Raw genomic sequence first — 106,038 nt, forward strand, 5'->3', positions numbered from 1 at the left:
TCTCAGAGTATATATATATATTTCTAAATTTGGCCAAACCGGAACAAGCAGTGATAGGGGATACACATCATAAAGTCACCCCAAGACGCTGCCTTTTTTTCTTTCATATGGGATGGATATTTTAAACTTAATCTTGAACTGAATCTGCATAGAAAGTTTTAGAGTTAAATTAAGCCTCAACAATATAAAACAAAAAACATATTAGGGCTTATATTTTTACATCAAAAGGCACAAAACAACTAATATCATAAGACAAATCATGCAACTGAAATAAATCTTAAACCTTGCTGCTAATTGGGCAAATTGAATTGCTTTCAGTATATGCATCACACTTATGCTTCCCTTTCCTTAACAAATGACAGAAAATCCAGCAGTCACTACAGGTAATGATATTTAATTACTCAGTGGGAATAGCACTTTTATGAGGCTTATCACTGTGTTGCATATAATATGTGTTTATAATAAAACTAATTTTGGAAGTTTTCAGTTTCATTATTATACTGAACAAAGCAAGACTGTCATGAAATATAATTAGGACATCACAAAGGACCTTCTTAAACAGATATTGAGAATTTTGTGGCTCTGACAGCAGAGGCTTTGCAGAGTACAGCAGCTCAACTAACAAACAACAAAAATTAGATTCAAGATTTGGAATAACATTCTTTTTAGATGAGTCTCCTGGCTTTCACTGCACTCCAATACAAGGAACAAGGTCAATGGGACAAGGAACTCACAGGGAACCTCCTCAGCCCCGCAACAGTGGGACAGTCAAAGGTCCACTGTCTTTCATGAGAAACACTGAGCACATTTTATACCTCCACACTGTTTCTCTTCCTTTTCTGTTCAGCACTTGTAGTGGCACTTTTAGTTTTTAAATAAAGCTAAAATTTGTACAAGTTGTTAATGGTCATGTTCCCACATATGTGAATTCCAACTGGGAAATATTCTCAAATTCTTTCTGTTTCAGAGTATCTAACTCTTAAAGCTATCTTCTACCTCTTCTAGTTAGAAATGAACAACAGTCTGTAACTACTGACCAACTGGTACAGTGTTAAGAATAACAAGTATGCACATCTTGCTAAGGACAAATACCGATCTTTTTAGAGTTAATGAAATTGCCCCAGCCTACAAGTAAAAACAATTATCACAGGAAACCCTCAACATGATCTCAGCAATGGCTTTGAAAAATCTAAGCCACCAAATATGGAAGAAAAAACCTTAAACATCATTTTAAACCAAAGTATGAGTTAAAACCAGAATTTGATTAGATAAATCATTATTCTTCTGTCTTCAAACCTGCAGGGATAAAGAGCATGGATATGGTAAATTACTCTTTTTTCTCTTCAAACTTGCAGGGATAAGGAACACGGGAGGTGTCTGACAGGTGAGAACACTGTCATCTCCTCACAAAAGCACCAACTCGGGGAAGGCTTTAGAAGTAAGAACATATCCTTACTCATGTCCAGTAAATGCACACAACAAACACTGGAGATCTACAACAGCTGACAATTTTTCTTGCAAAGATTAAGAAAGTTTAAAAAGGGAAGGAGAAGTAATGAAATGGAAGATAGTTATTGCTGCTGAATCCTCTGACAGATCAGATGACAATCTTGATTCAACTTTCATTATTTAAAAAGACAAATAGAGCATCTCTCTGTGCCTTTTCAATCGTGACAAAACACAGTTATCAAATCACATTATTTCCTTTACTCTGATATCTTGTAGGCAATATAAAATGAGCCCCTATGGACAACACTTTAGCTGAGGTACAAAGCTAAATTCATTCAGGTACCATCAATGTGATGGTTAAAGATCAAGGGGGATCTGAGAAAAGACTCAAAGTTGGATTGCACATCATTTCCTTTCCCCTGCTCCCTCACCAGGCATCCACGTGGAATAAATAGAATATCTCAAAAGCAGTAGATGTTTGGAATACATAGGTACAACAGCCATCCAACCATTGCACAGAAGAGGACCTTGCATTTCTACTACTTAGTTAAAATAATAATTTTTTTACCCTTTCATTTAGTAGTTCCAGATCCTTTGTATCTGATTCATGATCAAAATACTCATTATTATGTGTGCTGGTATTTAAATTAGGAAGAGCAAACCCCATTAAATTTCCAAATAGATCCCACGTATAATTCTCTCAATTCTTACCTACAGCAGGTACATAAAATCATCCATTTGATTTGCACACAAAAATACCCCTGGTTTTAGCAGTCAGTTTTGCATACTGTCTGCTACTCTGCAAGCACTGGAACAGACAGAAATGAGCAGATAAATCCATGGGCTTCTAAAACACCAAGGAATGTTAAAAACCAGTCCTTAACAAGAATAAAGAATCCACACCACACATGAGGATTAGAGTAAAACAAGCAATGCTGTTGTGAATACCAGATAAATGGACCAGATTTTTCTTGTATAAGGATGAATAAAGCCTGACCTGGACTCTCACAGGAGGTTTGGATTAAGATTATCATTCACATACACAGGAAAAAAACAAACAAACAACTTGACATTTTGTGTCCCTACACTTTAAAAATGGGTCAAACAAGCTCAAGATTTGTATATAAAGATGTAATAAATGTTATAAAAACCATTGTGACCTTTTATTTAACACCAAACTTTCATGTAAGAAGGATGTTTCTCCACATTAAAAAATACATTCAATACCACAGGTATTTATAAATAAGCCATAATTTTTATTAGATGCATTTAATTTTGTTTTGTTAAGGAACACAAGCAAAAAAGGGAAAACTTTCATTGTTTTCTAAGCTAAAATAGCCTCAGCAAAATATTATGTTAACTCAGCAGTGCTCCATTAACATCACTGATAAAAATAGAATTGTACAACTCTGCAATATTTTTGAGATGAACTTTCTCCAGGTCAAATTCAGAATTTTTTTGAAAGACAAGCAAGTATAAATTATTTTATTAATATTGATAGGGTCATAATAAGGAAACATTAATTGAGCAGAAATGTCATTAACATCCTTCCACATGACTGGATACTAATTAAGTGGCTTTCTTTTTTTTATCCTGAAAGTCTTCTCACTACCTAAGAAGGGTGGCAATTCCATGTCTTGCATTCATTCAAAATGACTGCAGAAGAAAAAATTCACACCCAAAAAAAGCTTGCTAGTTCCTCTGCTTCTCAGTGTAAGCAGCCATGTCTGAAGTCTCTCACTAATTTTTTTTAAGGAGAGTCATTTGAAAAATACATTTATTCTATTTCAAAGTGTTTACAGAGTTTTTCACTCCCAACAAAATTTCTCACCACCACAACAGAGCTATGCAAATCAAATTTAAAAGTTTGCCTTCATTTTGTCTTTAATTTGCACTACCTGGAGCTGAAGTAATTGGCAGGGGGAAGAACACACAATTTCATTTTGCAAATGTGCCAAAAGTTTCTACAGAACATTGAGACAGGAGGCAATTGGCTCTAACAAGAAAGCATTAGATTGTTTGCAGCATTGCTGGTAGTCCTTGCACCAAACACTCAACAGGTAGGTAAAGCTTGGCAGAGGTACCCTACTATGTCCTCATGATCAGGCACTTAAATCCCAAAACATCAGACTTTTTTTCAGATGCAGTTAAAGTAATTTAATTTTGCCCTACAATGAATGCAATTCACAGAAGTGTTAAAACATATAGAAATACAATCACTAATTAAGTTAAGCTCTGAGTTAAGCAGAATTTTAACAAATTCTAAATTATTAGTAGATATTTAGAAATAGAGTAACTTTATGTTTCCTTTCAAGCTCCTGTCAGGAATATGAGGTTAAGAGGTCAATAAAGCTGCTTTATTTGTAATTCTCCATTACTGTTTTCGAAGTTAAATGATACCACTTCAAAAAGAAGATGCACCTCTTCTTTGAAAGCTTATCCAATTATCTTGACTTCACTTCCTAATGCACTTTTTTCCCTCCCTTTTTTTATCAATCTTTCTTCTAAAGAAGATTAAATTCCATTTTGAAGGCTTGAGAATGGCAAAAAATGTCACAGCTCATTGTTGTCCCACTAACAGTCCGCATCAGTCAGTGAGTGAGAGAAAAAGAAACTATACTGAATTCCTCCATGTCAACCCAGATTCCATCATTATCATTCCTCCATACAGACAATAGCTTCTTATTAACCTTAAAGACAAGTTCAATCTTGATTTCAAAGTACCAGATAATAAAAAATGCTCCTCATCTCCAGCAATTTCTTTCAGTCACAAAGTTTACTCTAAATATTAAAAAAAAAATCACTGCTCATAGTTCAGGAAACCCCAGATTCAGATTTACAGCTATAGCTCTTATTAATAACATTTTTAATCTAAGACTTTTATTCCTGGAAATTTTGTTCCCATAAAGACAAACCTATTTCCCTTTCCCCTTTCTCTACTTCTCCTTTCTTCCTCTTGCTCCCCAAATCACACATGATTTTGAACTCAGTAGTGTCACCAGAAATGTAATGTTTTCACAACTGCGCTCTAAGATTCTTCTCAGCCAGGAATGAAGTTTATTTACTGAGCCATGTCCTCACTATATTTTTTCTCACTTTTTTCTTTGGTGTATGAAGGTAGTAAAGTGAATTATATTGAGTTAGGCTTTATCCAACTAAAACATCATTAACAAAACTGAGCCTAAGAAAGTGTTCCTGCAATATGTGCTCACAGTGGCTCAACTTCAATGTCTGAATTCTGGCAATGTTGATTTCTACAGCATAATTTAAATATATAATCTGTATCATATATTCTTCTCCCTCAACTAGGCAAATTCTACCTGGGAGTGACAGAAAAAGAAATACTGAGTGAAACAATGACACATTTTTTAAAATGTTCATAAATGGTTACATTTTTACATACACATCAGAGCAAAATCTTGTATTCTGATACACAAAGTTCATCAGACCAGGCTGCATAAAAAGAAGAATTTCCAAATTCACTACTTAAACTCATATTCATTGCACACGATTTCTAATTTTATGAAGCAAACAGCAACAAGCCATCTCAATACATTCCCAATTACTAACAGGAAAAGATCATTGAATCCTGAACTAAAAGTAACTGTTCTTAGGCAGCCTTTGTAGAGAGATCACTCATCTGAATGCAGTACAATGTTACACTAGAGCATCAGAAGGGGAATATTCAATTTTTATTGTTCAATACGAACATTTGCTCCAGAGAGATCACTGAGAGATGCTGAGGTTTTCATGTTTTGATTAGAAGCAGTAGAAGTCAGCAGGTTACAAGGAACAGCAACAAGTAAAATACATTAGCAAATGAATAGCAGACTATGCACACTTGTGAAGCCGTAGAAACCTAGATATGGTATGAGTGATAAAGAGAAATGCATCTATATCCATGAATTATGCACTCCACTTCCTACTGTAGCCTCATTTTACAACAAAGCCTCCATTGTCTGCTATGTTGGTGTCTAACTTTACACAAGACAACTTACTAAAACATAATTTACCCAATTACCTGCTCAGAGAAGGTGCTTGACCCTCCGCTGAAGCTCTGCAAAGCAATTATGGGGCCTTTTGGAATCACTGTACTTGATAGTCTCACTTACCACTTCAAACTACAGAGGAAAATGTTCCCTGAACAAAAGAAAGAGCATGGTGAGCAGCTTTGGATACATAGAATGTGGGAGATCCTGTACATGCTCCTCTCTGGAGCAGCCAGTGGGGGAAAGCATGTTGCTGGTATGAGTTACCTGTGCTGTGCGATGGAGAGGAGGAAAACAGGAAAGGAAGGATTTTGTCCTACCTAAAAACAACAGATGCCACAAGAGGTGAAGCCCAACAGAGTTGAGGCCTTGTGTTGGGGAGGATGAAAGTTTGGTAAGAAAGTTTGACAGATATGTAGGCTTGGCAGAAAGATCTCTGAATGTAGAAATTGAGGATGAGGTAGAAATGGAAGCAAGTTTTGATATAGAGTAAAAGATGTTTTGCTGAAACACTGATCACTGGGTAACTGAGAAGGCAAACGTTGGAGATGAGTTGGAAGGAGATTTTTAGGAGTAGGACAAAGGTATGTGACTACAAAGACATGTTTTTCACCAAGTACATAAGTCTCAAGAAGAGCGTAAGTAAATAGAAAACATGTCTTTACCAAAAAGAGAGATATGGCAGGCAAACAAGAAATGTCGAAGTAGGAAGAAAAAGGGAGGTCTGAGAATTTTCCATTGTAAACTTAAATTGTAACTTACCCCTGTGATTGGATAATAATGACTATAATATGGTGATGGTAGTAGTTATGATAGGCTATAGGCAAATGTAAAGGTATTGTGTATGGTGCTTATTGGTTGTTATGTATTAAGATACTCTGCAAAGAAAAGTATATAATGCTTTGTAACTTGAACAGAAAGAGGCTTCAGGTATGCCCACAGCTGGAGCTGGCAGCTGTAGGGCTGGCTCTGGATACCCACTCCCTGAAATGCTGTAACTTCGCCTGTGCAATAAACAGCTTTCAAGAGAGACACCTGAAGTCCAGACATCCTTTGTGAAACTTTCTCCTATACCTTGCATCTCAAAACTCAACCTATTTTACACAGGTATATAAGAAGTCTAGTACCATATCAGAGCAAAGCAATTGTGCTCAAGATTTTCCTTTTTCCTTAAGTTGCATCTGAAGAAGTCTGTATTGGTGACTCTCTCTCCAGATCTCTGCACCTGCACTCACTGAGGGAATACAGTAAATTGGCTTTCCCCTCAAAGGACTGACATCTATACCAGGCAGCCTGAAGAGATCAGGCTATGGCATTATAGATCCCTCTATGTTCTGGACAAGGCACTAGGTCAGCACATCACAGTGGCCTGTTCCTCCATTCCTGTATGTTTAGGGAGCATTCCTGCTTATTTCTCATGTGCATGGAATGCCTTTTACTTCCCTCTTCGTTGCTGAAGGTTGTACTGGTTTGGGCTGGGGTGGAGTTAATCTTCACAGGGGCTGCTATGAGGCAGTTTGGGATTTGTGCTGGAAATAGCGTTGACAACTCAGGGATGTTTTCGCTGTTGCTTTGCTGCTCCTCACCCTACCTTGTGGGGGTGGCACAAGGAGCTGGGAAGGGACACAGCTGGAACAGCTGATCCCAACTAACCCAAGGGATATCCCGGACCATGTGGTGTCACTATCAGCATATAGAGCGAAGTGAAGGAGAAGGAAACAGAAGATATGGGAGGAGGAAGGAAAGGAAGGGGTGTTCCAATTGTTACATGTGATAGAACCCTGCTCTCCTGGGGATAGCTGAACACCTGCCTACTCATGGGAAGCAGAGAATGAATTCCTTGTTTTGTTTTGCTCATGCGAGTAGTTTTTGCTTTACCTGCTAAACTGTCTTTATACCAAACACTGAGTTTTCTTATTTTTATCCTTCCAATTCTCTCTCTCTTCCTGCTGCAGGGAAACAAGCAAGTGGCTGTGTGGTGATTAGTGGTTGACCAAGGTTAAACCACGATAGAGGTCCTCTAAATATAAGGAGTACAAAATGGTTACTTGTGAAATCATGAAATATCTTCTTTAGGTAATAATTATGGATTAATTATATAATCATAATATAATTATATGCCAAGGAATATTAATGTATGTTTCAACAGAAAAATACTATATATTAAGCTCTTCACAGCAAGGAGAAGAGATGACAGATTAACATTGGATCACTGGATCCCCTCTTAGGAGTTGCAATAGGAAGTTCATGCCAGATGCCTCTCAAAAAATATGTTCCTGAAGAAAACACATAGTTGTATTACACTGAATAGCACAAAATATCCCAATATGCTGGAAACAATAAGCAATAAATGAAATTTCCAATTGACTTTCCAGCAAATCTATTCTAATTACAAATGGAGATTTTGCATGTATTTCATTACTTATGGTAATTGTGTGATATCTATTATGAATAACCATGTATTCCAATCATCTCTTTTAATTATATTCTGCTGTAAGAGCAAGTCATGCAATACCTTGCCCAGATTTGGTTAACTGTGTGTGTGCTGCAAATCACTTTCTAATGGCTATATTGAGGACAAAAGGTGCACAAACTCTAACAGGAATGGCTTGTAACTGTCATCTCCTTCATTAACCAGAAACTACTTAAATGAGTAAAAAAACCTGAATTTAAATCCAGTTATACACTGAGGAAAAAAAATTGGTTTTTCCTCCTTTCTTTTCTAAAGTTCATGGTAATTGGTACCTGAATGCAAAGCCTGTGGTTATCTGCTACTGATGCAGGTACATAAATTTTCTATAGTGTCAAAAGTGCAACAGCAGAAAACACCTCCTTTGTATTTGTTGTCTACCATCCATTTATTTATTTGTTTGGGTTTTACTGATGTGATAAGAAGGATATAATTACAGGTTTGTTCAATAACCACAGCAATTACAAATTTGCTCACTACTAGACCAGAAAGCAACTGCTGGACTAAAAGTATTATTATTATTTATAGAATCATAGAACTGTTTAGATTGGGAAAGACCTTTAATCTCATTGAGTCCAACCCTTAACACTCCCAAGGCCACCACTAACCCATGTACCCAAGTGCCACATCTACACATCATTTAAATCCCTCCAGGGATGTGGGCTCCCCCACTGCACTGGGCAGCTGTGCCAGGGCTGGACAACCCTTTTGACAAACACATTTTTCCTAATGTCCAGTCTAACTCCCCCTCAGAACAACTTCAGGCTACTTCCTCTGTCCTATTGCTTGTTCCTTCGGAGAAGACACTGATCTCCACCTCTCCACGACCTCCTTTCAGGTAGTTGTAGCAAGTGATAAGATGAACAGGACTTCACAGTTTTTTAAACAAGAATGCCCATTATTATTTTAAACCTCAAAGGAAACACTCATTTAACGTTTTTTGTGTCCTGCCTCAGTTTCCCTGCCACTTTTAATACAAAAGTTTGCTACCACTTAATTTCATATCTTTCCACATTGCTTTACTCTTCTGCTTTTTAAGCTTGACTTCTTCCAACTCCATAGACGGAGGTTTTTCTCACTAAACATTTGTCTAGGTTTCTTGCTATGCTAAAATAAATTCTTTTTACCAGGTATTTCTGTCACCCCAATGACAGAAACCTTAAAGTTACTTTGAAACTACAGTTGTAACATGCTTTGAAAATTGATAATGAGAGTAAACATGACGAAATGGGAGCCCTTCTGCATGTCCCTGGAGCTTGTAAAGACAAGCAGTTCCACTTTTAGAAGACACACATTAGTAACACACCTTCAGACCTGGACAGTGAGTCCCCCTGAAACACACAAAGCAGTAGAGAGGTTCATGCATAATGTGGTTTAAGCCATTTATAAGTTCCAATCAATGAGGATGACAAACAGGTGAATGAAAGTGAGTAGACAAAAATGGAACTGGAATTTTTTAGCTGAATTTTAGTATTTATTAGCAATGTAGTCAAGAAATTTAACTGCAGATCCAACCTATTATGCCACTGCTTACAAGCCCATTTCTCAGAGATCTCATTACTCTCCACACAGTCGGGGCTGAAGGCTGGTTCAACACATGACTAATAAGAGACTGCTCGGCCCTCCACAGCATTGCTAAGATGCAACAGGTTCCAGCCTAGGAGCTACGGCCTCTCCTTTATGTGGCCTTACACAGCTTTTTTAACACCTCTTCCAATGTAGGTTGTGCTACAAGCTGAGAAATTCTTACCACTGATCTGCTGAATACATGTAAATAAGTAATTTAATTGTTAATTTACTCCATTTGCAAATTGGCAAGAAATACTTCTGATTCCATTACTTTCCCTTTTTTTTCCTTTCTATTTACAATACTGGCACAAAGGATTTAGAATGGGATTTTCATCAATACCAGTATATTAATGCAACTATAACGATCCAAACAGAATTGTATATCCTTATGGTGAAGGCCATCCTCTTTCAACAGTGAGCACCTTCCAAGCAAGACAAGATTTGAAGGGAGAGAAAGCATTTTTATCAGACCAAATGAGACAGTTGAACTCCATCCCCACAAATAAGTCATACAGACAAGCTTTTGTGCACAGAGCCCTGAATCTGTTATCTTCAGAAGCAGCATTTCTTAATGTGAGTCAAACACCATCCCTTTGTTTGTAGACTGCAAACAAAAAGACTCCAGCCCTGAGATAATTAACTGTCCTCTCTATCATCAGGAAGTTCAAGTGGTTTGCATACACAGAGCAGATCAGTCATTCTTTGGGCTGTTTGAGGAGAGCCCTTATCCCAGAAGGGAACTTGACAATACAGCAAAGCTGCTCTGTTGGCTTGGTGCTGCCAAGAGCACAGTCCTACTCCTTGTCCTCTGCACAGCTTAATTTTGCTAAAAATTATTAAGCATAGGAACTGTTTTTCTTACTCTCATTTGTGCAAGTAAACATTATAAGGCATTAATAAATCCTACTTGAGGGATCAGTAAGGAAAAGCCATGGAATGGCTTTATTTGGGATCTGAGGTAAAAAAATTCAGGAGTTTTCACTGATACTCAACAGCTTCAGATACTTACAATAAAGTAAGTCTGAATCTCCTCTGCATTCCTGATGAAGAGATATATTCTATACGTGCCCCCCATTTTCAAATAAGATGCATCATTTATATCTGTTCCTCCCATTCAGGAAGTCTTTTCTGCACCAGCAAAGAAACTGCATCCTCTTCCTAATGCCCTCTTCTTCTAGAATTATTACACATTTTGAAAAATTCATGTAAGCAGTCCAGGCCTTATTGTACCAAACAACATTTTGTGTCTCCATTGTGATTCCATCTCCGGCCTAATATTTAAATTACTAAGTCTTTACCAAACCCCTTTATTTTTAGCTCTTTGCTTAAGAGCTAAAAGGAGCATGTCTGCTCCTTAACATTGTGCTAAACAAACTAATAATAATAGTAATACATAGGAAGCTTCTGTAATGAGCACTAAAGAAAAGATTTCTACTTTCTACTTTCCCACAAGATTAGATATGTCTAACACGTTGTTGCAAACATACAGTGGACATTATTAAAATATGTAGATATAAGCTTATATATTCTGCAATATAACTGAATTTTATTTTCTTAATCTTAGTTTTATGGTAAATATGAAAACTTATTTAGGCTGAAACCCATAAAATTCATAATTATGGAGCATAAATACAGATATGATAAATGTGTAATGTACAAATAAAATCATAACAGCAGCTCTGTAACTTTATGAAGAATTAAAATTTCATGTACAAGATAAATACCATGGGTTTCAACCAAACTTGTGAGAGAATACTACTGTTCTTTCCAGTGTGCTATCTTCAATGGAAACTGTCAGGTCTGTAACTAAATGAAAAATTACTTTGAAAATATATTAAGTAAAAATACTAATCAAAAGGATTGTTTCTTTTTAACTGCAAAACTTTTAAGGAAAGCATTAGAAAAATATTTGAGGCATTACAGAATACATCAGTCTCAAGCAATACAGCAATTCTGACAGCAGATGACAGGGAGCTCCCAGCCAGACAAACAGTGCAGCAGAGCAGATGCTGTTCTCACATTGCCTGACCCTGGATCCTGTCCCACCCCTGCAGCAGACCCAGAACAATTACACTGCAGCTCGGGGTGTTAGCAAGCCTTGGAAGGGAGCATCTGGTTCAACTAATGTTTTCTCTGCTCATTAATAAAAGGAACAAGCTGCAGTAACTCACAGAACAGCACATGGCCTCAGCAACAAATAATGACCATTAACTCCATGTAGTGATGAAGTTGCCAGAAAAATATCATATGCTTTGGGATTTTATATGTGGTCTATTCCCTACAATCAGAATACTTTCTGGTGGGAAAACTTAGATCTCTATGAAAAGGGCAATACAAATAGTCCAGCAAAATTCAGTACATAACAGTTAAACAACCTTCTTTTTATGTTTCTGGTTTTTTTGTGTTTTTTTAATGGAAATAACTTTTCATAATCAATCCCATATGAAAAATTTTTGTAAGGTGTTTATTCTAATTTATTACACACATACATGTGCCCTTAGTAAGGTAGCCAAAGTGTCCACCACAAATTTCTATAAAATTACTTGGCCCAAATAACCCTCAGCTTGCTGTTCCCAGCTGGAAAGACTGTTCCTTTTAATAACCAATTCAATAAACTGCTGAAAAATGCTTTATATAACATACTATTGCCATAGATCTGCTGTTTGTCATTACATATTGCATTCAATCAATTTACAAATGTTGCTGTGTTCCTTTTGTGCTAGTTCTTCTTATGGCATCCTGAACACAAATCTAAAGATCAATACCTTGTCTACTGGAAAAAAAAATTGGACATAACTAATGAATAATTTTATTTATAATAAAAAATCCTAGTTTCCAAATGGATTCTGATAATATTGAAATTCTTTTTTCATATTTAACACAAGATGAAAATAGTACCCTGCACAACACCATGAGAAAAGCAGTGATAAAAACCAGTTGATATTTATTGAAGATGTGAGCAAAACTATGTAAAGCTGTGGTGCAGGGCTAAGAAAACATCAGTAAAATGGTAGGTCATTCACAAGGTATTTGTTACCATATTAAAGCACAAAAAGTCCATGTGAAAGAGCAGATGGAATTTGTTTCAAACAGCACCATAGTTCTGCCCTATGGAACTATGGAAGCAGCAAGGCTCTGAATGAAGTACTTCAAGTAAGAAGCCAAGGAGAAGCTGAGCTCATGCTGTTTTCATGTGCTGATTCAGTTCATCTTGTGCCTTTTGTGTGACAGAAACAATGCATTTGCTGACTATAGACACATGCCTGCACTGCTCCAGCTATTGAATAGCTGCCTCCTCCAAAACAACCACAGAGCTGTTCAAGGGAGCCACAAGTGACTGCTTTTCACAGTCACTCTCTGCAGAGCAGCAAGCTGACAGAACTGAGAGGAAACAAGGACTGCTGTAAAAAAGGGAATGGGTACCTGTATAAGGGTATCGCAGCAAGCTTCCAGAATACCCAGCTCACCTCCTCACCACTCCCACACTTAGAGCCCAGATGTGCACTGTTCTGGCATTACCAGAACAAAATCATGCCACTTCTGTATAAACCAACCAGAAAGTCAGCATAAAAGTACACCCCAAAAAACAGTATCTCATTAATGAAGACTGTCCCAAATACCACGTGCCTTCCTACTCTGATATCAGACAAGTAGAAGGCAAGAGCAGAGCAGGTACAGACCTCTTATTATTACAGGTATTAAGTGACAATGTCTTCAGACAGCCTGTGGTCAGACACCTCTGAGTCTCAAGCATTTGCCTGCTAGGTGACAGCAAAGGGAGTGGATCTCCTGAGGAAAACAGGCACTAATCCTGCACCCTGACCATCTGCAGCTCTCTGTTTTGTTGCACCTACTGTCACAGACATGTGCATGTTGTAGCTCGCACACTAAAGATTCCAGTTTAACGTCAGATATTCCTTACTCAACAATAAGAACCCAGCACCTTCCAATCCAAGAATCTGCAGTAATCGCTCAAAGGGATCCCAATGCAAACAGGTTCCTGAGTCCATGAACTCTGTGCACCCATTGGGCAGAAGTCTAATGCTGGGAAAAACGAGGCAGCTCTGTCTAGAAACAGCAGAACTCTTTCTGTACCATAAATACTATATTCTTACTCTACCTATTTTTGTTTCTATTAGCACAATTTGCCTTTCAAATGTCAAACTAAATTCACAGGACTGGCAGCTTCAAATAAACAAAACAAAACTTTGCAATCTGTTAACTGAACAAGCCTGCTTTGGCATTGCTCAAGTCACACTGAATGCCACAAGGCCATTGTGACTGACTTTTTTCCAGAGTATAGTTTTATTTTAAAACTATTACTGAAAATTCATAATTCCAACCCTATGTTCTGTTTCAAGATGGAATTTCAACCATACTAGTTAATTAAAGCCACCACCTGGAGTGAGATGGCTTTCAAACTCATTTCCTTTGTCTCTCTAATTCACATACATTAATATTTTATTTTCTACTGAAAAAAAATGTCAGACGTGTGCCAAAGACAAGGCAGATAAAATTATTACAATAAAACAAAGAAAATACACTTGTTACTGCCAGGTCTCAGAATGAATGCTGAATTATACAGACGCTTTAAAGACTTAAAACTGCAAATTGCTCCATTTTACATACTGTATTCTAGCCTTTACATCAAGATCTCTCCTAATTTCTTCTTATTGTAATGAGAAAGGAAAAGGGTTGAGTTTTTATTACCTGAACATTTATTCAATGGAGAAACAAAGACTACATTATATATTACAACACAAGCTATTAAAACAATGTGACACTATAAAATAAGCTGCAATACTCATTATGGTATAAAAAACCTAAACCCTGAGCAAATAAATGTATCTGCCAAAAGTCAGCAATAACTACACAACAAGAGTTTATAATCTTTAATTATTTAAGAAGGAAAGAAGCTTGTAATAATCAAGTTTTATAGGCTCCTTAACTTGTCATTACTAGGTGCTCAGGAAACTTTAAAACAAGAATGCTATCTGAAATACTCTATTTTTAACAACAGATGCAATTGTTCACTTAACTGATTAGTTCAAAACAATAGTCAAATATTGTTTTTAAAACCTGCACACACAGAACAGATAACAGTTTATTTACTCTCTGATCCAGACAATGCATACAGCAGCTGCTCAGGCACTTACAGGCCCTGCATCACACAGTGACCAATATGACGCTGTCTTTATATAGCTTTGAAAATGGTTTTTGTTATAACAAATCTGTAAATCACCTTGGATTTACATCAGGTATTTCAGAAACTTGAAGATCAGAAAAATTGTTAATTTTATTCATTAAAAGATATTGGTGAGACAGTAGCATTTTTAAAGTTTCTATGAAGTCTATGTATCTTTGCCATGATGTGACTTCTGATACACACAAACACCATTTAAAACAGAGAGAAGTTCAGTATTGAACAATTATAATCTACAGAAGTGATGGGAGGAAAGGAAGGTTCCATATTTCAGAAGAAATACATTTATGGGTTAAAAAAAATAGATATTAAAGTTTACTTGATTTCAAATCATGAAAGAAAAAACATAAAACAACAAAACTAACAAGAAAACTTTCAATAAACTCCAGACAACAACTTTTTTTTCCCCAGCATAGTCAGTCAATTGCCTAACTGAGCTCCTACTAAAATTTTACCATGAACCTCTATGGAAAAAGTGATCAGTCTTGATTATTTCTGAAAGATAGCACTTTCAGCCACTGAGATAAGCACAAGTTACAAAGCAGCAGAATTTTGACTGCAATAACACACTATACTACAAAATACATTAAAAAGGTATATTGAGCATCTTATATAATCAAGTTACAATACAATTTCTAACTGGAAAATTTTACTTACAACATGTGGCTTCATATTTTCATCATGAAACGTGTACACTATACAGATGGTTTATTTAATCCCTTCCGAACTAAATTAATCAAAGCAATCTGTCCCACAAAAAAACCCCAAAAGTCTTCAAAGTCTTCATACAGGATTCTACTGGCATTTGACAAATGGTGCACATTTAGCCAGGAAAAGTTGAAAATCCTCCATAAAGAAGTTACCACATCTAAAAATAAGTGACATTATTAAAAGCGAAGCAGGATGTGTTATTTAGCATAATATGGAATTTAAACAGTACCAGCTCTGATAGACTTTAAAATGCTTATAGTAGTACCTGGTTGTTTATACATCTTCTGTGGTGAAAAGGTCAATAGAAATTCACCTCGAAGGTCACAGTTGCTAAGCAACTGTTTTCAGCAGTTCTGCAACACTGATCAAGCATCTTCTGATCAAGCATCACTGCCTGGTTTCAGAATAAGCCCATGTCGCATCCTACCTGGCCTTCCAAGCGCCCCGAGCGTCTCCTGCTTTTCCCAGGAGCACAGATACCCATGGAAAGGATACGTCCTGGCACCACTGGCCTGCGGTTCACCAGAGCAAAGGACAGCTCTGTCGTCAGGAACACCACGGAGGGCTTGATGAGGTGCTGCCCAAATCTCAGCATGATGAAAGCTGACCTTCAGGGTCTGAAAGAGACAGTAGTTAAGATAATTAAGGAACTGACTCTGCCTTTCCAAACAACAGGAATAAAACGATCGAATTGCCTAGCCAGCTTCTAACAGCAAGTGCCTCCTGGGCTTATCAAGGCATTGGGTGTCTTGAAATGGTTATTATATCTTTCCTAAAACGATCACTTCTTTGAAGGAGTGGTGAAAAAGGCTTATTTCCAAAGCAAAAATTTTAATTTTTTTAACCCCTTCTCTCATCATCTTGGCAGGGCTACAAAATTCTAGAGAATGTAATTTCTCCCTCCCATTTTCATTTGTCCTGCATTGTAAACATTTGGGTCATATGTTCTCCGAAAAGCACAAATAGGATTTCACATTCTTTCTGCCACAATGCAAATCTGTGCACACAGGACTTATGAAATAAACCACATTTTCTTAATCTCTCCATTAAATACCTCAACTGAAGAAACACTGGCAAATTGATGAAAGTTTATTTAGCCATTTTCCATCCACACTTTCTAGCTTGAGCAACTGGGATGTGAAGATGATCAGTGCTACATTTTCTCTTAGAGGAAGTCAAAGACTTCCACTTCCATTCACTAAAATTTTCTCTCTTCGTGATGAGAATGAAGATCCCTTTTAAATAGCTACAGCACAATTCTAAATGTGTCTATTTTAGGTCTTTAAGCCCTAGAGTATTTAAAGTATTTAATTCAATTCGAAATATCCAAGGTACTGCAGGGTAAAATATGAAGAAATTACAAATTTCATGTGACAATACTTCAGACACATTGGAAGCATTATACTCACATTACCCAGCTTGAACCAAGTGACTAATCAGGAAATTCAGTTTTGTATGTGTATTGGGTTGACCCTGAGTTGATGGACAGTCTTTAAGACCAATTACGCTTCTCACAATTTACATATTTAAACCGCACAGAAAGGCGGGACTTTCCCTTTTGTCGGAGGTCGCCTGCTGGAAGGTGGGGGGGCTCCGAGCCTCCGGGCCCCGCTGGGCCGGGCCGGGACCACTGCCCCTTTCCCCCTTTCCCAACGCTGTGGCACGGACCCTGGGTCGCTGCAGGGGAACTGTCCCAGAGCCGCAGGCAGCTAAAACCAGCCATGGACTGCCACAGCTAAACCCATCCAGCGTGGCTTCTGGGGACAGGCGGGTCCCTCTCCTCTCCATGCGGAGCCGGCGGAGCCAGCGGGAGCCGGCAGAGCCTCCTGTCTACAGCCAGCACACTTCGTGCTGAACTGAAGAGGACACCGTGCAGCCAGCAGCACAAAGGGAGCGAGGCTTTCCCCACCGTAAAGCCTGAACAAGAACACTCTTCAACATGGCGGCGTCAGAGCCAGAGAGAAAGAGAAGTGAGTCCCGTGGGACGGAGCTGAGCATGGCGACGGGAGAAAAGAGGGCGGTGCCGCGATTCTGGCGCGCAGCTTAAAAGAAACCTTCTTGCATGCCGTGGTAAGAAACTGTAATACCACAAACTGTTTGTCTCTTTAATCCATTTGAAGAGCATGGGGGGATGGAGTATCCTCGTGTGCCTGTGAAGATTGTGAAGAGTGCCTATGCCAGGCTATATAGAAGTAGTAAGAGGCTGTTAGAGACTTGTGGCGAAGAAAAGCCTTTGTGTGCAGGCCAAAAGAACTTATCCTTAAAAAGATTAATAACCCCATGTGATGGCCCATGTTTGGCAGTGTGAAGGAACTGTGAGATTTTTCATGGGAGAGATGTCCTACACACAGCAGATTGATTGTTTCCAGGTGGATCTGCTGTTAGTGGCGGTTTGGGAACCACGTGCAACTGAAGGAAAACCCTTTTTTCCTTAAGCATAAGAGAGAGACTTTTCAAGAACTGGAACACTGACTAACATCCCATGTTCTGTTATCCCTTGTGTGAGCTGGGTAAAAGGAGAGAAGTGCTGGGGGGGGGGGGGGAATTTGCTTTAATTTTGTTTTGTTATTTTCTCTTTACTTTTAATTCTATTAGTAATAAAACTCTTTCATTGTACTGCAACTGGTTAAGGTTTGTGCCTGCTTTGCTTTTCTCCTAATTCTTATCTCACAGAAGGAAAATAAGTAAGTAATGAATATTTTGAACCAAAACCACTACATTTAATTGGTGTTTCCGCCTGGTTTCAAACTCAACCCGCTACAGTATGTTGCCCGAGATGGGGAAATCTACTGCTACAGTCGTGGAAGATCTTTTGTAACAGTTCTTTTCTTGCAAGCTTACTGTGTTCAGTAAGACCTAAACTTGGTTCTTAATCTAAGAGATTTATTCTAGTTTAACATCCCACTTTTACCTGCTCCCATAAAAAAAAAAAGTACACAGAACGACCCCCTCTAAGTGCACACACTTTGAAAATGTCTTTGAGAAATACTTGTTCTTCTAAAGGAACTTCTGGCTTTGTAGAGATCTGATTCCACAGAACTTAATTAAATGAAGGGTAGCAGATGCATCTAGCCAGGGTTTACACCAGAAAAACATGTATAAATCTTAGTATAAGATACAGTAACAAATCAGATTACTACATTTCATGTAATAAACATTTTCTAAGCAGGCACCATGTCTTGTTTTATTTTTGAAGATCACAGATGAAAGAAAATGCTTGAGCAGACCATGGAAGAGTAGAGATTTTAACTATGCCTGTTTCAAAGATTTGAAAAGGTTCTACTTTTTTTTTCCACATAAAGTTAACAGAAGATTAAGTGTCTGTGTCCCTCAGCATATATTAAACTTGAAACTCGACAATATACAAAAATCAAGTCCCTTTAGCTACTAGAAGAATTGCTTAGCAGAAAAAACACCTACTACCTTGTGCTGATGCTTGAAAAAAATAACTCTTAGGAACTTCAATCAATGTTTCTCATTTCTCTTAAGCAGTCCATCAGCAACCCCCTGGAGGGGGGTTTCATTCTGATTAAAACATGCAAGAATGTTTTTACACCATCCAGTAAAGAGACATGGTTCCCTTTGCAATGAAGGAAATGTTTCTGATAAAGGAGAGAAGCATATTCTATAGCCAGGACTAACCTCCAGTGATGAAACTTTAAGCTGGTGTCTCCAGAGGCTGGAAAATCAAATGTAGTACCTGCCCTTGCACCTGGAAATGCTATGGACAGAAATCAAAGAAATACTGATAATTTCTTGTTCTGTCTTCCAGAACACTGATAAATAAATGTACTGTCCACAGGCATGGGACAGACTTAAGCACAGAAATAAGGCTTCAAAATCACAGTTGCTGAATGTAAAATCTGATGATTTGAAATTTGACTTAAGAAGGGAGAGAACCTGAGATTTGATAATCAACTGGAGGAGTCCTCTGGCTGATTGCTTCCATAAGCAAAAAGCAGCAAAGAATAGCAAAATAAGATTGGTGACATTAGGTTGCCTATACTGTGTATTCATCATGCACCTACCACATGCATTTTTACTTACTTCACTACCTGTCTTGTTAAAAAAGGCCTAGAAAAATCAGTAAAGTAAAAGCACTAATCTCGTACCTCTCCATGCAATAGCTTGAAGAATCACTTTATAGCCTCAGTGGGCTGATCCAGAATTATTAGAACATTATAAAATCTCATACATAGAATTAAAGCATGTATTAAAACCCTTTCTATTTGTTTACTATGCAAAAACGTATCTGAATAATGGATTTCTAACTCTTGATTCAAACTAAATAAACGTGTTTCAAACTAATGTGTCACTTGTACTGGTTGTGCTGTAATTTTGCAGTAATATTGCAGACTTCCCAGTGCTACTCTCTCCAATTCTGCAAAGGGATTATGGGAGACTTTTTCTTAAACAATTATTCATGATCTATTATATATTACTTCCACATCCATCTGCCCTAGTGATCCTCTGTGTTTTTCTGCAAAGTACATTGTGTTGGTCTGTGCTCAGACCAACACAAATGCTAAAAAATGCATTAGGGAAATAAGTAATGGGTACAAATGAAATATCCACAACAGTGCACCAACACACTACAGCAAGGCTGGACTATTCCAGAGTGCATCCAGGCAGGAAACTGCTACTGGCAGAGTTTTTAGTCATCTGAACTTTACCTGCTTATTGTTTGGATGGTTTGTAAACCAGCAGGAATCAACAGAGCACAGGTGTGTGCACACAGGTCATGAGATGCAAACAGTGTGTGCACAAGGCTTCCCAATTCCCAGACTGGAATGACCACGCTAAGTCTGTTCCTCCAGAGATTTCCATTTTTCACATAAAGAGGAGGTCCGTGCCAGATAAACTAGAAACTGTACATAATTGGTTAAAGATGTTTCCTCTTTAATGATGGTAGCCTTTTTAATGCCCAGTAATAAGGAGGACAATTACACAGTAATGTTAGAAGATGAAAGAAATCAATTTCTGATTAAATTTCAGCCCAGTTTAACACAGTTTCTATTCTGACTATTCAGATGAAAAGTGTATTTACTCTTCTTCATATTGCAGATATACATTACATTGCCTATTTCATCTGCCTCATTTTCCTAACTGAATTCCCTTCAAGCTGTGTTACTGCAGTTGTAGGTGGGAATACAGTATTAAAGGCTAACAGCAAATAGACTAATTTTACAGCCACAATGGACCTAGATCTGTATAATAGGAAAAGGGAAAAAAAAATACACTGGCAATCTACATTATACCTTGAAAAATAAGAATGCTAAAATTAAGAAAAATCTTGAGATACACTGAAATATCTTCAAATAATTTTAGAGATTTGTAAAATTTCAGTAGGCACATGGCATTTCCCCTGTCTATATAAATACTACTCATATATTAAATGTATTTTTGAGAGGAAATCTAAACACATCTCAGTTTTCAAGATTTATTCAGTTTTGGGTTAGGGGCTTTGGTTTGTGCTTCAGTTTTTAAACAGCATAAGATGTAGAATCATTTGTGTCAAATACACAGCAGAATTCTGAACAGAAGATAAGCTCTCTTCTGAATGGAAGATAAGTTCTCTTCTGAACAGAAGATAAGTTCACCTAAAAACAGGTCCATAGGACATCAAGATGGGTGTCTGCTTGTTACATGTCATCTCTAGAATCAGAGACCTGGCAAACTGTTGGAAGTTTGCTGATCACAAGGAGTGATGGCAGCAGACCTTTAAGGTTCTCCTCCTACTGCCACAGACCTCCCTATTGGACGCTTCATGGAGATGGTGTTGGTACTCCAAAATGCCTCTTTTTTTTATTATACAATTATTCCTCCTTAGAACAAGGTGTTGAGATCAGCACCTGCTGGGAACCAAGCTCAAGGCTTTTGCTGAGAATCCCTTGAGCACTGTTCTAGGAACGCTGCACATCTGGTTGTAATGGGAGAAGATGAGGTAATGCAAAATGGGCTGCTAACTTCAAATGTGTGTATTAAAGGAAACTACAATTACAATACCATTATCTCTCTGTGCTAATAGGAAGGACTGTTTTAGAACCAATCCCAGGAGTATTCTTAAATTTTAAAGTTTATTTTACCATATTAACATCACCTGTTCATGAATGTTTACAGTTCTGATTCCAATACTCAATTTCACTGTAAAAACACTGCAAATTCATGTGGCAAAATAAAAAATTCTTCCTTTTAAAATTTTTCTTCCAAAAATACTATTTTTTTTTCATTCACCAAGATAAGAAAACTTGTGTTACACAAGTTACTACACACTGTAGTTAAGGGAACAAAGTACCTGTATCCTTAAATTCATATTTGGCATTGTTCCCTCTCAAAGATTTGGTTATGGGAAAAGTGAATTTTGCACCATATTCAAGAAGTGATGTACAATAAAGACCTGCCTTGCAGGCTACCTTCCCTCTTTCATGCTTTGGAATTTTTTACTTATTCCCTCCTTTCACTGCCACTTTGTAAGGATGAAATCAACACAAGTCAGAATATTACTTATTTAACTCAAGCACCTAGCAATGAAAATCCTTGTTGCTAGAAACCAGGATTTGACATTTTCATCAAGGAATACCTAAAAACACTAATAAAAATAAGTGATTTTATTCTAAATTCACTTAGTTTTTCTACTAGCCCCATGTCCCTAGAACAGCTTTATCTGTCAGCACCCTTCACTCCCACCCTTGCACAAGATTTAACTACATATTTTGTGTTCTTACAGTTCCAGAAAATGGCCTCTAATTAAAAGCACCTCTCCCTCTCAGTGAGCCAAAACGTCACATGCTATGCTATTTTTGTTCTGTATTACAAAACTAGAAAAGGTGCTCCTGGTATCTTTGACAGCCATAGCCTAGATTCTCTCCATGGGGTTGGTATTTAATGCTCTACACAAGGTTGAAGGGAAAAGCTTGTGTGGATTATTTTCCATTTTCACCACCCACAGAAGCTACTGAACAGCAAGCCCATTAAATGTGATGCATGTAACCAATCCTGTGGTGTTGACAAGGACCAATTTGTCCCATCATAGACAGATTATGATGGACTCGAATTCACTACACGTGGCTTCCCCTGTTTAATCTAGCAGGGAAGAAAACATCGAAATTATTACTGTTTAAATATATAGCCATCTTCTTAGCATGGTCAATCAAGCTAAATTATCTACACTTAAAATGAAAATAGACTGTGGCCTGTTGCATAGCACCTAAGCACCTTCATGTGTGTGATGCCACAGCCATGCATCTGCAATCCCACAGCCTTTGCCTTGCAGCTCCGTTCCCTTTCACCTGAGCTGCAGCAGCATTTCCCAGCCCCTCTAGGACAGGATTTTCCATTCTGCTCTCACAGTCTCGCCCCTGGAACTCCCAGTGTTGTTGTTATTGTGGGTTTTCCTAGGGCATGACTGTGACCACCATGAGAACTGCACCTCCCCCTGCCTGGCTGCGGCTTTTGGGTTGCACTTGTAGGCCCAAGGAGACTGCACAAAGCTCCCTGAGCGAGCAGTACCACCCCTGAGCACAGTACCAGGTATCATTGACAGCGTGATGAGCACTGACCTGAGGGAGCTCTGAGGTCCTGATGAAAACCAGACAGTTCCCAGTTGTACTGGGTCTGACTGGGATGGGCTTTTGTTTACAGGAGCAGTATGGTCCTGTGGTTTGGCTTTGCAACCAAACCAGCGCTGACAAGACACCAATATTTTGGCTATTGCTGAACAAGACTCTCTTTTTCCATTCTGCCCATCACCAGTGAGCTGATGTACATCTTCATCTTTGGCTCCTGACAGGAAAGCTGCATTGCCCCCAAACCTGTCTAAACATACTTCATGCAACCAGTCCAGCTGTCCCATCAACATATCTAAAGCAGAATATGCACAAAATTCAATCAAAGCACTGTAGCCTATTTAAAAGCTACAGGTCAAATACAATACTAGCATTGTCATTTTTTTGTGTACTAGCATACACATTTTCTTTTCAAAATTATCCATCTTCTGGCATTACACATCTTGTTTACTGCACCTGGGTGTGGATACACGCAGGCAACACATACATAAGTCTGTCCTCAGTTTCCTCTTTCCCAATTTTCTTGTTCATCATCAAAACAGATTTTTAAAAGGCCTCTCCCCTGCTCCCAAAACCCTCACAACCACCCCAAAAAGCAACTCAAACTTCAGACACCCAGAACTTTGTTGACCAAGGATGATGCAGACCCCTAAAAGCAAGTGAGCAACCCTGCAGCAACATTGTATAGCAATTGCAACTTTGACAAGTTAATCAACAAATGCAGAATCAAGCTAGACATCAAAGGCGATATAACATCCATAAAACATGGAGAGGGCATAAATATTTTTAAATGATGTAGATGTAGTTGTCAAATTCATTTCTATAGCAAGTGTTTTGGAATACAAATTAGACCAACTTGTTTTTTTCTTATAATCAGGTAAAGAGTGCAAAGTTATAAACAATAAATGAAAAGGTTTGTAGAGGCAAGAGAGTTGTATAATACATTAAACTTGTAGAAAAATGAGATTTTAGAAGAGTCATGAAAGTGCTAAACAGGCTCAATATTCTTCAAGTGTCCACTGTGTGCCTCAGAAGATGACTCATACACCATTTAACCATGCTGAGAAAGTCATTCTGGCAGTGGCAGCCCCTGCTTGTCTCTGTGCTGAGGTAACAGCCCAACCTCAAATATGAGGATTTGTTTCCAAGCACCACTTTTTTGTTGTTGTTGTTTTGACATCCTAGTTAGACTTGCAACTTTACTTTTTTAAAAAACCTTTTACGATGATGAGCATGAAATAAAATTGCTGTCTTGCATTATCCTGCAGTAGGTTTATGTCCATTTTATGTCAGAACGCATGAACTCAACACAACATAACAGAAGTTATCTTTCAAACAGAATCCCAGTCCCAAGACTTGATCTAGAACTTCTCACCATCTTCTCTGCTCATAAACTGTGCCCATTTTTCCTCATATTAGCAGAGGTTATCTAAGATTATACCTCCTTCTATCACCATCCAACAAAAAGGCAGGAATCCAAAGACAAGTCTGATAATTAAGAACAACTCAAAATCCATGTACTATGTCCTTGATTTTAAGGAGGATGTTTTGTGAAATGGGATAAAATCAACAGGTTCACTCCCAACAACTTCTACTGAAAGAACAAAATACATACAAAAACACATATATACAATAAAACAAATTATGTTCACAGATCCTTCTTTAGTGTTAATCTCCAGGGGGAGGGGGGCAGGGGGTAGGGGGGAAGAAAAAAAGAAAAATGAAACAAAGAAACACACATTATATTTTCAATTTTTTAACAACTTGCATGCATCACAGCTATTATCCTGATGCATGGAGAACTCAGGGGTTTGATTTTGCCTCTGCAAGTCATTCTGATGAACAAGACCTTTAGTGTTGTAATAACTGCTGTGAGTAATGGAACAACCAATGGCTTTTATTAAGCAGGAACACTGAATAATATATTACCAACACTAAGATCAAGGCAAAATACATTTTTATCACAGAAAAATATTAATATCAATCGTGCCATTTTTTAAAGCAGAGAGGTGAAAGGGAGAAAATGAAAAAAATTAAGAAAATGCTTTACAGTATGCATTAAATGGCAGAAATTATACTGTGAAAGTCCTTTTTCCTAGTGTGGCTACCTAGGGCTACATTACATGGTAGAGGAGCAATAAAAAATTGTGACATCTCTTGAGATACATAAGTGTAAGGAAAACTCTATCCCAGCAAAAGGAGGGATGTGGAAGGAAGGTCACTATAGAGACCAGCACACTGCACATTGAAACACTTGAGCTTAAGCTCATTCCTTTTGAAGCCACAGACTAAGAGAGATAACATGATGGAAAAACTAGGAATGTTCTTTTGCTGTACCCTTCAGTGGAAAAAAAAAGGTGGCTTTAAAAATGGGGAGTGAAGAAAAAGCTCTTGTGTTTTAGCTTTTTTTTATTATTATTACTTATATAGCAATACATAAAGTCACTTTATAGGCTTTAGAAATACGCACCAAGACCAAGCTTTCCCCTAAAGTGGATTCCTATTTCCTCGGAGTGAACACAATTTGGACATCTATAGTATTGGACAGCAGAGATGGAGCAAAGAGAGCTGCAGAAGACAAGTTGCGGGGAGTTAAGCGAAAAGATTCAAGGAGTAAAAAAGTCCATTGGGAAAAGAGAAAAATGGCTCTTCCCAAACTGTTATGGTGGTATAAACCAAAGCACAATCAGAGAGAGAGAGAGAGAGAGAGAGAGCACAGGGTGTGCTATGGCAAAAGGATGGTCCACACAACTCATGGCCAGCACAAGTCCAGACAAAAAGAAGTGTGGTATGAGCCAGAGATGTTGGATGACGAGTTTCCAGATACAGTCCAGAATTTTATAATTTCTTCACTGAGAAACCAGCCACATCACTTCCAAAAACCCTCCTGAATCAGTAAGCACTTTCAAAGATTTATTTCCTGTATTTTGTTTTTTTTTGTCCTTTTGCCCAGAATTTCATACTGAATGCAAATTTATTATTATTAGACCATGGCTATTTGGTAATCCTATGAATTTGAATTTATTATATTTAGAGCAATTCCTGCAATACCTGAGTATCTCCACAAGCATTTCAGCTTGCTGAATTAATGAATGTAACACAAACATTCAGAGGAAAATGCAGACACCATACTTAGTCTAACAATTCCTTGGGCATATAGATGAAAATAGACATTTAATGAAATTTATTGTCAGATTTACATTTATATATAGCTAATAATACTAGATAGTAGGTTCTTTACATTTATGTACGGTGCATTTATGTTTATTTCTAGATGTTGAAATCTTTAAGACAAATCCCATTAGCTCTCATTTTATCATTTTATATATGTGCTTGCTCTCCAAAATAAAACCACTTAAACCAGGTTGTTCCACGAACACTGGAATTAATGAAGTCTCATTTCAAAGGATTTATGTCCACATCCTTTCCCCACCTCCTTTTGTCCCCCACAGAACAAGAGCCCTCTGCCATGGCCCTGAGCGTATCCCAGGCAGGTGATTCCAGCAGGGCTGTGGTTCACAGGGACATCCGTGTGGAGAGCTGCCAGCTCAGAGGTGCGCACTGGCTGCTGCCAAGCACCTGGGGAGCAGCTGGGAGGAAAAGGATGCCCCCACCAGGCAAAGCAGGTCAAGGCCACTGACCAAAAATGGACTGTTACAACTGTAGAGTCTAATTACAGAACTACCACAGTACACATACGTATCTAATTATATATTTTCAAAAAGTGAAAGTGCTGCTCTAGTACTGAAATTTGATAGATATTTTTGAAAAAGCTTATGCAATTATCACTGGAAAAATGCAACCTGGTGTGACTCGTTCTTACTATTTCTGGTTCATTTAAACTGGTCGAATTGTGAACTGCACGCAAAGAACCCTTTTCTAGTTTTAACTTTCCCTCTGTGCACGTTTTCCCTCTGATTTTCCCCAAATGCTCACTCTGTACTTGACCATGTGTTTGGAAAATGGCAAATACCATTACTGCTTTCCTGTCACTTCCCGATCTTTCTCAAAGACACCTGCAGCAGAAATCAGAGCTTTCTGCATTTTTGTACAGAGCACTATGAGGTCCTTGCTCAACAAGGTAATGTTGAATGATAGCTGGGTTGCAAATCAACTGAAAGAATAAGCATATTTTGGAAAAGGAAACAAACACTCACTGTCAAACCAGCATTAAAGCATGGCAGAAACCTACTTACAGATTTTTGGTTAGATTAATTCTGAACATTAAGACTTAACTAAATTCAGGCAAATACAGGCAGTCTTACGTGATCTTTTTTGGGAGAAGTTTCATATTTGGTAGCAGAAAATACAGTTATATTAAAATACAGCTATTTACAGAATACGACTACTTTACATAAGATATTTTCTGCTGAGAGAAAGGGGCTTGCAATTCCTGTTATCTAATACATACAGGCATTAGATTTAGTCCAGTAGGATACTAAGCCTGAGAAGTTTGTGGTTACATTTTCACCTCAAGTTGCTCTTGAGGAATTTTTTCCCACTGTAGACAGGTGCTCTTAACAAATTAACCACTAAAATCTATCAAACAGTTTTTTGGCTTCACTAGGTTACTTTCAGAATGAGGCCTTAAGACAACTCCAGCATCTCCTTTGATTGATTTGCACAAGTAAGAGAAGTCAAAGATGATCTTGTCAATATTCTTGAAGTCAAATTTCAAAATTACTGATGTAATAAAGTATTTTCTCCACTGTAATACTAGCAGCAGAAATACAAAGAAATCAAAACCAAAGGGGAAGATATTGTGGTAAAGAGCCTAAACCCACATTTTCAATATGCTGGCCTGCATCTTACTTGGTAAAAAATTAAGGACTGCTTAGAAAAATTATATAAACAGAGGAAAAATTTTAAGTGCTCACTATTGTTACAAGTGTATTATTTTAATTTTCGTATGCATGTACTAATTACACATTTAACTGTATCTGCACATCATTCTCCATGTTGCTTTTTACTTCACGATTGCCAAATATCCTGAAAAATATGCGTTTTCCTCTATCTGTAACTACCATAAAATTCCTCATATTTTTTCATTTAGAAAACAATCTATATGATTGTTTTTTAACCTAGAACTGCATGAGTCACATAATCAAGCCACAAACCTAGCAAATAATTCTGTATGTTTTTGCTGTATTTCTGGATTTCTATGCTGCATCACTTCAGGCATCAACAAAAAATGTTTTAGTGTTCCTGCTTTTAACTTTTCAAGATTAAAAAACATTTTTGGTCACATGGTGGATTGGAATAACGGAAAGTATTAAGTACTCATTTTTCTGTAAACTTGCTAACAGTTTAAACAAGAATTGGGTGTCAGATGACAGTTCTGCAACTAATTGGGGAACAAATTTTTGTATAATCTACTGGAAGGTCTTTGGAGCTCCTTGCCAGCCACGTTTTCTAATAAGATACTCATGAGTAATTAGAAATCTATAGACATGATTAAATCTTAATCTGCAATCTGCAGGATGAATGTTTAGGCCGAGGTATGGCAAACTGGCAGAGAACTCAACCAGGGACCCCTCTGCAGCTTCAAGAATTTGGCTGGCATTTGTCAAAGCTGAAGTTCTGATGTAGTTATGAATTCCTCCTCTGTACAGATAACTCATAAATTGGGCTGCTGGCTCAGTGCCACAGCCCTGCACCCATAGCCCTGACTGCCCCAGTACTAGCATATTATACAGAAAGTGGGCATAAATGGTTTATTTCCAATGAAAACTTTGGACTACCGTTGCACTTCTTAAATAATGGATGTAATTTATTATTTAAAAGGTCATTTGCACAATACAGATATACTACCCAAGCTACCCAGTAGGAAATTGTACTTAGTCAAGCAAAGTTCTCACTAACTTTCATTTTTTCCTCAATAGCAAGCAGTTGTTCTGTTAGTAATGCCATAGCAATACCATAAAGCTCTGGGAATAGCTGGCTCTCAGCAGTCTGGAAATGGTTACAAGTCTAAACAAAACAGACTTTGAAACTACTGAAAAATTCATTTTCTTGTGTTGTTATAAGAGACGTTTTGGCTTCCCTGAGTGCACTTCATAGCCAAGAGAAAACTGTCCAACTTTATATACACAGGGTAGCCTTCCAGTTCCACAAAAGATATGAACTTGGCACAATACGAGGAATGTAGTCTAATAGGAAGTTAAATGTAGGTTAACATTAAAAAGGTGTTTAAAGCAAGGGGTTCTCTAACTATCAACATAATTCCAACGTACCAGCCACTGTTCTGGTACTTTTCTTGATGAATGCAAGAAATATTTCACTTCTCTAATCATTTTCAGCTAAAGATTTCAAAGAGCTTTAGGAAAATATATGGAAATAGGTATCTAACAGATAAGAAAACAAAGCAGATATAGACTTTGAGAAGCACAAATTGCCACAAAATAATATAATAAAATCTTTTTTCCTTGGTCAAATTACTTCAACCAAAAGTCTCAAAAATTAACTGAAAGACTCACAAATCACTATGTTTAGCCTTGGTGCAAATCCATGCTGCTACTTTTAAAGGACTATGAAGAACTAAGGGCTTACCTTGAATTCTCTATGCTACTCCATAAGCAGTCAGCAGGCCCAAAACAAAAACTAGCATAAAATAAACTTCTGGTGGAGAAAATACAAGAAAAATCATGTAAATGTACTCAGTATACAAAATGTGGACACAACACATAAAAATCACCAACTAAAGTTTTCCTGAATAGACGAACAGTATTTTGCTAGACTTGCTCACAAATCTTCTGGTATTTAGAATGTCTTCACAGAGAAAAAAAATCTGAATATACTATGAAAATAAATGAAAGTACATTTGGAAAGATCCTGTTCATGCTTATCACAGAGAAGATGGTACCATCTTTGAGGCAATATGGTTTCTCAATTAATATTCATTCCCCAAATTAATTGGATCACGAATTCCAATATTCTCAATTAATCTTTCTCCATTGCAAAAATCAAATTATCAAATTGACAAGGATGAGAATTCAGATGGCTTGTGTAATGCCAATTTATGTGCAAGCATTAAAGAACAGTCTTTAATAGTAAAGTCATATTAGAGTTTTCAGGAAGCCCCAGTGCTTCATTTCTGCAGGTGATTCACTGAAGTTCTGCCTATTTCAAAAAAAGCTCCAATTTCCTATGTGATACTGCCCAAGGTATCAAATACAAAGTTTTCCTCGGCAATCAACAGTGCCATGTATATGTTCAGTTTGCAGCCCTGAGCTGCTGGGGAAATTATCCAGCCACAAGAAAAACATACCTAATGCTGAAGAAGCAAGTGGTGTTTTCTAAACACAGAACATCCTGTATGATCTGAAGGGTGCTAAAATCCAATCCCCTGTCTTAGAAATGTACATCCAAATTTGGTGAAACTTCCTGACCTTAATCTCTGTCAGTTCCCCATCTGTAAAACAGAGATAATACCACATCTCTCACTGGGGCTTTGTGTAGATTTAATTTAAAACCTGTGTAGCAAATGTGTGGCACTTGGATACAGTAATGATGAGCAGCACAGAAAAGCCTGCGAGGAAATTAATAATTCTGACGTCTGAGCAGGGTCTGAACAACGTGCTGTAAATAAGGCTTAGGGCCACATATCAAACACTGACAATACAAAAACATCTCAAATAGCTGCTCATTAATTGAGGACTGTCCATCTTGTGCACTGAGTAAGGAAGAAGTTTTCTGGAAAAATATTATGTGTCCTTACATAATTCTGATTACTTCATCAGAATGCATATGTGTAAGAGAAGTTGAATTTCTGTTGCAATGCCAGTCATAACACTCTCTTCTCACAACCACTTGCTTTTGCATTCTTAATAATGTACTCTTCGTGAAGTTTGTACATGCAATGTTTATATAAAAAAGAATGAATGATGATCTCATTGTGAATCTCTGATTTCCATGCACAAGTGGTAATGAACAAATCTTGCTTTAAAAAATTTCATTAGTAAAATAAAACACCAAGCTTGCCAAGGCTTGGTAAATTCAGCAGGGCTTCCACTGAATTTCCTCTTCAGTTGCTTGGAATGGTCCAAGTGTTACTTCTGTTCATACTTACTGTGTATTGCCATAAGAAACTTGGGAAGGGAAAACATATCAGGGCACTATCCTTTCAATTTTAATCTAAGGCATTAATTTTTAATTCTCAACAATAACAGCAGCTGACCTGTTCCCACTGCTAGTTCCTGTGGAAGTAAATCAGGCAGAAATTTAGCTAGAAGTGCACTTGGGAATCACAGGGAAATAGCATCTCCCCAACACACTCTCCAGTGCCTTCTTCCTCATCCAAAAAAATCCCCTCTGCACTTGTAGGAGTAGGTGATGGTGCTTTTCTGGTGACAATCTCCTGCTCCAGACTGCATAAAAACACTCAAGGCAATGGGATACCACTGCGACTGCCCTGGGAGAGCACAGCTCTCCCAAAAAGAGCCCTACACAAACAGCTCTGCCACCTGAACAAGCCAGGAGACTCCAGGAACATGGACAGCTTCCAGTTCTGACTTCGTTCTACTGACATCTAAGTTGCTCCTTAAAAGCCAGAAGAGTTACCCAGAAATAGAAGATTGGACCCAGATCCTGCAAGTTTCAGCTCAAAAAGTTTTCTAGAACTCAAGTACTAAAATAGCATAATATGTTCAAATTAATTTTGTTAATACAAAATAATATGAAAAAGTCGATTTCCCAGAGGCCGCTTGCACAAAGCCTTAAGAAAGTAATACTCCCATTTAATTAATATCATCTGTGTAATATCATCTATGTATGATCAGTGCTCTTAAACATCCCCAAGAGAAGTAAAACCTGTTATATTCCAGCTAAAATATATCTTCAGAGAATAATTAGCAGACGCTTTTTGTTCAAATCAACACCAAATTCATTATACTTTGTGAACAAACATTTCACAATATAACAAATATATAGGAATATGAAGCCAGAAGATTTTCTACCTAGCATATGCCATCTTCTCGAAAAGGCAACAGAAAGCCAAGATCTTTTAAATATTTAATTAGGACTCAAATCAAATTTACATAGTGATATGTCACATTCTCAGCTAGTGATGGAGACAAACATCTCTGTGTGTTATCAGTACTTGCAAGGGTAGTGATTTATTTCACTTTGCTTACAGAAGGTCTCCAGAGATTTTCACACTGTTGTGCATCATTTCAGATGTTTCTTTTAGCTTTTTATTTAACTTGTTCATTGTTGAACATTACAGTTCCAACAGCAAAATATTTGGGACTTGATCAAAGTTTGAGATATGCCCTAAAATAATTGTATTTGTCTTTAGCAAATACTACATTTGAGTTTTGAACAAAACTGCTGATTGAGGCTGATGAAAATTACTCCAGCTTGAAATGAATTGACAGATGTGATACCTAGCAAGGGATTTCTCTGGAAATTTTCTAATTTTCTTTCACTAATTTAGAAAAGGTTTATTTAAAATCTGCTAGAACATACGAAAGTACAGAGTCACATAATATCCAGTTATATGAAGTAAAGGGGAAATGCAGCTGAGAAACCTAAGCTCTGGCTTCTTGAAATGGCAACGAAGTGATCCAGAAACCAGAAATCTTTTAAATGATCTAACATTTCCTAGCAAAAGGAAAAGAAGAAAAACCAACAACCTATAATTTAATCACAGAACTAATAAAATGGACACACATTTCTCACTTTACTCCTTTAGAAAAAAGGAAAGGGAAAAATAATTCCAAAAAAGCTTTCTCACTTTTTCTCTCTATTGAAGTACTACTTAATTGCCAAGAAACCTAATTTCAGTAAAGAGCAACAAGTACACAAGCACACAAACACTGCTACAAAAACACTATGGAAATCTTCATGTATTTCAAGGTTATGACTTGTAGAAGCTCTAAAATTTCACACACAGATGTTACTGCCTGCCAGTAAATTTGCCTTTTCCAATGACAAAGTGGTCGAAATCAAAAGCTTTCATCATTAATCATAAAAAAAAATTTAAAAGACAACATGGCCAAAATAAAGAAATAAACAAAACCCCCTTACCTTCAAACTTGACTTAGCTAATTATTTTCTCTTTGTGACAGCAATATAAGCAGCTAAACTGTGTATTTTGCTCTTCCCCCAGCATTCGAAGATCAGAAAGTCAAATGTGAAGAGAGAAGGAGTAGCTAATTCTATTAGAACTCCTATGCAGTCTAGAAATGTTGGCTGGAAGGGAGATCTACAAGTGTCAACTCCAACCATGGGACAACAGTGTGACCGTGGCAAACACTTGATCATTTCAACCACGGCTTTGGCCAGCTGAATTTCCAGGGATGGACATTCGACAACCAATCCCAGATATAATATTGTCCAATATTGAGGGGTAAAAAAGTAGATTATGAACGAACTCTGAAGAAAAAAATCTTTAGGTTTCCACCAAAAACATCACAAGCCTTAAGGGGCAGCAGGTGTTTATGTTAGATATGTATTACCCCCTTCTACTTGTTAGATTGAAAGGGAAATTAAACTGCTACACAGCAAAATGTTCCAGTTCCACGTGCAGCACATATATTCCAAGCTGTGACTCACCTACATGTTAACCTTAAAGAATGAAATTTTGGGCCTTTCTCTTTTAAGGTGGAGGACTAATACTCTGTAATTCATTGTTTAACTAAAGAATGTATACCGGTTGCCATACCAATGGCTAATCTGTATTTGTACAGCTGAATATTTTACTCAAAATTATTACTTTTACAAAGGACTTTGATTTCCATCTCTTTAGAATGTACAGCACAGGATACTGCAGCTTCAGATTTGCTCAGGTGCAGCATCTCAGTTTGTACCTGTGCCCTGGACATTTGTGCTTTTAAAGTGGGCAAGGGGGCTTTGGGGGCTCCCTGCATTCCTGATAACAGCTACTCTGTGGAATTAGCAATTTGGGATGAGGAATCTCAGATGAAGAAGTCACATGATCTCACAAGAAGTTCCTGAAGCAATTGCACTCTTTGAGATGTGATTTCAAACTCAAACCAGTGTGGGGAGCAGCCACATTTCCCCGGTGAACACCTGTAGTTCTGTGCATGTGGTAAACAGTGCAATGACCCTGTTTTGGAGGAGATTCACCTTCTGGAAGGAGGGACCCTGCTTGTGCCTATCTTGTGCCTACTCAGGTGAGTAGTGACTTTTTTTACTGGGCAGGGTAAATTTTTTTATCCTGCAATTTCTACATGTCCATAGAGAACGGCTCGCTAAATTTGAAACAAAGGTTTTTATACAGAGAAGAAATATGTAAGACAAATTATTTGGAGCATCATACTCCAAGGGAGAATTCTGAAGACAAATCAGAGCATATTATTAGTATGTCATTTATTTTATGCACATTTGGTGCACACATACATATATGCCTACACCCACTCAGCACAGGAAAACAAGGGAGTTGCATTGCAGGGTTTGTCATTATTTCTGTGTTGGAGAGGAACCTCAGTAAGCATGTTTCTCCAGGTATTTACAATGCCCTTTATTTTTCCCATACACTGGTATTCCCTATCCCTACTGAACAAACACACAGTCAAACATTACTGGCTACAGAGGAAACACGCCATGGCACCAGGAGGCAGAGCTTTTACTTTCTCAAGTTCAGAATGTAGAATTTACACACCCCAGAGCAGGATGATAGAGGAATCTGGACTGAGCAATCCCTTATTCCACAAATAGATCTTGCTAATACAGTAGCATATGAACGATCAGCTCTTCCCCAGAGGCCACTCTGTCCCCCAACAAAACCAAGGTATGGAATCTGACATGACAAAAACTGATTTCCCCAGATGAATTTCTTTTCCAAACACAAGTGAAGTATTATCTCAAATCAAAAATCAAACTGCAGCAGCAGTTTGCATTTAAAGATATTTAAAACTATTATACTGCAGTGCATATAATATGTAAACACTCAGGATAGCCTAAGTGTAATATGTATTTTCTTACAGTCTTTGAATGTACTAGATGTAAGCATTGCCATATTTAAGTTTTTCTGAATCAACACAGTTTTAAATTAATTTCTCATTTTATTTTGGTTTAATTTACTAAAGGCACAATCCAAAGCCTTTTCACAGGAAGGAAAAATTCCCACAACACTAGAATTGGCTTAAAATACCTTCTCAGAAATGGTACTTATCACACCAATATTGTAGATCCTGTCTTCTCTGTGGTTGATTAGTGCCTCTTCACTTACAGAAAGTTAATGTAGGTAAATTTTCCATAATTTGTTTTACTATTTGAAAGAATTTATAGCCTATTTGTCTATTTCATCAGTCAGTGGTATGGATCACCCAGACGTGAGACTCATATTTGACCCATATTTAACTGACTTCAATAACGTCAAGTTACCCAGACCTGAAGAGAAATAAAAAGTGCATTATAAATGGGTATGCCTAATCCACTCAAGAAACACTCAAGATTCATCCTATTGTTTCATATCAAAACAACAATACAAAACAATATGGAAACTGCAAAATTATTTCTTAAGTGCTGTATATACAGCACTCTGACATTTCTCTGATGAATAAAGTACATCTACTACTAATCCCCTTCTAATTTATTCCATTAACTCATTGTCTATTTGCACAATTTATTTGAACCACCTACTCAGGGCAAAGAGGGATTTCTGCAATCAAAGGTAACATTAAGATGATACAAGTTAATTTTCTGGGTCCTCTGATTAACTTCCAGCAGTTCATATACTTTTTCACTGTTACAGTGAGCACATTTTCTGTTGCTTTATAGAAGAAAAGTGTTCATATACAAGAGCAAAACCAAACCAAAGCAAAATTTTTGCTTTTATAAGTATCAGTTGGGGAAAAAAAAATTCAAAAAAATGCTCTAAACCCAAAAACTTGCTATCCTCAAATGTTCCTTTGTATCAAGATGATTCAGGAACTGTTTCTTTTCAGGCAAATATTCAAGTGAGAAGGGAGAATAATAAAATGATTGTTAGTTTAAGCTTGGTAAACACAATCTGTGGATGGTACTGTTTCCATATCCAATCCATCAACTTCTACCTCAAAATCTCTATTCCAGATGAGAGCACTTGAACACTTTGTCTAACAGACATGTCTTCTCACAAATAAATTTCTAGACTTCCAGATTGATCTACCAGTCCTAGACTAAAAAAAAAGAAAGGAATGTGATAGCACAGTTCTTGGAAGAACATTTAGAACACATCACCATCTCGCCTTTGCTTCCCTCTTCTTCATATCTGTAAGTAAAGATCAAGGTGTACAAAATAGAACTCCCACAATGCAAGAGAACAAAGTGAAGTGACAGTAACCTAAGCAATCTTCAGTGGATTTTGCAATTAAGGAAATCTGAATAAAAAAACCTTGTGAATTGTTCATTATAGAAGCCATGTGAGAAAAAGTGATTTGAAGTGATTTGGGTTTTATAAAGTTGGGCACTGTTTAAGAACAAGTTCCAAGCTCATGGATAGTCATAACTCAAACAGAAATTAGGTCATATTGATTAAAAAAAAAAACAAAACAAAACAACTAACATGATTTAGATGAGTAGTGAAAGGCACATAATGAATGAAGAATGTAAAGCCATTCCCAGCGATGCATACGAGTCAGGACTAAGCAACTGCATAACTGATCAAGAAAAAACGAAAAATACTAAAAAATGAAGAGCAGATGACACTAAGAGACTTCATTAAGAACACAGAATTTATAACTGTGCTGTATATCTGCATGGTTTGTGGCAGAAGTATTAATAGAAATAGTAATACAGAAAAAAGACAAAAGTATTCACTAAGTATTAGTCTTCAGGAAAAAACGAGGTAATGCTGTTGCAGCGTGCTTTCTACAACAATTATTAGGGAGAGAAAATTAATTAACAGTTGCTGAAATAAAATAGATCTGGATAATTTGCATCCCAAAATTTTGAGACAGCTGGCCAAGCAGCAACAAGAGTGTCAAAAAGAGTTTACATTGCTAAGCTTTAAAAAACAAACAAGCAAAACCAATATCCATAAACTGGGAAAGTCAGGCAAAATACTGGAATGGTTGATGTATGACTTTATTAATAAGCAAGTAAAATAAGGTAGAATTAATGCCTTTTGAGATGGATTTATGGGAAATAAAGTTAGCTACCTGGAATTCACCTTTTTTTTCTTTAAATGTATTTGAAAGCTTGACTTATAAAAAAGGGTACATCTTCAAAATGATACACATTTTCAAAAAACAACAGCACAGGACGTTTTCATTAATATTCATAATTCAACATGACATACACAAAATACATTTTTTTTAAATCAACCGTACAAATAACCGTAAATTAGAATAATCTGGGTTTAGATGAACATTGCAGAATCTGGCATTCAACTCCATACTACCATCATTACTGATACTTAAAAGGAAATTCAAATCATTGCAGATAAGGCTTTTGCATAACAGACTGGAGAATGCTCTGACAGAGTAGGACACAAATGCTCAGCGAGAAAATAATTTGACTGGAAAAGCTGAGCAAAGAGAAGCAGAGGCTTTGATGAACATCAAGTTCATCAAAAGTCATATTTGCATACCAAGAACATAAACTGAGAATCAGGTGTTTAGAAGAGTTCTGGAGTCAGTGGGATCAACTTCAGAGACTTTGCAGCAAAGGTTCAGCCTCATCACTGGATGTGCACACAGTGAAGTCCCAAGCGCACAAACAGATGTTAAATTACTTCCTGCACTTGGCACTAGAGAAGCCAGAGCTGGAATAAGGCTTTATGCAAGGACTTAGAATTTTTTTAATCAAACAGATACATTGGAGAATGTTCAAGCAAGACAAACACAACGAACAATTAGAATACATACTTCGCCAAAGGGCACAGAACTCCATCTATCTCTCATATTGAAGGGAAACTTGAGGAGTGTCGAGTGCAAAAGTAGCTACAAGCCACACAGAGCTTACCAATTTAGAAACAAAAAGGTATAAAAGCTTCTATTGATGGAAAATGACAACTATTAAAACAGATGAGCTCAGAAATAAAGTTCATGTTTTGTTTGGTGCATTTCATGTAAGGATGACTTATTATTAGAATAAATTACACAGGTCGGGAGCTTTCATCAAGAGTAATTTTTAACAAATAAAGATACAATGATCTGAAAGATCTAATTCAAACATCAATTTATTTGGGAAAGTCACATGGCTTTGTCCAGTGACAGTACAAGGCACTCTAAAGTAACTACACTAGTGCCAGCCCCTCAGAACTAGGAATTAGCTCCTTTAAGGAATCTTACTGCTGCACATTGCAGGCTCAAAAATACTGTGGTGCTTTTTGTGTCATGATAATGACCATTGAGCTGACAGGTGTGGTAGGGGGACTGAGTAAATGAGGTAATTTGTAATTAAAATTAAGTGTAAGTTTAATTTCTACTACACCTTTGATTGTGTTATAAATTCTGGTCCAGTACTTACATAACCCACATTAATCAACATTATCTTTGTACCTTTTAAAAAGCTTGGAATGCAGCCTCTTTTCTAAGTGCCAAAAAAGTTTGCCATCACAAGCAGAAAAACAGTGATTTTTATTTACTTTCAAAATGTAACTTAAAGAGTTTAGGATGACTGTGGAAGGCTGGTTGTCACTAATCACACATATGTTTCTATTTGCAATCAGGTAGAAAACTAAAGTTTAAAATTACAGTGTAAACAATACTTAAAACTAAGCACAATATTTTCATTTGTAAGTAAGTAAACAAACATTTGGCTTTTTCTCTCTGCAGCCCCTTATTCCAAAATTGTTGCTTGAACTGGGCAAAGCTAAATCAAGAGGAAACAAACAAGGCAGATGGTTAAATGTCTGTATGGTCTGGAATTCCATCAACTTCCAGCTACCAGATTAGCACAAGGTACAATAACTCATAACCAGTACCAAGAAAATTAAGTAACCCTTGGAGAGTTCTATGAACCAGCACATGGAAGAATGGCCTTTTGTGTCCAGTGGTCCTTTTCAAGATTAAATTCCTGCTGAAATTCACAGAACATAGCTCTAAATTTTCAGGGCAATTCAGCTGCCACTGCCACTACCATACGCTTGCATGTCTGATTTATTCAGAAATACATTTATGCACAGGCTTGCTTTCTTTTTTTCTTTTTTAAAAAGGAAGGGGGCAGGGGCAAGGGGGGCAGGGGAGAGGAAGGCTACTTTTATTCCAGACAACACTCAAAAGGGTGTTGAAATTTCTGGTGAATTTTGATGCCATCTAAAATACAAGCACTACTCTAAACAGAAAACCTTTGAAAATTTTAGAGAAGGACAACTCAGAACAGTGAAATGCAGCATTTTTTGGATGCCTAATGTAGATCAAAGCTGTATGATTTGGTGGGGGGGGGCGGCGGGCAGGGGGGAAGTCGGGAGAAAAACCAATAAAAGTGTATTTCCTCCAAGTTCTGAAATGCATATCTACATCCTACAGGGCTGGTGCAAGGCCTATCAAAAGTCTACTAAAGGTCTCCAGGAATCTAAAGAGAAAGTTCCTCTGGAACTGGAACTTACTACAAAGTTATGCTGGCACATTCTAACCATATCCTACCTCTGGTTAGGATGAAAGGTGGATGCAATTCTTACAGACCTCCATAAGCCAATGCATTCCAAGGTAAGTCTAACAACTATAAAAGGAAAATCAAGTTTCACATAAGAAAATTAGCCTGCATACCAAGTCCAGTTAATTTCACCTGAAAGGAACGCTTCCAACAAGAAAGACATTTAAACAGAGGCTATTCCCTCCAAATAACCCGACCCTTTTTGAAAAACTGTAAAATTCAATTTAAAGGTTACTTATATGGGAGTAATTTCTCTGATTCCAGAAATGTATCCATCTTTGGGATAAGGAACAGCAGTTACACCACCAATCCAGAACACTGCCAGTATCTTCAGCTAGCAGGGATTAGCAGTAACATATAAGCCTCTGGGCTCCAAACCCCTTCAAGGGGAACCAGTAGTACCACTACTAAATCTCTGGCAAGAAACCATTACTTAGCAGACTACAGATTTTCTTATTCTCTACATGTCTCTATTTTCACCTACCCACTGCTTCCAGCCTTAGGGTTTTGAGGGAAAAGTAAACATTTCTCTGGTGCAGAGAACCATCTCCATCAGAATGCTGAGTGGATCATTCTTTATGCTCCTTTCATTGGGATGTGGAGACAAAGAAGTAATTTCTCAGCAGTGCAGCAAAACAAAGATCCTTGTGGTAGTTTAGCAGTTTAGGGAAACTTGGTTTGATGGGCAGGTTGCTAGGCCAATTAAACAAGCTGGTAACGCCACTATGATTTAAATATTTAAGAAAGAAGAGACTGCGAGAAGTTCCTTTTCCTGCTCCTCCTGCTCCTCCTTCCTGCCGAGGGATAGTGAGAGAGGGGGTCCCCTGGGCCTCCTCCTGGAGTGGGCTGCCGGGGCCCCCCAGCACGGCAGCCCAGGCCAGGCTGCCAGGAGACAGCCACCCCAGAGCCGCGAGCAGCCGTGCAGCCAGAAAATCCTGGTTGAGGCCGGGACTATGTGGCCAAGATTCATCTGAGGCCACCATGGCCCCCACGGTGCCGGCAGGCCTCTGAGGCCAGCGCAGCTCAGCCCGAGGAAAAACACCACGCAGCCAGCAACGAGAGACAGGGCGAGTCCTTCCCGATGCAGAGCCCAGACAAGATCAACTTCTCAGCTGCAACTGAGCAGATACAAACTTTTCTTCCAAGTCAGCAAGAAAGGAAAAGAGAGATCACATGAGAAGAGGCTAACATGGCAACACCATGGTCGGTGGAGGAAAGGAGAGAAGGCGCTCCCAGCATTGGAGCTGAAATTCTCCTGCAAGCTGTGGTGAGGACTATAATACAGCAAATTGTTTCCCTATAATTCATGAGATGAGGTACATGGGGGAATGCAGAAATCCACGCACAGCCCATGAAAAAAAGTGCTGAACACCAGAGCCCATCGATGCTGTGAAAGGCTTTTAGAGATTGAAGAAGAGAGCCTTTGCTTCAGACTGGAATAGTTCATCCTTAAAAGACTAAAACCCCATGACTACTATAACCCATGATGGTAGTTGTGAGAAGAATGTAAGATTTCGTGGGAGGGATTTTTTCACTGCAGCAGATTCAGGTGGACTGTTGTTTGTGAAGTTTGAAGCCATGCTGGAGAAGTTAGCAGACAACTACCTTCCGTGGGAGGAATCCCACGGCACAGCAGAAGAAACTCTTTTCCTTAAACATAAAGAAAGACTCTTAAGAAATGCAACAGTGACCAAAACCCCGTGTTTGTTCCCTTGCGCAGTTTGGTGGAAAGAGGGAGGTACTGGAAGAAAAAAGGGTTCTGAAAGTTTGCTTTAGTTTCTCACTATTCTTTTTACTTTTAATTCTGTTAGTAATAAATCTTCTTTATATGGATAAGTTTGGATCTGTTTTGCCTTGAGGTTTTTTCCATTTTTCTCTATAATCCTTATTTTTCCTCATGAAATGAAGCTTTGATTTCCCCTTCTCTGCTCAGCTTATAACAGAGGCAAGTAAGCAAATAGTTTTTTCGTGGTGCTTGGTGTCTAACCAGCGCCAAACTGCGACAATCCTAAAATCAGGAATGCTAGGCAGCAGCTCCAGCATGAACAAAGGAAAAGAATTTGCCACATAATTTCAAAAGCTGAAGAGATGGATTCATAAACAGAGGCCCAAGAGTGCCAAATACCACTTCAGTGAAAGTAAGAGGGAGACAGGTCTCTCAGAGCCAGAAAAAAGCTTTCCCAACATTTAGCAGGTGAAATAGCAAAGACTCCTAACACAAACACACACACACCCACAAAGCCCACACTCCTTCAGAATTTACAATTGTACTTTATTAGCCTCCCACTCTAATGATTCCAGAGTTAGGAGAAGAAAGGACCTTATTTACTGTGTCTCACTTTGTCTGAAGAGAACAATTATAATGGTTACAGTTGTACAAATACCTCTGCTCAGGGCACCTTTTCATTTGTTTAAAAACAGAAGCCTTGTTAAAATGCAGCACACTTTTTACTACAGGAAAGAACATAAAAATAACTGTCTTAGCAGGAGGCCCTGTAGTCATTAGGGATTGAAAAGCAAAGAAAAGAACAACTCAGAAACCTTAGAATCAGTGTTGTGGCCTCTTGGAAAGAGGTTTAAAAGATCAAGAGCAAATAGAATAGCAGCCCTTTAGGCAAGGCTGGAACCTTGTTCTTATCTATGAAAAGGCAAGAAAAAAAACAGCAAAAAAGGCTAAAGAGTGAGCTCTGTTTAATCTATATTTCCCCATTATTAAATACTAGAAAGGTACAACATTCTTTAAGGGAGAGCATAAAATTCTAATTATTCACATTTTAAAATTTAAATATATTGGACCCAACCCTTGGGTCCAGAACTGGATTTCAGTATTTTTCAGTGAAAAATAGGGGAAATCATTGATCTTAATATTTATCCCAATATGAGGGGAACACAGATCATCTACAGCAGCACTGAAAATAAATGGCTCTTTAATTTTTAATGCAGTTGTGTGGGTAGAGTGGTGATGTGACTGAGGTGCACACACTTCGTTTTCTTACATCTGATCTACTCACAGGTCATAGGAAATTCTCTGGAGACTGGCAACAGCTGGTACCTAAGACTTGGACCTAGTGGTTTTCACACAATTACCAGATCAGTGATGCTCAAAAACACACTGTGCAAAGCATTTCTTTGCATCTAAAGGATAACAGCGATTTGCTTCCACTGTGTAAAGGAGATTGACACAAGATTGTTACTGGTTTACTTTCCCCCTGAAATTATGAAATAATGTGATAATGAATGCTGAGCAAGAAGGTACTAACACACACATGACACAGAGAAAACCTTAGGGGAATTCAATAAGCCCAGAGAAAGAGGAAATTCACCCTGACACAAATTGGTTAAGAGTAAAGAGACAAACTGTGCTGGCGGGGGAGGGGGATGCGCATGATTTATTCTTTAATACCTTCTGCTGCAGTATTTTTGGGGCACATCAAAGAACATTATAGGACGATGTTGACAATCCCTCTCACATATAAAAATTTCATTATAGAGTGTTCAAGGCATCTTTCTGTATGAGAAATAGGAATTTGTAGGAGTTGACTTTTTTTCTGTCCTGGGGAAACATCTTCATGGTGACTGTATTGGGTTTGTGTGGCCAGGTTTTGGTAGCAGGGGGGCCACAGGGGTGGCTTCTGTGAGAAGCTGCCAGAAGCTTCCCCCATGTCCAGTGGAGCCAGTGCCAGTGGCTCCCGGATGGATCCACCACTGCCCAAGGCCAAGCCCATCAGCAACAGGGGTGGGGCCTCTGGGAAAAGAGGGGGGGGGGGGGGGGGGGGGAGGGGGAAAGAATGACACTGAATACTCTTGCCAGAATTTGTTCTGAAGGCTGTAGATGTAGAATAGGATGAAAATCTGATAAATGGGAAAAGAAGGAAGAAAAAAAAAAAAAAAGGTCAGCACACCACTTTTTTGTGTCAACTTGCAACTGTATTACATTCTAATGAGTTTTAAAATGGTTGTAGACACTTTCCTATTTCCTTCTCCAAAGTTTTCAGCACTAACTTTTACAGAGATGCCTTTACTCAATCTCTTCTCTTACAGAATCACAGTGAAACAAGTTTTATTTTTCATCAGTGAGAAGTGCAGAATTCCTCTCCCCCTGTAGTTATAGCAGCTAGATAGCCTGATTGGCTGAGGTGCACCCTCATAATTTCCATCTCAATTCAGTGCAATACTCTTGCTTGTTTCCAGAGCTAAACTGCTGCATTCTGTCCTGTCTTAATTATGTGGCTGCCAAAGCCTGCCTCAGGAATGACTGCACCTTGGAAACCCAGCAGAACTACTGATGCACTTAGTACACAACATAGACTTTGGAGTCTTCAGAAAGGATGGCACTGCATTTCTGGGCCTCATGCAAAATCAAGCACTCTCTTTGTTTTTTTTAATACACATGGATGAAATTGCAAAATGAGAATATGTAATAAAGCCAAGAGACAAAATTATCCTCTCAGTCCTTCCTCAAGCAAAATGAATGAGAGCTGTATTTGATTTGCAGAAGTAAATTTACTTAGAATTTGACCCAAAATTTATATGGAAGATAACCAGTACACTAGAGCTAGCCAGGAAAAGCTGCCAACAGTGCATCAAGAGTTTTAAACAGAGGCCATTACCTACTGCTGATTTCTTTTTCAACCTAGGAAAAGAAACTGCTTACCAGATGCTGAAACCTTCAGCAGAAGAGAATCTATCGTTTTCTTCTCATTACTGCACTGCACATGAAAACTACCTTCCTTTGACTTCAGTGCAGTCAGATGACCACTGACTAGAAAGAGGAGAAACGGTCCCTATGTTTTATTAAACACTTTAAAAATTGATACAAAGAGTGCTCCAGTAATAAGAACTGACAGCTTTGATTAACATAGCTACATTTCCTTCCTATTCCTGCATCACAGCCATTGTAATTTAAAAAATAAATAAAACCTTCTTCATAAAGTTCAGGAAACTTCTAAAAAAGAGTGTTTGTAAATTCAAAGCAAACAGGAAATAAACCTTAAGTCCCACAAGTCATGCTACATAAAGTGGAAGGGTCTATACCTAGGAAGAAGCCCCTGCCTGTATTGTGCAATTAAATATCAATACATTAAGTTTTCAAACAAGTATCCAGACTCACTACATGACATCCAGACAGAAGAAGCAGCTTCAGACCATCCCCGGGGTGAATGCATACAACAGATAGACCAGGGGATACACAGAGAGAAGTGGAAGGGAACACAAAACGTTAGACAACCCCACAGGTTGTTTTCCTTAAAAGGCTACAGAGCATCCCCAACAGTTGCATGTGACACCAAACAAGGTTTCACATATGGTAACAGAATCATCTTGCCCTAATACCATTCAGACCTATTTTAGTCACATTTTCTGTTGTTATTTTTCTTTTTTTTATTAAAGTAGGCAAGAGCAAACAGCTTTATAATCATATTACCTAGTCTCAGTCAACTGTTTGCCAATGTAAAAATATAGTATAGTGGTGTATATTAAAGTTCAAAAGTTGGACTCCAAAGAAAAACCTATTGAGGAGAATTATTTATAACCTTTAAATCAAGCTGCAGGAAAAGGAGTGGTAAGGGACTCTGGTTGACTGTTGGGGCAGTGGGGCACAAAAGGAGACAGCATCATTTGAATCTTTTAAATTTATATTTTAACTTTTAAAATGTCTGGTTTTGGCACAAATAACCACCTTCATTTATATACAAATATTGGTTGCGACAGCACTACTTGTGGAGTCCAAGTCCAGGGCATGTGCACATGTACACTCTCCCAGCACTGGAAATGTTCTGCTTTTGGGGACAGAAATTTCCTCTTTTACTTAGTGACAACTATTAGTAGTCAAATTCATTTTAGTAGGATTACTTCCAGGTTTACCAACATACTGAATGTGTGCACCTTTGTCTACTGTCTACAGCAGCCTGGCAGTACCAGAGCACAACCAAGATTTGATTTTCCTGGGCTCTTCTGGAAGCAGTTTGGGAGAGAATTATTAACAATAAAAGATACCACAGAGAAGACAACAAACCCTTATGTAAAAACTGAAAAGACTAAGGGAGACCCTACAAACTGCAGGGTTTTTTAGATTTTATGCTCAAACTGACTTGCATTTACAGAATTCTTTTAATTTATGCTTCTGCCTTTGATGTAGCTATTTCACTGAATGTGTCACTGACCTTGGCTGGATGTCAGAGGTAATCAATTCCCAAGGATGAATTGCTCTTGAACAGTTCTTTATTATCAGGCAGGCCTATGATTTCTTTTAAAGACTAGACATGCCTCTATTCTTCTGGTTTGTTTATTTTGATAAAGCAAGTGTATCTCATTACTAAAGAACATGCTAAAAATCTGTGTTATTTCCAGCTTGTTGCATTCCAACAAGATTATCTTCACGTGTTTTCCTGAAAGAGACCTGTATGAACATTAATGAGAATTACTGGATACTGAACACTTCAGAAAAGTGCATTCAACTCACAGGAACTGTAGGACGTTTAATCATAGAAATTTTTTGAAATTTTTTTTTTTTAAGTCTGACAAAAAAGTCAAAGTATTAAGCAATCAAACCCAGCTTATTTCATACCTAGAAGACTGTGGTAGACCTTATGAACCCTGTGATCTTTCATCATAAGATAAATTTTTTTTTTTTAATACCAATTAGCCTCTGGATGCCTCAAAATGGGAAGAATCTCCCTGTGGTAATTGTGTCCTTTGCTCACAAAGGACGAGAGGACTTCCCAGTATTACCACTGCACATTTGTTACTTTATGATCCTCCTGGCGCCACTGATCTTTGAATAAAAAAATGCAGACCAAAAAAACCTACTTTCTCTCATCTCTCCTTCTTAGAAGGGAATCTGCTTTTACCTATCTCTATGATTTTACTCTTTCTTGCCTTTTCTTTAGAAATATCAAGGAAAGAATACCTTACCTTAGTCTTCTAAATTTTAGTATGCAAGTTGCTCAATATTATATGCAAATGCTTCATAATATATTTATATACCTCCCTTAAAGTTCACCGGTCTCAAAGGGGCTGAGACAAAAGGTTCTTAGGGAACAATAACTGATGCTAAATATTTCCAGTCCTTAGTATTCAAACTAGAACACTGTAAGGGAGAAGGATTTTTTCTGATGATAATTTTACTTAATGATCTTTACCCAAAGAGCTCTCCATGGACTCATCTCCTATTTCAAAGCAGAGCTCCATGCATTCAAACCACTCCTCTCAGTAGGACACACTCCCTCATTCCCAGTTTCTTAATCCTGGATCCACACATTTCAGCACTCCAGCCAGCAGACTGCGCCACTACATCTTCGCTCTACCAACCAGACCAAACTCCTGCAACTCTGCACAAACTTCCAATTCTTCCAGTTTGCTCCCCTTGCTGTGTGTTTTCATGTATCACTAATTAGAAGCAGCACGTCAAATCTGAATTCTTTAGTCATTGTCGGCTACTTTAAAGTCTGTACCTGATCAGACATTCAAATCAAACTTCCTGAGCTGAAAAAGTTACTGCTTTTCAAACGGAAAGATTCTTATTTTATAGCCTTGTGAGGTCATGGTCAATTGATGACTATCATAGAACACTACCTGAAAGTATGTACTTTATAAGACAGCACCTGAGACACAAATTGCTTGATGCTGCCTAGTGCAAGTTGCAATAATCAAGAACACAAATAGTCAATTTATTTTAAATTTGCCATTACTTATACAGTAAACACAGCTCACTCTTGTATATAAACATTTGCAAGTGAAACTGCTTATACTGGACAATAATCTTAGCAAGTGCTCCAATAGAATTTGCTTGTCTTTTAATGAAATTTAACTACTGGGAGTAAGGAGCTACAAGTTGACTCCAGGTTGCCACAAAGCACAAGCCCTCACTCTTCTGACTGTGGACCAAAGTTCAAGATGAGCTGCTCAGAGCTGATCCATTGTTTCCACTAAGGGAGCTGAATGAGGTTCCCAGGAGAGGGGTGGACGTGACTCCTTTAGCAATGATTCATTCTCACACTTGAGAGTTTTAGAGGATTCTGAGTTTACTTACATGACAAAGAATTTCTGTTATAAACTCCTGACCCAGGAAGCTCTCTATCTTGATTATTGTTTGAGAAGAAAAATAAAAATACCACCACCTTGTCTATAGTAACATGTGAAAGGAAGACAAAGGATACACATGATGTTGGCTCAAAACTCACCAACATCAACTACCAAATAAAAGTACAGCAGGAAGTCCTTGCTATACTTTCAAAATATTCTGATAAAAGTTCCTTTTTTTAAACAAATAAAATCATTCAAGTTGAGGATCCTATTTCTAGTATTTTGCAACTTGAGGTACAAATGTTGCCAAATAAAGTGGATTTCTTTAACTTCCCTCATTTTTCTGAGATAATGATTTAAGAACACAGTCATTACTTAAAGTAAATTGTGAATTAAATTTTGTAAATTTTCTATTTACAGAGAAAAGAGACACTCAGATTTCAGGAAATGCTTTTGCTTCTAAAATAGTTCAGAGTTTCGATTCTGCTCAGCCCCCAACAGAACAGGATCACCTACTGCATCATCCAATTCCTTGTTTTCAGAAATACAATAGTGCTACCAATGTGAGCAGGCTTCAGCAACACAAAAATCTTGGCCACTGCACACACAGTGAAATGCAAAAGTTTCATTAATGCAAAGATAAATTATAAACTAAAAGATAAAGATAAATTATAAACAAATAGGAATATTAGAATGAAAACATCAACCTGTCCGTATTTCACAAATTCTTCATATTTTTGAGATCTAAAAAAAAAAAAAGATTGCAACAGAATATCGCATTTTCAGAGAACTTTATGGATGCTACATTTTAACCTGCAGGGTAAAACACTTTGGAAAATAAAGAGCAAGTTAAAAGATTTTAAAGAATTCCAGAACATTTACTTTCAGTAGTTACTTTTATCTACATTATAAAGCCAAATCCATTCTCTGGAATCAAAGTTAAATCTCACATATCTACTGAGCAGCCCGAGAAGAAATATCAGACTATTTCAATATTGGAATACTTCAGTTAATAAATGTTTAATATTTATAATTTCTGGTATGTCCATTTCACACTTCTAATTGAAAGACTCATTTTTTCAGGATGGCCTTATACAGGACGGCTTTGATGAAATTCAAAAAACTCTTTACTTTCCAAGTGGTCATCTCTATTTCCAGGACAAATCCTCAAAAATAAATTAGCAAAATTTCCTTTGATGTCTGCTGAAGGAAAAGCAAGTTTTGTATGAGTAATTAGCACAGGACCAACAACAGAGGCCCTGAAAGGGGTAGGTCCTCCAAAAAAGCCCTTTCTAAGCTCTCCAGAGGGCAGAACTGCCAGACTAGATGTCTTGCAACATTAAGCTTCATATTCCCTAGGAACCAAGTGCAAAACAACCTTACGATGTTAATGAAATGCTGAGATAGAATAACAAGTAGTGAGATGTAGCTAATATTAATCTTTCTCCAATGTAAACTGCGGTCCCACTGTTCTGATACACACTTCCCAGTTCCTTTTTCTTAAATACAAACACTAATGTCTTTTTTGCAAAGTGAAAAATCAATATTGTCCAAGCACCCTGGGCCTAAGCAGTTAATACTCCAGCTAAAAATGAACAAACCTCCTGTCACACAGGGAAAAAGACCCTCTTCACATAGTGGGGCTGTGTAGATATTTTATCATTCATTCATCAAAGCCACCAGAAAGTGCAGGTTAAAATTTTGCTCTCCACTACAATCTGTTTGGAAATTAGGAAAACGATGCAACATAAGGGCACCTGCTCTTCTGGAAGCAAAAATACCAACAAAACAATAAAATAGGAGCAAAGTCTACCTTGCTTTGGGAAAGATCTGATTTTACCAATTTGAATAGAGATCCTCTGCATGTGGAAAAAAATAGTTTACACCAAGAATGCTACCAGGCAGCAGGGGATTGACCTGTCACATGAGAACAACCACTATGGAGGATGAAAACACATTATGCTTTTGCACAGACTGTTTAGCATGGGAAAACCAGACAGCTTGACATTCCCAAAGAGAAGCAGTGGTCTCAGAAGAAATGAGCTAGGAAAAAAAAAAAAAGGCAAGAAGGCAAGATCCTGGCTGGAGAAATTATTCTGGAAGCAAGAGAGGAACCTGCAGATCAGACAGAGGCATGGATATGTGTTGGGGTTCCTCCCCCCTGCCATGTAGTCCTGGGAGAGGGGCCCCGGGGTAGAGGCACGGCCTATGGGGTTTCCCTACTCCCTGGTCAACCTCGTTTCCCTGTTGGTTGTTTTGTGTTCCCCTGCCCGGGAAGGACCCTCTGGTCCCGTGATTGTTCAGTTCTTGGGCAGTCACCGACCAGGTGGCTGGAAAAATAAACATCTCTGGAAATATCTACCAAGAATTGGTCCATATATTGTTTTCCATGGGCCTCGTTGTCTGATACATGTGTTGCAAGAATCCCCACGGCAACAAATATGACCACCAGGGAATTCCCAGGGACTTGGACCATGACCACTAGCTGCAGGCAGTGGAGCAACACAAACTGGCTCAACTTTAGTCCAACCTTCCCCAGGGCAGCAGCAATGTCCCAGATGGGAAGGGAAGCCAAGAACAGTGAACACAGCAGGAAATAAGACTGATAAACCAGGAAGATGGGTAAATCTCTAGTTTTGTTTTAGATTAAATTCCTAAACTAACTGCAGACCATTTGCCCTGGTTAATGCATGTACTCTGTGAGTCTGCAGCCACAGCAGATAAAAAGAAATTGCAGTTCTGTTTCCAGAGAAGCAGACAGGAAGTCTAATAAGTCCAACCGTGACACTGAATTGAATAAACTTGCTGTTGACCAGTCAGTACCCTTTCTGTGATTACCCTTAATGTCTGACTTTTCAAATCTTAGCAAAAAGATTTGCAGGTGCATGTGGCTTAACAGAAAGTGTACATGTTTCAACAGCAACAATCTTCATTCTGCTTATTAGATTAGAAAAAGCAGGGTGGAAAACAAAGCAATTTCACTCAAGTGAACTAAATTCTGAATCAAGTGAAGTACAACTTCAGCACAATTACATGTTAGAGTCTGTAAGAATCAAGAGAAAAGTGGGGGCAGAGGTTTCAGCAACTTATTCACCTCCCCCTCAAACATATACTTTTCATGTGAAGAAACTGAAATCCCAAGGCTACTGCAGCTCTTCTCTAAGATGAAAAACAAGGAGAAAAATTATTAGTAAGTGATCAAGGAGCAAGAATATAGACAAAGAATTAAAATATCTGACATCATGCCTTGCTAATTCCATTGAGAGAGGGTCAATGTCAGAAGCGAACTGATGAGTGATGCTGGGGAAATAACCATTAAGACCATGGGCTCACACCAGTGCTGCTGCATATTCCTCTTGATGAAAGATGTGAGGCATCATGGGCATGGGCAGGACATACCTTATTACTCTAAGCAAAACATTAATACAGCATCTAGCTAATAGCCTGCAGCAGTTTCAAGTATAACATTTCAGGTAACTGATTATTTTTGAAATCCCCAACCAAAAACATCACTTGGTAGAAAACAAAGGAAAGGGACAGCCTTAGATCAGAAAAGAAGTGATGGCATTTTCAAATAGTTGAAGCACAGGAAACAGTACCCAAGGCAAGTTGGGACTTGTCCCTTGAGTTGAAGCTGATGCACACTGAATTGTACTCTTCTTAGTTCCACTAACAGGTTATGTTGTTTTTTCTATACCCTTTTTTTCTAGCTATCAAAAGAGACCTGCAGGGATAAATATCTCCAGCAACTGCGGTTAATACTAAAATTCCTGTGTTCCTAGGAGCAGCCACAGAACAGAAACAAACACCACCTACTGAAGGCCAGGATACTTGGAGACTGAAAGTTTCATAGGGTGCCGCTGTTCAGTCCAGAGACAACGTGAGAGAGAGAAATGCCGGTAGCCCAGATATGCACCATTTAATGTCAGGCAGCTCATATTCAGTTATCAATGAAGAGACAGATGTGCAAGCAGCTGGATAATTTAGGTACTCAGCCCCTTTAAGCAAACACCTATTTAGGTTAGAAGCTTATTGTCAACACAATGTAGTTTTAAAATAGTAAGATACTGCACCACTTTGAGCTAAAAGATTAAAAGGAAACTTGCTTGTTGCTCTTTCAGCCTTACTGGAGTTTACTTAAGATGATGATCAACAGGGAATTCCAGAAAATTTAATAAAAACAGGACAACAATAGGAATTTTGAGATTACAGTGAAAGAAATGTCTGCTCCAAGGCAGACAAAAACACATTCAAACACTTATTTTCAAGTGACAGTCAACACAACTGAACTTCAGCCTTAAAACCTTAATAATTTTTCCCCACAGTTAGCAACAAATATTACCCTGTCCACAAAGTAGATGTAATCAGTGCTACTTTCCCCTGACAAGATAACATCTGGCAATAACAATTATTTTGATTATCTGATTCCAGCTACCTTTGCAGAACAAAGCTTTGGCCATGAAGCACCTCCCTACATGGTTTATTATGTAATAAGACATTGATTGAACTGGGGGAGGGAGCTTTCTGGGGCCAGTCTTTCAGGTGTATTTAACTACCCCCTAGCTTCTTTTCCTAAGAGCCACACAGTGACTGGGTAATTACACCTCACGCTGTTTGCCGACAGACTGGGTTTTCAGGGCCCACTTACATTTTGCTCCTCCTGCAAAAGCAGCCATAAAACCCAGCCTACATGAGTAAACTGCTGAACTGCTGCAGTCAGAAACACTGTGACTTGATGATAGCAAAATTCTTTGCAAAAGAGGCAAAGGAGGAATGAACTTTGATAAATCACATTTTCAGACCTAATCTGTTTTATAGCTAGAAGGTAGATGAAACAATGCTTGTGGTGCATGAGAAAAAGCAACCTCCCATCACATTTCTTCCACCTTCTTCTCTTTGCCCATTACCAAAACCACTCAAACCCCCAGAATACCTTCACTATCAGCTTAGTGCAGGAGTTTACAGGGAGATGTGTGGGCCAAAATTTAGACATCTTGGCACAAACCTCTTGGCACATCCCACTATGAGAAACTCTCCACAAAATAATTATAACCAAGGTCAACAAATACATCCAGCAGCAAAAGAGGGTAACATGCAAATGATGTTTGTAATTAACCACTTGTTCTGAAAATACTAATATAATTTCATTTTGTAGATTCATTAATAGCAAATTAAACCAATTATTTATATTGCTGTACCACAGTTTGTGCTGTGTGCATTATGCAACTAAATAGCATTGATAAAACTACTACACTGCTATGCAGAATGTAATTAGAATTCCATTTTGCATATGCAATTGCTGCTGTACTATAATAAAGAATTAACTGATAAACAAGATTCAGGATACAACCATTTGTCCTCTTTCCAATCATTGTATTTCGTAATGAAATGGCATAGCTCAATTTAGCTCCTAAATATCTTAACAGAGAATAATGAACTTGAGAAGTTCTGGAAAGCAGGCTAGGGAATGCTGTATCGATAACAGCATTGTGTTCCCATGACAAGAATGAACTGGGAAAGTATACAACATTTAAAAAGTTCATTTTGTGATAAGGAAAACATTGTGCTTATGCTGTATTGAGTTTGTTCATTCTCCTTTTCGTGCGTGTGTCTTTTTTCTAATGCATCATAGCTGAGTATTTGTGCCTTATTTCATCATTCCACAAAGTCATAAAGTGGGGAAAAAACAAGACCCAACTGTTCTCCAAAATGGCTCATTCCTGAATCCTGCTTTCCATTCTTTTACTTGAGTCTAATACAGTTTTCCTGTGGGCACTAAACACAAGTACAAATACTGTGAAACACCCAGGCTTCCACAGAGTTGGTAGCTCACCACAATTTAATTTTCACAACAAAACAGGAGAGAGCACACTAGGAGGGAGAACTCTGGAGATACCCATGGCCCCATAAATACGCTATTTGAGAATGACTTGTTTGAAAAACAAGTTACAATACTGAGGCTGGCAGCATTAGGCACAAAATAGAAAAGGTTACTCAAACTATACCCTCTATGAAATGTCACTACATGAATTTTGCTGTTTTAAGAAATAGTTGGGGTTTTTTCTTAAATTACTACTACATCAATACATTTACTTGGATTTCATTTCTAGAACTCAGGAATACCAAAGGCCTGTGCCAAACTCCCTTCCTGCTGCAACCAAGGATGTAATTTTATAGTGGCTATACTTTTTTTTTTTTCTGATTTCTGTTAATGTCTGGGATAATACCTCACAGGAGTGTGCTACTTCTTGAGGTGAATTCATCTTACCCAGAGACATGCTTTCACCATTTTTAAGTTTTTCATCTTCTATTCCCTCTCCTCTAGAAGTATACTATCTGAACAATGTGTATAGAGGAAAAGAGGAGTCACTGAAAAAAGAAATGGAGTAACTCAAAGACCTCAAGCATACATGGAGTTTTCCTACATTACCTCTAATCACAATCAACTATCATAGTCTGATCTATATCAGGATCTAGAAAAGCAGTGAACAAACATTTCAATGTTTCCTTCATGGTATCCAACCATGCTGTTAAACCAGAACAGTTGCTGAGGATCAGTGCCATCTATCCATGCTCTTGACAGATAGAGCATTTCTTTAAACTATAAACACACACATGAAAAGAAAGGACATTCCCATTTCCAGAATATACCACTTGGCACTAAAAGCAAAAGCCTCTGTCACTGCTTGGAACTATAGACCAACAGCTACCTTCAGACACAGTTCAAATTCTTTATTTTGTCATTAAGCACACTAAAACTCCACTTGATTTATTAATCCAAGTTTTTCCACCTTGAAAATGTAAAGATCAGCTTCTCAAAATCTTTAGCCTATCACTGGAAATTAAAGAGCATTACAAAAAAAACCAGAACAGCCACTAATTCACTGTGATGTGGTGAGAGATCACTCTCTGCTCTTGTGGTAGCAGCACTTTTTAAATAGGGTTCTCATTAAAACACCCAAAGCACCATCATTCCCCAAATCTTACATGCAGGGGACAGACTTGAGAATGTTCTCTCCCAAAAGAACAAAGCTATTTTTAGAATGGAAGTTCACCAGTAACAGACTGAGAAAAGCAATGCTGCCACAATGCAAGTTTTTCTCATCCTGAAAACATTGTACAATATTAAGCTGGCATCATTATCCCTTTTTTATTGAACAAGGCACAAAAGGATAAGTAACGTGGCAAATGTCTTAACAGTGAAAAAGCTGGAGACAGAATTTAGATATGACACCCTGTTCCTTATCCTCCTTGCAAGGCTACGGAGCTTCACATTTATCCTATAATTTACATGAAAATACAAAGCCTACTAGCATTAGAGTATCTTTGTGCCAAAGGAAAGTTAAAATGCATTAAAAATACCATGACACCAGCCTGCAAAACCTCCTCTGAACAGCTTCTAGCACACACCAGTGGGAACATCTCAAGCTGACGTGTAAAATTAATTCCTTGTTCTTTTCAGATGAATTTATCTAGGACCAGAATTAGTGTTAATTCATTTTAAAACAACTGCAATGTCCTATTTTATACTTCACTTGACAATTAATACAAGTAGGGTATAAACCTCCAGTATTGACTAGCTCCCAGCAAAGGAGTGTGTAACATCCAAAAATCAAAGTGTTTCTAAAATATTTTGGAAGGAAAACATGTATCTTCCAAAGAAGTGGAACAGCAACTCTTTTCCCAGGCCTCTCATTTTGCATCGTCAGATTAATCCCTAGAGTAATTTCGTCCATTAGAACAGGTTTGGCTGATTATGTTTGACCTAAACTCTACTGCTATCACATTAGTGCTTGTTGATTTGTTAATTAAAAGTGCAAGTCCATCAAGCTAGTCACAAAATGAAAAATCTCTTCAGAAATGGTAGTCTCCATAGCTGCTAATTTTTGCATGCCTAAAGCCACCTTAGTACAGAGGAGAGCAAACTATAAAGGACATTTTTTGTCCTTCATGCAAGAGCAATAAGCAATGAGTAATAAAAGGTATCAATTATTCACATTGCTTCCAAACAGTTTAGGATTTCAAGAAAAAAAAAAAAAAAACAACTAAACTATATTGCTTTTGAGAAAAGAGCAAAAATTCTTTGGTGAAATGCAGATATCTCTGTACAGAGAATTTAGCTAAATACATTTGGAACATAGAAAAACAAATCCATCTTGGTTCCTTTCCCTCAATTTCTTAACAATATGGGTTCTTTGCTGCAATATAAATTCCAGAATTGAAAACTAAGATGAAAGAAGCCACTGAATAGCTCATACTTGGCATTACCAAACCAAAAAATATTGCCTTGCAAGAGCTTATGCTTCTGGGAATGTTGAGAAACCACACTGGGCCCTTTGCCTCCTTGACTTGAATCAGCTGTACTTAGGCACCAAGAGCTGAACATTTGAAGGAGAGTTGCTTCCACAGATGCGGGGCTTGTCTCCATCTTGTTGATGTTGGAAACATGGTGCATATATATTGGATATATTGGACAAAGTCAGCTCCCTATGGATTTGGGGATTTTTATTAGTTTGCGGGTTTTTGGGGGGGGGGGGCTTTTTTGCAGGGGGAGGTTGTTGGTTTTTTTTGGTTGCAGTTTGGTTCTACTTTGTTTCCTTTAAGGAAAGAGGTAAGAAACAGTAATGAAAGGAACATGAAAATATGAAATGTGAAAAATGCTTCAAAATATTTCTTTATACTCAATGATTAAACCTTAGCACAGGCGTGCAGATTGCATGTTTTAGAATTAGGGTTTCTGTTGAAAGAGTTAATGAAATAAGCAGAGAATAAAACCAGTGGTTTGTATTCAAGCAGCTGTCATATGCAGGGTCACCATATCACAGTTTGCAAAAGCTGAGCAGGAAAGGCATATTGGCTTTCTAAGCTTTACAATAGTAACCACTCTACCCAATCGGCCTTTGATGAATTTGTTCATTACAGATCTTCTGTATAGAAGAGACTCAACAAAAAACTGACTTCTGTTTTCTTCTTTCCCCAAAGTTCTTAAATTGTTACATTACAGTGGTTTAGAATATTGATATAACCATGAATTTTCTAAATAATGAAATACAAAGAAAAGAACGGGCCAGCTTTCCTTTATGGTATTTTCTTAATGAATTCAAGAGGGAAAAAAGGATATCAAGAGTTTATGAAGTGTTTAAACATAAAACCAAGGAATTATAGATAAAGTTCCAAACCATTAATCCATTATATACACTGTGAATTGGACAAGCCCAATGAGATATCATTTCCAGAAATGAATCGAGCAAAGCCATCAGCAAATAGTTAACACTCTGAACCTCTGAAACACTCCTTGATTCAATTCAAGCTGCAAACCCCTATGTTTAGAAGCTAATTTACACTGGAATCTGGAATTTAATCATCTCTTCTCATGCATTTGAAAAAGGATGACTTTACTTCACAGTCTAAATTAATTTTGAAATTTTGCTACACATAGTAATATAATATCTAGTCAGATATGCTGATCTTACCTTGAAATAAATTGCTTGATTCCTCCTCTTATTATCCTGATGTTGATAAAATTTCCCTAGGCAGCATTATGAGTGGCTCTGGTCTTTGTCTAAATAGGGTAGAATATATATATATAGATATACATATAAAATCACATAAAAATCATGGGGGGGGAGGGGAGGGGAAGAAACAGGTTTTAGACAGGATGAAAGAAAGAATGGAGGGGAAATAATTTTCTGTTTGATCCAAAGTTCACTTATCTCCAAATAAATAAGCCAAAGGCCATTGATTTTTTTTTTTTAACTGTATTTGCAAAGTGTTGAATTTTCCTTTTGCTGTTGTTATTTTGAAGTCAATAAAACTTCTACCTGGGCCATTATTTACATCACACTTACTGCAAGAAAACTACCAAAGTGATTAGCTATTTATTTCCAAAAGTGCTCTGAAGAATCCTCTGGAAGGGAAAATTCTGAGAAGTCTAGATGTTCAGGCAGTAAATAAAGTGGAAAGACTATGATTTTCTCTTCCTCAAGAAACAAATTCTGCAATCAGTGACAAGGGAGAAAAAAATCCATAATCAATATGAAGAGAGTCTTCCTATGCTTCAGACTGTATGCAGGCAGATGTGGTTTTTGATAAGAGTCCTTTAGCTCAGGAAGAAAAATGTCAAGTATTCGCATGATCTAGTGGGTTTATTCTTGTTCACCATTTGAAGAGAACAGCAAGTTCTCTGATCCTTCTAAACCAATGTCCCAACCAACCTTCACAGAATCACACTTCAGTCAGGCTGGCTCTTCAGAAAGTCAATCAGTGCAATATTAGGATATGTGATTATTAGTTAACACACTAAAGATTTAAACTCATTTATTATCACCATGCTGGGCTCTAGCAATTCACAGGAGTTCATACCAATAGTCTTTCCACAGAACAGGTTCTGAGAACAGCTATTTTTATGGAGACTAAGAAATTTTCCAGAGGGAAACTCTATAGAAAGATATTTCACAAAAAGTGCCCCTTTTTTATTTACAATCTATACTATTTCTTATTCTTCATAATGCATTATTTTACAACAGAATACAAAATGTTAGCTGTGTCAAGTCCTTTGTGATATATTAACATACCTAATAAGCAAAACAGTAACAATATCTGTAGATAAATAAAAGTACCTAACATTGTAGTGTTTTCCTTGTTTTTTGGCCCTGAACATAAGCAAAGGTATCAACTTCTCTGCTTGGGGAAACCTCAATGGCTCTGCAGCCAGTCCCAGTACACACCCACTCCGAGTTCCAACACAGACACAAATAGACAGGAGGAACACTATGAGGTGATGATCAAACCTGCTGAAACTGTTCCTTGCTCAAAACATCCAGTTTACCAGCACAATTCAGCTCCCATGGACCTCGTAGTGCCTTGTCCTGAGCCCCCAGCAGTTAGCCAGGCAGAGAAAGGAACTGAACAGTCCCTCAGGTGAAGCTGGAGCAGCAGCAGGCAGGAGGAACGTGCAGCACTTGGTGCCAGCCAACCATAAGGGCATGTGAGATCAACTACATCTTTCATTAGAACAGTAAAGCTGTGTTTAATTAGCTTTAACATTACTAAAAACATCAGAATCTATAACTTTCATGCCATTGGCAAACTGACCCCTGTGGCTCTGTTGTAACTATTAATAATAAAGTAATGATAGTAAATTATAGGTGTTCATGCATAAAAGTCATTTTTCTGATTAAGGAATTCTAACTTAATTTGGAAACAAATATATTTCTGCCTTCAGGAAAAGAAAACTGAGAATTAACTCAAATAAGCAGATATCTGCTTTACTATTTAGGTGGGGGGAAAAAGGGTTTAAGTTAATTTTTCAGGAATGATGCGTAACCAGAAAAGAATGTTTATTTTTTTCATCATATCAAGTGGGAGGAGAAAATATTAAAGTAATGGAGAAATTAGACATTTATTATTAAAACAAACTGATACGGAAAGATGTGAATAACACTCCAAAAAACAAAAAAAAAACTTAGCAGCAAAACACAAAAATCAGAATAGAAATCCACTCCCAGACCTTGAGAGCCAGGTTTCTGTTCACCCTAAAAAGAAAAAGGGGCTGGAACACAGGTGTTTGTCTCAATCCCAAACAGCTTTATTCACTCTGCGATAGCAACAGTTACATTGCCTTTAATCAATACCCAAGATTAAATTGTTCCTTAGCCAGAGCATATCTTTAACACGTGTAACATACTCCAGATCTCCTAACAAGATGCAATGCCAAACGTACAGCCTGGTAACATTAAACACCATTGGGCTGAGATTGAAATAGGATCAAGTTATTTGTATTAGATAAGGTTTTCTTCTCCAGCAAAACCAGCACACCACATATGAGTATGACAAAGAGATGCTGCAGCACAAATTAAGGACATTAAAATAATCAACTGGAGGTATAAACAATTAAATATTCCATTTAGTTTCATTTCCAGAAGAAAAAATAAATTTAAATATCAGACAAAGATATGCCTCATGGTTAAGGCTCCACACATACTGAGAATTAGCCCAAAACTAGCTACTATATCGAAACTATAAAATAGTCTGCAGATGGGAAGAACAAGTGACCCTTAAACATTAGTTTAACTGCATATTACACAAGACAAATTGGACAAGCAAAACAATTTTCTTTTCAAAATTCACACAAGGAAATGCTATTTGCAGAAGGCTAAAAATGTTCTCCCAATATTACATGGTATTTGGGTTATCTCTTACATCAAGAGGCAAAAAAATTAAACATCTTGAAAATCAGATCCACTCGTCATGGAAAGAAAGTTTGTGGCGAACAATAAAAGAGGCTCCAAATTGAACTTCATCCAAAAAAAAAAAAAAGCAATTGCTTTAGTATCAAAATTCAAATGGGAAAAGAAATGCAAGATATAAAGGTTCCCAGATTATTTCTTGTAAATTAGAAATATAACCTTTCATGGGTTCTTTGCTGAGTATTTGTGTGCAGCAAAGACCAGAGACACCAGAACATCAATTAACATCTAAGAAAGGGTCTGTAAAGGATTGCTAGAAGTCCTACTTATGATCTGGTTCCTTTTGGACAGAAAGATAAACGTGCTAAAGAAATTAAGAACTGGATTAAGCAAAGTCAGTATTGAAGAACCTGGAAGCTGTTAAGCCATAGGAAGAAAAAAAATATCCTAGCAGGGATATTTTCAACTTAAATACTCTAAAACAAGTAGAAACAAAAGTGGGACAGGTACAGTCAAAGCATGAAACAGTTCTCTCAACAAAATTTCATAGCCAAAGCTTGTTGTCATATTTTTTGATTATCTCACCTCAGAAATACAATTTTTTGCATAGGACTCAAGAAGCTGTGGGTCAGCTCCATTCCACATTTCCATTTGCCTGATATGTAAACAAAATTGATACTAAAGATGCAAATGTCACAGAATCATAGAATGGTTTGAGTTAGGACTTGGAAGAAAATCACTATCTCAGGAGAGTTCACCTCTGCAAGAGGCGATCTCTTCAGGCAATACTGACAGGGTTTCATTCCTTTACTGCTATTGAAACTGGTATAGAAAATAGTGGAGTTCAGTCGTTAGAAGGCATAGCAGCCATTCTTGTAGGCATAGTTTCTTTCCTGTGGATACAATATTGCTGCTAGCAAGAATTTTCTTGCTTCTTTCTAGGCCTGTGGGATACTTTTCTCTCTCACAAAGAGATTAGCAGAAGTTCTATAAACTATGAACACCTGCGACCTTGTAGAACTATGTTTATAGTACAGTAGAAAAATATTTTGACAATGGATGTTTAGGATTTCTAACCAATCAACCCAGGGGGTGGCTGATCCTTTGTCCAATTAGACTATGAAGAAAAAAGTCTATAAAGGAGTTTGTAAAATAATTAAATAAATCAATCTTGCTGCACAATTCTTGCCTGTTGGATCTTCTTTCCTCTCCTCCCTACGGCAGCAGGCTACAGTAATACTTTTCTTCTTTGAAAATTCCAGGCAAAAATCTAAGCAGCTCTCCATATCAATCAGAGTACCCTAAAAATATAATTTAAAAGGACAGAAATTCCAATAGAAGCTTAGAGGCAAATCTCACTTTGCATGGATTTTCTGATTTATACATCCCAAGCACCACTTCAGAGTAGCCTCTGAGCAAGATCAGACTACTTCAAACATACTTGTCTTTCTACCCCTCACCCACACATTGGTGTGCTCCTCCACCCTGACACAGTTCAGGCTCGGTTATCCCATGGCACTAACAGGGCTGTTCAGCTCCCCTCTCTGGATTCAGCTAAACCTTATCTTTGATACACTTATTTACTACAATGTTGCTGCTCCTCTGAGGCACGGCAGAAGTCAGACAGAATGTTTCACAGAGGCCTGAGCCCTGTATTTCACAAGTTCACAGGGAACAGAGAACACTACTCCGCTTACTAGAGGACCAGAGAGAGCAGTGAACCCATCTCTGAGCAGCTGACATTTATGCTGAGACACCAGGCCACTGATCACACAGGGGCTGTGACAGGATGGGATTGCCCATTTCCTCCAAGAGGGAAATAAATTTCCTGTTTTATTAGTATATCACCACTGTAAGAAAGTGCAACTCCAGCCATGGAAATCAAGTAGGGAATAACAGTCATCTTCTGTCTTTACAGAGAGGGCCCCAATTCTCCTTGTAACACGTGTAACTCTCATAAAACACAAGCACACTAACACAGCACATTAAACCTGGTGAACTGGAACATCTTTTATGAAGGCCAATCCTGTTATCCCTTTGGTGGGCAGTAAGTCAGCCCATCCTGCATGCACCCACTCATTCACAGACAGAGCTGTCTCTGTGGCACTGAGAGGTTAATGCAGCCCTTCCTCAACTCGTGGTATTGGGGGTACCCATTGCACACATGCCCCTTTATCCTTTTTTATGTCTGCATCCAGTTGAAGAATACTTCAGAACTAATAGAGCCATCAAAGCCTCTCTTCAACACGTGAATTCACAAGTTTTCCAAGATGTGATCACTGAATTATGTCACAATTTACACACTGAAATGCCAGTTGCATCACTTTTTGTTAATCACTTTGTTCCTTTAGCCCAAGGCCAGTATTTCTTTTGATCAATATAAATCTTTTCTGTCATCTTATTTTCGCTGTCACTCTGTGAAGTATTATGTTGCTGAGTCAAGATCTTCATTTATCCCTTGTACTGCAGTCCTGTTCTTCCTGACAGGTACCCTGTGAGTATATCATTATCAATCTCCCTTATCCTCCCAGATTTGTACATAAATTTACCTCTCAAGAATTGACTTCCATAAAGTCATAAGTCCCACCCCATTAAATGCTACTTGCTGCAATAGAGGCTTTATTTGAAAGCAGCACTACTGAGAGACACGTTTATTGTATTCTGTGGTGAAGAAAAACATTCAGCAACAACAGGAGTCTAAAATGCGGACCCTGGGAGCTCCAGCTAATTCTTCACACCCATACAAAGTGCTATTTAACCTAACACTTTGTGCAGGATCACTTCCCCTGTCACACTAGAACGCCTCTTTATACTTTCATAGAAATACTGATTAAACGGTTATAGAAAAAAATAGTTCTTAACTGTATACCCTTAGCATGTAGTTACTATAAGACAAGTATTTGTAGGCAAAACAGTGAGACCATACAAACCTTTGCATGCATACATCAAGAAGCTGAATCCTTGCCATTTAAAACAGCTGAAAATTGAAGCATTTTTCCTCTGCACTGCTACCCAGTAACAAAATCCAGCATTTTTCATATCAGTTAACCAGAACCCCAGTCCTGAGTCAGGAGGAGGATAATGCACAGAGCTTTCAGAAAACACTGTCATTACTGGCACAGATTCGTTGCTGTAATGAACTATAGTAATGCTATAAAAGTATTCACTCCTCATAGTGCAACACATTTTTGACCAATTCAGAAAACACTTGAAAGTTGACATCTTTCTGTGCTTTTTTTCCTCCATCCTGCTCGTGTACACTCCAGAAGATAACACATCAACTATAGTTATCCAGCCAGAGAAAACAGATAATGAGAATATTTAAATACCAATACTAATTAAAACTTCTTTCCCTCTAATCTTATTCCTATTCACTTCTTAACACTACTACCCCTGCAATTTGTTCTCTGGGTAATAAGCCCATATGCACAAATACAAACATGTATTTGTGTCTGTACTTACATCAGTGCAAGACAAACTGAAATATTTTTTTCCTCTCAACCATCCAGAAGCCGACAAATTCTGTAACAGGAAACGATGCCCTACTCTTTATCATATCACACTATGATAACAGGAAAGCAAAGTAGCCTTTATATGGAAACTGCCTGCTGGGTTTGGTAATTAAATCAAATATTACCATTTCAAGTTATTCACGTTCATCTTCAAACCCAGAAAAACTTTCAGAATTAGCAAACTGACATTAGACATCTTAGTTCTTGGTCTTGGCTCAGCCAAAAACACCATCGCATTTGTTGGCATGAGCAGCTAATCTTCAGTAGCCTTTCCTACATCCATTCCTTTAATTTCCTAATTATATCTGATTTTTGAGCAGCTGTGTTACCACAGCAAATAACAAGGATAATCAATCACATGCATAAGCACACCATAGAAGGATACTGATGTATATCCCTGTCCCTTGTGTGTGTGATTTTCATAGCTGCAGCCCTTCAGGCCATCAGTAAAAACGGAGGTCAAGGGAACAATCAACAGGGGGTTGGGGGAGGAGTTTTGGAGGTTTTTTGGTGGAGTTTTCTTAAGAAACATTTTCAACATGTATCTGTTCAATTCACCAAACTCTCCAAGTCTTACCATAATGCCAATTTCTTTTTTCACCAAATGTGTTCTGCCAGTGTTCCTGCATAAAATCCCTTTTGATCCTTATATGCCAAGACAAGACTATCTAACATGGTAGCTACACTTGATCAGTATTTCAGACGGGAAAAGAAATACTCTAAGTTGTGGACAGCTCATTACTCGTAGGAAATCTCAACAAACCACATTAGGATACAATTAACAGCTTATGGCTAAAACAACAGGTAGGCACATAGTTTCATTACTAAAAATGTCTGTCAGGAAATGTTCTTGTTTACAGCAGCTACTTCTTTTTTAGGGGTTTATCATTATTCTTCTTAAAACAATTTATCTTATTCTGCAAACAATGTCGTATGAGTTTGGGGATTTTTTTTTGTGTGTATGTTAACAGCAAATGATAAAACACTACTTCTGTCATCTTGTTCTCATTCTTCTGAAGAAATCTCCTTAGTCAGAGAGCAGACAGGCCTGTCCCCCCACAGAGACCATTAGTATTTATTTATTCTGATAAAACAGAGAAGTGTGTGATAATTCTAGACAGAGACCAATTCAGATCTCATTATCTCGACACTTTTTTAAGTTACTGCATTTTTCCAGGACTGTATGTACCTTGGCAAAGGATTATTCCTTTATTATAACTGTGGTAAAGTATTTTGCGTCTTCTCATATGAAGCACACAACACAAATAATCTTCACTAATTGTATAATAATACTATAGACATGCACTGTCTGGTATACTGCATTGCCTAAATGGATTTTAAAAGGTAGATTTTGGCTTTCCTTAGTCCAAAAAATTCATCATTTCTGAACTAAAATGCATTTTCAGAACACCAGATCATTTCTTGTTTTATTGATGACTATGCAAGTAGGCAATGAACTTTAATGTTAGGGTTTTGTACCATTTCACTTCTTAAGCATTAACTGACTGAAAAAATGAATTTTACTTTTAAAAAGAAATCAGAAGGAAATATAGCATTTATTTTCTTCAACATTATGTATTATTAATAAAAACCTGCAGTAATTCAGGAGAATTAGTATGGAGCCTCCCAGTAAAAACCTGTCACAGGGAGAAAATAGTAAATAATAGACTGTCCATCAAGCCAGGTGAGCATTCACTGTGCAGTGAAATGTACTCTGCAGCAGGTGTGGATCAAGAGTCACTTTCTGGAGCATAAATGGATGAAAACATATTTATAAATCCTAATACTTAATCATTACAATTTTGTATACTCTCCTCTGCCAAGGGAAGGGCTCAGCACTCAGCTTTAGCATATTTCTTCTAGCAGCTCTTGTGGTGAATGAAATTTTGACAAATAATAAATACTGAATGTTTGTGGAAATTTACAATCTTTGGAGATCATCATTACAAGTTAGATTATACTACTATTAATTATTTAAGGGGCATAATCAGTGAATGCCTTAACTGTGTTTAACATCTAAAATATGCAAGAATGCCAACAGAAAATACTCATTGGTTTAAATAGGACCTATTTTAACTATGACTACCCAAGACAGTTACAGTGTTAATAATTCAATGTTGCTTGAAAACCACTCTCTTATGATTGATTTATACAGACTGAAGTAGGCACACGTTTTATGCTACAGGTGGATGTGAGGTCGTAAGAAACCACTTTACAGTCTTCCCAGAAGTACAGTGTCAAAAAGGTCACCTGTGGTAAAGGATCTTTTGGATTAGTCTTTCAAATTAATGCATGAATTAAAGGCAATTTACATATAAATGGGCTAATACTTTGGCTTTGAAATTAGATGAATTTTTAAGAGATTTAAGAAAAAACAGAAAAGGTCAGTTAGGCATTAAGTATACATAATGCAATTTTTAAAAACTCCTTGTCTTGGAATTGCATGTTTCTGGTTTATTAATATTTTGTATTCATAGCCTGTTCTTCTCAGAAAGATGCTGCCAGCTATTTGGGAGCAACTACAAAAATGATCTGTGCCAGAGAGAGCACATTCCAGGTAAGCATGGTTTCAGACTTAAAGAGTGAAATTTTGTTAATATTAACATATTCTGAAAGCATTTTTGTTTTCATAATGAAAAACTGAGAAGCTGTAGTCAAAGTTAGTGTAGTTTATTATACACTGGAAAATAAACAAAATTTTAGGGATATTTCCCATATGAAAGGCAGGAGCAAGGTTGAGCCCTCAAAGGGGGGGAAGGCGTGGGAGAGGGAGGAAGGTGGGTTTAATGTTTGGTTTTGTTTGTCATTACCTTGTTCTGACTTGACTGGTAATAAATTAAAATAATTTTCCCAAGTCAGGTCTCTTTTGCCTGGGATGGTAATTTGCGAATAATCTCTCAACACACAAGCCTTTCATTCTATTTTCTCTCCCCTGTCCAGCTGAGCAGGGGGAATGGTGGAGAGGCTTTGGTGTGCATCTGGCATCCAGCCAGGGTCAACCTGCCACAATCCTACAGTATTTAATAAACCTGTTTCATTAATAATAATACTGACAAACCAGCATGTCACAGATATGAACAATGCTGTTCTATGAAAAGGTACAAAATCATTTATAACAAAGTTCATAATCCTTCCATGCAGCTAATTATAAATATTACAGAATTCTAAAGAAAATAAGATTATCTAATCAAGTTTGATCACAGTTTCCTTAGAAAGCCTGTTTTCTATCATACTGCACAGTGCAAAACACAATTTGATGTGATAATTATTAAATTGGTCCCTTCCCTTATATGAAGGCAAAAGAAATCAACAGATGCTTGCAATGAGCCTTGCAGAAAACAGAATCGAAACCAATAAAATTTTAAATTTTGAGTTGATTTCAGAAGATAAACAATGAAGTATGTTTAGCTACAAATAGCATTCTGAGGCACATAAAAGGAATAATAAAGCATAGAAGATTCACAGTAACTAACTGTGTGTAAGTGGTAACAGTATTATTAAAACAATTAGTAAAGTATTCAAGTAACCAGGGAGTGTTAAATGACCTCTGTCCTACATAAAGTATAGTCTTTACCAGTATCAGACCAGGTTTAGCCTATAGTAAAGAACACAACCTTCTTAAGACTCAAGGCAGCTTAGCTCGGGAAAAAATAAGGAAAAAAAAATTTTATCAACCAATATCCAAGAGAGTTGAAAAAGGAAAGTGCTTTCCAGGAATTTGATAAACAATTCAGATATTACAGGAAGTACTGACCATAAAGGAACAATGGATATCATAATCTAGTTCCAATGAATGAATAGGAGAGACTCCTATCAAAAGAGCTAACTGGTCCCTCAAATATAAAGAATTTAAGAATGCTAAAAAAATGTGTAGCAACAGTTCTAACAAAGAATTTGAAGACTCTTTTTACTCTCTTTTCAATTCTTTCTTTCAATGGTGAATTTATTCCTACAGAACCCAAAATAGCTTAAACCAATTACAGATTTACCTTGACAAATTGCCATTCTGTGCAGATACTTTTAAAGCAGGTGTATGATCTTGTACAGCAATTCAGTTGATAAAAAGCCAGATTGCTTTTGGTCTATAACTAACTTTTGCTGGTGCAGATTATGCCCATAAATGGGGTTACTTCTTTAGTTGTCAATTACACAGGACCATTTTTTGAGTAAAAGCTATCATGAAAAAAAAAAAAAAAGAACATTTAATCCTATACTATTGTGGGTTAAAATGCAATGATTACTTATTTATACAATTTTGAATAGTTTCATGTACAAGCATGCTGTTAGGCAGAGAAACATTATCTGTTGCACAGATATGAGACTGAAAGTACATGTGGAAGAACAGCTACATTTTTCAATCAGTGTTTTAGGAGAAGAACGCAAAAAATAAAGAAATAAAGATATCACTGAATCATGTCAGTGCTGGAAGATCCGTAATATAAGAACTCCTCAGAGGAATGAGATACAGCCCTTAGAAAAATAAATTAACAGCAGATCTTGCCAAGTTACACAAGAATTTTGTAAAAGAACAGAAAGCATAGTTTATAAGGCCATAGGAGATTGTGTCAACTATAACAACAAAGGGCATGAACTTAAGGTAAGGAAAGGTCATCTTCAAAGGGAATGTTGGAAGAAATGCTATACACAGTGAGTAGTTAGGATGGAAAATAAACTGCTATGACAACCTTTGCAACAAGTGATATAAACTTTAAAGCGTGACAAGCATGGGAGAGACAGTTATCGTGCAAATATAGAAAGAGGGAGAGAGAGCTGTCTGGCCTTTTCAAAACTAGACTTTGCATCCATCCGTCTTTAAATCACCAGCATTTCAGCCCTATCTGCTGCCTCAGAAGTTCACTAAAAGAGAAAATTGATACCAAACTGAACTGAAAGATCTAACAAGATCCTGACAGTTGAAATGGGTCTTTGAGATTCCATCTACAAATGTTATTGCCTGAACTTACTCATTTCAGTGAAGGAATAAATCTTGCCCCATCTATTTCAGAGCCTTCATTTCTCTTGTAAGAGTCTTCTTCCACTTTAACAAGTTTTGATTCAATCATTTGCATTTTATAAACGCAATGTATAATCTTAAGTGACTACCCATGAAAAATACACTAAAGTTACATATTAAAAAACTTTAAAATTTTATCTTCTGCCATCTGGATATCACTCTGAATCCTACATCTTTAAATGTCAGGAAAAAACCTTTTTTTGAACCATTCTATGAAGTATCAAGTTGAATACTACTTTTGATTACTACAGTTGAATAGTACTTGAGTTCTAACCAGCTGCAGAATAGACAAGGGAAACTTTAATAATGCAGACAAGACTCTGGGGAAATCCAGGCTGGATTTGGAATTGTATTCTCAGGAAGGTTCAAAAAGGAACTTGACATTATCTTCATTACACGTTCAAGGGCACACATAGTTTCAAAAGTGAAAAATAACTCTCATCATAAAAAAATCACACTGAAACAAATATAATCAAGTCAAGATGGCTCCAGACGCTCAGTTCTTCAGTGAAGGGATCAATGAAATAGCTAAAATTACAAGATTCCTTTAAAAAATAACTCCACTGTATTCTACCATATGGAAAACAGAAAAGAAACTCTACTAACCACAGCCACCTGCTTGCTGAAGAGGGAAACTACCTCTGGAATTAACTTTTTTATTGTCTGTGCTAACAGATTCTACTGTGAGATTGATCTTGGCTTACCATAATTCAGTGATGTTGCTAATAGGAACAATTTTTACCATAATTACTGTATTTTAGAAAGCATAAAGAAGTTGAATAGTTCTTTAATGATTTTTGGTGACTTTCACCATAAAGAAAATATATTTGTTTACCAGATGCCAGATCATGCAATGAATCATTAACAAGAAGGTGTTTTCGGAATACTTCCCAAATAAATAGCAGCTGGTTTGTTCTCAGGAAGCAGACAGTCACAAGCATCTCTTATCTGATTCACCAAACCAAAGTCAAACACATCAAACACATAAAATCTCTAATGTTCATTTATAACTTCTTTGTCTCAAAAGCAGTACACTATGTACACTATCCTGCAAAGATCCAAAATGATACAACCACTATTTTCAGACTTAAAAAAATATTAGTAGTTTAGTAACATTTTTTAAATTTATTTAAATGGAAGAAAAATATATACTCCACAACTACTTCAGGTGTACCCTGGTGATCTGGTTATAAGGAACACACATTTCTCATCTGTCAAGAGAACTTTGAAGATCAAGATGGTTGAAGAGAATAATTTCAATGGACTACAAACTTTAGGTCACTGCATTTGAACAATCATATCCACACACCCAAAACAGAGACTTAAACCAACATACTGGGCTATCTGGAATTTTCCGTATATTTTAGACAAGCCAGTACTGATGCTCCCTGACTACCTGCTGCTGCTCATCTCACAGAGAAGCCCTGACCTTGCTCACCTCCAGCATAAGGACAGTGCTCACAGTCATCAGTGTCGCCTTGCTGCAGCCCAGGAAAACATGTACAAGTTGTGCTTGCATCACCTTCCAACACCTTTCCATGAGAGAAGTGGAATGGGGGCAAAAAAACCCCACAACAAAACAAACTGGAGGGGAGAAAACCCCCACTATTCTCAGCACTCTACTGTCTCTTTTTCTCTCCTTCGAGGAACAAGCTGTCTCTAACAGACTCAGGCTCTTTTTTCTCCCTCCTTCTGGCTCTAATTGTAAAGCTGGGATACGGGAAGACACATCTATTTGTTCCTCTCTGTCACTAGAATGAAAATGTCTCCTGCTATTTGGTCAGCTTTGAATATCCCCCGGCTGGACAAGACTTCATTTCACTGGAGAAAAGCAGAGGTCATGGCAGGAAAGCAAGAAAAAAGATTTATGTTAAAAGAAGAGTGTAAAACTTTAGATTTTATTTCCCTATTGCAAGTGACATAAGAAAAAATTCTTACTAAAGAAAAATTTCTCTGGCATGGATAAGGAAGTTGAAATTCCTCAAATAAAGCACAAAATGAAAGAGCAACTTCTTTTCCCTATCATCAAAAAGCAATAGTTACTTCCATGAAGAGTTAATAATTACCATCCACAGCTTTATACAAGAGAAGAGGGATGAATATCATGTATGTGACAGCTGCTGGTTAACAGTGAATTATTTAAAACTCATTCACTGGGTATGTGTCTGCCAATACATCAACTGCTAGAGTTGCTTGTTCCAGAGCTAAACTACTGAGTAAGTAGCAATTTCAAAACTTTTTTTACAGAATGCCTAACAATCACAATGTAGCCAGTGCTTTTCAAGGCAAAAAGTCTTCCTTTCACATTACGTATTTAATAACGGGTCTATTCTTAAACTGACTGATGATAATTCTCTGTCTTTACAAAAATATAAATGCACTTTCCTGCAACATGTACATTTTCTGCCACTCAGTGAATCAAAGTGCAAGCAAAGATCTCTGCATACAATCTAATTCATATTTTCACCTCTGGCAAGATAAACCCTGGGCAGGTCTGTATTAGCCATTTTACTCTCAAAGGTGATCAAAGAACCTAAAAGCTGCAAGGTAGCTAGTATTTTCCTAACCTATTCATATTGAGAAGATCATTGAATTTCTGATCCATTTGCATGCTTAACTAGCCTTGTATTTCTTATCTAACCTCAAATTTATTTAAATTTCAGTTCTGTTTCAGCTGTTCTGTTTAGGCCTAAGAGGAAAAAAAAAAGGACAATTATTAGAGTATTTCCCTTCTTTGCAATGATCATTTGTGTGCTAAACAATCTCAGTTCTTGGGAACTTGGAGGCTGAGAAGTACTCAAGAAATGACAAACCAAGTGAGACCCTTCTTCAACTAGATCACTCCTATGCTAGCCAAGAAATTTATTTACAGAGTGGGAATAGATCACACTTCCCCCCACCTGCAAGAGCTGAGACCACAGATGATTAATTTATGGTAAACCCGAGGCTTTGATACTTCAATACATTGTACTCCACACACATACTCTGTCTCATGCTTTCTTGGATCATTTCCATTACACTCCACTGCAATTTACCAAAACAAACCCACAACCCTGTAAAAAAGGCGCACCACAACAAGACAATGAAGCCAAAATGTATGAACCTTCTTCACTCCCCAAATCAGCAGTATCATGGTAGTTCCTTATAAGAGTGGAGATTTATAGTAAGATTTTTCTTTTAGCTTTAAAACCAGTGAGGTTTCCTCCCTGCAAAACTAACAGCTCAATATGGGAAGGTTTTGATTTCATTACATAAGTTCTTCAGGGAATTATTAGTTACCGGCTCACTTGCACGATCACTTGGGGTTCCATTATTGCCACATGCATTTGAATGGAAAAGACTGAAGGCTTCAATGTCTGGAGATACTCTGGCTTGATGAAACTTTAATTTCAGAATTCTCATAGGCACACCAGCTGCACAATTCAGCTCCCCATAAATAACATTAGCTTAGTGAAGAATTAGAAGATGCAGAAGGCTACAAGCAGGACAGCAGAAGACAGCAGGAGAACAACATATTTCAGCAGAAAGTCAATCCCTCTCCAGGGGTTAGGGTGTACAGCTGGGCACTCTGTTTACCAATGCCAAGCCTCTTGGCTTCATAAAATCGGCTCTTGTGATCGGATTAAAAATTTTTTGCAAGAGCTATAGAGGAAGAAGCTCAATCAGAGATCACGAAATAACCATCATCCCAGCTCTGCCTACTGGGGGTTGGACTGTCCAGCCTAATTTCTCATTCAAAGAGCCTTATATGCAGTCTGTGTCCTGAGTACCTAATGCTGCTTTGCATTACTGGATCTATCGTAATCCCTCTTTTTCTTTCCAAAATGTTCTGATGAACAAGATTGTGCTCCCAGTTCGAAGACAAGGCATGCAGATTAAGAGACTCACAGAGGTCACTGTTACATTATGTACCTGATTTGGAGTGGTTTTTTTTTTCTCTCCAAAGGTGTTTGCAATCACTGTTTAAATAAGGACTCAGTGGATATGTGTCACATGGATTTTGTTATACATTTCTTTGTTCATTGCTGCACAACCTTACAAAGAAACCGTTGATGGGTCTTATTCATGTTTCACCAACCAGAGCAGAATATTCATATGAGACACATACATTTACATCAGGAGGTTGCTGGAGGCCTCTTCTACATATTACTCAATCACCTGAAAGAAAACACAACTTGGAGGTCTTTAATAGAGAGGGTCACAAAATTATTCAGTGGAGAAACTCGAGCGTAAGTGTTTGTTGTGTGGGAAGAGATGTACTCTCTCCATGGGAGCCTTACTGAACTCCTCAAAACGGAACACTTCAGTTTGGGAGAACTCAATTGGTATTTGACCTTTTTTTTTGCCACAAAACAATCAAACCAAAATCAATTCAATAATCACTAATACTTAGAGCATCAGTCATCTGCTATCTCTTGAAGAACCAGTCACTAAATTGCCAGTTTAGTAAAAAGTATCACGATGGGAAAGCATTACCACTAATATAATGTATTTTAGGATAAGCACAAATTCTGCCATAAAGCAAAACCTTGACAAACCTGATGTTTCTTTGGTGAGAAACTTCAACATTACATCTTTTCATTCAGGTTTTCTTTTAAGCCTCACTCCAAATATTATGAATTCCAGGTTTTCATTATATCTGCTTTAGAACAAGTCCCAACTCTATCCTTATAGATCACACAGCTAGAGCTAAGCAGAATTCTGAAAGGGTTACATTAATTGACATGAACTTCCCACACCTATACAGTAAGGCAATGCATGGTCTGAAGAGAATGGAAAAGCAAAGCTATTTCTCATTCTTGCAACGCTGTTAGGAGCACCTTGTTAGGACCTATTTTAGCCACCCAAGTATTTTAGCTCCAAGCCTAAGAAAAAGGTCCATATATCTCAGTGCAGAGCATGATAAGAGGGATTCTGCAGCGTGTAAGGAAGGGACAATATGCCCCTATGCATTTCACCATCAATTACACCAGGGTGTTATAGGAGAATGGAGATTAACATTCCTGCCATGCACAAGATCTATGCAGCTGCCTCTTATTATTTGGTGAAGGTCATGGATAAGGCCAAACCTATGACTGCATTCTAGCTAAGTAATTTAGCAGTCCCTTTTCCAAATGCGATTTGATAATGAGTTATGAGGAAATATGAGCCTGGGGTAAGAAATATGCCAGTGTTTAGGAGACAAGTATGTGCAACTATCCACAGTTATTGCAAATTAGTGACATGAAGATTTCTCTCAGCATAGGTAAAAAGCCACCGTGAACAAAACTAACCTTATGTGGCATTTTGTCAGTTACAGAGAGTTTAAAAACACTGGAAAGTGCTCTAAGTAGTAGTTCTATTAAATTAATTCTATTTCATGATTCTATTAAATCCCTCTATCCAGGTGCCCCTTCTGTGCTTGCCAGTAACTTATCTATTGTTTAGTTGCCAATCATATAATTATTGTCATCCAATACTTTCATAGAAGTAACATAAGCCTTTATAAAGAGGAAATATTCTGTTACAGCAATGTAATTCTGTGAATTGTGATCAATTCTTGAATCAGAAGAATGGAGAAATTCATACTTTGTCTTCTATTTTTCCAAAGCATGATTCTCAATAGTAAACAAAAAGTTAACAAAAAAAGCACAGCATTAGGTATTATAAAAAGTTAACATGGGAAAGAAAGGCTTGAAGGAAGGGAAAATTCTGACTGGTTAGGGGCATGGGATTTTAAAATATTTACCTTAAGGACTCCTTAAAGGTAAACTTGACTGCTAGTGACCACGCTAGGATGGTCACTCCAGGACTAGTGTTAAAACCTTCTACTCTTTAGCCTACAAAAGAGCCATACCCCTATTTTTTGAGCCAAGCAATTTGACAAAATTTAACAATTTAACAAAGTTAACTCTAGAGGCCAATTTAGATGTATTTATACATACATGTGTATAAACATGAGTTTTCAAGCCAATGCTTTGAAGAGACTGCCAGAGACAAACATTAACAAAAAGCTCAGACATCTACTAATTAAGAAACTATATACTTGAACATATTTCAGGTATGTTTCAGAACCATACCAATATTTCAGTAACTTGACCTTCCTTGACATCACACACATTCACTCCTCAGCACCTCTCTTAGAATCAGTATTTAAGACTAAAGCAGACAGACACATGAAAGATACTTAAAAATAACTGTCAAAGGTTACAGGCAGGATTTCAGCTCATTATATTAAAACTCCATCAGTTCCAGAAATTTTTATAAGTTCCACTATTTTGATTCCTTAGGGTAAATCCCAAAACTATAGGCTCAGGTTTACAGAGCAGGACCTAGGACAGCTTTTTAAACAAGGAGCAGCAAGAAACTTGACATCTTCATGGCTTTTCATTATAACTGAAAGCAGTAAATTAGTAATTAACATAAATTACCATGTAGCTTTGAGGATGAAGAGAACTCAAAGAGAAATACAGGAAAATCAGAGCAGAAAATATGAATTTTATATGTCTATCAGGAAGTTTTTAGATGGATTTGGCATTTGCAGTGTTGAAGAGAGAAAGAGGCATTCATTTATCAGGGTGTATGGGGGCAGGTTCCTGAATTTGTCATCCAAACAAGTTCCACACTTCCACCTATTTGCCCATGCTGGCTGTTTCCAGGCTTCCACTTACAGGCCTTAAGCTCCCTGGATCAGAGAACTTCCTCCTTGTAGGTCTGTAAGGCAGCTCTCAAAGGGCTCCTGATTTGCAGCTTGATCAGTATTTCAATTCACAGTGTACAGTAATTCAATTTATAGAAATGGGGCTTATCGAACCTATAAAATGTGAAATATAAATATAAAATGAAAATACATCGAGAAATTCAAATACTCGTAAATTTCTACCATTGTGTGGAAGTACGAGGAGCTTGGACCAATTTGAAAACACGGAAGAGTTGTTTGAAAACAGAGAGAAGTTGTTTGAAAATTGAAATCCTTAATTTTGTAAAACCCATATGCAAAACCCTTCAAGTGGCAGTTGCTAAACCAAAAAGTCATTTAAGAGCAGCTTCCACTAGAACAGATTTTAGGATGGGTACTTTTTTTTAACACTAGAGTTTAGTGACATTAGAACAAACTATAATAGAAAATCAAGTGAGAAAATAAAAGACCTAAAGTAGCAAGTAAATTTTGTAATATCAAGTTTCTAGTGACCTGCTTGAGATTTTTTAACTAGTATCTCATGCAGTTAAACTCCAGTCTCCTGGTAAATGGGACTCACTGGAGTAACACTGTGCTGAGCCTACAGGAGGATTTATAGGTACATTGACTGTAATTTACACTCTGCAGAATTTAGTATCTGCCAAGTCTACTATACTGCTTGAAATCTTGTGTTTATCAGACATCTGGGGAAAATTTTGGAATGCTGGGAGAAATAGAAATTTCAAAAACATTTGGAAGAACCTCATAATAATTTATTGCCATGCTTTGAGATAAGGCTTTTTATAACACAATGATTATATGTGGTCACTATGAAACCATCCTAAAATTCTGATTCTTGAGGATAATACAAAAACTTCAGAAACTGAATCTTTAGGGAATGCCAAAAAGAGAGAAGTATCAAAACGCATAATTTTTGGGGGAGAGTTTGTATCCAGAACCCTTACATCCAGTATTTAGAGATCTGCAGGAGAAAAGCAAAAAGTGTTTTCAGCCTTAACCATTTTTCTAATCATGGAATCATGGAATGGATTGGGTTGGAAGGATCTTAAAGATCATCTAATTCCACCCCCTGCCATGGGCAGGGACACCTTCCACTATCCCAGGTTGCTCTGAGCCCTGTCCAATCTGGCCTTGGACACTTCCAGGGATGGGGCAGCCACAGCTTCTCTGGGCACCCTGTGCCAGTGCCTCACCGCCCTCACAGGGAACAATTTCTTCTTTACACCCAATCTAAAGCTACTCTCAGTTTGAAGCCATTCCCTGCTAGTCCTGTTGCTACATGCCCTTGCAGTCTCTTTCCATCTTTCTTGTAGGCTCTCATCTTCCCCAGGATTTTTAAAAAATCTTTCATGAAAAGATAAAGATCTCTTGAAATCATGAGAGAAAAATTTGGGATTTGTTGCAATAGTGAATAGTGCATAGTTTAAGGTACTCAGTTTGTGCTGAACTCTGCACAAATACTGAAGAATGCAGCAAATTTACAAAAACTGACTCTGGGCTCTGACTGTCCAAAGTGTACCTTGAAGGCCCTTCAATAAATATACCTGCTTTTTTCCCTCTTAATTTTGCCTAGCCTCTGTTTTTAGGTAGCCCATCAAAGCTAATCATAACGAATTAGAAGGCCAGTGAACTGGTCTGATCCTTGCCTTGATCATGGCACAGCTATTTTACTTTTTTATCTAAAATTCTTTCATTTCAGAAGTTTCTCTAAAGAAAAGCCAACAACACAAAAGAGCCCACTGAATTTAGCCCCCTATTCACAGCACTGATGTGTGAGGATGACATAAAGCTTGGCCTGTGAAAACAACCAGCTTTCCTCTTTTTTAGAGCAAGGCAGGATTTCACTTGCACTTCCCACATTATTACTTTCCAAACAAGTAGGATATCAAACTGCAGCATTTTACAAGGAGACTGTACTTGGAGAAGAATATTTTCTCCAAAAAGTAGAGAGATACCTAAAGGAGATAGTCATACTCATATCCTCAGATTTGCTGTAAGCCCAATTGCCAGGAAAGAGAGCAAACCAGAGTAAAAGAAAAAACATGAAATATTTATCAACTTGAGACATATCCATGCCCCATTTTCTCATGCTCCCTCAGTTTTGGGGGAATGCCTTGCTTTTCATGTGAAAGGCCTGGAATTCCATTTATCCTCTTTAAAATAGTTCCTCTATCTACTCTGTCACCATCTTATACACATTTTTAGAAAAGTACCACCACAAAACAAACAAACAAACTCACACAATACATCTCTGAGCATACACAGAAGATAAAGTCTCTGAACCATAACTTTGTAGGCTGAACTTTGAACCTGTAGCTCCCAGGAGTTGGGCTGAGTCTACCTCAGTAAGATAAATACCTGCTATACCTCAGCTAGCAGAGAGAAATGGGAATTTTCCAAAAAGACGAATACTCAGAATTCTGGCCAAATAAGGCAAAAACTTAAATGAGTCACTTTCTCCTGTACTTAGGGTAGCTTTCAGGAAGTCAAGAGTCATGTTTTAACAACACCTGAAAGTCTGATAGCTTGTAAATTACCAGAAGAGAAACAAAGATTAGAATCAGCCAAAAGGAACCAGGCTAAGGCCAAGAAAGCCTTTAAGTTTCAACAGATATTTGCCTAAAGCCTACAGCTGAAGTATCAAGTCAATATTTGATTTGATAACCTCACAGACATAGTTTATGTCAGCATGTCATGCCATACCCACTACTGTAACCTTATTCCTGAAATTGCCTAATAGATTTTGACTTCCATGCTTTTTTTTTTTCTCTAAGAGCATGTCCATGTCAACCAGAGACTTCAGACCATGTTTTGCTACACATGATAAAGTAGCAAACATACTTTTGTCCTGATGTGAAATCTAAGGCTGCCATGGCAGGCAGCTGCTAACCTGATGGTTTTCAATTTCACTTGGGAAGTAGCAATAAAATGTTCAGGAAAGAAGCACCTAGAAACATCCATTGTGTTTTTCATGCTTATCTGGGGAGGTTTCTTCCCTGGTTAGAATAATTTTAAGCAAAGATTAGTTATGCATGAGCTTTCTAAAAATATATAAAGGATTTACAACAGATTGTTGGCAATGCTCTGATCACCCTCCTGCATGTCTACAAAAATCTTCAGATTGAGAGCTCACTTAAGCAGAGTAATTTTAACCTTTTCCTCATTACATCATCATCATCATCAACAAAATTACCAAAAAAGGAGCAGAAAATGTGGTGTTCTGCAATCCAAATTCATTAACTAAACCATACATACATCACTGATTCTAGAATCAGTGAACTTCCACTAACTTCAAAGCAGAAGGAATGCATCCGAAGAATGAGATCTGAGGCTCTCAAGGTTAGACAGAAAATATGAGCACAGTGGAAAGCTCTTTTACCAGCAGCTCTCTCCAGCTTTCCTTCCAAAGCGTTGTTACAAGCCCTGTTCATCCCCCCTGGCAGCCAGAGGCTGTGACCTGCTGTCAGCCAGGCATGGAATTCTCTTCAATCCTGGAAGCAACTTCACCCAATGCAACGAGTCAAAAACTGAATACAGCACAGGTATCTTCCAGGCATCATATTCACCATGTATATATTTTAAAATGCCATACATGCATAATTATGCTACAAATTATAATGGTACTACAGAGGCAGGTAGGTACAAATCCCAAATAAAGCTATGATTCAAAACTGCATCAAAACAATAATTGCTCTAGCAGAGACCACAGGAACGTGCAAAAGAGAAGAACAGGCAGATTAAAATCTGTATGTGCTTTAAATGTCTGTAACATTAGTTAAGCACTTAAGAGTGGATTTGATAGTGGATTAACAGTAAAGCAAACCCCATGCAACAAAATGTTATCAAAGAAAGCAGCCATTGCAAAATTCACAGTTTTGTCTTTTTGCCAGATGATAAAAATTGTTCCCTGAATGGAAATTAGATTCTTCAAAGTTACCATACTGAATCATTTAATTTGTCTGAGTACTTCTAATGCCATTACACACTGCAATGAGAATTTGAATTTTAGATTAAACTAATGAAGGGCAAGGTATTTTTTCACACACACAGTTAGAAAGTCAACTTAATAGCCAGATGCAGCACAACTTATAAAAACAAACAGTAACCCATTACAATTTCATGTAGCCAGGAGAAGGATGGGTATATCTTTTGCAAATATTTTCTGTACTTAAATATTTCAATTACATCCCTTTTACATGCCCTCTGTGTGTAACAGTGTCTCAAAAGCTAAAAGTCTGTTTAGTTAAATTTGCTTTATTCATTTTGCAGGGTGGGCCTTCCAACTGTAAAGCCTAAAGTTTGAATGCAAAATGTTTATATGGAATTTAAGTGATCTTAAAATCTCTTACTGGTCTTAATTGATCTTATTATTCTGAAATTATTTATTGCATATTTACAAATCCTAAGCAGCTCAGACATGGCTCAAATCATTCTACCTGTACCTTGTGTTCCATTAAAAAAATTACCAATAATAGATGAGCAGAGGAAAGTCTAGGGAAATACTTCTATGTTATATAATAAATAATTTATTAACATTTTAGTAGTTGTTACCCTTTGTTGCCAACTATTCAAAGTAAAATATCCCATTAATGATATTAACTGTAGATCACACAAGCACTCCTCTCAGACATGGAGACACCAAACATTCAGTATTTCTTCAGTATTTCTTCTAAATAAGAGTGAATGCAGAGATTAGTTTAGTGAGAACTACTCCATCTCTTTCTGGAGAGAGATCACCTGCTAGATTTAAGTGGTCAGAAATACTTTGTCAGCAAAAGGAAATCTGTTGATGAAAAGGTGGTAACTGGGTTGCATTGAGTAGAATATACTTAAAATCCACGTGGTATCTTCTTTCCCCTACCCCATCCCCACTATAAATTGCTCTGTTTCATGTCATTTTAATGTACATTGGTCATTCACATTGCCATAAGCATTATTTTATTAACTTTAATCATAGAACTCAGTCCTTGGTTAATTACCCACAGCCTGGCAGGTCCGTAAGCACCTTGTGAGCCTTGCAATGCCATCCCAACCATCAGAGAGAGGGGAGGCCATCAACAGTTTTCCACAAGCATCAGAAGCCTGCATGATGTCACTACAGAAGTTCAACTCTACAGCCCTGCAGACCAGCCTAGAACTGCTCTAATACATGAAAAGGACAAAAACCAACTACACAGATGTTAAACATCTGCACACCATCCAAGTGCATTTTGTCCCAGGTACTACGACACACCTTGGAAAGGACTCAGTGGACAGGCTGGGCCAGCAGTAAATATTTCAGTACTAAAACCTTCACAAGTATTCTGATTGTCTGAATGACTTTTTCTTGTCCTCCTGCACTATTTAAGAACTGCATAGGGTAAGTTAGCAAGTCACCTGATTTTCCCAGAAACTAAACACAGAACAGCAGTACCTGGTGGGAAAAGATGCTTAAGAACCTGTAATGCACCTGGAGAGCCCAAATCCTCTAATACAGGGTTTCAAATCTACTACCAGTAAGCTTCAGTCAGAGAAAACTGAAGTTATATTTGCTTGCACTATAAGAGAAGCTGTCACTTTGTCAAACAAGTTCTCACTAAACCTGATTGCAAGCATAAATCATTAACATAATTTATTAGAACAATTAGAATGCATCCTTGTTGTCTTCTAATTCACTTATCCCTTGTACTGGTAATTACAAAAGACAAGAAAAGAACAATAACTTCAGATATCTAAAATCATCTGGAGAATATGTGAGGAGAAAATTATCAATAAAGCTAACCTACTGGAATCTAAATTCCCAGAAAGAGGTATTTTATCATAAGTGATTCTTTAAATCAATCAGTGTTGTTTCACAAAGTCTATCATTTATAGTTTAAAAAGCAAAAACACAAGAGAATAGACACTGAAACAATCATCAAAAATGCTGAATTATAACTGTACTTTGAGAGCTTCTAGGTGAAGAGCACATCACCATCTTCTCTCACTGACCACAAACCCGAAAGTGCGAGCTGTCATTACATGATCTTTATACAAAGGGAAGAGGGAACTTGCAGAATCCCCCTCCTCCTCCATACTTCTAACACCAGAGATGCTCCAAAACACCTCATTACTTCTAATATCTAAAAAGAGTTAGCGGTGTATTTTTTAAATTATTTTCTCAGTGGGAATGCCATCAACCATAACAGTGTCCACCCACAGTCTTTTCTTTATTCTTGCCTGAATCTTGTTAGCACTTTACATTGATTTTGCCAATCAAAGTTACCCTGAACTTTAAAAATCTTTAAGTATTTTACAGGTAGGAAAAACCACTATGAAAGAAAGCAGAGGAAGATTTAAAAAAAAAAAAAAAAAAAAGAATGAAAACCAGGAAAAAAATCAGAGCAAACATGAGTAAAAGGTCCAACAGCAGAGCACAAAACATATACCAAAATATACTAAAAATATACTTCTCATGGTGCAAAAGGAAAACTTTTATATCATCCCTGGTCCTTTCTCTTTCTACCAACATAAAACAAGTACCCAAATTGTAATGTCAGTGTTGGTTGGTTACTTTAAGATTACAAACTGCCAACAGGTTAAGCACATCACTGCTAGGATTGTATTTGAGAAACAGGCAACACAAGAAATATTACAATCTGCCACATTTCATCCTTTGAGCCATCCTATTCATTCCAAAAAGATTCGGGTTAGGGGAATACTCTTTCACAGTTTTCCACCATAAAAATCCTACCTTTTTCTGGAACTCTGTAAAACTCTTGAGAACACCGCTGTTGCTTACTGACACACTTTCAGATTTCACCCAATTCACTATTCTCTTTGGATCAGATGATGGGAAAGGCAAAATGGTTTGGAGCACCTCTACCTCGAAGAAGTCTCTGGACATTACTAAAATCTAGAGCCTTTAAAAAGCCATCAGCCAAGTAAATAATATAATAGCCAAGGAGAAATCACTCATGAGAAGAATCTGTTCACTTATGCCTTTTATACTAGGAATGAAAAATAATGTATGCAAGCAATAAATCATAGAAACATTTAGGCTGGAAAAGACCTTTAGGATCATCAAGTCCAACTGTCAAGTTCACAGTGCAGCACAAAACTCTCAGCTTCCCTTTCTCCCAATACAACACCAAATCTGGCCCTCCAGTGGGAAGGAGGGACAATAGATGACTGTCACAGTTTAACCCCAGCCAGAACCCAGCCCCACACAGTCAGTTGCTCACTCCTTCCCTGGTGGGATGGGGGAGGGAATTAGAAGAGTAAAGATGTGCAAACTCATGTATTGAGGTAAAATCAGTTTACTGGGTAAAGGTCTTGACTGCACAGCAATAACTAAAACATCCCTGAATTATTGACACTGTTTCCAGCACAAATCCAAAACAGCTCCTGAGCAGCTACTGTGAAGAAAATTAACTGTACCCCAGCCCAAACCAGCACAGTAACAACCCAGGCCTACATGAGCACACACCTATACAAACATTGCATTCCCCACTGGGGAGTTAACCACAAGTTCCACAGAACTTGTACATCCAGAGTTTGAGATGCTCCCTTCCCTGCTGGGCTTCAGGGAATACAGGACCTGATTACGAACCATAAAAGTAAAAAGGCATTATCTAATCTACCTTCAGTCTCAAAAGCTGAAAATACAATTATTTTTGTGGCAGAGTAACTAAGGAAATCTCAGATCTGAAAGTGGTCTCTAAAACAGTGTGTTACTTTAAAAATAAAATAATAATTTTATATTATCAAAAATAAATGCTCTCAGCAGCCTTCATTACAATTTCAGCAAAAAAGAGCTGGATAAAAATATGCAGTGGTTTTTTTCAGTGCTCATTCTGGAAAAACTGCTGCTGTTAAATCCAAGTAGAAAATTCAGGCTTTCAAGGATACCTCAGACAAGCAAAAACCTGACTTATCTATTGATAGTTCAGCCAGCTTCCTTAAATGGACTGCAAATAATTTACTGAAAGCTTTGTAAAACTCTAGATATTTTTCAATGCAGTAAAAAGACAACAATCTTGAATTCCTTTTCCATGAGATGTTTCCACATCAGTGAAACTGTGCAGCAGTAGGCAAATAGGAGATGATACAGTACAGGTGATTGCACACAACCTCAGAAAAGAAGATACTGAGAATAAGTTTTTCTAAAAGTCATCCCAAAACCCAAGGTCCTTTTACCTTCTTGGGAGTTTGGAGTTCGTTGGGTTGCTCTTATGGGGTTTTTTTTGAAGGGCCTAAGGAGCCAGGGCTGGCCAGGCGAGAGGAGAATTATATGCCTTTCATAGTGAAACAGCAACAACAACAATCACAGCTAATTGCATCCTTTGCATTTAACAGGTATGGAATCAAAGATATAAATAAGGCACAAAGGGTTACTTACCCTTTAGAAAACAGACCTAACTCTAATCCTAAACAGACTCTTCCCAGCCAAACAGGAAGGTACCCCACAGTGATCCAACATAGGTAACTGCTGCTGAAGAGTTCAAGTTTTATGAATCCAGTGGATTTGTAACTGAAGCAAAAACCATTATTACACCCAAGAATTAGCATTTGAAAGAAAGAATTTCAGATGGTTCACTCCAATGTAGGAAAGACCTAAGCCTTATACCAGGCAATTTGCTGTAAAACAACAAACCTACAAAGAACATGAATGAACTGAAGGTGTAGAATTACACAAATAAGTGAGAGAACAAAAAACACAAACATAAACAAGGAGTGGAAAGAAATATATGAAGTCAAACAAAAACTAATCCAGTAGTTCGCATACAAAGACAGCAAAGCAGCCAGAGCCAAGTAGCATAATGATTATTTTGAGGTCATATGTTGTTCTTGTCTCCACCATCTTACCAAGAAGTACAGGAATTCCCAGTTTAAGTACAAATTGCAGTAAAATTAAATTCACTCGATAAAGAATTTTTCTTTTTAATTACCCAATCAATTTGGAGATTCTTGCCACATCTCCTATTTCCCATTATTTTCATGCAAAGCTTCCCATTGAAAAGTCACTCACAGGAGTATAGAGGTGTCATTTGGGGACAAAAGCACGAAAGAAATTTGTTGCACATATTGTCATTAAGGAGTGACTTTAGGCATCGCAAGTTCAGAAAGTTGTTATATTCCTGTAAGTCTGTTTCCTAACAAAGCAGATTTGGATATGCTGCCATTTGGTTTATTCATACATTATTTATTAACAGCTTCCAAACTCTTACAATAAAAGCCACAACTAATAATCTCAATGAAGCAGCTGTCATCAGCAGACAGCAGGAAGTCTGAGAAAACAGGCAGTAACATCAAATCTTTTAAAACTCTCTTTTACCACCTTCTACAATTATCTTAAATATAAATGATAGTGTCCCCAGTGACTGCGCTAGAGCAGGCTTTACTTTTTCCTCTTTTTGCCTTTCCTCTTCTTCTAATTCCCTTATTTAATGCCCCAAAAAAAATTCAAAGATACGTTTTTTCCAAAAACAGAGGGAACAAAAACACCAAAAACCTCCTGTTTTTTCTTTAAAGCATCCCTGGGGAGGTTTGCTTCCTGAACTGCCCCTTTTCCTGAAGTTCAAATTAGACTACAGATAACCGTGAGGTTTGAAATTATTTAAATTACTTATTGTTAATAAAAAGTAGAATCTTTATTTTGTTTAATTTACACTTCACATAAAATTCCTTTCCAAATTTTATTCAGCAAGCAAATTTATGTACTGTAGTTGGCAGATTGAGACTTGCGATACCTGAATTCAGTTCTTTGCTCTGTCACAGAACAGTTTTACACACATCACTTCAACTTCTGTGGCTTTAATGAGGGCCAGTTCATTGATGTCTGAGGAGCATTGTCAATACAAGGAATGAAGGAAAAAAGATAAACCCAAAGGTGTCCCCGGTTCACTAAACACCTGTGAACATTCCCAGAGCTTGCAAACTCAGAACACTATTGCAGTCCAAGCCAGCAATGGCTATTTTTCATAAAACATACAAAATACCATCTTGCATTGATATCTGCAAACATAGAGGTTTTCAAAAATAAGGTTTGAATACCCACTTGAGAACTTCCAGAGCTTTGCACATGAAAAAGCCTAAAATACCCTCCTCCCTCCACAAATACTAATGCAAAAGTAAACCAACTAAAGTATGTATCTGTACTATTAATTGTAATATCAAAGTTTAGCAAAAACCCATGCATTCAAATAATTTATCAACTACTGAATTGGCATCAGTTTGATTCCAACGCACCAAAAGCTGAATTCTAGTACCTCATTACAGTAATCTAAAACATATTTCATAGATGAAAAAGAAAGTAATTCCTCAGTTGCATAGATTATGCAAAAAAGATTTGCTGGTGTTTGTTGTGTAGGTCATGAATAAAATGGAAACACAAATTTAAACTGAATCCAACTTCTGAGTGCATGTCTAAGATGGTCATTGCCGTGGATCAGTATTGTATAATTGTAAGCACCTTCTACTTGTCAAGTACATTAAATGAATACTCTCAGATTACAGACATTACACCGTGCACTTTTTCAATGGCAGTATCCATTTCAAGTACAATATGTTAAGAACTCGCTATAACTCACGTTATAATCATTGTAACAGTAATAGCTAGAGTTTACATCCAGCAAAAAGGACCCATGTGCAAGACACAGCATTATCACCTATTGAGCAAGACAACATTTGCACATAGAAAAGGCATCCTACTCCTCTGCTTTAACTACATCAGCACCACCTCCTTGTGTCACTTATTTTGGAAACAGATTCAGAATTGGCCAGTGGTAAGACACCATCAAATGGGCATTTTGAGCACCTGGAGCAGAAGTTAATACCTAGTTATATTTTTGCCATTTGAAAACATGCAGACAAGGAGAAGAGCAGGTCCATTTACTGTGTTGTACAAGATAAGCTTGAGAACCAACTTTCTTCTTAAGAAATACCTCCCACAGAGACAAATTTTCCACAACTAATAAAAAATCCCAAACAAAAACCCCCAACAACTACCATCCAAACAAAAGCACATTAAAGAAGCAGAGGTTTTCCAGATCTATCTTAAGGGTCAAGGCAACAGGTCTGATCTTGACAATCTTTATAGATATAAATTACGTATGTGGACAGCCCCTGGAAACATGATTTAGCTTTCAGGATCCTTCACAAATACATTCTCCTCCTCAACTCAGAAGTACCGTAGCTTCCCACTGGTTACCATATTCATTGTTTTCCTAGACCAGAGGTTCCTGGCTGGTTTCTTAACACATGGAAGAGGCTGTAACTCCACACACCCTTTCCCTCAACATCAGTTAAAGCCAATACTCTTCCTCACAACAGGCTGCAGCAGTGGTACTCACCCTTCCAAGTTACCTGTGGGTAACAAGCCATTATGATCAGGAACTACACAATTTCAAACTATTTAATGATCATTTTTATTGATGTTATTTGTAGTTTGAAAAATAATTTACAAAGAAAGAAGTATATGAAAGTATTATATTGAGGCAAAATAGAAGCCTGGCAATAACTCAGAACCCCTTGCACATCCATCACATCTGCCGTGCCAAAGAGGAGTAAATGCAGAGATCATGGGATAAGCAAAGATTAGATGAGAGAAAATGTCCATCCTGAGGGACAGGAGGAAAGGGGAACTGGATTAAACTACTTCATTTTTTCCACAGAAATTGTTAATAAAGTGCTACAGGTTAAAGCAAAAGCTGCTCCTTAGTAATGGCACTCTACACAAGACACTGCAAACAGTTCAATTTTCCTGGGTTTTTTTAATATAAAAATTTTTCTATTACCATAAATAACTCCAAGATTTCTAAAGCACCACCTTACTCTTCCACTAAAGGTATTTTGCACAAACACTGAACATAGAAGTTATGCAGATCCTACAGTTCACATAACCAACATGATGAACTAAGAAAACGTGGACATGAGAAGTGGTAGCTATTTTAAGTCTCTGATGTGACCTAGCTCCTTGAAGCCAAGAGGAGATGAGGAAATGCACTCAGAACCTCTCCTGAAAGAGGTCTGAAGGGCCTTCCCTAAGGGCGAAGAGCCTGTCACTAAGGGGACAAGGTCCAGTCCATTCCAGAACTGAAGGAAACCAAAGCCACTCTCAGAATAGCTAAAAGCTCTTCAGACACAAGTGCAGAAGCAGAAAGTCTAAAACCAGAACCTGGTGGATTTGCTGTCTATAAAAATCACCAAGTAATTTAGGGGTTTTTTATATGTTTATCTTTTTTTCAGCCATTCCCTTTGTTCAACATGCCTACTGTATCTTCTCTAGGAATAGCACAGCAGATAAAAGTGTTTGTAATACAATGCCAGAGACACTTAATTCTTGCCAGCCCGGTTCTCCATTAAACTTCATCTAGATCTTATGCATCAGCAACTGCAAATAAACTGAGTTTTCACAAAAATATCATAATCATTTCTTTCAAGAGTTTTCATGTCCTGTAAGCTTAAACCAATGTTTAACTGGCTTTTCTGAAAAGGAAAAATATGAACCTGTGCAAGACTTACAGTGATGTGACTGGAAAGAAGAATGTAAAGGTCAACAAAATAACTAAGACAAATTCAACAAAGTAATTGCCATTTTGCATCAAGATCTACAAAAATGAGAATTAGACAGTAAAAAGAACCAATACATGACATCTTTAGGTGAGATTAATCTTACCTGAATATTAGAATATTTTGTGCATGAATTCATAGCAAAAACTTTGGAAGCCTATATGTGCCAGTTCTCCCAGATCATTCTGACACCTAGAACATTCTATCCTACACAACATCCCTAAATACACAAATGGCTAAGTCATGTGTCTGAATTTCTGCCCTCTAAAATGCAACATGCTCAAATCACTTGAAAAAAAGTACATGCCTGATAATTGTTTAAAGCTAACCCATTTGCCATGCACTCCTAACACAAGCACACAACTTTCAAAAAAGGAAAACCAGCTTTCAAAATTCAAGTTGGTAAGAAGGAAATGTGCTATTATTAAGATGAGACAAAAAGGTCTTACCCATTTGGCAGGGAGGTATCTGGTTCCCCAAAACAGTGACAGATGCTCAGTGCAATGTTATACCATCCCTGCCATGTCCTGCACTCTGATGTCAAGATCCCCAGCCACCCTCATCACCCCTCCTGGAAATTCTGCCACTGCACCAAAATCTCACCTGATCAGCTCATCACACCTTGTTCTGCAGTGTAGCCAGGTACTGCAAGGCCAACACTGCTGCCTTCATTTTCTGTTTCCCTCTCTCAGTCCAAATGTTTCCAAGATAATTATTACATCATGCTTTTAAAGCAAATATTTAAGCACCTACACAAATAGGATTTGCACAAATGATTTTACAGGTTATGGCTGGAATGCTCAAACCACCCAACAGTCACAGCTGAAGTGTCCTTGGAGATAAAAGTAGTTAAAGCTCTCCCTTTTCCTTGAAACATAACAGCAAAAGGGTTTTAGTAAACCTCCAGCTGTTGAAGATTCTGTCAAAGACAAGGTCTTGAGCTCCAGAAACTCGAAGCAAATGCAAAATTATCCTAAGATGTTTTCATAACTTCCCATAAACTCCAATAACTTTTCACATAACCCATAATCTACATTAGGCATCTGTGTATTAGTACAGGAATAAGACATACAGGTTTGGCACAGCCAAGCCAAGAACAAAATAGCAGGTATTTCACACTAGTGAGAATAATTTTAAAAATCTTTCAAAAAAATCTTTTTCCACTTTTTCAGAAAATGTTGTGAGAAAGCTTTTACATATATTCTCAAAATTAACCAAATTAGACCAATGTTGAGTGTTTCTAATATTTATTAACCTTTATGTCCAAAGTCTTCTCTCTCAGCTACCCTTTTTTATCTTAAATGCTTTTCTTGAGTTCATAAAGCTGTGATACTTTCTAAGCATTACTAGGATTAGTAGTCTAGTTTAAAAAAGAACACAGATAATTGATGTGTAAAAGGTTGGTTTTGACCAGAATTCAGAATCATATAATCTGTATATATGTAAGATAAGGTCTGTACTGGCCCAGCTACATCAGTCATGAGAAATAAGGTGAAATCACTGATCAAACTTCCGAGCAGAGACAATTTTTATGAGGAAATTTCTCTTTTCACAAACAACACACTCTACATGTGATGGACAAACTGTAGCAGCAACAGTACAGTCCTTGGTTGCATTTATCCTAAGGATTAGATACTACAGCAAACTTTTCTTTATCCAGACACACCAATTGAACACTTTCAGAGTTTTCTAAGCTGAAATACCTTAACTAGTGCTGTAGTATTCCCTTGATCCCACCAGCAAGGGCCACAGAACAGATACATTTTACTGATATGTTACAGTAAAATATGTTTTACTGTTACAGGATAGTAGTTCTTAAGGAAGAATAATTACACCAATGTGAGAACTTTCAGTGGTGCATCTGCATTCAGAAGAATCAAAGAAATCATTTGCCTAATATAAATATGCTGTCATAAGAAAAGCAGAAGTAGTAAAAATGTGCATTTCAGTCCAGTGGAAGTAATGTCTTCATTTAACAAGATGCTTCAAGTTTCTCAAGGGAGTTGTTTATTTGTAACACAAAGCACTACACTTCATGTTTCTATTATGTCATGTGTCATTTGTCTTTCTCTAAGAAATCTGTGTTGTCAATATCTATTTTATTGTTCAGTAAATTTTCATTACACATGCCATTATGTCTACATTCTGTTATCTCCCTGGTATTCTTGCCACTTTTCATATTTTTCTAACGGTGATATGCATTTAAATTCACCAAAAAAAAAAAATTCTTGTAAGTGGTCACTGTGCCTAGGCAGTCTTTTCACCTAAAATTAGCATTTCTCTTTCTCAAGGATAAATAAATTCTTTGCAAAACAAATTATATCTAAATCAGACTTACCATTTCGTTTCTTTGTGAAAGGACTCATAGGTTTGTTTGTTTTATTTTAAAGGATGATAAAAGTTCTTAGCCCAGGGCCTGGCAATGGAAATCAACCAAAACTCTTAACTTGGAATCACTTACAGACCTTCACCCAAAGCACTGAAATCGATTTAGCATACAGGATTTTAACATATCAGCAGCCATAGGCAGAGCCGAGAAGTTATTTCCATCCATTATAAAAAAAATCAAACGTCCAAGACAGCAATCTTATATGATACATAAAACCACTGCATCAAAATTCAAAGGTGCATTTCTCTTAGGCCTTTAAAACCACTGAGCTCTGAGGTTTGGAGAGCTGCTCCTGCACACATCTCACATTGTTTCAGATGGCAGAAACAGTTGGAATTTCTTTAAACATTGGTCTACTTTTCAAATCCCTATGGTGACCTTGTTCAAGCTGATGCTGCAGAGCTAGAATTGAAAATCAGCTCTGAAACTACCACATCAGTGCCTCACATCAGTGGCTCTTTGGTCCAGGGAAATTTGACTTTAGGAGGAAGAGCAGTAGTGGTCTGGATCCACCTCTCATACAAGGGAAAGACATCTTTACCATCTGAAACACCATAAATGAGAGCTTCACAGAAACATTAGCCCAAAAAAGCATTCTCCATGGTCCTTTGGGAAGATAAAGAGACCCACCTAAAAAAAAAAAAAAAAAAAAAAAAAAAAAAGGCAAGTTTCTAATTCTGGTCATTCTACTGTTCTCTATATGATAGTGCAATATGGGACATCTGACACTGCTCTATCTAAAACAAAACAGCATAAAATCATCTTTAGACTAACATATTTTTAAATACTATTCAAAAGGTACCTGGGTCACAAAAGCTGAAGAGAACCATGCTAAAATGGTTTGTTAGCGTAAAATTCTAAGCTAATTACTAATATTTTAATGCCTTTTGAAGCACCCCTTCACCATTCTTTTTTCAAACACCACCACCCCCAAAAGATAAAATTGATCAAATCCTTACTGATAGTCTCTTGAGGGGAATCTTTTTTTTAAATAAATATATATGGAATGTATATATATATCTCCATTTTTAAAAACACTGTAGGTCCATCACTCCTGCCACTGACATTCCTGATTTCCATGTTACTATTATGTCAAAGTGAAGAGAATTTCATTCAGAGATATTCTGATGAAGACATAAGCATTACAAAAGACAAGAATAAATCATTTCTACTGTTTTGAAGACTGTTTCAGATCAGTACACATCTACAAGGGATCAGATTTCAGGATATTATTTATATTCATATAAAGTTTGTCAAGGCTTTTGTCTTCCTTGATAAAAAATTACTGTCTAGAAACTGGACGCCTGTAAGAGCTGTATTTACTTACATTCTCTCATCCTGCCTGCAAGCCTGCTTAAGTATAGTACTTAAAAAAACACGTATTTTGCTCCTGCTGAAAAAAGTAATAGCATTAACCTCCCCCCATCTTTGTCATTCTATACTAAACAAGCCATGCAGAACCATAGAGAGGAAAGAACTGTTCCTCCAGGAAGTGCTTTAATGAAATAGAAAAAGGTATAAACATCTCTGTATGCCTTGTGTGGAACATAGAAAGTCACACGAGGGAAAAATACAAGGAACTTGTTACGTGTCCTGTCAGAAAATGGCTGCTACATAAAAGCAAAACTTATTGCCTTAAGGGAATCCTGCATTTTCTTTGCTGTTTTTTGTTTTCCATCTTGCTTTCCTGCTAGACTTACACCTTCCAGCAAGGCAGAGTGTCAAGAAGCTTCAGTGTACAGAGGAAGATCATCTGACAACAAACAATGTATCCAGATTGTCAGATGGAGTGTATACATTGGAGAGAATTAACTGGGAGAACGTATCTGTCCACATAATTGCAAAATTGAACTTAGAGGCAAGTAAATGCTTCTCTCCAATTTAAAACAGCTATTCCATTTTAACTACTCCTTGCTCTGCAGGTGCCTGCTTCAGATGAAGAAAGACACTAAGAATCACAGAAAAACACTTTCACTTGAATAGAAGACAGATGCGTGTTTGTTTTCAATGATTCACAAGCACTTGCTGTGCAACAGTGCTGCCTCTCCTGCCAGTCATCACTGGAAATTTATTTTAGCAGATTTTTCAAGTTAGCCAATATAAGTAATGTAATGTTAGTAATGAGATAACAAGAACCATGGGTGAGGCAGCTGCACTGGTATCAGGGCAACTGCAAAGGAGGTTAAAGCTTTTATCACACAGTGCAAGATTAGGAAGGTCTAAAGTACTCTGGTGTGGTCACAAGAGAGACACAGCAGAGTTACTACCAGTTCATCTTTTCCTGAATAGCAGTGGTGCAACAGGATTAACTCTAGCTGAAAGAAAAAGAAGTCAATGAAAGGAATATGCTTGAAACTACTTGACTACAATGATCAAAGTATGATAGAAACAAGAGAATGACCGTTTTGTATAGAAAAAAAAAATCTGTACTTGATATAGTTCAGGCTTCCTTTTTTGTCAGCACTTTAAACAACTCAGCAAAGGTTAAGACAATTATACTCCCATTACTGGGAAAGTTACTAAAACTATATAAGGTTTTAAATACAGCTTATATTTATCTAATAGCCTGAGCTGCAAACCTACAACAAAGATGCTTTGCATCATATCCCAATTTTCAGTGTATTTGGCCAAAATAGAAATGAAGCAAACTAATCAAAAAGTCATTCTTCACGTGAGAAAAGAAAAAATGTACAAACAATTCCCAATCTTGCTAAGTTTCTAACTCCAAATTCAGAATATTCCTCATTTACTATCAATGTAATTAAAGTGCAGCTATTAAGACCTCATGAACTTTACTTTTTTCATAAATACAAAAGTTTTTTGGTATGTAATAGGGTAATTTATATTACCACAATTGTTATAAATGCAGGTAGCTGCTGAAAATATTCACGACAAAATTATTGTTCGAGTGTTCACAGAACAGTCATCAAAACATCTATTTATTTTCATAATCAGAGAGAAAATACTAATAGTAACTAGAGTACCCAGCAGACCCAAATTACTGAATTGTGTTATCAGATACATGCAATTAACTCTTGCAGCCTTCTGGATAGACCATCTTTTCTACTTAACTTTACTTGTACTCACTGTAGTGGAAATTATGGCTTCCACTCCTGCTGAACTACAGAAGTGGTCCAGATAGCCTGAGAACAGTTTCATAAGGCTGGATCTTAGCTCAAAGCAAGAGAAACAGCTGGTACAAGCAGTGAATATAGAATGTGCTCAGTACAACATTTCTGTATGTGCACCAACAGCCAGAGCACCTGTCCCTGGGAACAAGCCCCAGCAATGCCAGCCTTTTCCTTGGCATTTATCAGGACCTTTCCCACACACTGCATTCATAGTACGTTTTCTCCAGCACAGTGTGCAGTGTAGGACTTCAGCCTGTTGTTCTTTCTTCTGAACATTTAATCTGATGTTTTGTGCTTTCTGCTGATATAATACAGAGCCTAAGTACGAGAAACACTGGTATTTCTATTCAGTATAATTAATAAAAATTTAGAGAGGGTACATAAAAACTAAATAGAAAAGCGGTGTTAGAAAATGCAGTAAAGATACTGCACCTAAAAACCATGACTAATAATTGGGTAAAACTGACACAACAATCAAATGGAGATACTTTCCACAAACCAAAAGACAGATACTTAGTATTTTGAAATTTAATGTAAGATGTCATAGCATCTCAATAAAATGCAGGCAGCTAAAACATCCTAAAATAAACCCCCACTGTCTTTCAATACTAAAAAAAGGAAGTCAGAGTAACAGTCAAACCTCAGTAATAGATGAGCCTTTAATCAAGAAATAAAGCACATTTTTAGTGGCTTTTCCTCTTTGAGGAAATTCCTGAGCAATACCTGCTTACTGACTCAAAGTAAAATCTGTAAGGTAAGAAACCCCCCCCAGTAGCCACATGAATGGGATACTGGAGCCACCAAAACATTTTCTCTTAACCAAAAACAGATTATAATTTACAGTCTAAGAGATTAAAGACCATTTTATTACTTCTCAATGCCATTCTTCCCTTACAGTGCTGTAATTATGACTGGTCAAGTAGATCTTTAATTTGCACACCTCAAATACTGATAATCTGTATTCTGTAGACATCTACAAATACATACATCAAAGCTGCTGGCTCCCACAGAATGTTAACCAGGCCCATTGCTCTTATATTCTTTTTAGAGTTGAATCCCAGTGCATTAGGTCTATAAACAGGTCCACTTAGTCATTTTCTTACAAGCTATTCATGTAGAAACTATAATGTTCTGTTCTCCCCAGAAGCTTGTAATACATCACATGGATAATTGCGTTTGAAAAGATTAAGCATGAAACACAAAAAACACCAATAAAATTCAAAGTACACCTGAGTCATCACAGGAGTATTTCTTAAAGAGCAGGTAACATGGGGGGTATGGGGGGAGCCAGTAAAAAACCAAAACAATACAAAAAAAACCAATTCAAGTTTCAAAGAGTAGATTCCTGTAAGCACCAAGCAAGCATATTAGCCTTCGAATTATACATACCGACCTGAGACACAAAGAGCATGCCATGAAATATTAAACACAAACTACAGTAGAATTAGCCTCATATACACCCAACAGGGCATAAATCTTCACTAAACTCTCCTAGAACTTTCAAAACACTCACACAAATAATGTATTGAGAGAAGGCTTTCCCCAGCTTCTGCTCTCCTGAAGCTAGAAAGTCTTTCCTAAAAATTAGAATTAGTTCAAGTCTGGATCTCTAAACAGTGACAAACACTAAATCTGTTCAATCAAATGCAGTGTAACAAGAGATATTTTCCAAAGCTGCTACTGACTTTTGTATATGCAATTGTTTCATATGAGCCACTGAATTTTGAAGAAATTACCTCTTTTCCAATCATGTTAACCATTATCTGTTCCGACACCCATTTAGCTGGCAAGAATTCAACCACTCACTAAATAATTCCATTTGCTATGTATTAATAGTTTAAACAGTTTTTGCTGTCTCCTATCTGAGCACCTTCACTATAGCTTCTACTGTTTTTCCCATTCACACTTAATTTAGAAAAAATCATAACAAAACACAATGCCACTTTTGAAACTAATAACAAAGCATCATTTGAAATGGTTCATTAAACTTGCAAAACATGCATTGCATCCTCCCTATTGAGCCAGTATCTATATTAAAGGCACTAAATCCAATTTAAAACAACTATTAATTAAATTCAAGTGTCGAAGTTCTTAATATGGCAACTGGCAGTATTCACGAAACACAGAGGGCAAGGTGTACATCTGACTGTCAGACTAGTTCAACTAATTAACGAGATTTAAAATTAATTTTGGTATAGCAACATACAATTTTTCCAACTATTACACTGATTCATTTAGTGGAAAATATTGCAGGCAAGCACTCCCCAAGTCCAATTCAGTAGTCATTCTTATCAGTGGAGACACTCAGTCTTGGCTTCTTCGGAAAGATCGAGAAATCCAACTTGTCCATGTAATAACCCTTAGGTGCCAGCCCCTACAGAAGGCAGAAGCAACCCGGTTGATGTGAGAGACCAGGGTTCCACCTGCTTGGAAGGAGACAAGAAGCCATTTGTTTCAAGTAGACTCAACTTGCCAAAACCAGAGGGGTTTGCATCCATCTGACCTGTGCTTGGTGATTTCCCCAAGCCCCTGGGCAGATACAGCTCTGTCTTAACCCCCTGTGTTCTACCAGTACTGAGTTACAAATATCTTTCCTCAGAACACAGATACTGCTAAATGGGACTGTGGTAACTGGCTGTACCCCAGTGTCATAGGTTAGCAAGCATAGTCCCGGAAGGGACGTCCTTGCTAAGGGGTGCTTACAGTTTCCTCTGGGAACTGATAGAACCTATCAGCTGGCCAGTTTGAATATGGACAATTCTCTAAGCCACTTAAAGTTGTGATCACCTCTGTGATCCACATTTAAGAATAGGCAAACTCCCCCTCCAAGCTCTCTCTCGTTTCCGGCGCTGGCACAGGTGGCTGCAGGGCCCGAGCAGGGCCCAGTGGGCCCGGCCAGGCCCTGCTTGGGCCAGGCCAGGCCCTGCTTGGGCCAGGCCGGGCCGGGCCACGGCCATCCTGAAGCCATGGACCTGTTCCAGCCGTGGAACCCCCCCCACTGCCTTGCCGTGGGCAGCCGGAGCAGCTCGGCTCTTCCCCCTCTCCACTGCGATAAGAAAAAATTCAACATTCCAGCTGTAAAGCTGCAAGGCCGAGGTGAGAGTAACCCTTTTATTGCTGTGAAGAGCTGAAAACCTGAGGGAAGAGAGAGAGGAGATGCTTAAAGCTGAAATTCTGTTGTGAAGCTATGATATATCAGAGTATCCTGTTGTAATTTCATGAAGATATGGGGGGTGGAGTGTTCAATTCGTGAGCAAAAGCACCTGCGCTGAGATAGGCAGATGCTGACGCAGCTGTAATTTCATGAGAAGTTTGGACAGGGAGAGATGAACCAGATGAGGACTTTTGCTCCGAACGGGAAAGGAGAAAACCTCAGTCCGTAGAGATGCTCCCAGAGATAGTCCTAAAGATGAAGATGATGAAGACCCTTTGCTCCCAGGGAAGGAGAAGGGCCTCTGTTTTTGTTTCTGAACGGCTCAACCTTAAAAATTGTACCCCAAAAAACTTCAAGAGTGGACCCTCGAAGGCAGTTGCGGGAAAAGCTGCAAGTCGGGGGAAAGGACTCACACGCAGGCAGAGAGACTCCTCTTCCTAAATGGACTGAACGATATTTGGAAGTGGGCGGCTGTCTCGTTGTGATAATGTTTTCATAGCATGAGCAAGAAGAGACTTCTCTTTCTAAATGGACTGAACAAGGTTATTATGGAAGTGGTAAACAGACTGACCATCTTAAGGGTTGTCTTTTCACATCGTCAGTGGGAGAAGGGAGGAAGGTGGGGGGAGGAGGAGAGTTCTGAAGGTGGTATTTTTTTTTTTCTTCTTTTAGGTCTGTTAATAAACTTCTTTATATTCTTTCAAGTTTGGTGCCTGTTTTGCATTTCTCCTAATTCTTATCTCACAGCAGATAAACAGTAATGAGTATTTTGGACCAAACCACTACACTAAATTGGTGTTTCCGCCCGGTTACAAACCGAACCCGCGACACCCAGCACTCCCCTCTGTCTTTTTCAGTGGCACGCACTGCGGTGAGCTCCAGCTTCTCACTTTCACAAAGCTGAGGGCCAGGATTTGAGGATGAGGCAAAGACATCGCCAACTGAGGTAACAGTGCTTTTCAAGGGTCACTGCTCTGCTGCCTAGTTAAACCTTCCTTGTAAGGCTTATTATCTCCCAGGAAACCCAAACGCATGAGCATTCTACATTGGAACAGTAAAAGCGCAACAATCCTCAGTTTATTGAATTTGTTTCCGTGTTATTTACCACGTAAAGACACTGTTCAGTAAGAATGGACAGGCCAAATTGAGCAAGGAGATAATGTTAAGGACTTCAGGCTCTTTCAAAAAACTCAAAAAATTTATGTTTATTTTTGAGATACCTTAATTCCTGTTCCAAAAAAAAAAAAAAAAAAGAATGCCCGTTTCTCAGCACACAGCACAGTTCAATTCTTTTCAGCTCTGTCAGAGTTACTGCTTTTGCTTTTGTTATTCTCCAAGTTATTACAAAAACATCAATTCAGGATCTAGTGCAATTGGCACTACAGTATTTCAGCTTCCACTCTTGTTTTTATGCTGAGTATGTTCCATAGTCAATTCAACAGTAGTAGTCAAGCAACTAATAGAAAAATGAAACTTCTGTTTTTCCTGTTAAAGACATGAACCCCTACTTCTGCAACATTTACAGAATCTGCACAAGTCATTCTTATCCCTTTTATGGAGCTTTGAAACATTAACTGCATTAACTAATTAATTTGCCATTAACTAATTTATCTACTGACCAAAGAGACAGAAACTGACACTGGGTAATGATTAGTTCAGAGGTCAAATTAATTAAAAACAGTACAGTAGTGACAGAATTTAATCTCATATTTCTCATGAGAGCATGGAATCACTCACAGCTGCACCAATTTGCGATAAATCCATGGAGAGATTCCATGATGGGAGTGGAATTAATTTGTGTCACCCCTAAGAGTATATGTGCTCACTCAACAGTACCTGTATAAAACAATATTAAAAATACACAAACTGAGCAAACCAAATGAACCTCTTGTTTGAGCTAGCACATGCTACATGCCCTTCAATATCAAGATACAATAATTTGCATCACTAAAATTCAGGGGATCACAAGAGTGGTCAGAATGACCAGAACATTCTTTGCAGTCTGTCTTCTATCTGTGTGAATGCGCTTGAGTAAAGAACCCAGCAATGCACAAGGGCAGTGAAGAGCCACTGAAAAATACACCACCAAGCTCAACCCCCCCCCACCCACTCAAACCCAATCACTACATCACTCTGGAAACTACCAACAACTTGTAAGTGCAGCAGAAGAGGGACCTCTGGGCCTGAATGAAGAGAGCAGCAATGAGATTCCCAAATCCTGTGGCAAAGAAACAACAGAGAGAAGCATAAGATGGAAGGATGAGCTGCTCCAACCGCAGGGACTCTGGCTTCTGCAGCAACTTGATTTCTCCACCCAACTCTTTCTTGGACCTTAATACAAGATCCCCCGAATACATGAGCCTCCCACTAAGGCTCTAACTATCCAAGAAACTGGGATGTTTTGAATGGAGGATGAAATAAACACAGCTTGGAAGATTCTTTTATTATTAGCTCTGAATAACAGAGTACTGATGACAGAACCTGCCACCCCATTGAGGTGCACTGTACACACTACCTAAAGCTCCAAGCAAGAGCTGTTTTTGCAGCTCATACACAGAGAATCCAAATGGCTTCAATTTTACCACTGAAAGAACCAGTGACAATGTGGTTGTGGCAGCAAAGTTTCCAGCATGCATTGTACAATTCTGCCCAGAAGCCAAGGCAAGCACTCACGTTAAGCTGACCATCTGTAAAAGGGAGATAATATTTTGTCCTGCTTTTGGTATTACTGGCAAGGTATCTTTTATGTGTGAGCAGGAAGTTGCACTGCAGCTTATGACAAGAGCCACATTTGCTAGGTGGTAGTGTCAAATAAATAACAGTCATGCTAATAACTAGAAGGAACTATCAAGATGAATCAATATAAAAAGAAATTGCAATGCTTATGTAAAACATTATTGTCTATTCATTGAAAAATTACAAACCACAGAATACAACTGATCTGGCAACATGGCCTAATTGTTATTGATTTGCATTAAGAATTTTTCCCTACTTGACATTTCTAGAATTTTTATATAATTGTATATTAAGGCTCATAGTGAAGATGAGATCTATTTTAAATTCCACACATCTGCTGAGATATGCCATTCTGAAATTAACTGTCTTCAAACCTACATTTAGAGCCATGAAAGTAATTCAATTTCCCAATATTAACTCTTCTTACATCAATACGTGAATTTAAGATAGGTTGCATTCTTGTTCATGTTGTAGAACAAAACCAAGAGTCTCTTTTCTGTGGGGTCACAAGAAGAAAGTATTTTTTGAAAAGTTTTTCAGAGGAACAGATTCAGCTGAGAAGGCTAATATCTAAGTGACTGGATAACTGTGACTTACATTCTAAATAAATGTAGGAAGGACATCATCAAAACCTTTGAAGTTCAAATCACGAAAATGTGATGATTAAATCTAAGTTTTTATTGCCATTAATGTCATTCTCTTTTTTTAATATAAGCAATTTAAGGCCGCTTTCATAAGGATTTTGGCATACAGTATCGACTTCTAACATTCAAAATGACTATTGACTTCAGGGTTAGCTACTCAGCCTGAGTACAGCGATGATCAATTCAAGATGCAGGCCAGCATCTCTGAAAATAATACCTCTTTGTACAGACTGTGAGTATGCAAATGTGTAAATTAGCCTGGAGAGGAAGTTACAGTAATGAGGGGATTCTGGAGAATGTTACACTCCACTATGATAGAGGTATCAAACACTAAGAGGTTTGTTTCAAACAAAATTAATTACAATTATAAAAAAAAAAAAATTACAGTTATTTTCTCCCATGCTGCTATAATTTTCTTTTGAAATTAAAATTACTGTGTGATACCAAAGGATATATGACTGTTTGAGAGAATTTGAGAGATACATTATACATGCTATTTGCCTCACTGAGCTTCACATGAGCCATCCTCAAAACTCAACAGTGATCTAGTGATACTGAAATGAACACCACAACTATTTTTTTTTTTTTGTGAGGGAATTTAACATTTAAGCTTCACAAACCAGCAAGCTACTTCCTGATTACTCTTAAGTCCTTATCACTAAACGAATTTAGCATGTCTTTTGTCCTCCACTGATAATCTCATACTTCCACACAAGGAATTAATCAGAGAGCAACAAGCCAGTACCTCTGATATCTGGTATCATTAATGACATTTCTTTATTAACAAGAAAAGTGACTCTTTATCAAAGCTTCAGCTTCAGGTTTTACGAGCAGCTGACAGAACAACTGTGGGTTTAGCTTCAGAAACAGAACCACACTGAAACAGCTCAGAAAAACATTTCTTTTGATCATTACCTGATAATCTTCATGCTCATCTGGACAATTTTAGACTCACAATACCTGCTGTAAAACATTCAGGTCATTGAAGGTGCAGCCACCTGACTAGGAAACACTCACTGCAGTGAGAAGAGGACCCAACACACCCCAACCAGCAGAGAGGCCAAGGCCTGGTGCAGACAGTTTGGCAAGGGAGAAAAATTAAATTATCATCACAGAACAGAACAGAGAACAAACTGGGTCAAAGCAAACAATGAGGTATTCAGGGGACAGCAAAGCACAGAATTTTCTAAAGAAAAAATTGCAGTGGGCTTTGCCGAGAATGTTGAGCCGTGTTTTTTTAAATCATCAGTATCTTTGGTTAGACAGGCCTTTTCTCCAAACTGCTTTTAACATAAAAAGCAAATCATGAAAGACCACAAAATTATTATTTCTTCTAGGCACTGCTGCAAAGTACCTGAAGTTAAAACACAGGAAGAATTAAATATCATATGCTGCAAAGTTCTTTTTATTTTCATCGGATACTTCACTTGATACTCAAGGAGAAAATTGTGTGCTACTTTGAAGATGCTCCTAAATTAAATTTCCTTGTTCAAATTAGAAACTTTGACATTTAAAATGAATTTTAATAGGGTAGTAAACTCAGGATATTTCATAACTCCATCCAAGATATGAGGCATCTCTGACCTACTGACAGATTAGACTGAATGAAAGTCATCATTAAACACTCACGAGGCAGCACACCAACAGACACTTTGGAGTGAGTTGAGTGGTAATGACAAATATAAAAAAAATAAAAAGAGCAGTTCATCCTCTTATTAGAACTATATTATGATATTGTAATTCCTAAACTTAGTACAGTTATATGAGACATACTATAAATTGGGCCAAAGCAATCAGTAATTCTGATTTCTGTGTGCAAACTAGTGATTAGGAACATTTACAAAATCTTCCTAGAAATCAGGCCAATGTGTAAAAGAGAAACAGACTTCTTGTAGATGGTACAGAGAAAGGAAAGAGAAAATGCTAAAAGTTCTTATTACAAGAAATTAAAGAGATCCTTTTCTAAAAATTATGGAACTGCTGTAAGTCAAGTAAAATGGAGGTGTCCATGCATACTATACACCTGTGCAGCCTGGTGCTTTATTAGTACTGCAACAAAAAAAGCGCCTTATAATCAATTGTTCTATAGGCAGCCACCAGCCCTGTTGCTTAGCATAGGAAAGTCTATCCCTTCATCCCCATTCCAACATAAAGTTGCTTCAGCTCCACTGATCTGTACCAGTAATGGAGGAAGATTCCTGAAACTACTAAATCTCACAAGTTCTCAGTGATAAAATGAGACAGGTTGGTAGAGATTTACTTGGTTTAGAAACTGAATTAATTTTCTACTTTATCAAAACTGGATTTAAGCAAACAGTCACAATAGTTTTAATGGAACACTATAGCTTTATAAAAAATTCAGAGTTTATTGTGCAGTAGGATGGTGCAACAGTATCATCCAAAAAAACCCATAAAAAAACCCCCAAAAAAACCACCAACCCCCCCCCCCCCAAAAAAACCAAACCCAAACAACAACAAAACCCAACAAAACCAACAACAACAAAGGATTAAGGGAGTGAAAATGTTCCAGGAGAAAAGACCTTCATTAGTACCACAAGTCTCCTTTGCAAACTGCTCAAAGCAACTGTACACTAAGTAAATCAATATGATCTGTACCTTGTCCAGAATATCTATCAGTTTGGCATTCCAACTGCCATACTTGGAGGGGAGACATGCACTCAATGCACAAAACACATCACATTTGATGAGACCTTTTAAAGGTCAGGATTTTATTTAAGAAAGTGATTCAGTGCTGGTTACTGAGTTACTGGTCAAATGTAGAACTGATTTACTCCTGTATGCCATAATCCCTATGACAAAAGCAAATATGGGAACTACTTGCACCTGACTTTCTATGGAAGGGATATAACATACAGTGAATTTAACTACAATCAAAAAAGGTCTGGGATAACACAAGAAATAGAATACATATTTCTGCAAGTATCAATAACGCAGTTATCGCCAAAACTGCATTACAAAATTAGTTCTTAAAAACTGAGATTCAAAACATAACTTGAAAAAGGATTAAGCAAATCAATTGTCTGCAAAGCTTTTCTAAATGTTTGCTCTGTGGGTGACTGTGAAAGGGAATGTGTTCCACAAATGCAGGCTTTTGACTGAAGTTCAAGCTGTGCATGTTTTCCAAGGAATCTCATTTCGTAGATATTTAAGATAAAAGTCAGACTCTTAAATAACTAAATTCCAGACTAAGTATCAAGACTGTATCAAGAGAGGAACTGAAAGCCCTTACTGAGGCTTGAGAACCAGGTAACCCCAGTGGGCCATGACATGACTTATGCTTTGACTGTCTGTTAATGGGAACTTTCCTCACTTCCACCTTAGAGGGTGGCAGAAGATAGGAACAGTGAAACTTACAACCAACCAGGTAATAAAACCACCATTAGGAAATGAATGGCTGCAATCTCCCGACCAGCCACAGATAAACAATAACCCTACAGTCCTTCCCCTCAACACACAAACAACAATGCATCCTCCAGGTGCCAAGGCAGGAATCATTTGGTCAAAAGTTGTACCGAAAATACCTGTGTTAGCATCAATCATGCACCAGAATGCTTCTTCCTCTCAAGTAATACTCCTTCCAACTCCCCTAATTAAATCTTTCTCATTTTACAACAAATCAACAGATTCTGATAAAGCAGCTGCAGTCAAGACTCTTGAATTAATAAAAAATTTTTTGTACATATTGATAACTGCACATTCCCAAGTTACTTTCCAAGACAGATGAGAGAGTCAGGTACATAGGCAAATAGTCACACGTATAAAAATACAAACATGTGCACACAACATGTGTGTGAGCAAGGGAGAAGCCACACCAGTAAAAGTGAGGAATGCAGACTGCATCACACAAAGAAATTTATCAGATGATCCTGAAATACAAATGGAAAGTATCTAAACGTTCTTAAATTACTAAAATAGGCATATTACAATCTATATAAGTAAAAACATCACAAAGAATTAGATCAAAAAATCAGAATAACCTTTGTCAGTTTGAATCAAATATTTGCATAGGCTTAGTTTGTAATTAAACACCTTCTGGCAAACCAGAAAATATCCAGCAGGAAGGAGACACGACACTCATTTTGAAGGCAATATAAGAAAGATATCTGGAACACAGCAAAGATGCTGGTGCATTAATATGAATGCTAGTTCAGAGATTCAAAACTTTTATCAAACTTCACATCAGCTAAATAAAATGAGTTTTTAATGAAAATGTCTCAATTTTACATATTTTAATTGAGTATAAACACTCCTAAGGTATCGATAGTCATAACACTGCAGTGTAGCTGTGTCCTCATTTGACCAAAAAGGAGAATATTAAAAGCAACACATATTGAAATGAAGAATATCTAAAAATAACATTACAAAGTTTTGCGACAGATGCCCTCATTCCTTGTGCACCATGAAAGTTGATTTTTAAGCAGATGACATGAACTTTAAGAGCCAAGGAGCAGTAGCAATGCTGCCCCATTCCCACTTCCCTGAACATCAATAATGACACAAGGGCCAGAACATCGGAACTACACTTGGGGAAGGTGTTACAAAATAAACAGGATGATGTGATTTACAAATTAGGACTATAATATGCTTATAAAACCAAAACAAATGGGGTTGTATTATTAAAATGAAGAGAGGGAAAGCTTTAAAATAAAAAAAACCTGTGTATTTTGCTAAGAAAACAAAATTTGTATTTATAGATGTTAAAGTGGGAAAACAACCCTTAAAGACGTGACCCCTGATATTTGTTTCTGTGCACTTTAACTACCTTTTTTAATAGGTATTTAACTGAAAACTGAACCATGAACAAGACAAAAAATAGCCTTACATGTGCAGGAAGTATAATTCCACAATATCTGTCTCTTGTTTTGACTTATCTAACCAGATCAGTGATTTCAGACTTAGTATTCCAATTTGTTATTGTCAAAAAATATCTGAATTTGAAGAACTGAGAAATAAATTAAACTAAATGACTAAATGCTCTCATATAAACCATGCTTATGGATAAAATAGAATTTCCAGATTTTCATAATCTGCAACTTCTTTTTTTCTAGCACTGCCTTTTCCGTTTCTTGAAAAGACTCTATTAAAAGTTCTGTCAATTTAGGAAATTCTCATTTTGGCTAAAACTTGCCTTTGTGGTGACATATTATTATTATTTATTATTATTATTATTATTAGCAACAGCAGCAGCCGCCTGCTGATCAGGTTGGGGATTCTAAAGCTTTTATAACCACTACAATTCTTTGAATTTTTTTTCAGTGGGCACTAAATATCAAAAATAGCACTTTTACTCAGCTAACCTGAATTATCTGTTTACCAATCATGAGAGCAAAATAATTTCATAAAGTATTAGGCAAATTTCACTGAAAAAGCCAACACAAAAGAATAAAGATCTAGAGACCTTTTATATTCTCAAAGCATTAATTTGACATGCACAAGGTTGAGAAAATTGGTTAGAAAGAGACCCAGATAGTTTTATAAATTAGGAAAGGAAGTTTGTGTTAAATTTTTATTGAAGGAATTAGACTTTAATGGCCAACCTATGCAATATTCTGTAAATCAGCAGTAGAACTTGGCAATAAGAACATAATAGCAGGGGATTTCACACCCTCATCCCGCTAATTGAAAGGGCCCGACCTCACCAGGGTCATGCAGTGCAAGTTGGAATGGCCTCACTGCAAATTATCACTGCTCTGCAGCTGCCAGTGTCTGCTACCTGTAAAGGGAATGTAACTAAGCATGGTACACTCTGGTAATTGAAAATTAACTTTTTCCCAGTCTACATGGGTTTTAGAAGCTTTAGAAACAGAAAAACTGAAGGTAAGTGGTTTTTTGCCTAAAATTCAAAGCTATTTAGAAAATTAATACACTGTTCCACATATCGTGGATATTGATATTCAGGTTAGACCTGGAGCTTTCTGAGAGGTGAGAAATAAGAAGTTTGTAAGCAGGGATGCATTTACACAGCATAGACCCCATGTTTCAAGCTTCCTCATACAATTTGCCTTTGCTTATAGAAACAGTAACATTGCAGTCAATAAAACAACTTCAGCTAAAAACCTGACCCACACCATAAGGGGTAAGAAAAGAATCCCATTATATATGTACGTCAGTGTTTAATTTTAAGACACTCAACCCCCACGATTTCTTCCCCATTTTTGAAAAAAACAGCATTCCAAATATATAAGCAATATACATGACTGCTGGGAGTAAACTTTCAGTTCCCTGTAGGTACTTTTCCTCTGATAAAGATACATTCAGCATATGCATATACTGAAAATTCTACATTGCTGTTCTTGGCATTTAATTAGGGGTAAAGGAAAATGTGCAGGACTAGAATCTTAAGTGTTGGTTTAATAACCTTTATACAGCTCATTTCTGAATGATTTTCTTCCTCTCTGGAGAGGCTTCTAATGTCAAACACTGGTATTAAGGTGAGTCATGGTTACTGAAGAGGCACAGAGAAGGCACGTGACAGAATTATTAATTATGGTGAAAGAAGGAGGCAGAATATTCTCT

General features: G+C 37.5%; 1 long non-coding RNA gene across 1 annotated transcript; it reads right to left on the minus strand.

Annotated features, from left to right (window-relative positions):
- Positions 1–2,546: 2,546 nt before the first annotated feature.
- LOC121673051 lies at positions 2,547–100,553 on the minus strand. Its single transcript, XR_006019125.1, has 4 exons — positions 100,417–100,553; positions 15,887–16,008; positions 15,544–15,548; positions 2,547–2,558 (listed from the first exon to the last, which is right to left on the minus strand). It is a non-coding gene; the product is annotated as an uncharacterized LOC121673051 (long non-coding RNA).
- Positions 100,554–106,038: the final 5,485 nt, after the last annotated feature.

The sequence above is a fragment of the Corvus kubaryi genome, unplaced genomic scaffold, assembly GCF_017639235.1.
Source record: "Corvus kubaryi isolate FWS band 111438036 unplaced genomic scaffold, C.kubaryi_AGA036_p1.0 65146, whole genome shotgun sequence".
NCBI classification, from domain to species: Eukaryota; Metazoa; Chordata; class Aves; order Passeriformes; family Corvidae; genus Corvus; species Corvus kubaryi.